This window comes from Poecilia reticulata, chromosome 18 (assembly GCF_904066995.2).
Source record: "Poecilia reticulata chromosome 18, P_reticulata-male-v2, whole genome shotgun sequence".
Lineage (NCBI taxonomy): Eukaryota > Metazoa > Chordata > Actinopteri > Cyprinodontiformes > Poeciliidae > Poecilia > Poecilia reticulata.
In genome coordinates this window covers 28,208,548-28,321,262 of record NC_088847.1, presented here as the reverse complement: position 1 = coordinate 28,321,262, position 112,715 = coordinate 28,208,548, and the positions used below count along the sequence as shown (strand labels likewise).

The following is a 112,715-nucleotide window of genomic DNA, read 5'->3' as shown; positions in this document are numbered from 1 at the left end:
GGGTGGAGCTTGGTAAGGTCCATTGGCCGTGCGTTCATCACTCTGTTGACCGGAGTGTTGAGTGGCCCTGAACGCAGCATCGCATCTGGTGTTTCTAATTACCACCTTCACTCATTCAGTGACGTAAATCCACAGGTTGATCAATAAACTGATTTTGCTGCCAATCAAATCGTCTAGACGTAACACCAACCTACGGCCAACTTGTACCAAAAAATTTAAAAAATGTCTGACTTGATTTTGGGAAAACTGCATATTGTGTTTGGATAAAACTTCATAGTCATACAGTTATTTAAGGAACTGAGAGTTTTACCAACCACCTTGTTGAGTTTATATAAAACCGACTGTTTAAACATCAACAGACTAGTGGTAATAAGTAGCCTAAAGATCAGCTTTGTGGCCAAATATTTCCAACCCCAACATCTGTCCTTGCAGACCAACAGGAAACCTTCACTCTCTCAACAGCCTGCAGAGGGTTTCACTTCTGTTCCTGGAGATTCGGCTGACAGGAACTTTCCTGTCTGACCTCACTGGGTCATCAGATTCAAGATTGACCAACCAAACCAAAAGCTACCATAAATATTAGCTGTTATTTTAAAGAGACAGCTCAGTTTTTGTTTATTTTGTTTGTTTTTAAGTGCGACATTCAATCTCCTATCTGCGGAAGGAAGAACCTAGCATGATTAGCATGATGTTTGAGAACCAGGAGAATCAAGCTAACAGCAAACAGAGTCCAATTAACAGAAAGTCAAGAGATCATCTATTCAAGCTTTCAACTTAGCAAGTCAAGCTAATTAGTCAAGCTAACAGCTAATTAAAGTCAAGCTAACAGATTACATTAACTCATAACAATTGCTAATAAACATCTAAACACAGGCAAGCTAACAGCTATTCAAGCTAACGTATAGCAGATTACTTTAGGAAGGTGATGCATTCAAGCTAACAGATGAGCGAGTGAAGCTAACAGCTAATTTAGTCAAGCTAGCAGCTTTTAGAGTAACGCTAATAGCTAACGGTGTCTAATAAACTGCTACTCTGTGAGAAGCTAAGTGCTAATAGAGTTAGCAACATAGCCTAAAGCTAACAGTCTGACATAAAACAAGCTAACAAAACAGCAAAAGTATAAACTGGTAAAAGTTAAGATGCTAACAGTCAGATACTTTTTTCTAATTTGATTTAGTTCAATCGTTTTGATGAATCCATTCACACTTTAATTTCTGCTCTTGCAGCTTTGATTTGACCAAACAAACGGTCGTGGCGTCGTTTTTTTTCAGGGCTTTGAAGCGGAAAACATTTTTAGAGTCAGTAACGTAAAGTGAAAGAGTCAGACTGAAGCGGCTGACTGTTTTCACAGCCCTTCTTCTTCCTGGATTTATTCTCAGACGGATGCTCTGCGGTTTCGTTCACGTCATTGTTTCACTTCCTCCGCACTGCTCTCTTTGTCTTTCTCATTCTCTATAAACTCTGGCGAACGAAGCACAATTTAAAGGAAACGTTTTACTCTTTCAGCAGCAATCCGAACATCAGCACCAGCAATTAAAAATCCTCTTTCTGAACTTATTGTTGGCTCTTTCTGCTGCTCTTCTTCACCTACCTCACTTCCTCCACCCACCTGCCCCTTTTCTCGCCTCGGCCGCTTCCTACCTGCAGCATCACAGCAGCTGCGTCCGTGCTGAGAAACCGAAGGCGACTTCGATCTCCAGAACCAAAACTGGAGCAAAACCAGGCGGAGGAAGAGGAGGACAGAAGAGAGCGAAGACCAAACACCAACATGATTCACTCGAGTAAGTAGACGCTCCAGAACCTAAACATTTACGCTTTAAACTTAAAGAGAACAAGAAGAGCAAATGAGGGGAGTTAGAAGAAGCAGATGATTGGTGTTGATGTACAGGAGACGCTGCCACGGATTCATAAAACACTCAGATATTTACAGCATTCTGCTTCTAAAACTGCACAATCAGCCAAACCCAAAGTGTGACGGTTAGCCTCCGTTTCTCCGTGACTAATCAAAACAAAGCGCTTCCTTCACTCCACGGCGCGGTGCTTCACCTGTGGAAACGCAGAGAAGCTCCTCAGTTAGCAGCTCTGGCCTGCAGAGGTTTCACTTCTCACTGCTGGCGGCTTTCAGAGAAGCAGTTTCACATCTGGACCGGGATTTAATTAGAAATTAAGAAGAAAACCAAAGTAAACAGCCCACAAACCTCCCAAGGCGACTTCGGTTTATCTAGAAATAAAACCCCAAACAGCTGATTCATCGTCAGGAATTACTCACATTTTTACATTTTATATACAAATGTTTCAAAGCGGAACTTTTCTGTTTGCTTGTTTCTGGTACGCACATAAATCTGATGCGCAAGAAACATCCATAAACAACAAGCAGAGATGGACAGCTAATAGCAGAACGTGTAGATTTTGGTCACAAAGCTCAGTTTTCCTTTTGTTGAGGCTCAAACATGAGCTGCTGCAGCTTTAAATGTCCTGACAACAAGATTTCTTCATCGTTTAAATCCTCGCAGGTTTTTATTAAAATAACTATTAAAAAGTGTCTTAAAGAGCCAAACCACCAGCTGAAACCAGAAAAAGTGAATATTTTCCTCCTTAGCAGCCAAACTTTTGTTCTCCAGACGTTTCAGGGTTTTTCTTTTGGCATTAGCTGCTTTTTCACCCATTTAAAAGAAAAACAAACCTGATAAATTCAGAGTTTTGCAGCGAGCAGGCAGAGGGTCGTGACCTGGAATCAAACCAGTGATAACATCTGTGCTTTGCCATCTCAGCCACTCACTGCCCCAGTTTGTGTCGTTTAAAGACATTCAGCACTAATTTGCTTAAAAGACGAGGAGAAAACGGGTGAAATGGGAGCAAAACTTCAAAGAGAAGCTCAGAAACCCAGAAGAACCAAAATCAGCTCTACTGTCCCAAAACGGGGAAACCCAGCAGCAGAATCAAGACTTTCAGGTTCAGACAAAGAGAAAAGTATAAAAATAAACAAAAAGCAAAATGAACAACAACATGCTGTACAGTAAGTGTAAAATTACAACGTAAATACGGAGCTGTTACCACAAACAGCTGATCCAAGGAACGTACAACGATTAAAGAAAATCCAAAATATTCATGTTTATTTTTACAAGTGAATAAAACAACAGAGACGTGCAAAAACCAGCAGGGATGAAAACGTTTGTTACGTTTGTTTTAAGGCGCGATGGTTGTAGACAGAGATGGGAAGAGCAACCAGGAATTATCCTCAAGAGATTTATTTAAAAATTACAAAATAAAAATAAAAATTTGTTTGATTAAGAATAAACTGAAGTACCGACTAACTGGTCAAATTACCAATCATTTAATGTTTAGAAACTAAATCATCAGACAGATCAAAATATGAAGATAAGTGGAAATGTTGGTATTTTAAATATTAAAATGAATGAAACAAAACTAAATCTTTCCAAATCAGTTTCTTTTAATAACAAAACTTATGAAACTTGAACAAAAACTGCAGGTGTGTCTCTGTGTCTGGTGAATTTCTGGTGAAAACATGTTTGTTTTTCATTCAGTGGGTAGAAAATCCAAAAATTTTACTCAAGTAAGAGCAGAAATACTTCATAATAAAATGACTCAAGTAAACTGAGCAACGACCAGATGGACGATTAGAGAGAGAGGGGGAGGGGGAGAGATAGAGAGAGAGAGAGGCACAGGGGGCGAGGGAGAGAAACAACAGACTAAGAAATAATCCATCCATCCATCCATCCATCCATCCATCCATCCATCCATCCATCCATCCATCCATCCATCCATCCATTTTCTTCCTCTTATCCGGGGTCGGGTCGCGGGGGCAGCAGCTTCAGAATGGAGGCCCAGACTTCCCTCATTCCAGCCACTTCTTCCAGCTCCTCCAGGAACCCCAAGGCGTTCCCAGGCCAGCCGAGAGACATAGTCCCTCCAGCGTGTCCTGGGTCTCCCCCGAGGCCTCCTCCCGGTGGGACATGAACTCCTCACCAGGGAGGCGTCCAGGAGGCATCCTGACCAGATGCCCGAGCCTCAACTGGCTCCTCTCGACGTGGAGGAGCAGCGGCTCTACTCTGAGTCCCTCCTGGATGACCGAGCTTCTCTCTCTAAGGGAGAGCCCAGCCACCCTGCGGAGGAGGAAACCCATTTCAGCCGCTTGTATCCGTGATCTCGTTCTTTCGGTCATGACCCAAAGCTCATGACCATAGATGAGGGTGGGAACGTAGATCGACCGGTAAATCGAGAGCTTCGCTTTTTGGCTCAGCTCTCTCTTCACCACAACAGACCGGTACAGCGCCCGCTTCACAGTAGACGCTGCCCCAATCCGCCTGTCGATCTCCCGCTCATTTCTTCCCTCATTCGTGAACAAGATCCCCAGATACTTAAACTCCTCCACTTGAGGCAGGACGACCCCCCTGACCCGGAGAAGGCACTCTACCCTTTTCCGGCTCAAGACCATGGCCTCGGATTTGGAGGCACTGAGCCTCATCCCGGCCGCTTCACACTCGGTCTCGAACCGCTCGCGTCAAACTCGTCGTACTCGATAGATTCCTCCCTGTGACAGCTGATCCACCTCATATTGTTAAATAACTGATTTTATGTATTGAAGTTTTAAATATTACATTTGAGTTTTCATGGATGTAAAATTAATTTTAATTAATTTTTTTATATATTGTTTCTGAACAAGGGCTGCACAGTGGTGCAGTTGGTAGAGCTGTTGCCTTGCAGCAAGAAGGTTCTGGGTTCGATTCCCGGCCCCGGTCTTTCTGCATGGTGTCTCCATGTTCTCCCTGTGCATGCATGGGTTTTCTCCGGGTACTCCGGTTTCCTCCCACAGTCCAAAAACATGACTGTCAGGTTAATTGGCCTCTCCAAATTGCCCCTAGGTGTGAGTGTGTGTGTGCATGATTGTGTGTCCTGTGTGTCTCTGTGTTGCCCTGCGACAAACTGGCGACCTGTCCAGGGTGACCCCGCCTCTCGCCCGAAACGTTGGCTGGAGAGGCACCAGCAACCCTCCCAACCCCACTGAGGGAAAAAGGGTGCAAGAAAATGGATGGATGGATGGATAGTTTCTGAACATGATACTGATAGCAATCATGCTAAGATTAGCATTTTGGCTAATTTCACCTAATGCATTAATTTTAACAAAAGTACAGCTTCGTCAACATGTTTCTGACTCTCCACAGGTTTTTGACTACAATTTAGCTCAGCTTAGCATTGATGCTAATGTTGAGCATCAGAACTCTTTTCTTACTTCTTACCAATGTTTCATATACTGAATGGAGTAAGTAATGACAGACAACATGCTAGTGATACTTCACATGCTACTGATAGCATTCATGCTATTATTAGCATATTGGCTCATTTTAGCTTATGCGACATGTTAAATGGTACAAGAACAGCTTAGTGAACATGACTACATTGACTACATTGCAGCTTTCTTTAGCATTATTGCTCATTTTTAGCATCAGAACGCTTTATTAAAAATCCGACCGGCACACTTTGGAAAGGGTTCATTTTAATTAATGTTTCATTATTGATTCAGTTTCTTTGACTGGGCCATTCTGACACATTAATAGGCTTTGATTGGAAACCCTGTTGGATAGAGGGACGAGTTATCAACAGAAACTAATTTTAAAAAGTCAATGTCATTAGCATACAGATTTATTTTAGCTCTACGTCCGTCCATCCGTCCGTCCATCCGTCCGTCCATCCGTCCGTCCGTCCGTCCGTCCATCGACTTTTAAGTTTTCCAGGTTATAAAATTATTCCTTTATCAAAAACAAACACTGAGTGATGTCTTGATTCATTCATGCATGTCTGAGAAATCCTTTAATCTCCATGGCAACCATTCAGCTGTGCTAAATGCCTGGGTGGACCTAGCCCCGCCTTCGAGTCACGGCTCCTCCCCCACTCAGCTCCTTCAGACTAGCCAGTAGCAATTAGCAAACATCTGCTGAGCTCATTATAGGAGCTTCTTCTCAGTGAAATGTTGTTAAAGGGTTAATAGAGGAGCCATGTTGTTATGACTTCCTGGAGGTGGAGCTTCAGAAAGAGCAGGAGGTTCTTAAAGAGACAGAGGCCCAATTTCAAGATGTTGAATTATGAAGCCAAGATGTATTTGATATATGCAGCATTTTTATAACAACTGGAGGCAACACAGATACTTGATTATGTCATAAAACACAAAATCTGCCCCTCTGAGGGATTTCTGCAGGCGGTTTGTTGCACACTAAGCTTTCCAGGATCCCAACTTGTTAAATCCTCGTTTCCTTTTCCTACTTTGTCCTGGTCTGTCACACACCGTCCCCATAAAATACACAGAATTCTGTTTCTGTAGTGAGAAAAACTTCACCTGACCCATCTCTCCTGGGTTGCAAATCTTAAATAACGGATTAAGAAATATTTACTTTCGGATAAATAAAGCAAATTTATTTGCAAAAGAAGATGGTTAAAGCATTTAAATCGCTTGTTTTGCAATATATTAGACGAGCCATTCATTGTGTTTTGACAAGTTTGGTAACGCAAATAGCAGATTAGACGTATTACTGAGAAAAAGAGTCCATCGCTCGCTGGCGTGATGTTTATTTCATCACCTTTTTTTCCCCTGAAGCTCTGCTTTCATTTTGTACCTTCAGAATCGCAGGAGACTCGTCGCTCTGCATATGAGTGGGTTTTTTTTAAATTCACACAGGAAGTAATGTAGCCACCTCTCCCTGCAGTCTCAGACAAACAATGACCCGGCCACAAGTGAACCATCTTGTTCACTCGCCCACAGAAACTCGCTCAAAGCAAAGAGAGTGTTAATTCTGCAGAAAAGGAAACTATGCTTCCTGACAACGACCTCCCACTTCAAACCACAGAGACACAAAGACAGAAAAAAATTAGCTAAAACAGCTGGTGGGACAATTTTCAAAGATGCGTTTCCTTGTTAGATTTGATCTTTTTACTGGTTACAATTTCGCTCTTAAAGGGCAAACGTTAACTTTAGTGGCTTAAACTCAACCAACGTCAAACAGAAAATAAATGTAACGTATGTTAACAGCTGCGTCAGCAACAGTTTTCTCTCTAAAATGGCAAAATAGGGATTAATATTATGTAATAATACATTAAATGTGTAAACTTTATGCAACTCACAGAGATATCAACGCTGGAGCTACTCTGGTTTGAACAAAGACACTTTATAAATGTTAGACAGTAATAATTATTTGTTTAGATTTAAGTATGTAGTTAATTAAAGGGGCAGTATTGAGTATTTTACAGGCACATAGTGCTATTTTAAAGCACAATCAATTAACTAAGTTACCTTTAGTTGCTATGAAAATGGTGTTTGTATAAAAAATAAGAGAAATTTGACTGTAATTGAATGCCCTGAAATTGGGTGCCTGTCTCTTTAAGAAGCTCCTGCTCGTTCTGAAGCTCCGCCTCCAGGAAGTCATAACAAGATGGCTTCTCTATTGACCCTTTAACAACATTTTCACAACATTTCACTGAGATGTAGCTCCTATAATGAGATCAGCGGTTCCACCAGGTATTTGCTGATTGCTGCTGCCGCTAGTCTGGAGGAGTTTTGCTGGGAATCTTGGCTGGAGCTTTGGATAAAACAAAACTCCAGCCACCAGTTCACTTCGTATGAACAGGAGTTTAGGCCCTGAATGATGCAGGGAGATTTTAGGATTTCTTAAATATGCAGTCCAATCAAAACTCTGGGTGTGTTTTTGATGAGAGGATCACATATAAAGCTAGAAAAGTTAATTTGGTTTGGTTTAAACTTTAACAAACATAAGTTTCAACTAACTTAGCTTCTCCTTTTGTATCCACAGGTGTTCCTCAGGGATATGTTTAAGTCCCTGTCTTATATATTTTCATAAATGAGTTATAGTGAGGCTTAATGAAGCAGGAAAGTAGCTAATTTCAGCTAAAATACGTCTGTATGTTGATGACATTGTCATTTATGCCACTTTTTAAATCTAGTCATTAAAGGTGTTAAAAGAAGCTTTTAACATTTGCTGCTCTGCCTTTATGTGAATAGAAAAAGTACATTTGTATAAATCAGTCTCTCAAGCATTTTTAGATTGTTTTAGTTCTTTTTTTATTCCGATGATGATCACAAATTTTGTGGTGTTACTTTAGAAATATTTACAAGGAATTTTGTGATATTTTTCCATCATCAAACCAGTTTCAAAATCTTTATAAGAAAAAGATGAGAGAAAAGAAAACATTTCTATTCTTTAACAAACTGAAATAGCTTGATTTTTGTTTCCCGTCACATCAGTCATATTTAAATTGACATAAAATCAGGCTGAGGCTGCAGATGGGAGACAGCATCTTGCTAAAATGCAATGCTTTTCAACATTTGTGAAAAACTTGAGTAAAAATTTAAGTATCTGCTGATTTTGGGTGAATTTCCACGATGGCAGAATTGGAAAAAACTGGAGGAACTTTTTGTTTACATCCATATTTATAGATAAACCATCCAACCATCTAGACTTAACCCAATCTACCATAAAAATGTATAGACTTTAATTTGGAAAAGCTAAAAGATTAGCCATAACTTCTCCTCTTTCTGTCTGTTTCAGATCAATCCACCCACTCTGTATGCTGCTGCTGCTGTTGCTGCTGCTGCTCAAGCAGGTAAAGATAAGAATTGTTGAGGTAGAAAAGCCTCCAGTTACGTTTTCGTGGTGATTTTTAAGGCTTGTTTTAAGTCACTGAGTCAACCCTGCACTCTGTCTCTTAAAATATTACAAATACAGCAGAGGATCCACAGCAACAGGTCTGAAAAAGACCAGAATCAAGGCGTAACTTTGGCCCAGTCAAAGTCCAGCCCTCAACTTGATTGAAATGCTGTGGTTGGACCTAAGAGTTGAGCTGAAACATGTCGTTGTACAACGTTATAAACAATACAGGGGTCAAGTTCCTCAAAAGCAACGTAAAGAGAAAAAAACTGCTGGGAGGAATTGGAGGTATTGAAATGAGGATATTTATATCTTCCCAGTTCGTGTAGTTTTGCATATTTCTAAAGATACAGAGGAAACGTCCATCCTGCAGAAGCTCACAGATCGAGGCCACGTTTTAGAGTTTTTAGCTTGTGGTTAGCCTCGGAGCCATGTGGTGAGCGAACCCTGTCCAACGAATGAACAGCGTGCAAAGATGCATGCACCAAAATAACATTAAAGAAAAGCGGTTGGATCATGAAACTCTGTTTTTGGTCTATAATTTCAACAGGAAAATGTTCTTTCATCGCTTATAACTTTTCAGTTCATCTCATTTGCAAGTTTCCTCTAAAATTAAAAAAATGCAAAAGAAAAGGCTTATAAATCAGCTTATTTCAGGAGTTTGAAAAATTTGTAATAATAAAGCGAATCTTCGGGTTTGTTTTCTTAAAATGTATCTGGGCGAAGTTTAATATTTGATCCCCTCTACTAGCCTTGGTTGTGCTACTTACTTGCAGAAGATGTAAAATATGTGTTAATCTATACATATAATACATAATAACACAATTTCTGTCAGTAAGTGAAAGCTTCAAGGCATCCCCAAAAATGGGCGGAGTCAAATAACTGACTCCGCCCATTTTTGGGGATGCCCCAAATATTCACAAATGTGCTGCTCCAAATATGGGCAGCAGGAAATGTGGTCTGAGTTCACTTTTGGGGCAGCCCCAAATATGGGCGGAGTTCAACAATTGGCTCCGCCCATATTTAGGGCAGCCCCAAAATGTTATAATTAAATTGGTTTTACTTATTTTTACATAACTTTTTAATGTTGTGCTAATTTTACCTTAAAAATAAGTATGTGCACCCAAATAAATCTAATTTGTTGATTTGCCAGTGCCAAAAAAAGTTAAATGCTGATGCCACCAGATCTTAGTGGTGGAAAGATTTTGATACATTTTCAAACTGAATAGAAAAAAACCCCCAAATGTAAAGACGATTTGTCTGATTGCAGGGAGATCAACACACGCATGGAGCTGGAGGGCAGAACGTCTCTCTGTTTCACAACCAGACGATACCCTGGAAACGCCCGGCGGGTAAGAAACGGCACATTTGTCCGTATCCGTGCGTTACTGAGGTCTAGGTTTTGACTTTTGCTACGTTTTGGTCAGGTGGACCGGTCCAGGAAAAAGCTCCCTCTGCCCCCTCCGGAGAACGGAGAAGGTGAAGGTTTGGTGAGCGTCGTTGCCATGTACGACTTCACGGCCAAGGAGGACTCGGACCTCACCATTAAACAGGTACACAGTTTCACACCAGTTCACTGAAACTCTGGTGAATGAAATTATTATCACTGTTGTAAAGTATTTTTTTTATAAATTATGAAGAAAAAATACATTTAACTGTACATTATTATCTAAAAACTTTCTGTTGCACTAAATTCTCATTCATTTTGGTCCTTTGCTCCATTTAAATGAATAAAATTGGACATTATGACCTCTGGTCAAACCAAAATAACAATAATTTTAGTGATTAATTAACGAGGAATAACCAGATATTTACTAGTTGATCAGATTTATTTACTGACAACAAAAAGCAAATAAATAAATGCGTGTAATGCTAATGCTTTGTGTCTCCAGGGAGAGGAATACGTCATCCTCCACAAGCAGGACCAGCTGTGGTGGAGAGCGGAGGACAGACACGGGTACGGCAGACCAAGTCCAGAACCACCACAGAACCATTCACTTAAACTGTGATTTCATCTTACTAATTAATCAATCAGCAGCTTCTCAAAGTTGACAGATTCAGATGAAAAACATGTCTAACACTTAAATTATCGAGGCCGTCGGTTGTAAATCCTCTAACAACTCGGTTCTGACGTCGTTTTGCTCAGGAATAAAGGCTTCATCCCCAGTAACTACGTAACAGAGAAGAACAGAATCGAGGCAAACTCGTAAGTTTTAAACTTCTTATTTCACTCGGCCGGAGAGCGCAGTTAGAAAACATTTAATGTTTATTTAAAATGTCCGTCATGAAGGTGGTACTGCAAGAACATCACCAGGACAGAAGCTGAGCAGCTGCTGAAACAGCAGGTATTATTTATTTATGATTATTTAATTTCACTTTGGGATCAATAAAGTAGTTTTGAACCTGAATTAAATTTTGAATCTTGATTTATTCATCACACTGTCTAAATATAAACATATTTACACTTGAAAGTTGCAAGAGATTAACTCCTGATTTATCTTAAATGTGAATTTTCACTACGGTTCTAATAATTAATTGCTGTTTTCCAGGATAAAGAAGGTGGTTTTGTTGTGCGGGAGTCCAGTAAACAAGGAACTTACACCGTTTCTGTTTATACAAAGACGTTAAGGTGAGTCACAAGTTTTAAATTCCAGAATAAAACTTACATCCACAGAAAATATTTAACCAAATATTTTTACTGCACAGTCCGAATGGAGACATTAGGCATTACCAGATAAAAATAACGAACACTGGACAGTTCTACCTGGCAGAAAAACACGTCTTCAGCTCCATACCAGACGTTATACACTACCATGAACACAATGCAGCAGGTAGGAGACGAGTTGGCGTCTCTGCAGACAAAGTGGGCGTTTCTCAACAGCAACGCCTGATTGGACAAACCAAATGAGCCGCAACACGATTGGACAAACCAAATGAGCCGCAACACGATTGGACAAACCAAATGAGCCGCAACACGATTGGACAAACCAAATGAGCCGCAACACGATTGGACAAACCAAATGAGCCGCAACACGATTGGACAAGCTTTGAGAACTGTAGGGGTTCTCAAAGACTGGACAAAATTAACATCTCAAAATATTGTGTAGATTGTAACATATTATTTTAATATGTTGGAGATATGAGATAGAACAAAGATTAACTAGCTAAAAAGCTAAAACTAGCTAGAAAATGGATAGCATCTACGCTAGCACTAGCATAGCTAGTACCTCAAGCAGAGTGAAAAAAACCCATATAAAAGCTAAAATTAGCTGTAGAGCAACAGTAAAAGCAACTAGGCTACCAAAAGCTAGCCTAGTTGCTAGTATGATGTAACATACTCCATTAATATATCTATATAGCTAAAGTTAGCTAAAATACTAATGATAGTATATTATGTAGGCTATTGTTAATACTTTAGCTAGTTTAGCTTCTTTCATGAGTTTTTTCACTCTGTATGAAGTATGTTAGTATAGATCAACATGTTAGCCTACATGTTACCACTAGTATTTTAGCTAATTTTAACTATTTAGCTAATTTTAGCTTTTACATTGTTTTTTCACTCTGCATGGAGTATGTTCCTGTAGATCAACATGCTAGGAATAAAATACAATCATTTAGAGATTCATTTCTGCTGCTGAACTAGCCAATCAGCGTTTGCGCTTTAGAAACGCCCATTTTGAGTCTGCTCTCATAGTTTAACATCCTGGTCATCTGTCATTTTTCCTGTCATATCTTATGTTCTCATGTTTGGGTTTGTAGGTCTTGTGACTCGGTTACGGTACGCAGTGGGACCGATGGGACGGTGTGTCCCAGCCACAGCAGGATTCAGCTCAGGTAAACACATTCATGTTAAGCCGTTACATGCATCAGTTAAAGCTGCTGAATGTAACTTTTAAAGAATATGATTTTTACATATTTGTTAAAACTGTCACCATGTTGTGACAGTTTGTCATGAGACAGATAATCTGAGAAAAGACCCATTCTCTTAGCTGCAGCTGCTGTCTGATGAAATGCACCAAAATCAACCAATCAGAGCAAAGAAACAGTCTTTAAAGCTGTCAATCAACCACATGTATTCACTGCTAAATGTGCTAGTTGCAGAAAACAACTTAAAGTTACAGAAAAATTGTTTATCCGCAGCCATTGGTGGCAATGCTAACTAGCATTAGCATTCACAACAGGCCTGTGCTAGCTGCAACATGGCAGATTTTCTGATGTTCTAGTATTATCAAGGGATACAACTAATAAGATTCAATCAGTTTAACCTGATATTTTATTTTAATTGCCCCTGATTTTCTCTGTTTCAGAGAAGTGGGAGATCAACCCCAGTGAGCTGACCTTCATGAAGGAACTGGGCAGTGGCCAGTTTGGAGTGGTGAAGCTCGGCAAGTACCGGGACCAGCAGAAAGTGGCCATCAAGTCCATCAGAGAGGGAGCCATGTACGAGGAGGACTTCGCCGAAGAGGCCAAAGTCATGATGTACGGGAGGAGAATCAGGACGAAAACCACCAACGAGATGCAGAGAACGCGTTTCCGTAACGTTTTCTGTGCGTTCTGCTCCAGGAGGCTGTGCCATCCTAAACTGGTTCAGCTGTACGGCGTCTGCCTGAAGCACCGCCCCCTGCTGATCGTGGCTGAGTTCATGGATAACGGCTGCCTGCTGAACTACCTGCGTCAGAGGGGCGGAGCTCTGAAGGAGGCGTGGCTTTTGTCCATGTGTCAGGACGTCTGCGAGGGGATGGAGTACCTGGAATCTCACAGCTTCATCCACAGAGACCTGGTGAGGCTCCAGCAGGCCGACAGGGACTCTAAAGCTAGCCGCTAGCTTTAGCATAGGGAGCCTCAAGCTAGTCGCTAGCTAAAGAACAGGATCGCTCAAGTTAGTTTCTAGCTCTAGCATAAGGACACTTCAGCTAGTCACTACCTGTAGCACAGGGACACTAAAGCTAGTCGCTAGCTTTAGCATAGGGAGCCTCAAGCTAGTCGCTAGCTAAAGAACAGGATCGCTCAAGTTAGTTTCTAGCTCTAGCATAAGGACACTTCAGCTAGTCACTACCTGTAGCACAGGGACACTAAAGCTAGTCGCTAGCTGTAGCACAGGGACCCTCAAGCTAGTTGCCATCTTAAGCACAAGGACGCTAAAGCTAGTCGCTGGCTTCAGCATAGGAGCGTTCAAGCCAATCCCCACCGTAGAATTTATTCTGTTAGGGGGCAGTGTAGAGTCCTCTTGAGCAAATGTAACGTTTTGAAGTAAAAAACACAGAGGGAAATTTGCCGGATGCCGTGTGGACGAGGCAGGTGGCTAGAAAAATCTACTTTGACCTCAGGGATGCTTCCAGCATAACTTAAGCTTTATGTCGTTATCAGTGTTTTCACAGCTACAATGAAAAAGTAGTCAAACCACCGATTACTAATTTAGTTACTTTACTGATCGCTTTATTTCAAAAGTAACTAGGCAAAATTGCATGTTAGATTATTAGTTACGTCCAGCAACATAAACTTGAAAATGTCAATACTCACTTTATTGGAAGCAGATTATGAACAGTAACTTCATAAATATTTCAAAACGTCCTGAATATCAGTTTAAATTCAGTTTAAGTGTTTATTCTGTTTTATTCAGGCAGCCAGAAACTGTCTGATTAACGAGAACAACGTGGTGAAGGTCAGCGACTTTGGCATGACCAGGTACGGCCAACACTTCCACCCTTATAAACAATTAAAAAATCATTAGTAATGATAAAAATGTATGTATTAATTTAAATGAGCAACACGTGATGCCATAACAACATCAACATTTTTTTGTTTTTTCTTAGCATGGCTCTAACACGCTGTCATAGGAACATATAAACGCTTAGATTAGCTCAGTTATTCGTTTCCTCTCTGTTTCTTTTAAACCGACTGCAGGTACGTTCTGGACAACCAGTACACCAGCTCCAGCGGCGCCAAGTTCCCAGTGAAGTGGTCTCCTCCGGAGGTTCTGCACTACAGCAAATACAGCAGCAAGTCGGACGTCTGGTCCTTCGGTAGGAGGCCTTAACCAATCGCCAGCTGATCGCCGTGTTGCTCTGACGCCAGGGGTCAGAGGTCACTGACGTGTTTGTGTGCAGGCGTGGTGATGTGGGAGATCTTCTCCGAGGGTCGAACGCCGTTTGAGAGCCGCTCCAACTTGGAGGTGGTGAACGACATCACCAGAGGGATCCGGCTGTACCGGCCGCACCGCGCTTCCCAGCCGCTGTACGCCATCATGTACCGCTGCTGGCACGAGGTACCGACCCGCTTCGTCCTCACCGAGAAAAATGGCTCAGAAAACAAAAATTGAAGCAAAAATTTACCTCCAGTGGACCAAGAGAAGCAGCTCTGTCATCCATTGTTGTTTTTTTTACTTTTTCTAAGAATATTCAAACAAATGGCACGAACCAGCGCGGGCCCAAAGCGAGTTAAACGACCACCAGGGGACCAAAGAACACCAAGCTAGCATGATTAAAAACAACATATATATTTAATAAACGCTATTACACATTAAAAAACAGTTTCTACATTGTTTTCATAGTTGTTACACAAATAATAATTGATATCTTCCTGTTGATTCCTGCTGCTGTTGTTGGGAAAATACAAGCTAACTTGTCAATTTGTTAACTGTAAATTTAGTATTTATCAGCCGATGTTACTTTCAAACAGTTAAAATAATATCACACACTTAAATTCTACTCTGCATTTAAAAATGCTAATAATTTTTTTGCAGTTAGCTACTCCTGTAGGGTTAAAATTAACAGCCATCACAACACTGGTATGATGAAAACTAATTACAAATTATGCTGATAATAGGCACAAAACGTAGCTTAGAAATGCTAAAGTATCTGGTGTTGACATGTTGGTATGGTGGCCCCCACAAAAAAATCTGCTTTGGGCCCCAGAAAGGTTTGTGCCGGCCCTGTACACAACAACCAAACATCCAGGGTGTTAATTAGACAAATACATGTTAATATTAATATTTGGAAATTGGCCTTTTCGTTGATAAAATCTGTTGCTGATTTAACATATTAGTCCCACATCCTTAACAAATCAATCAGACATTTTTACTAACATCTTTTCTCCTCATTTTTCTTGGTCTTACAGAAACCTTTGGGTCGGCCGGCGTTTTCTGAACTCCTGGAGGAAATCAGAAAACTGGCAGAAAATCCAGACTAACACAAAGATGCTATTCTTTTACCTCTGAATATCAAGCTGTTTTTAAACTCATACGTACAAATAAAACATGTTTTAATGTTGTATGTAGATTGTATAAATTAAACTTACCTATGCCGGTGCTTTAAATCATTTATTTATTTTGAAATATGCAATAAGACCAGCAAGAAATTGTAAATTTTAAGCTGATTCTAATGTGAAGTTGGTTTTATACATATGAAGCTTCTGTTTATATTAATGTACAGACTGTAAAACACAAACTAGCAGCAAAACCGTGTATGACTGTTGATGAAGCATGAATGAGTGAATAAATGTCACTTTAAGTATTTATGCTGTGACTTTCTCCATTTTTTTAGTTGCAGAGCTTTGCAGAGTGAATTGAAGTGTATATTTCAGAGGGTGCAACGATGCCCAGTTGTTGGTGTCTATTTGAATTTTTGAGGATTGTAAACAAATCTTAACACCAAGCTTTGAAGAAGTCGATAAGGAGACAAAATGAAGGTTTCTAGACTAGTTCAGTCTTATTTAACTCTAATCAATCTACTGTTCCATCTAGCAGCAGGGTTGTGTGACAGAACTCAGAAATTGGGATTATTTCTGTCCAGCATTGCCATCTGCTGGATATATAGATTAAAAAAATGTCTAAAATTAGTTTTAGCAGATGAAGAAAGGGGTGGATAGACAGTATTCATTTGACATTTTCGGGACTAAAAAGACCCTCCAAGAGCTATAAAAATGCACTTTTCCAACTTGGAACATTAGTTGAACCTTTTATTAAAATACATTTTTTCTTCACTATGAAAAATGTTATCGCGAAAGGCAAAGGGATTCGCTAAAAGGCTAAATCAAACTGACCGTTACCGTTTCAAAGCCGCAAAATTGGGTCAGAATTTGGTGTTTCTTATGTTTTCATGCTATTACATGTGACGAATAACAAATATAGTTGCTGCAAATGTTAAAATGAAGGTAAAAGTTGTTTAATTAATCAGTTTATTTCACATTTTCACACTTTTAATGGCGGCGGACCGCCACCAGGAGGAACAGCCGTTTTTCTTCTTTCTTTCTTTCTCGAAACTACGTCACCGCCGCGGGGCGGGAGGGGAGTGTTGCCGTGGCAACGCGTCGGTTGAAACACTCGCCGCTGCGTGGCCGTGTACTCAGGTGACTCTGACACGTTCCCACACACACCGAAGACACGGATACTCAGGTGTTTAACGTTGATGGAGCAGATAAAAGCGACAAACTGAGATCAACCGCTGAGGTCGGGGACGTGGTGAGCTTGTTTTTGTTGTTTTTTTTTCCTGTTTTAGTCCATAGAACCTTCATCGTGTGGTTTTAGGACACGTAGTCACTTATTGTGTCTTATTTTGTAGCTCTGTTGTCTAAAAATCAGTTTTCAAATGTTATAAAGAAGAAGAAAAAAGGCATAAAAGAGTTATTGTCCGGGATAATTTTTTGTGATGGTCATTTGATACAAGATATTCAAAAGTAAAGACTTTACTTTGTCTTTTTTTATTGGTGTAATTTCAGTGTAATTTATTTTCCAGAATTAGTTCATAAATCAAATGTAATAATGATGTACATAATAATGAATCTGCATTAATGTTCACCATTATTTCCAATCAAAAGTGTTGTATTTTCTTAATTTCTGATATTTTTATTATTAACCTGGTCCATATTAGTGTCTTAGATTTTATTGAAATGGAAGTTGAAAAACATTGAATATGAATTGGCTGTGACTAAGAAAGGGCTGAAAGATTCAAATTGACATTTGGCTTTTTATTACCAGTCCAGACTAAAGCTCTAGAGTCTTTAGTTTAGAAGACGTTGTGGTTCAATTATTCATAGGTCAGTATTAAGTAGCAAACAAACAAAAACATTCATCGGAATGCAGTTATATTAATAAAGTAATTATATTAATAAGTAAAGATGAGTGAAAAAGCAGAATGATTCTCAAAGTCTTCAGAGTTTGTGATCAAGACTAAATTAAACCATAAAAAGATAAAAGGGGAGCTTTTAAGGAGGATATACTAAAATAAGAGTAAAGCATGGTGCTGACATTCAGTATGTGTAATAAAAGTTTGCTTTTTTTAATTTAATTTGATACAAATAACTTGAAAGCTTTGTCCTGTCCTTTCAGGACAAAACTGATGGAGCGTTACGAGTCTCTGGGTCCGGTCGGGGAGGGCAGTTACGGCACCGTGCTCAAGTGCCGTCATCGACACTCCGGTTGCCTCGTTGCTATCAAGAAATTCATGGACTTGGATGATGATGAGACGGTGAAGAAAATCGCCCTCAGGGAAATCAAGCTGCTCAGGGTACCTGCCAATCATCCCATCAACCGTTCAGCCAATCGGTCAATGAATAACTGAGCCTGAAACCTGAGTGCTGCTGAAACACTGAGATAATCGGCTAACCACAAGACAAACAAGCTCAAATTCTCACAAACTAACCTGTTGCTTTGAGTTGGTCATAATGCTGTGAACGCCTGACCCGTTAAAAACCTTTGACTGGAAACCATGATGGTCAAAGTGTTAATTATAGTAAAAGACAAAAACTACATCCATCTACATTTTCTGCTCTCTTTTGAACCTTACAGCAACTGCGTCACGACAATCTGGTGAACCTCCTGGAGGTGTGGAAGCGCCGTCGTCGCTGGTATCTGGTGTTTGAGTTCGTGGACCGGACGCTTCTGGATGAACTGCAGCAGTGCTCAAGCGGGCTGGACTTTAACACCTGTCGGCAGTACTTATTCCAGATCCTTAGAGCTGTCAACTTTTGTCATCAGCAAGATGTAAGCAATACTTTCAAAGCTTCTTTTTAACATGAGCAAAAATGGCATCGAGGATCATTATAGGTAGTCCACAAGTTCAGAGGTCCAGGCTAGTGTTTCTCATTAAGACTCACAGCTTTATAGTCACAAATTCAATTATTTTTCCAATAAATGTGTCATGGAAATATGTGATCCTGTGTTTGGAATAACTTACCCTCATTAGGTCGTCCATCGTGACATCAAACCCGAGAATATCCTCGTCTCTCAAGAGGGTGTGGTCAAACTGTGTGATTTTGGCTTTGCCCGAACCGTTGCATCGCCCTCTGAAGGTGTTGTGTATACCGACTACGTGGCCACTCGTTGGTACAGAGCTCCCGAACTGCTCGTAGGGGACATCAAGTATGGAAAGTAGGTATTTTTGCACTGCTCTAGTTTCCTGTGGGAAGTTCTGAATACCAAACAATAACTGGTAGGTGTGTTTGTATGTGTAGACCGATAGATGTTTGGGCGCTGGGTTGTGTGTTAATAGAGATGCTGACCGCACATCCTCTGTTTCCCGGAGACTCCGACCTTGACCAGATATACCACATTGTCAGGTGTTTTGGTAAGCTCTTACAGTAGCCTCATCAGGATATTGATTCATATTCTTTGATTAATAAATTCTCCGTGGCTCCAGGTAACTTGACGGCTCATCACCAGGAGTTATTTTACAGAAATCCTGTCTTTTCTGGAGTTAAACTACCTGAATGTTCACAAATTGTCCCACTGCAACAACGCTTCCCCAAAGTTCCACCAACTGCCCTTGATCTGGCACAGGTATTGCACAGTTTGGTTATCAGTTAATGCCAAAGACAATCCAACAGTTCAAATCAATGAAGTATTAAGTAAAAGTTCTGTTCTGGTATTAAGTGACCAAATCATTTACATAATTTGTACTTTCATTTGTTGCTCAGAAATGTCTAGAGAGGGACCCAAAAACACGAGCTCAGTGTTCAGACCTGCTAGAGCATCTTCTCTTTACTCAAGACTCTTTCAACATCAGGTATACTTTACCTTTGCTTTGTGAAATAAGTCTCAAATGCTTGAATTTATCTTCTATATAGTCAAAAACTTCTGCATCTTTCTTTGTGTCTGCACAGATTTTTAGATGAGCTGAACACTAAAATTCAAAAAGACCACAGAGGAAACTCTACACTTCCCAAAATACCCAAAACGACACTACCAGAAAAAGATAAAGGGGATGATAAAAACTGCAAAAACAAAGACAAGAAACAATCAGAAGAAACTGAAGAGAAAGTAAACAAGGATAAGACAGAGAAAACAAAGGGAAAACAACCGTCCAAGCTGTCTAAATCTATTCATACCACAAATGAATCTTTTATGACCAAACAACCGAAAACATTTGGCAACAAGGACATTTATCACACAGAGCAGTTTTCAATTAAACCAGAAAAAACACCTGGTTCAGAGTTAAAGGAGTTTGAGATTTTAAAGTCAACTAAAATCTGTCTCTCTGACTCATCAAATGTCACCAAGAAAGCTGTAAGCTTAAAGAAGAAAAGCTCAGTAGCAACAAAAAATAAAAATGAACCTGAAGTGTCTCTAGACTCAAGCAAAGACTACATTCAGAAGGCCAAAGACATGGACTACAGTGACCCAGACAAAGAGAAAACCATGAAACTCATTGGGGAGTCATCTAAATCTGAGACAAGCGAAGAGTTTGTGAGGAACTCAAGCAGCCTTAGCTTAAAAGTTTGTAAATTATCTAAAATTTCCATCACTGATGGTCGAAGTTTAAATTTATCTCCAAAAACTGTTTTGGAATTGGAGACAAGTGTAACGCCTACATATCCTCTACCGTCCTTCAATGACTTTACTACCCCAACAATGGTTGATGTCACAAAGTCAGGAAAGACAAGTTTGGCATCAAAGTTTCAGATTGAGGTATTGGAAACCAATGCAAAGCACGACTCCCCTGAATGTCCAAAAGCCAAACAAAAAAGCTTCAGGAAATCCCAAACTATCTCAACTAGTGGTCAACACACTCATAACACCTCATTCAGTCCTTCAAGGGGTGTTGCAGATCTTTCCAAACAGTCATTTATGCCTGTTACAGAAACCAGCACTGCCCACAACCTGTCTGCCCTACCTCGAGGAATCTCACTTTCAAAAACAAAGACTTCTTCAAAAGACAAGGAACCCACTGATGACCAGGATGTTAGGAAGTATCACAGATTCTTGAAGCTGAATCCAATGACAGAAACTCAAACTAAACATATTTGGTTGGCCCATGTTTCAGATGAAGAACCTGATTCATCAGAGCATTATTTTTCTAGTTGGCAAAGCAACATGATTGCAGCAGAAGAAAAAGTTACATCAACCCTTGTGCCAAATGAAAACTTACCAGTGGAAAAAGCTCTGGCAGTGTCAGGGCAAGAGAACCAAGAGGATTCAGCCATTTCTGTGTCCATCAGTTCAACAGCTAATGCCTTAATGAATAAAACCTTTATGCTTCCTGAAAGGTCACCTATTGACAAAAGGAACAATAGCAATCAGGAGTTCAAATTTGATGCCAAGTCCTTGAACATTTTCCACCATAATCAGAACCAAACAATGTCTCAAATGTTTGGTGATCACACAAGGTTCTCGGTGAACCCCAAGAATCAAAGAATTGCATTTACTCCAGATGGAAGGAAGAAAAGCAACAAGCTAGAAGGAAACAACACAAATATGTCCTCTGATTTGACTTCAGTCATGTCTGTGGATCACAAAGCTTTGACGAGAAGTCTTATCCTTCATGAAAGGGACTCTGCAGACACTGATGAATTTAATCACAGTGTAGCCCGATCATGTACACCTTCTCCTCCTCCAGCACCTGCTACCAATCTTCTTTATCTCCCTCCATCTTCCAAGACCCTTAACCCTTCCATCTTTGTCTCCGGTGCCAACAGGTCCGCTGCCAGCGATCACCTTCAGGGGGGACGTTTGCATACCGGGACCAACAGTCTTTGGTAGTTCTCAGTGTACTTGCCTTTGAAATTTTGACCCAGCTAAGAATAATTCACAGATATAAGCTTGATTTGTTTCACCATCCAACCCTTCAATGGTCTTAAGAAAAGCCTTTTGTGTTGTCCGAAAAGCTTGTGCGCAGTCTAGTATGGTGTATAGGAGCTTGAGAGGGTTTTTGTGTATAGTTTCGGGAACTGACGGTCTAACGGGACATCCTCCTCCTGCTTCCCCACTGTCTAATCATGACATCTGTCACGCAGAGGCTGGAGGAGCCATTGTCTTAGTGGGAGGGTTGAGTATGCAGTTCCTGTCTCAAGAACTCCTGAAATGTTTGTCCAGTAGTTGAAAACATTAATCTGACTTAGCCGGTTGGACAAAATCAAACTTGGATGTCTTTTTAAATGTCGCCTAACTGGACGGCTAGGTCAGTCCGACTGTTTTTGATATACTGTATTGGTATATTGATTATTTTGTGTTTTTGTAACTTGAATTTTTTGGTTTTATCAATGTAAAGTTAATATTTCTAGCCAAACTTCCCCCAAAGCTAGCATTAGCAAAGTTGAGAGAACGTTTTTTAAGATTCTTAAATCGCGCACAATCCAATGAGAGTCTTGTTGAACAGTTGGATAAGTGTTATACATGACTTGCTGTTCCTTTTGTATGTTGTAGGAATTTAGTTAAACCAATATGTTATGGTCATAGTCGACAGGACCAACAGTTTGGACTGAACCAGGCCACAAGGTCCTTCACCTTGCAGGTTGTAGTTTGAACTGGTGTCTTTCTAGCTTACAGCCAAGTAGGATATTTCTAATAACTTATATCAACTGTTTCTGTCTCTCTAGGCACCAGAAAAGAGTTTTGTAAGTGAAAGGTCTAAAAACATTGTCCATTTCCCAGATGTAAGAACCGCAGTGTTGCCGGAGCTCAGTGGAAAAGAAGGTATGGACACATTTTTGCAAACTCTTTCTGTCTGACACTAAATCTGACAATTTTCCTTTTCTATTTTAGGTTAGTTGTTATTACATATTTTTGAAGTTACTTTCTTTAAGGACATGAGTTTACAAACACCTACATTCAAGCAATTGTAAGCTTCTGATACATTAATACACAAAACACTTGAGTTAAGTGGATGGATTTCCTTGTCCCTGGAGGTGACATGTTCATCTGTTCCATCAATTAAATGGAAGTAGAAACATCATGGGGATGTTCAGCAATCACATTGTTCAGGTAGCTGAAGCTTTGTGAAAACTAAACATAGTGAAACACACAACAAAAACATAAAACTCGAAACACAAAATAATTTAATGAATCGCTCAGTGGAAACAAAGCATTAGAGGAAAACTATTAGAAACCGCATATAATTTCAGTTTAATAAAATAAAACTTTTATTATTGTCTTATAAAGTGATTAATTCACATCTCCAGCTGTACATCAAACCTTGCCAGAAGCGAAATAAAATGTTTCATGTCTTCTCAGCTAAACAGAGCAAAGGTGCTACCAAGGAGCAGAGGACAGAAAAGACTCCAGTCTCACCCAGTCCACCATCGGAAGGACAATATGGACAAAACTTCAGCACAAATACACCAAAACAGATGGAGTAAAAGGAGTTCCCCCTCCCAAACTATACTGATTTTAATTTTTTTATTATTTAATCATGGTGACGTAAACACTGCTGAACTATACTTCCAATACTGACTATAAATTCCTAAAATGTTAAACTTTGAGTATGAGAACACATTTATAGTTATGTCCTCTAACAACCTTTGATTATTGAAAACTGATAATGAGTTATTTATTTTTGGTATTTTCGTGATAAAACACAACACAGGGAACTGTAATACAACTAATGCAACTTTTTCCCCAAACAAATCAGCAATAAATAAGCTGTAAAACCATGTTTGGGTGTGTTTTGTTGGTCACAGGTATAAAGACTGAAACTTGTGTAAACTTTAAGAAATCCAACCCATAAAACAAACTAATTACAACAGGTGGGTCCACTGACAACTTTCCCACTGGTTTCTGTACTTAGCATCAGTCTTAAGTTACTTAAGAAATAAACATACTCCTGGTTTAATCCTACGACTCATCACTTGAATCTTCTGACGTAATGGCCCTCAGCCTCCAGGCTGGCGCTGACTCCTCACTGCTCGACATCACATTCAGGCTCCTCATTGGCTGGGAGCCAGCCGAACGCCCTCTGCCATTGGCCAGCAGCTGGTGGAGGAGTCTGAGGGCTTGGTTGGTGTTGTGGTTTCTGATTGGTCCTCCAGCAGCTGGTTGTTTCCTGATCGGCGCCTTGGTTACCGGCTTCCTTGCCGACGATCGGACCACGGGCTTTTGGGTTGTGATGACCTGCTGTGAAGTTTTACAAATAAAATGTTTACTCCTCTAACAATGATTTAACACAAATACTAGATTATTACATCTGTTTCTGTGTATGTATTTCAGAAGCGATCAGTCTTATGAGGTTTGGGCAGAGTGGTTATAGTTTATCAAACTCGTGATCCAGTTTTGTGGTCATATCTAAGCGAAAAGCAAAATGGTAATTTAAATTGAAACAAACAGCAGTATTGTATAGTTTAATACTTTATTATAAAGTATTAATTGTAGGTAGGATGTTGTAGTAAAAATGGCCGTCTTCCATTCCACAGCAGCCATCTTGAAACCATAGATTACGAACGTCTGATTTTAATTTTGTTGGCATTGAAAATGTGTTCATGGTTAACCTGACTATATATTATTACTATATTACCACATAGTAATCAATGATTATCTATGGGATCCAATATGGCAGCCAAAACAAACACAGATACACTATTCTGTATCTGTCTGTTTGTGCTAACCCTACAACGAATTACACCTCGGAAAATATTTGTTCAGCTTCTAAATCTCAATTTAAATAGTGTGAAACTTTGATATTAGAATACTTTGATACCAAACAAGGCTCAGCAACGTTTGGTTTCCATCGTCCGTCTCCTTACCTTTGCGGTGGCAGGGCTGGTTGTTGCTTTGGTTGTTGTTGGACTGACGTTGGATCCCGTGTCAAAAATCTTGCAGGTCTCATCAACAGGTGAACCGTCAATCTCTGGAATCTCAAATCCCAACAAAGACGGATAAGACTCAACTGTGGAAGAGAAATCAGAGGAATGTTGGTTTCTGCAGCGGACAGCATGGATCAACTGCCTGAAACTTCAGTTTCTTCTTTAGTTTTAAACTCTTCGACTCGTCTGCTGCAGACTATTCAGATCCATTCACACCTTTTATGTTACTGGAAACCATATTCAATCATCTATGAAAGCTACATTTATAAACAATCGCATTATTTAAGTATGTTCTTAATACATAGTTCAGCATATTTAAACATGCTTAGTGGCTATAACAAAAGAATAGGAATGGAATATTCTGATATTGATGTATGATGAGCATATTACAAAGCACACAGCCGTTCAGAATTTATTTAATAAATGATTTAGTAATATCAATACATATTTATATAACTATACAGACACAAATAAATAATGATTAATACTGAATAATATATATTGGATACATTGTATGTATGTATGCGCATGCATACATGCATGCAGGGGTGAAAGTAGTTTTAAATTCGTGGGGGTACTAAGACCTAAAAAAAAAAATATATATATATATATATATATATATAGTTTTAACTCTTCACAACAACTATACACATAATGAACAGAAGAAATAAAAATATTTCATGTTGTTGAGCTAATTGATCAAATTTGAAAGGTTTAGTTTCCATGAGCTGCACAGTGGCGCAGTTGGTAGAGCTGTTGCCTTGCAAGAAGGTTCTGGGTTCGATTCCCGGCCTGGGGTCTTTCTGTATGGAGTTTGCATGTTCTCCCTGTGCGTGCGTGGGTTTTCTCCGGGTACTCTGGTTTCCTCCCACAGTCCAAAAACATGACTGTTAATTGGCCTCACCAAATTGCCCCTAGGTGTGAGTGTGTGTGTTCATGGTTGTGTGTCCTGTGTGTCTCTGTGTTGCCCTGCGACAGACTGGCGACCTGTCCAGGGTGACCCTGCCCATCGCCCGAAACGTTGGCTGGAGATGGGCACCGGCACCCCTCCCGACCCCACTGAGGGAAAAAGGGTGCAAGAAAATGGATGGATGGATGGATAGTTTCCATGATTATAACTTTAATTTTCATCAGAAAGAAGAAACAGCACATATGCCGTCAGCAAGTTACTATGGCAACAGTCGTCCTGTTTGTTTTTTCTATGGGCGGAGCAACGGTTGCTCCGCCGTTGCGTCACATTCGAGACGTTATAACGCCAGACGTTAACGGTTGGAGCAACAGTAAACACAGAGCAGAAGGAGGACATGTCTAGAGTGGGTCTCTTCATATATGTTATTATTTAAAAAAAAAAAAAAACATGAATTCAAGCTAAAAGACAAACTTTCTGGATGTAAAACGCCTTAAAACCTGAGGGCTACATGGTCATACAGCAATCCATCACTACTCTTTCATTCAGCGCAATGCAGTGGATGAGTGTGTGTGTGCGTGTGTGTGTGGCTGGGCGTTGAGCCAGTCAGTTGAGATTCACTGCCAGCGCTCAGCAGCCATACCAATGAGGCTACCTAACGTTAGCGCCACACCACAGCCATACTAATGAAGGGAGCGCTAACTGCAGCTCACCAGCTCCATAAATAAGGCTAATTATTAGCCCTCACCCCGCGCCGCTGGGAACAGTGTTGCTGTTCACAAGAAGCCAGTCAGAATACAGATGCAGCTAGCCTTCATTAGCATCGTTCCATTTACACACTAATGGGACAACTTCTCATGTTGCAGAGCTAGCTAGCTAAACTAAAGCTACAGCAGATGCTGTTTGGGTCAGAGCAGTAAAGACTGTTATGTTAGAAGGACTGGGCCTAAAGGACTGCAAAAGGCTAAACTACACTCCCAACATCAACCGTTAGCAGCTAATGCTAGCTTACCTCTAAATTATTAAAACAAATAGAATAAAACCTACTGTTTTGAAGCATTGAAGTTTTTTCTGTGGTTATTTCGAATTAATTAATTAATCAATATAATAACAAGGGGACATCGCAACTTTTCTCCAGAAGTGGCTGATGGAGGATCTGGGGCGGGATGCATTTCCATCTCCCCCCGTTATCGAACGGGCTCACAGGCTAAAGGGGCAGAGCGCTGAAGGCGCCCCGCCACGAGTGATCATCATAACATCCCTAAACTACCAAGACAAGATGAGAGATGACAGCAGCCCGTCTGAAAGGAAAGGTGATGTTCAATAGCTGCCATGTGACGTTCTTCCCTGATCTGTCCGCGGAGGTGGTAAAGCAACCGAAACAACAGTGAAACCGTTAGCTGAATATAAACTTTGGACTTATATTCCCAGCAAAGATGAGGATCTTCCACCGTGGGAATCGTTTCCTCTTTCACACTCCGATGGAGGAATTTATACGGAAAATAGGACAAACTGGCGGGTAACCACACTAACACGCTAAATGGCGTTAGCAAGGTTTGATAATGATTAACACTAAATTTGATCGGTGTTTCTGGATAATGAACATCTCGACTAAGTTTCCCTATCACAGCGGTGGGGCGTAATTTCTTAATAGCATCATCGGGGTTCATAGTTTAAAATGGTGGTGCGAGTTGACTAAGTGGACGTTTTCTCTGCTCCTGCTGTTTCTCTAGCATCAGTAGCATAACCAAGGCACAGAATAGAGGGGAAGTGGAGTCGGAGATGTCCACTGGTGGGGAATCTCAAGAAAGTTTTTTATGTTTGTAAATGTTTAGTGTTCTCAAGGTGCAAAATGCAAGACAAAAAAACTAAAGATATGGAGCGAATGAGTCCCGAGGCCATCATTGATGAGATCTCCTGGAATGTAAGAGGTCTTAGAAAATGGATCCAACTCAAGAAAGTAATGAATAGACTTAAACAAAACCAGGCAAAAGTGTTTTTTATTCAAGAAACACAAATGAAATTACAAGACTAAGAAAAAGATGGCCAGGTCAAGTATTTTCAGGCTAATTTTCTCCACATGCTAGGGGGGGTGACGATTTTGAATTCATAAATCTTTGCCTATCTGTATAAAAAAAGTTAATACTGATCCTGTTGGGAGATTCATAATAATCCACACCTCACTGATGAAGCAAAACTTTATTTTGGTTAACCTGTACGGTCCCAATATAAACGACCCTGAATTTTACAATAATCTGTTTCTTTCCATGGTGATGTTATCTTTGGTGGAGACTTTAACTGTACACAGTAAAAATGCCAGTGTTGATTTAACACCCAAAAGTGTCTATATGTGTCCAAGTCAGCAGGTGTAGAATTCAACAATACAGAGTCACATTAACATTTACAACGGTGCTGGTGTTAAAATATATTAAAAGTAACACCAGTGAAGTGTTGATCACAAAACATAATATGGTGTTAAAACTAGTAAATAATTGACCCACAAGGTGCCAATATCAATCAAATCCAGTGGAAAATATTCGAAACAATACACAGAAATGGAAAGTTTAACTTTTCTTAAACCCATTTCAGTATTATAGACCAATGTTAATTTAACATAAAAAATGGGTGTCAATCTTTTAACACTTCAAAAGTGTTACTTTAACACCTGCTGACTTGGACACATATAGACACTTTAGGGTGTAAATTCAACACTGGCATTTTTACAGTGTACTTTAGATCCTAATCTTGACCGATCATCAGGATTAGATTCATCCCACTCTAAAAGTAGACGGGTTATACAACATTTTATGTCTGAACTAAATTTAAAAGATATTTGGAGAATTCAGAATCCAACAAAGAAAGCATATTCTTGTCACTCAACTACCTATAATAGCTATAGCCGTATAGATTACTTCCTAATCTCAAATCCTTCGGTTGCCAGAATTAAAGGTTGTACTCATGAAAGCATATTGATCTCCGATCACTCGCTATGCTTGCTTACATTTATGTGGCGATTAAAACCCCATTGGCTGCAAATGCCCAACTTTCTGAAATATATTGAGGAAAATATTGATGATCATTTCAACCTTAATGAATCTGAGGCTACAGCATCTATTAGATGGGAAGCCTTCACGGCTTTTATACGGGGTCAGATGATAAGTTACACCAGAAATAAGACGAATAGAAACTTCATGGAGATGGTAAAACTTGAAGAACAAATTAAAGAGACTGAGCTCGAGATAAATGTAAACTAAAGAAAAGCAACAAAAACTGCTAATATTAAGGGCAAAATATAACAAACTATCTACTACCAAAGCTTCATCAGAGATTCAAGCTGAAACAATCCGACTACGATCAAGGAGAAAAGGCAGGAAAGCTTCTCGCCTGGCGCATTAGAGCTCTGCAGAATGAAAGGGCAATACATGAAATTACAACTGAAAATGAAAATACTTCTGATCCTCTAAAAAGTCTCTTTAAAGATTATTACTCAAAATTATATACATCTAAAGGACACTTATCACAAATACCACTTGATTCATTTTTTAACTCTATAAATATCCCCACACTTAGTGAAACGGTTAAATCAGAGCTGAATATCCCGATATCTATAGATGAACTTTCAAATGCAGTAGATAAATTTAAATCAGGGAAAACACCCGGTCTGGACGGGATCCCTTTGGACCTTTATAAACTATTTAAAAACAGACTACTACAGCCCCTCTATCATATGCTTTCAGAAAGTTAAACCCTTAAAGAATTACCTCCTTCTCTACGAAATGCAATCATAACAGTACTACCTAAACCTGGAAAACCTCCCACCAGATGCCAATCTTTTCGACCAATCTCTCTTATAAATTCTAACATAATATCTAAAGTACCAATCTCTCTTATAAATTCTGACATAATATCTAAAGTACCAATCTCTCTTATAAATTCTAACATAATATCTAAAGTAGTAGCACTTGGGCTTGAGAAATGTTGACCATCTCTTTCTGAACCAGATCAGAACGGATTCATAAAGGGGCGGCCAGCTAAATATGAACATCCCGATACAGCTTTACTTTCACTTGATGCAGAAAAAGCATTCGATAGAGTGGAACATAATTATCTATACAATGTTTTATCTCAATTTGGCTTGGGTAGTTATTTCATAACCTGGATTAAAATAAATTATAATAAACCCAGAGCCTCAATTTTAACGAATAATATTATATCTGATTCATTTAATCTAGCTAGGGGAACACGACAAGCGTGTCCCCTCTCACCCCCCTCTTTATTCTGGCAATTGAACCATTGGCTTTTGCCATAAGGAACAATCAAAACATACAGGGTGTCAGAATAAAAAGTATTGAATCTAAAATTGGACTATTTGCAGATGACAATATTTTAATGTTGTCTAATCTGAAGTCCTCAATCCCTCAACTACTTAAAACCGTCAATGAATTTTGGTTATCCATCCATCCATCTATCCGTCCATCCATCCATTTTCTAACACTCTTCTGCCTTGGTGGGTGTGAGTCAAGAAATGGAGCAGCAATCGTCTCTATCTAAAAGGTGTGGGTTGTACTTAGCTCTGTCCTCACACGTTGGGCATGCAGCGTATTTCGATTTGTTTAGAGTTCGAACGCCGTAAATATCCTCATCCTTCGCCCTTTTTGCCAGCACAGATGTTAACGTCTCGTAGTCCGGTCTCTTTCTAGGGGAAACGTCCTCAGCCGAGGACGTTTCCCCTACGACTGCCCTGTCTTGGGACCGGCCTTCCAACGTTGCTTCTGTCAGAGCAGAGGTTGAGGATTTAGGTCCAACAACCTCTGCTCTGCAAACTTCCCCAGCCGGGGAAGTTTGTTTGGCAGTCGGGGAAGGGTTGAAGAGGTACGCATCGAACTCGTCGTACTCGATGGAATCGTCCCTGTGACTGCTAATATCAAACGTCACGCTAGGAAGAATCTTATTAAAGATCTTCCTAACTCCGGTCGTGATCAAATATCCAGCACCAAAAGTTACTGGGAAAAACACAGTGGCTACAATCTGTGCCATTCCTAAAATCACTAATAAACACAAAGCTGTGGGCCGAAGAGATGCTTGGATATAAGCTCCTGTTTTGAGACCCAAGCATTCATAACCTTAGATGTTCTTTGATCTATGTCATAGATCAAAGATATGCCTGAAAGTTGGTACTTTCAGGCATATCAGATGGGGTGCCGTATCGTCATAGAGAGAGCATTTGCCCCAACGCTTCGTCCAAGAAGTTACTCTAGTAAAAGAAAAAAGTATTTGGTGTAAACTGAGTAACTGATCAAATTATCAATCATTAAATATTTTAAAATTACATCATCAGATGGACCAAAATATAAAATTAAGTGTAAATTTTGGTATTTCATAGACAAAAATGACAATAATTCATATAAGTAACAAAATCAGGCCAAAATAAATTTTTCCAATTCAGTTTCTTTCAATGTAAAACGTATTAAACTGTAACAGAAACTGCAGCCGAGTTTCTGTTTCTGGTGACATTTTGGTTAAAACATGTTTGTTTTTCATTCAGTGGGTAGAAAATACAGAAATGTTACTCAAGTAAGAGTAGAGGTACTTTATAATATAATTACAAAAGTAAAAGTACTCTTAAAAGTACAAATATATATTGTGATATATGATCAATATCAATTGATAATGCGTCCGGTAAAATATTCACTAGCTGTGTCCGAATTCAGGGTCTGCATCCTTCGAAGGACGGATTTGTAGGCCGATTACGTCATAGCGTGGCGACAAGGCCTGTCCGAATTCAAAGACTCCTTCAAATGTGTCCTTCTTTTGCCCAGATTTGAAGGATGGGTCCAGTGTATCCTTCACGGCCCACGATATCCCATAATTCATTGCTGGTTCCAACTGGGCGTTCAGGCAGAGCGTCAATGGCGGTGAATAGCGACAAATCATTTAGCTATGTGTGTATATATATATATAAAAAAAAAAAATTCCCTTCTCACCCTCCGCGGGTGGTCTGTTTCATCCTCTGAGCTCGGGTCCTCTACCAGAGGCCTGGGAGCTTGAGGGTTCTGCGCAGTATCTTGGCTGTGCCTAGAACTGCACATTTCTGGACTGAGATGTCTGATGTTGTTCCTGGGATCTGTTTAAGCCACTGCTCCAGTTTGGGGGTGACTGCCCCGAGGGCCCCGATGACCACAGGCACCACTGTGGTCTTCACCTTCCAGGTCTTTTCCAGTTCCTCCCTGAGGCCCTGGTATTTCTCCAATTTCTCATGTTCCTTTTTCCTGATGTTGTAGTCACTTGGTATTGCTACATCCACCACAACGGCTTTCCTCTGTTCTTTATCCACCACCACAATGTCCGGTTGGTTCGCCATTACCAACCGGACCTGGATCTGTATTACCATTACAGATCCAGACAGACAAGATGGTAATATATATATATATATATATATATATATATATATATATATATATATATATATATATATATATATATATATATAATCTCTAGCTTCAGAGATTCAGCAGCTGAGATCGAGTCCAAAATCCGATGTGAGTTTCATCCGTGCTGCAGTGAATCCGTCTCTCTTTATAGTTATCTCCCTCTTCTTCCTCATATCGTGTCTTTAGAAAACTTTCAAAACAAAAACGAAAGATTTGGGATGTATCTTACTAGTGAAAGAATTACATTTAAATAATAGTCTTTACCACCTGTGTAAACTTTGCTGGTGAATGTTATAACACGTAATATAAGTTTTATAATATGTGTTACAACATTGTTTCATTTCTAATGTAGGCTCTTGTGTCAGATAATCTAAGTCAATGTTAGAGAATAATTAATTTTTTTAGATTTACAGAATCTCAGTTAGCCTTCGTAGTGGGGCTGAACTCGTATTACACCAAGCACTGTAGCTAATATTAGCTGGTATCTCACAGGTGGACATAAATACAGAAAAGTAATATTCCAATCACAATATATACACAATAATATGTCCATCTGACTTGTGAAATGTTGTCTGTGGAGCCCTCACATCAATAATCCATAGATCCGAACAACAATATCCCTCAGTGCTGAGGTATCTTCTGCTGTTTTGATTGAACAAAGTAGGAGGGACGACCGCTCCAAGATGGCTGCCGTATTTTCTGCGCCGGAGCAGCCAATGCGAGGTCTACTCTTATATTATGTCTATGATTATAACCGCTTAAGTCTGATGCCACTCCGTTTTTGTTTACAGTTTGTGAAGAATGAAGTTGCGCTCAGTGTCTTCAGAAGTTTTTGTGTCATTTCCTTGAGTGGTCCTTGGTCCAGCGCCCCCACAGGCGAGGAAGGGAACAAGCTAAGAGTTTGGATAATTTGACAGTGCAGGGTGAAAGAGAACAGTAGCAGCTGAAAATGAAACGAATGTTATTTTGGTTCCAGATTTAACCGAGTCTACCCGGACTAACAGGTGGGAAACACTGAGATTAATCTGTTTTGTTTTTTTACTTGTTTATTGCCAAATATTTGAAGAAAAAAAAGGACTGGATCTATAACTTCTCTGCTCTGTTTGTATGAAGGTGTCTTTGCTGCAATCTGATCTGTCAGTTTGTGCTGCATTATTTATAACAACAGCTCTGAGGTGTTTTTCTTTGGTCTCCATCTTTTGTTGCCACCTGAGCTGCTATAAACACGTCAAAAGATGAAATTACAGCCTGATTCCCAACATGCTGAATCATCCTGTCTGTTTCTTTCAGCTAAAAACAAAAACATTTTCTAAGAGTGGAGTTTTTAAAACAACGATGAGTGAATCTGTGCTCACCTGGGATCCAGTTGTTGCTGTGAACTTTGAGGAAAAGCAGGAGGAAAATGATGGATAAAGCAGAGAAACAGGGAGACATGATGACTGCAGAGGAAGGTGATGAAGAGTGAAGGAGGCAGAGAGGGAGTGGAAGTGAAGAGGTGTCTAGACTTTAAAGGTTACTCAGAGCAAGTTTGTGGCTCGGAGTTACAACAGAATAAAATCCTTCCTGCTTTTCCCTGGGAATCTCTGAGCGACTTAATCCCAGGAATGTTTCACAATCTCTCTCTAGCTTTTACTCGTTTTTATCAGTCGGTGGATTTTTAGTAAAAAAACATAAATTTAAGCATATTTTATCAGACCGATGTTTGTTAAATTAAAACAGGACAAATGTATTAACATTTATTGAGGAAAAATAATGAGTCTTTCCTCCTATTTATTATGATTTGGGATGGAGATGGTTGGAATTCCCCAAACTTCTCCTCCAATAAAGTTTGAACCGTCTTGCCAAACCTCCCAGCAGCAGCAGCAGCGTTGTGTAATTATATTCCAGCCCAGATTAGCCGAGCATTAAGCCCAAAAGCTTTGTTTGATCTCCAGAGACGAGGTTTCCAAAACACCTCACATGTGAAAGCCAGCGAGAGGAATCAGACAACGGCGTGTCAGGGCCACAGAACAAAAAGGAGCAGCAAATTTAATTTAAAAAACTGAAATTTTCAAGGAAAATTTTAGAAATGTCTGAGTTTAGAAAAGTTGAAAGTTTGCTAGAAAAATATCTAAAAGCTGATTTGGAGAAAGGTAGATAGCCCTTTCTGTTCCACGTTGTTTACATGTTCTTTCTCTAAATCTCCCTTATAAATGTGATCGTCTGATTTTCTGTTTTGAATCTGAAATAAAAATCTTACAGTGGATGAACATGAGTCCTGATGCTGTTGAACGTGGGGGAAGCCGGAGCACCTGGAGAGAACCCACACCTACACAGGGAGACATTTCCCACCATGCAGTCCTGCCTTTTTAATATTGAAATATCCAATTAACAACAACAGCAGCTCTTTTTCCAATTCCCGCCTATCAGCGTAGAATCGCTGATTGGACTTCACATCTGTCCTTGAACTGGCGCCAATGTTTTGGAGTTAAAACCTTGATTTGCCTCCACAGTGAGATCTTTTTCTCTTCTTGTTCGCAGACATTGTTCTCCTCAGCGACTCTTCAGCTGCTAGAGTTTCAGATTCCTGAGATGTTTGGATGACATCTTCCTTTAATGTAATCTCTATCTGTGGAGGGGATGTTCTCTGTTCTTCCTTTAGGCCACTCTCCCCTTCTGTGGAAACTTCATGAACCGCACCTGTTAAGTTTTCTGAAACTGCCAGGTTTTGTCTCCATTTGTTCAGAAACTGTCTGAGGGATCTCTGGTGTTATTTCTGAGTCAGGTTTTGTGTTTGGGACCAAGTTCTGATCCGTCTCTATTGGTCTTACAACGGTTTTCAGTTCAGCTTCCACTGCCATCTTTCTCTGTTCAGATTCAGATTTAGTCAATGGCCTTTTCTCATCTTGCTGGTCCCCATCTTGCTGTATTTCAGGGACCATTTCGAATCAGTCGCCTGCTCTAGGTTACCAATCACTAGTTCATTTGTATGGATGTCAGTTTCGATACCGGCCGTCTGATCCCCAACTGTTTCTGCTATAGAAACTTCTTGTTCTTCATCATTTGCTCCAGAAATGTTTCCATTGTTGAAGGTTTCCAATAGCTTGGTCTGCCGATCCTGATGTCCATTCAGTTGTGCTTCAGAGGGCTGGATTTTTAGCAATAAACAGAGCTCAGTTTGTGTTGACATCGTCTGATAAACTGGTTTGAATTGACATCTGGTTTCCAGTTCATCCATCTGTTTGGGTTGAAATGGATCGATGGACTGGTTTTAATTGTGAGCCGGTTCCCTGTAGATCCGTCTCCGTTTGTACTGACGCAGACTGGTAGACTGGTTTCTGCTTTGAGTCGTCTTGTGAATCGGTCTGAACCTGAACAGAAACCATTGACTTCTTGCACTGTCTTCTCTCTGTAAGAACTTTCCTTATCTGCTGTTTAACTTTATCAAATAATTCATGATTCAGCTTGACCGTCTCATGAAGCCGTTTCATTAAATATTTCTGTTCTCTGATATATTCCAATTTACGCTCCTTAATTTTGGTTTCACACAAACATTTTGCTTGACTTGTGTTTTCAGAAGAGTGGGGCTGTTTTTTTCCTGCTGCATCAATTGTCTCCTGCTCTCCAGCGATGGACTCTTTTCACTGACCAATGAATCGTTCTGCTTTTCAATATTTCCTGCAGAAATCTCTTGGTCAACGTGGATGTGTTCCCCCGACCAGGTTTTAAATGGTACCTGGTTTTTCTTAGTGGACTCACTCTCAGGTGGCTGTCTGTCCACTTTTTGATTCACCGTCTCCTGTGCTTTGGTGATCAATTCATTTTCAATCACCAGTGAAGCGTCCTGCTGTTCGATATTTTCAGCAGACATCTTTAGCTCCTCAGGTGCGTGCAGCTCCGACCAGACTGCAAATAACACCTTCTTCTTCTTATGCGCTTGGGGGGCAGTAATTCCCTTTTAACAATCTTGTCAAATGCAACTTCTTCGACTCTAGGCTGGTTGGACTTCATTGTCACCTTTACTTGTTTCAGCTTCTACGATAAATCACTTCTCTATGTAACATAGTTAAAATAGTTCAGGTTAAATCCTGCTAAAATGCACCATCTGCTGGTAAAAAGTTGGGATGAATCAGCTTCGGCTTTTGATTTAACAACACATTTAGGAAACAGTGACTCATTCAGATTACACGTGAGGATTTCCGTCCCACACATTTACAGAAGCAGCTCTCCCATTATTAAAGTGGATTTCCCCACAGCACAGCAGGAAAATGTCTGTTTACATCAAGCTTTATCTTCATCATGATCCCCTTCTATTTTCTTCTTTTACCAAAATAAAAGGCACTTTAAAGCTGACACTTTAAACCAGCGAATGTTTAAATATAGTAAACTTGGTAAAGGTGTTCAAAATAAACACCTGGGCTTCTTATTGAACATTGATATTATTGAACAGGCTCTGATAAATTAACATTTTCCTAGTGTCCAAATAAAGATAACTCAGTGTTTTGTGTTACTCCGTCAGCAGCAGTAAAATACAAGCTTAGAAAAAAATGTCCTGCTGTGATTAGGACACTATCAGTAAAAAAATATTTGAATTACTATTTTCTGTCTTCATATTTCTTTAGTAAATTTTTCTGAGAAATCTGTTTAGGTAGCACGTTTAAACAATTCAGTTAACAGTTTAAATTAACTTAGGAATTTCCTGTTTAGCGTGTAATTTATGACGAATTGATTTGCTGTTTGGCTAAATGTTAAGGGGCCTTGAGACGTGTTAGGTTTTTTTGTGACGTATTTCCAAATAAAATAACTGATTAGCTTCGGACGTGTTAGCATGCTACATCTGTTTGGGCTTCTCAACTCTACGGTCGGTCGTGTGTGACGGATTTTTAGTTCAATACAGACAACAAATATTTATATAGTTCGGATTTTAAGTATCAGCACACAAGCGTTTACTTATAACAGATTATTTGGTTAACAAAAGCCCGATTAAAACACAGTGAGCTAACCGTTAGCTTTATTAGCAGACGTTGCTAACAGGGCTAACGGTTGCAACTTTACACAAATCGACGCGATAGAGTCATACCTCCTCTTTTGGCTTCTTTTAAACCAAAATATAAAGTAAATAATAAAGTAAAATGTATTTTTTTGCCATTTAGTAAAGCTTGAATTTATTTTTGTTTAAATAAAATCTTAAAAAGGTCAAAGAAAAAACAAAATGATATAGGAATTTATTTTTAGCGTCAAATGTTACCTTGTTCACTGGGATGACATGGAACAAGCTTGATATGAGTTGGCCTTTTATGGGGGAAAAATAATATTAAGAGTTATTTAAAGAATAAACTTGGAATATAATCATTTATTTTTAAACAAGCTGTTTCCATATTTGTTTGCTTTAAAGGAACTTATTTCTGTAGAAAAAAAATTACAAATATAAAGATAAATTTACATGACTTCCAGCATTAAAGTGCAAAAATCTAAATAAAGCTACACTAATACAGCACGATGCAGTGATAACACGGAGTGAGAACCAAACATTTCACAAGTTATCTGGGAGGGATATATCTGGTTTCAACAGAATAAACAACTGTAAATACAACAATGAACCAAATGGATGGAAAATAACAAATTGTGTCTAAATTTTGGTTGCAGTGTTTCCATAAGGCTTTATGTGAACTTCTTGATGAAGCGCAGTTTGAGGTATGCGATGGCGAGGAAGCAGATGATCATGATGCTCAGAGCCAGGTGGTTCTGCCAGAGACCCCAGGTGGAGTGATCAACTCCCTGCTCCTTCAGGTAATCCTCACCTGACCTGCTCAACACACATTACAATCAGTAACACTGAGCTTTTAGGCATTCAACATTCCAGGTTGGTTCGGCGTTAAAAGGTAATTAATTGATTATATAAAAAATAAAAACATGTCAGAAGTATGTTTTTTAGCTGCAGATGCATCGTTTGCTACAAATGATAAAGTGATCGATGTCATCGCATTTTAGGTAATAAAAAGTTACTTATTATTTGTTTATTTTTAAATATAATAAATATTTCTTTAACACAATATAAAAAGGCGTACATGAAAAATATGCAGACTGTACCAATTTTTTATCTGATTAATAAATGTTCAGAATAATCAATAGAATAAAGCAATAACTAAGATAATTGTTAGTCGCAGCCCTAGAACAAAGTAAACATATGGCTGCGGAGATGTTAATGTCGCTCCTAAGTTTGTTTTTGTGTTTTTCTCGGCGTCTTACAAGGAAATGTTTCCTTTCCAGGCGAACTCCAGACCGGGGAACTCGTTTGCTTGCAGAGCCTAAAAACCAAAAATGAAGAACAATAATCAATTTAAAAAAAATGCTGCATACACGTTAAAAATGTTCAATTCACAATTTTAATTTGAGCTAATATGGATAATTTCTGGTTTGTGTACATACACTCAGTCCATATCTGGGTATACTGAGGTACTTCAACCAGGCGAGCCAGTTGACGATGGAGTTTACGTTCACCAACAGCCCTGCAAAGATCTGCACAAATAATTAGATTTTAAGTGTTTTTCACCTGTATTATTGATGATACTTTAAAAATATTACAATACAAATAAAATGCCGAGGTTCTAGTAAATGTTAAGTAATATGAAACTTCAAAAACTCTGTCTGTAAACAAAAGCATGTTGACTAAAACTAATGGAAAGTAGAAAAATAAAGAAATATTAGTGGATATAGAGAAAATGATACATCAGGCCTTTAAAATACAAGAAGAAAAGATGTCTATTAGCAGATGACATGGTGAATTACAGACTGAAACGACCAAACTAATATTAAACCGCGTTAACTGACGGTTTTACGCTTATATTTTTATAATTTATAAGTGGATTCTTGGACTGATGCTGTATAATTAAAATACAGATGAACCTTCTCTTTATTTGTATCTTTTGTTCAATAATAAATGAGAAGAGTTGAGTTTCCTTCAAACATTTTAATACGTTATTAGTGACGTAATTGAGCAACCGTTTTAAATCTTTCCTCTGCAAAAATATGTTGTGTATTTTGATCGTTGTTGAGTGTTTATTTACCATCATGAAGACGCAGGTGATGGTCATGTAGATGTTGGCGATGGCCACCACCGTCTGGTCGGCCGAGATGGCCATGGCCATGGAGGTGGCGGTGTACGACACCAGAGCCACGCTGAACATGAAGGTGAAGAAAGCCCCCGCTGTCGACTTCAGGCCTGAAACACACCGACCAGAGCAGAACCTGAATCAGCACAAAATGATCAGCTACAGTGACGAACATCTGCAAATATATCTGACAAAATTGATAAATATTTAACATGAGAACTAAATATATAAAATTGGTATAACTACGTATTTAGATATAGTTAAACATAGTTAAGTACATTTAGTTAGCAGGCTAAATATCTAGCTAGCAAGTTAGACTTGGCTAAAATTACCTAAATTGACGAAATATTAAAATGGAAAATATTTGCCCTGTTAACAAAATATTTAAAGTTAAATATAGTTAGCTATATTTAGTTACCAAGCTTGCTAACACATTTAGCAAGCTTGCTGAATGAGTTAGCAAGCTTGCTAGCTGCTAACTAAATTAAGTTAGCAAGTTTGGATTTGCTAAATTAGTTTGCTAATTTTGTTAACAAGCTAAGTTAGCAAGATAAACTTAGCTTGTTAACAAAATATTTAGTTAACAAGCTAAATAGTTTGCTAACTAAATCAGAAAGCTGAATATTAGCTACGATGCAAAACAGTTGCTAAAATATTTTTAGCATGCAAACTAAATATTTACCAAGCTAAATTCTCTTTGCTAATTAATATTTAGTGGGAAAGCTAAATATAGTTACAAGCAAAGTATTTAGCTTACAAACTCAATATTCAGTTAGCAATTTAAATAGCAAACTAAGTATAAGATTCACTAATCAAACTGTAAAATTCATAAATGAATTCATAACATGGTGAAATATGCCATTAACTCCCTTTTCTCTCTGCCATTCAGAGATACGCGAATGTTCAAAGCAGCAGCAGATGCAGTCATTCGTCCTTTTAACATTTTAAATGTTAAATGTTATCAGTTCCAGTTTTTCATTTCTCATGAAGATTCCACACCGTTTAGTCTGAACGTAATCCTTTATTCTTTAAATTTTGCATCCTACGACTTCATGATTACAATAAAAAAACAATAACACCTCTCACAATCACAGTATGTTACCTACCAATCATGAAGTAGGCGACGCAGGTGAAGACCATGGCGGGGATGGTCCTCAGAGTGATGATGTCAGACAGGATCTTACACAGGAAGTAGACAGAGAGTCTGTAGTAACCGCTGATGTATTCATGGCTGCAGAGAGAAATATGAAAGCAGTAAACCTCCACCATAAAGATAAATTATTATTTTTGCTACTCAGTTCTCAATCTAAATGCCCTCTAGGATATAAATATGTGATTTTGTGAGTCAGACCCACATGAAGAGTTTCCTCTCTGTGATGAAGAGTTCAGCGGCCGACAGCGAGCTGAAACACTGATTCACCACGACGAAGAAGAGAGCGCCGGTCCTGAAAACACACAGAGACGAGACCAAATCAGAAAACAGAATAAAATCAAACCACAAACCCGGTTCTGGATTATAAAAGAGTAACATACCTGTTCTGGATCCCACTGTCATTCAGCTGGACATCAAAGAAAAGCGCTCCGACAACCAGAGCGAGGAAGAGCGTCACCGCTACCTGAAACACACAATACAAACTCTAAATGTTTCAAATTCAGAAGAACTTTGTGACTCAGAGATGAGTTAAGGTGTAAAACTGGCTTCTGAAATACAGAAACGTCATGTGTTTGAACGTGCAGTACCCTTTTTGTCCAGCAGAGGCTGCTACAGACTTTTACAGAGGTAACTCTACCCACCAGAACCTTGTTTAGTTTAAAGGAAACAGATACAGAGAAGAGTTTGATCTGTGGTTTATTACCTGGGCGATGGAGGTTTGCGGGTTCAGCGCCAGGTTGCGGAAGGTTCTCTTGAGAACCCATCTGAACTGGGTCAGGAAGCTGGTGTTGTAGGTGATGGTCCTGAGCCGAGAACTCTTGGTTGTTGGCTTTCCCTGAGAAATCCTTTCTAGAAGATACAAGGCAAGAAAATGACGTGAAAACTAACATTTCTCAAGACAAAGCGGCCTCTGTCAATGTTTCTACTAATCAACACCATCTGGAAAATTGTTAGTAATGATGTCAGTTAATCAATGCTCTGTCTTTGTCTCTCCAAAGGGTTTTTGGGGTAAACCTACTTGAACCTACCCAGCTCGTCTTTTGTCTGTTTGTAGTATTGGCAGTTTCTGTACTCCTCCACCAGTTTGTCCTCGATTCCTTTTCTGGACTTAGACATTGATTCTGCATCGTGTTGAGAGTCTGCAACAAGAAAAACAACATTTATTCACGTTAACTCAGACTGAGATCAATGACTAGCCACCATTTTTCCCTTATAATTGGGGTTTTTCTTGTACTGAGAAGCAAGTTCTTGGGATAAGATGCTCTGTTTACACCAACCCTGTTCACTTTTACTTGACAAAGACCAAAGCACTCCAGATCTATTGTCTTGTTTCCACTGAGTGGTAAGACACGGGTCGGTGTGGTTTAGCATGCTGTTTTATGGTCCTTGTTTTATGGTCCTCTGTCTCCAGAGAAGTGCTTCAACCACCAGTTGGGCAGATTAAACCCAAACGTCTAACATGGCATCATATTAGTGCAACGACAGACGTGACGACTACTATTGTTTTTGTCTCAAGCAGCAACATTTTTCTGTCCCCTTGTACCAGCAGCTCCACCCTAACCATACCGAACCGAATCATTGTCCTATGAACCTACAACTGCAGGGGGCCCAGGAATGGTCCGGTACAGGTCGGTTGTACGGCCCATTGTTAATGGAGACAGACCAACTAGTATACCAAACACTACTAACCTGTGCCTTACCACTCAGTGGAAACAGGCCTTTAGATTAATGAGTATTCATCAAGTCCTTAATCTCTGTTGAGGACTCACCCCATGTGGTACATGTCCATCTTTGGGGACGTACCAGAGAGGGATTCTGATATCCCAATCACACACCACTGTTTGTTTAGATGACCAATCATCCCTCATTAATATACACTAACTATATTTGACACCCTAAATTAGTGGGTTAACCATAATAATTGTGACTTTTTTTCAATAAAAGTAGAGAACAATCAAGGTCGTTTACTGGATTAAAGTCAAACTTACCGTCTTCTTCCAGGCTGCTGAGGGTGACTGCGGTCGAGTCTCCGTTGATGACGTCCAGGAAGAAGTCGGCAGGGTTGTTATGAGCCTCACAGTGATATCCTGGAAGAAAAAACCCAAACTGAGCTAAAAAAACATCCCTGCTGAATCAAAACAAGTTGAATGTTTGATCCACTTCTTACCAATTTCAGAGAAATACTCCAGCGCTCTCTGTGCCGGGCCGTGGTAAACCTGGATGTTTCAATTTCACCATAAAACAAAGTTACTTGGTTGTTTTTTTCACATTTAGGGTCAGTAGATGTTGATTATGAGATATTTTGGTTGTGTTGACCTGTTTTCCATTGACGAGCAGCGTGAGGCTGTCGAACAGACGGTAGATGCTGTACCGCGGTTGATGGATGGACAGGATGATGGTGCGACCGTGGTTTGCCATCCTGCAAAAACAACATTTTGGAAATAAGTTTAAGGATCAGATATAAAACCTTTAAGGTTTTTCCTTTGGATGTCTCTTCTGGTTAAGAAACTCCTCCAAGTCCTCTAGAAAGTGATTTATTGTTGGGTATCTCTGCTACCTAAGACTGAAAAACAAATCCTGATATAACGATTTCATATCCATCAATACTTATAAATGTTGATGAGATTTTTGTTTTAAATATCTGAAACAAACTGGTGACGTGACCTTTGCCATTTCATCCAGTTTTCACTTCACGCCGTTGTTTTTTGTTTTTAAATGAGGCACAGTGGGGAAACTTGAAACCGCTACTCAACAGGCTGTTGCTAGGTAACCGAATGGAGGGGTGACTTGAAACTGCTACTTAGCCAGCAGGTTGTTGCTAGGCAACCAAAGAGTGAGAGAGTGAGAGTGAGTTGATTCCACCTACTTTAAGATCAAACTTCAGTTAAATATTTAATATGACACCAGATGTATTATCTATTAATACTGATTGTGTCCATCACAATATATATCATAAGTGGAAGAAGATAGATAGTTGGATAGATTATAAATAAATGCGTAACCAGACATGGTATTTATAAAAGTTCATAATGTCAAAGAGACGTGGAAGTTGGACTTCACTACTGCCTGACGTAAATAATAACCACTGATTTTAAAGTTTACAATAATTACACAAAATTACAAAACAAACCACTCTATATGTTAATAATGTAACTCACAAGAAAATACTAATAATATAATGAACAAGGCTACTGGATAACAAAGCAAAGCTGTGTGTATAATATTCAAGTGTGATATAATAAGCTGGTTAAAGACAGACTCGCTGATTTTAGTTATTAGAAACATATTAGTCTTAAAATTAACTTGTATTTTATTTAAAAACCCTCTCATTTAGTGAAGAATTATAAATACATGACAGGGCAGGATTTGTAGGAAACTTTACCGTACTTAAACGAGGTAAATGTATAGATTTTAATCTTTTATGTAAATATAATTCTGTTGGATCCCAGTAAGAAGAGATGTAGTTCTACTGCAGCTGAACGGGATCATAATACGTAAATAAATCAATCAGCAATGAAGCCCAGTGTGGTCTACCTGGGAGAAAACCAGCTAACTGAATGTGTTGTTCACCTCTTCAGCAGCAGCAGCACAGAGTTGGCGGTGCTGGCGTCCAGCCCCGTGGTGGGCTCATCCAGGAAGAGGACGGGCGGGTCGATGATCAGCTCCATGCCGATGTTCGTCCTCTTCCTCTCCCCGCCGGAGATCCCACGAATCAGCTGCGTTCCCACCTGAAACGCAGCAGCGAAGTTTCCTGGGTGGTATTTACCACAATCAACGTCAGATTTCCGTATCATTTATGTTACTTTTGTTTTTTCTCATCATGAATACTTTAACTTTTATATCCGATCCAATCCAACTTTATTTATAAAGCACTTTAAAACAACCACAGCTGATACAAAGTGCTGTATATTAAAACACAACATAATAATAAAAAAATAAAAACTTACAGTTTAAAAACAAACAAACATACAATTTAAAACTAAATCCTGCTGGAGTTAAAAGCCAAGTAAAATAGATGGGTTTTAAGACGAGCTTTAAAAATGGACACATTGAAACGTGAGATCGCACGCACAACATGCGCAAAAAGCTGCTCGCCAATGACGACCAACGTGGTTTTACCTGTAAAGTTGTCAACATACTAAATCCTAAATGTACGTATGATATATGAAAGAAAAAGGGACACAGTGCTTTGCTGCCAATTGTCAACAGTACGACAACTAGATAGCAAGGTCAGGAAACGAGTTAAAAAATAGTGAGGGAGACAGAAGTCAGCTATGCTAGCTTGACTTTGACAACTTAACATGTAGATGTGCTGTGGAAAAATTTTTTAACAGTTCATTTAAAAAAAATAAATAAAAAAAGGTGATCTAAACACCAACAACTCTGACAGATCATCAGTAGACCAGGTGTTCAAATAAGCTAATGAACCACAGCTGTGTTAGATTAGCTAACAGCAGCCAATGGTAGCTAATCTACCAGAGCGATCGCTTATTAATAGCAAAATAAAACTCAAGCCTGAAAGCATAAAACTGTAACGGACTGAATGTTCTGTTCTTTGGGTGGGAAATATTTGCATGTTTTTTGGCGAACTAGATGTTTTTCTGCGTCTTTTCCTCTTTGCTACTGAATTAATATGGATATCATGTGAAAGAATCGTATTTCTGCCCTCCAGCATTTCCACATGTAAACTATAATGTGCATCGTATCCATATTTTTATAAATTTTCCAGGTTCTAACTTCCTGGTTGGAGTTGCTCTCCGTCGTCCTCACCTTGGAGTTAGCCACTCGTCCCAGTCCCAGCTCCTGGATCAGTTTCTCCAGCTTCTGCTCCTTCTCCTTCTGGCTGATGGAGGACGGCAGACGCAGCGCCGCAGAGAAGGCGAAGTTCTGTCTGACCGTCAGGGTTCCCATCACTACGTCGTCCTGCAGACAGGAAGCCACTGCTTAAAAAAAACTCAAACTTCAGCTGCAGCTGGATGCACCTTTATTTCTATCCTTGAATCAAACTTCCTCTTCTGCGACTTTGAGTTTCAAAACAGTTTATTTAATGAGATTTGGCGGAAGAAGCCGGTCGTATTGTTGCAGGCGGTCTCTTCCTTCCCTTCCAGGGAACATTCCTGAATGGAAAAACATTTCAAGCTGGCTTCTGTGGGTCTGGCTTCCTTACTGCTTTCGCCTACCTGCACCACATATCCAGACAGGCATTTGAAGTTGGGAGGCTGCGGAGCGCCGTCGATCAGGACTTCTCCTGACAGACCTGAAGGGTCTTTTCTGGCTGCCAAAACATCCAGGAACCTGAAGAAAAACCGGCAGCAGTAAATTAGGCTGGGTTTGACTCTAAAGGTACATTCACACCAGCGCTGTTTAGTCCACTTTAATCAAACTCCAGTTCATTTGGGGAGGTGTGAATGTTCAGTCGAACTCTGACCAAACCTCGGTCTGTGTTCGGCTGAAGTGAACTCTGGTGCAGATCGAATGCATATGTGAACACCAAGCAAATCACAGACCACTCCACAAGCAGGAAGCGGACTACAGCGCAGGGCATTCTGGGTAAATACAATCAAAAACAAACACTTTAGCCTAGCTAGCCTAGGTTTTTGTGTTTTTTTCCTTCAGTGGTTCTTGATGCAGCGCCCCCACAGGCAAGAAGGAGAACAGGTTTTTAAAGGTTTGCTTAGTTTGACAATGTAGTTTGAAAGCGAACGACTGCTGCTAAAAGTGTAACAAATGTTGCAGTTTTGGTCCTTAATCAAACCAATTTACCACAAGATTTGTTTCATTTCCAGCTGCTGTGGTTTTCTTTCACACTGCATTGTGTCAAACCAACCAAACCCTTTGGAAAACCTGTTCCCCTCCTCGCCTGTGGTGGCGCTGCACCAAGAACCACTGAAGGAAATGACACAAAAAAACCTCTGAAGAAGGACCTGAACTCAACTTCCTTCTTAACAAAATGTAAACAAAAATCATGTAGCGTTAGATTTCTCTTTGGTAAAAGACCATGAGCCATTTCTCCCTCTGGCACTAGACTCTCTCATTTGTTTTGGTTGTATTTACCCAGAATGCCCTGCGCTGTAGTCCACTTTCTGCTTCCCGGCACGTTTGCCGGGTTCGATTACGCACTCAGACCTCCCCAAACAAACTGGACTTTTTAGTCAAACGGACTGGAGTTGGATTAAAGCACATTAAACAGGGCTGGTGTGAATGCAGCCTAAGAATGTGCAAGAACACAAAACGTGTGAACCAGTTTATGGATGAGATGTTTTTATTCCCATCTGGTGTTCAGGAAACAGGAAGGAACATGTGGGAAATTTGGGAGCCATTTTCTTTCTCATGTAGTTAATGAGCACTAAGATTAAAAATGGGTCCAGAAAGTGGTTTCGTTTTCATTAACATGACATTATTCCCAACAATAAACACAATAAATTTGATTACTTCTATAAATAATTCTGGATTTGACCTCATCCTTATTCTCGTCTTTGTTAGTAAGTTAGAAAGACGACTCAGGGAAAAACGTTTGAGCTAATTTTTGTCTTAGTTTAAGTGAAAAACATGCAGGAAAGGTAAAAGTTTTATAACAAACAGATGCAGAAGACTTACGATGACTTCCCGCTTCCTGTTGCTCCCATGATGGCGTTCAGGCCCGGCTTCATGAGCCCGCTGAGGAGGACCAAACATGAAAGGAACCGGTCATAAAACAGAACCCAGCTGCTGATTACAGAGTCGCTTTAATTAGACCACGATTCAAACAATTAAAATGGTTTACAGTGTTAAAAAGAGGAGGATCAAAAACCTGTAAAAATGGAGCCTTGAGAGACTTCACAGCCACACCAGAACTAAAATCTCCTTCAGGCCCAAAACAACAACGTTACGGATAAAATAATAGCAAAACCTGGATGTTTTTCCTTAAACAGAACAGAAATGTTTCCATACAACGTTCATCTGTTTCCACCGTCACCACATACATGCTGCAAGCAGATACTTTCAGCCTACAACAATGTTTCCATCAACTCTTTTAGGTGCCATCCATCCATCCATCCATCCATCCATCCATTTTCTTGCACCCTTGTCCCTCAGTGGGGTCGGGAGGGTTGCTGGTGCCCATCTCCAGCCAACGTTTCGGGCGAGAGGTGGGGTCACCCTGGACAGGTCGCCAGTCTGTCACAGGGCAACACAGAGACACACAACCATGCACACACACACTCACACCTAGGGGCAATTTGGAGAGGCCAATTAACCTGACAGTCATGTTTTTGGACTGTGGGAGGAAACCAGAGTACCTGGAGAAAACCCACCATGCACAGGGAGAACATTCAAACTCCATGCAGAAAGACCCCAGGCCGGGAATCGAACACAGAACCTTCTTGCTGCAAGGCAACAGCTCTACCAACTGCGCCACTGTGCAGCCCCTCTTTTAGGTGCATTTTGAAGTACTGCATTAAAAATGTCTAAATACCTTCTTCAATTTTGCAAAAATAAAATCGCTATAGATGGTTTTTGGATTTTCTGAGGTGAATGAAAACACAGAATAAGTTCTTTACAGAATAAGTTCTGATGTCCACTGATGGGTCTGTGCCTTACCAGAGGCATGAAACTGAAATATTTCAGCGGTTTGTGGTCCATGCAGCTTTTCAACCTCTACTTTCTGTTTCTTACAGTCATTTGTGATGTGAACATCTGACAAAAGAACAAATTTATTTGCTCCCGATTAAAACTTTTTCCCATTTTGACAATATTTTAAAAAGTTGTTCAAACTTTACAAGAAAACTGGAAGAAAATGTAGCCAATTTGTTGATTTTTTTTCAGGTTTTCTCAATTCAACACACCATTTATTGCAACTAAAAGCAATTTAATGATTTTTTTAAATGGTGAAATTATGTAAAAATACAAATAAATGCTCCTCTGAGTTTTAGAGTTACCTAACTTTGCATATCTGAGCAACATGCTAAAACTAGCATCATGGAAGTTAAATACATAAAGATCAAGGTTTTATTGTTGCTTCAGAGAAACGCAGCAGAAAAGTTACATTCCCTCATAATCCTATAAAAACTCTCTGCCCTTTGACCACAGAAAATGTTTTATAACATACATACACAGCTGAGATTAAACATAAAATGATCTTACAGTATTTAAAATAAGAAAAATGAGGACAATTAAATCATAAAACCAAGAACCTCAACGTGGAAAATCTGCCTCAATCAGTAATGATTAATTTAGAAAATGTGTTCCACCAGACAGCAGTAAACTGATAAAAACACGGGTTTGCATGAGAGCCAAGCTTCACGTGAAACACAGAGTGAAACAGCCTTTAAGTCTGTCAATGATTAGACGAACTGAACAATGAAACACAGCAGCTGAGCGACCCAGACCATTACATGACAACAAGACGCTCTTTGACCGAAGTTTTCACGACATTAAAGTCATAACAACAGGCCTGGGAGGTTTTCATAACCGGAGCGTTATCAAACAGAAAAATCTTTAACCTTTTGGAGAATTGGTCTGATCTCAATAAAGATAAGAGCTTAATCCTGGGAGATTATCAGATTATCCATCATACTGCAGGTGAGAGGTGAACTGTCAGGTGTATTCAAGGTACCTGGAGGCGACTTACTTTAATGAATTAAGTTTAAAAAAGGAGGATTTTCTGTAGGATTGCAGCAAAAAAAGAAATGAGATCAGTGGTTCTAAAGCTTTTTTGAGGTACCGAAACCCCAGTTTCATATGCGCATTCACCGAACCCTTCTTATCCCCACCCCCCTCGCCGACACACAAAATACTTTGTGGTATTCTGATTTAGTAATGTAATTATATTAGCTGTGTTACCACCCCCACACCATTAGAGGCAGTACCAACCCCGAAAAGATGCGACTAAGGAGCAGATTTAGAAGAACACTGAAAGCTACAGAATGTGGTAAAAACTGTGAGTTTTGCTGAAGTAAATAAAGACACAAGTTCAAATCCCTGCTGAGAGGAGCTCCTTCAATCAGGGCTCCTCCGCAGCTCTGATTGGCTCAGCAATGTAACGTGATCCTCTGATTGGCTAAGCAATGTAACGTGATCCTCTGATTGGCTAAGCAATGTAACGTGATCCTCTGCAGCAAGTGATGGCAAAGCGGGGCGTCATCATGACTTTACACAAGTGAGTCTTTACCTCCGCGGCAGACGCTCCGCCGAACCCCTGAGGTTCAATCGAACCCAAGGTTAAGAACCAGTGAACTAGATGTAAAACTGCTGCAGGGCCGGCCCAAAGAGTTATAGGGCCTTAAGGGGGATGTAATTTAGGGGCCCCCCCTTCCAGTTAAAATCACCAGATTATCACTGATAATTAATTAATATTTGCTGAGATGTATTTGTGAACAAACTAAGCTCAAATACAAAGATTAAACACATGGCATCAGATTGTTGCTATGGTAACGCAACAATATAAAGATTATAATTCGCAGTTTTACAAAGTAAACTTACAAGCTCCTTCAAATCTTACATTTGAAATAATTTTACATATTTTAATTTATCTACGCTGAAACTGCTGGATTCAAATTAAATAGGATTCTCATTGTTAATCAATAAAATGTTAAAATTCTAGATTAATCTGTGTTAAAATATGAACATTTATGTTGGCCCTATGAAGCTGCTTTCTCAGATTAATAAAACAAGAAATTGACTTGAGTTGGAAAAAAAACTTCTTTGATGCTGACTGTATATCTAAGATGCTTAAAATATCTAAGATAATACACAGTGGAAGAAATAATTTAAATAAATCTGATTTGGATAAAATTTGCTGAAAAATGAGTAAGCAAAAAAAAAAAAAAGAAGACAGATGAATGATTCAGATTTTTTCTTCTAAATTTGCCTACAACATGTTTTTTTCAGGACATTTTCCAACGTTTTGACATCAGTGAAGCTCCGGTTTCAGTTCTGCATCCCGCGGGGTGGAACCTGTGTGACTGAATGCAACAAGGAACTAAAACTGCTTCAGGTTTTCTATCAGCAAAACTAAGGAATGCCATGTCAGTAAAGATGACTATGCATTTTATGTCAACATGAAAAACGCCAAGTCATTCATTCAGAGACTTTCTCATCGATACCATGATGCTGCAAGTTGTCCTGCTGGTTTGGATACCAGTTAAAACAATAGTCATTTTAGCCTATGGTTATAGCAAAAATGTGGGATTTTGCTGCTGATTCAATAGATCTTAATGTCCATTTGGTAGAAAAAAAACATAATTATCTAGAAAAATCCATCACTTGTCTTTCTTTTCTGGGAGATTTTAGCCCCATGGAGCCGCTGTTGCGAATTTGAGAATAAAGGCGCCGGTAAACTCTTCACATGAACAGCAGAGGGGTGAAAGTTAGGGGAGTAAAATCTGCTGGGACAGGATGTCGGCTTCAAACTCGCATGAGTTTAAACAAAGTTTTGACCCTCCTTCAACTCTGTCAATGATTACACCAACAGCAATATAATGAAGATACCAGTCATTGTATACAGTATCCTGCATGCATAGAAACACACACCCAGACCTTTGACCAAATGCAGTTTCCATAACAGCCACACAATGAAGGATTGTTTCCAATAACGGCATCAAGAAAAAGTATTCAGATGCTCCAGAGACCAAAAAACTCAGGATCCATCCCTCTACTTCAACCTCCTGTTTGGGGTTTATTGTGGAAGAGCAGTGATTGGTTAACCATGACATCTGTAGTCATCAATTATATGATATTAATGATGCCTCAGGATGCCTTGGTACGTCTTCAAATTATATTAAAAAAACTAAACTTTTGTGTCTGTTGGGCTAAATTTACAGTCAGAAAAGCTGAAGCTGAAGGAAACTTAATTAAATATACCCATGTTTTGTGCCAAACTATAACATTTGTGGGAATCAATTATATGATATTAATGATGCCAGGAAGATCCACAGCTTGGTAGAACCTTAAAACTGATTAAAAACCAAACTTAGATTGCATTGTTGATCTAAATTTACAGTCAGACTACCGTATTTTCTGCACTATAAGGCGCACCTAAAAACCTTCAATTTCCTCAAAAGCCGACAGTGCGCCTTATAATCCGGTGCGCCTTTTATATGGACCAATATTGAGCCACAACAGATCTAGAGGCAAGGTAAGCAGCCGCCGACTTCATTTTCCCCATAGAAGAAGAAGTGCGCGGTGCATGCTGGGATAGTTGTCAAAAAACTGGTTTGTTAATAAAGTTTGACCTATCTACCTACCGACCGTCTAGAATCAGGTCGTCTGCAGCTCATTTAGCACCACGTTCTCCACGAACATGCTGTGCGCCAATGGAGAAGGGTGACCATCGTCCGGCCACGCCCCGGCCCAGTCGCGGAAGGTTCTCCTCGCCGACCCGAGTCGGACTATTTTGTTGACATTCTTTATGTCAACAAAGACATTCATCCGGGGTGCTTCGACTAGGGTTACCAAGGGACCAGCCCCTATACATTTAAAGTCAAGGGGCGGGGGAAGAGAGACAGAGACTGCGGCGGCAGCATTGGTTGGTCTGTTACCCAGAAAGCAGTTGGGCACAATATCACAACACCGTGAGTGAAACATCGACTGGTGCAGCCTACTAGATAAAGTACTCGGGGACCACTTCTTTGTTATTATACATCCACATTTGTAGAGAACGGAACAAATCATGGCAACCATAACTGTAGCGTCTATTCCATGCGCCTTAAATATGAAAAAAGTTTTGAAATAGGCCATTCATTGAAGGTGCGCCTTATAGTGCGGAAAATACGGTAACTAAAGCAGCAGGAATCTTTATTAAAGATCAATAACTGATAGTTGAAGTATTTATTAATAAATTCTTAGTGTCTGGAGAGAAGTTATCTGTGTTTATTATGTATATATGCACATGAATTTGTATCTTATGCCAAATCTCATCAGGTATGTAAACAATAACTAAGAGTTCAACCTCTTAGATAATTATTTTCCTGACTATCATGTGGTGACCTGATTTGGTCATTTTGATCCATTAATGCTAATTTTCTTGATAATTGCCTTTGTTACACAACAGTGAAATCCCTAAAGCCAACTTGATTCTGTGACTTTAACACCCTGAACTTTCTCATTGTGTCAGGCTATTTAAATAGATCAGCATCCTGCTACTATGTCTGTTTGTTGGTTTAAGCTCGAAGGTATTGTGCCATAACAGGCTTCTGAACGGACGATGTGTGTGCTGCAGAGGCGAAGCTGAAACCGGAGTCCCTCCACAAAGCAAAGCTTCCTTCCTTTGCCTCCCAACATGTGGTATTTGATCTGGAACCAAAGAACAGGTCTGATCACGTCACGTTTGCCTCCCAGTCGGGCTCCTGATGGCACGTAGACCAACAAGCTCAGGGTGTTTTGTTTTCTCAGACGGTTTGCATACTTCACACCTGGTGGCTGTAATGTTGTTGTGTTCAGGATTTTGCATAGTGAGTGTAGATAGAGCTCAGATCTCTTAAATCAACTTGAAATTAGAAAACCTCAAACATAACCTCTTATTTCAGCTTTTCCTACCTTTAAATCTAAGGATACGTTTCTATTTCAGACAAAATGGCAGTCGTTTGGACATATGCGTGTACTCACTTCAAGTCGATGAGGATGTCTTTGGTTGTGGCCTTCTTCAGGCAGAAACAGCCTCCTCCCTGCTTCACTTTATAGTGAATATCGTGGAAACTAACGGTAGCACCTTGTTTGTTTGCACCTGCAGACTGAAAAAACATTACTTAACCAAAAACCAGTCTCTTCTAAGTTAAGAGGAACATTGCTAGCATGAATATCAGCGGTTACCTGGTGCTTGGAGGCTCCGTTTCGCCCAAACTCCATGGCGTCACAGTCATTAGATATGCTACACCTCCTGTATTCAGAATCCTGAAAAATATATTTGGAATAACAAGTTAATATTTTTCATCCATGTGAATCAACGAATCAAGAATAAAACTCTACAAAACCCATAAACTCCGTAGAATCACTGTGAGTACAATGAATTTCAGAAACCAATTACAAATTCAAAATTTGGAGAAACATTAACTTAAAACATGTAATATTGGTGAAAACATCAGTTGGAAAACTTTAGGATTTAAAATGTTGGAAATCATCTCACTTGCTAACTGCTGTTAGCCACAGCTTCACTAGCTAACAGCAACTTTACTTTATGAGATGCATCAGCCAGAACTGTACAAAGTAAAAGTAACATCATATTCTTCGTGACATGCAATGTTATCCAAAACTTAGTAAAATAACTTAAAAATTCAGAAACAGTGTCAGCCCAAACTTTCCAAACTAAACAGCCAAGTCAATATGTTAGCCGGAGTAAGCTAATAGAAACTGCAGCGTTAGCCAGAACTTTATAAGCTAACAGAAAGCTAGAGATTAAAACTCAGAACTTTGTTTTTTATTATTATGTTAACTATGAAAGCGAATGCTAACAGTTTGATTCAATCACGTGCCATGATGCTAGAACTTTACAAACTAACAGTGTCATTACTTTATCACATTGCTATCTTATCTGTTAGCCATAAATATCAACACTTACAGCTTTGTTGTGTGAGATATGCTACATAACAGTTATTTACAAGCTAACCATAATAGATTAGATACAATGTCAGAACTTTACAATCTTTGTTCTGATTTACACACTGTACTTTTCCAAAATGTTCATTTGAATACAGCTTTGCTCTAGTACAGTGGTGTCAAACTAATTTTCATTTTGTGCCGAATGAAAAATCTGAATATTCTTAAAGGGCCGGTTGCACCAGAATCTATTGATAAAACCAATAAAACTGTTAAAATATCAATAAATAGCTGTTCCTCCAGGATTTGTGATTATTTTAGTGTTTATTTTTGCAATCAAAATGACAGATTTTGTGGTGAAAATTAAGAAATATTTATAATTGTTTTTTTTACAGTATTTACGCTAATGTATGATAAATGTGACTCTTTATCACTCGCTGCATCAGTTACGGATTCAATGTTTTTGACCAATTTTGAGAAAATTAGCAGTAAAATCAGGACAAAAATGTGGAAATTTGTTGACTTTGTGTGATTTTTGCAGATTTGTGAAAAACTGGAAGGACTCATTGATGTAATTTGGAGTCCAGAGGGCCACATAAAAAGCTACGGCGGGCCAAATTTGGCCCCGGGCCTTGAGTTTGACACGTGTGCTCTAGTAGATATGTTAGCTATAACTTTACAAGGTAAAACTAACAGCTTTGTTTTGCCACATACCATGTTATTTAAATCTTATCTGATTGTAAAAGTTTTGTTCTGTCAGAAATAATGTTAGCCAAAACTTTAACGGATTTAATAAAGTCTCAGTGGTTTACCATGTTTATTTTCACCTCCAAAAACACTTTGTTAATGCACCCAGATTCATATTCTGATACATTTACCAATATTATAATAATGTTGCATTTTACAGAAGCACAAGATAAAACAAATAACAGATGTTTGCATTTATCTATCAACATATCTTAATTATTAACTACAGTGGCGTATTTTCAGCAGGATCCTGCTGGTATGAAAATAGTCTTGAAATTATATTTCTTTGATGTTTTTGGTAATTATTTTAGGTTCAAACACCAAACCGACTTATTCTCAACAATTGTAGAAGAATGGAAACAAAAAACAATTTGCTGATCCAACATAACCTCATAAGAAATTAAACATTTATGCAAAGACAACAACGCCGTCCCATCAAAACGTGAAACTCATCTTAACATTTACAACAGATATTTAGTGAAAAAATAAACTGTAGGGAGGTTTAATTGATCAAAGAATATAGTTAAAATGTGGACATCAGTTAATCATTTTAGTATATTATACGGCAGAGGTGAACAAAGTACAACTGATTTTTACTGAAGTAAAAGTAAAAAAATTACTCAAGTAAGAATAAAAAAGTATTTGGTAAACAATTTACCAAGGTACTGAAAATTATCAATCATTTAATATTTAAAAGTCAACAGATGGACCAAAATCTAAAGTTAAATGGAAATATTAGTATTTTAAGGACCAAAACAAAAAACTAATTGTATAAATAACATAGTTAAATCAGGCAAAAGAAAACAAATTTCCAAATCAATATAAAACTTAAGAAACTTTAACAAAAACTGCTAATGAATTATGGTTAAAATGTGTTTGTTCTTCATTCAGAGGGAAGAAAATCCAGAAATTTTACTCAAGAGCAGAAATACTTTATATTTCCACAAAGTTACTCAAGTAAATGTAACTAGTTTTTACCAAGTCTGTCGTAATGACAGGTCAGTATTTCTACCTTTGCCAGTTTTTTAAAATTCTGTTTATATTTATAAATTTGCATAAAAACTATTTTCCAGAAACTCAGTTATGTAACTTTAAGCATTGGCACACAAACGTAGCTTAACTTTAGTGAAAATACCATCAAAATCTCTTATTATCATGAGAAAACATCGTCTTATTTGCATCACCAGAACCCAGTTTGCAGATTTCTCTGACAAATTTCCTGAAATTCTGCTGATTTGGTCTAAAAAAAAAACAAATCAGTCAAACTCAGAAGCAGCTAATTTTGTTCATTCCTCTTTCCAGCAGCACAAACTTTACTTTTTAACTCAACAAATGAGCTAAACTGAATTAAACATGACGCCGATTTGTATAAAAATGATCAGTATTTAGTGGTTAGAGAGCACAGATAGTTTTACCTGCTGAAATGAGAAAGTCCCAGAGCAAACAGAGAGCGGAGGACGCTGACCGGCAGAGAGCGGACTGATCGATGTGTGTTTGACACGAAGAGGCGGCTTGTTTAAGGTTCAGGCTGCGAGGAAGTTTGGTAAGTCCGTTTTATGACTGAGGCGTGATAAGTAGGCAGCTGCCTCTGACCTACAGTTATAAAATACTGAGAGGAGGTTCAAGTTCATACCTTTATGTCAGAGTTTAGTTTTCAATTTTACCTTTTAGGGTTTACATCAGGAACATTTTTAAAGAAATAAACCAAATAAACCACCATTTTGTTTGCTTTTATAGATTTAAACAGACAAATTAATGTTTTTTTTCTCCCCTTTTTGCATAATGTGAAACACATGATCCTAAAGTACATTTTACCATCATTCAGCGCAATAACATTTACTTGAGTAACTTTATTATGACGAGTCGCTGCTCTTTACTTGAGTAAAATGGATTCCTGGAGCTTTAGAAATTACTTTATAACATTTCCAGACGAATAAACTTTAATTCTCCTTTTTTTATTTATTTAGATTGGGGCTTTTTTTAAATAAAATTGGTTGAGATCTCTAAAGAACAGGGATTTATTTGTGTCAGTAGGTAACTTTTCATTGGAAAGAGCAGAAGTTACATGTGGAGAACCACAAGGCTCAATCCTGGTATCCCTCCTATTTAATATCTACATAACGTCTCCCAGATTAGCTACCATAACAAGATTAGCTAACACAGCTATGCAGACGATACATAGCTCTACATTGCATGTCACCAGGTGACCTTTGAACCCACCCAAGCTCTGAGTTGAGGTTCAGGACAGATAAATGTGTGGATAGAAACTAAATTTAAGTTGTTGACTTTGGACCTAAAGAGGAACGATCGAGAGTCGAATCTCAGCTTCGGGTATTAGGAACCAGAGATCAGGCCCAAAATCTGGTCTGAACTTTCCGAGCCACATAAAGACGGTTACAAATTCAGCCTTCTGTCGCCTCAAGAATGTCAGTTTATAAACTACTGAATGGCTTAAAGATCTGCTGCTGTCATAGCAGAAGGCCTCTCAGGTTCTGGTTCTGGTTCTGCTCTGCATCCCCAGAACCAGAACCAAACATGGACAAGCAGCATTATTCAGCTTCTATGCACCACAGATCTGGAATAAACTTCCAGAAACCTGCCAAAGCACTTAGCTCCTTTAAATCTATTATGACCGTCACAGTTACAAATCTGCTGGATGATCAGTGGTCCCAGAAATTAACGTGATAAATTAAAACATTGTTGTTTTGAGACCATTTTTAAATTATATAATGCTAAAGACACATTCTCAAAAATCAATAAACTTTAAATCCTAATAAATACTTATATGGAAGTAAAATGTGAATTTTTTTAACAAATGAAAATTGCAAACGTGTACAAATAATGACACTGAAATTTTTTTTAGGTCAAAATTGTATTCAGAATTAATTTTCAAATTGAAAAAGTAAGCGCAAATATACAACATTCAAGTTTCAGATGCATTTTTTATTCAAGTTCTGATGGCACATATTTACTTCCATATACTTAACACTGGAACTGGAAGATATTTCAAATATCAAAAATAAATAAACAAAACAACAAATAAAATAAGTTATAAATTATCTGTAAACAAAACTGTCCTTCAAACACAGAACTAGTTGAGACCAAAACACCAAACTGAAAACATTTATCATCCAGTTTTTAGTAGAAAACTGGATGCGATTAATTTATTTGCTGCGGCAGACTTAAAGATATTTAATGTATATTTACTCGATGATCTCTTTTGACTAAATGTAACGTTTGTTACACTCTATTGTGTTTTTAAACTCTCTGAACTGCCTTGTTGCTGAACATTTTTATCCTACTTCATGTTGTCAAGCAGGTTCAAATTAAGCAATTAAAGTGCTAAAATTCCCCAAAATAGCATTGAACAGTTAATCCATGATTTAGCTTTGTTTTATTTTAAAAGTTTATCTAAACTGTAAAAGTTTCTGAGGGGTAGAAAGTCACTCTGGTGACAGTAAACTGAGCATCTCAGTGGGATCCTCACCATGTTGTCTGCGCTGAAGCCCCGCCCTCTGCGCGCCGTCCTCCCTGCTGCTCCTTCCTCTGGGTAATTAGATAATTTCCAGAGAACATCACCTTCCCTGCAGTCTGGCGCACATCCCGGCGGTGTCACAAAATGAAAATAACACGCAAAAAAATAAAAATAAAAATCTAAATCACGCTCAAGCTAACTGTTTTCCAAGCCCGTGTTGATATTTGAATGAAAATGAAGCGTAAATGCAGCTTTGGACAGACGGAGCAACGCGCCAGGACGCCGGTGTTGATCTGCTTTAACCCGGAAAGCAGCGGAGGAGGCGGGACTGCAGCAGCCCGCAGCTGCCGGTGTCTCCAGGAAGTCAGAGAAACACACACATCCTGTTACATCAACCATATATTACCAACACACACATGCACATGTTTGACATGTGGAGAGGATCCGTCACTGATCTGTTCATGATTTTTTTTCTCTGTAACTCCGCATCCGGATGCAGCTGAATAAAAATGTAAGTCTAAAAAAAAAAAGAAAAAACCAGCTGATTTTGCAGAGACGAAATCTTATGTTTTAAACGATGTTAATATTAATAATAAGAGTTTAAATTGTTGTGATGTAACTGTGGTCAGGCGCTGCTTTGGCTCCCCCCGCTGGTTCAAATGTGGAATTACAGTCCGGTGTTACATCATGCTGTGTTTCCACCGTGTGACCGCAGGAGGCGCTGTTGCATTTTAACACTAAAATTACAGTTGAACACTAATAATATGAATACTGCGGTCACAGAATATGGTAGCTTTTATCGGATATTGCGACCAAACTGTAACTTATAGAAAAACATTAAATACTTGAGCATTTGAAGTTACCACTTTACTTAGTATTTTACTAAGTTACTCTGTGTTTATAATATCTGAGGTATCATATTCTGTGGCTGTCAGTAACTAGTTACATTTGCTGTACTTTTTTTACTTTTACTTCAGTAATTTTATTATGAAGTGTCTCTTTTCTTACTTGTGTGAAATTTCTGGATTTTCTACCCTCTGAATAAAAAACAAACATATTTTAACCAAACATTCACCAGACACAGACACACACCTGCAGTTTATGTTCAAGTTTCATAAGTTTTTTAATGAAAGAAACTGAACTGGAAACATTTAGTTTTTTCCTGATTTTGTCATTTTTTATTACTATATAAATTATTGTCACTTTTGTCATTAAAATACAAAAATGTCCACTTAACTTTGTATTTTGGTCCATCTGATGATGTAATTTTCAAATATTAAATGGTTGATAATTTGATCAGTTACTCAGTACTTAAATAAACTTTTTACCAAATACTTTTTTACTCTTACTAGAGTAATTTCTTGGACGGCTACTTTTTACTTTTACTTCAGTAAAAACCAGTTGAAGTAGTGATACTCTTGATGTTAATTTTTGGATACGCTGCTCTCCTCTTGTGATCGTCTATATTTCCATAAGTTGTAACAATAATAGTCAAATGTTAGTTTTTATTCTTTGTTCGGATTTTTCTTTAATTTTCCTTTTGCGTTTGTTTCCTCCCTGAAAAGCTTAATGCTAAAATCACGGTCACAGCATCACAGAATATTAACACCAGAAAAGGACTAAAACCAAAAACTGGAGTTATGTTAATGAATTTAGCTCATTAAAGCTTATTAATTAAACGCATTGCCTGTCCCCTACACCGAATGTTGCAAGTATTTTTTAGTTTTATGTTATGATATAAACCAATTAACAGCACATATCTTCTCAATGCCCTTTAAAAAAAACTATAACATCCAGTTTATACACACATTTATAGTAAATTCAATGACATTCATTCCAGTTTGATCCTAGTTATAAAACTGGTAAAGTCAGTTCATTATTCAAACTGGTCAAAAAGTTTCCATCTAAACTATCTTTCTATCTCCTGGAAAAAAACATTTAGCGACAGTAAACAATCACTAAAGACCCAGTATATATGGAGCAACAATGGAGACAAAAAATCCCTCAAAACAAAAGAAACTGAAGAATTTCTAACTAAAGAAAAACAGTTAGCAGGAGAGAAACTCTGGAAGACAGTCTTTTCTGGTAATATTTATTCTGGTAATTAAAAAAAACTTTGTTCTGTTCCTAATACTCCACTGTGCTAATCTACAGGTAAGATGTCTCCCCCTTTAAAGCCCTGAAACGTAACCTGGTCTTCACCAGAATAACCACATGACCAGCAGCAGACTCTGACTTACAGGGCAGCAGTTCGTGAAGGTCAGCAGACGCAGGCAGAGGCGGTGATGGTGAGGAGGGCGTGTGTTGTCGCTCCGGCCAGCCTCGCCTCCTGCTCATGTGAATCCAGTTCAGCTGGATGGTTTCTAAATTTACCAACATCCAAACCCCTCGCTGGGCAGAGAATCCTGCAAAGTGATTGGACGTCTGAGGAGGAGGGTCAGCGGTTAGTCAACCAGGAAAAGCTTCATGACAACGATTAAATCTGAGCCAACATCTACAGCCAACCCCACCTTCATGTCTGAGAGGAAGGATTGAATCTCACCCAGATTCAACCTGTTTTAGGTTGGGCAGAACAAATACAAGCATTTCTGTTTGGTAAATGCCTAAAAGTTTCTTTTAGCTAGAAGTTTGCTGAAACCAATCTGTTGAGGCCTTTAAACACTTTGAAAACACAGATGATGATGTCATCACTTTGTAAGCTCCACTCTTGATTGGTTTATCCATTTAGAGATAAATGGATTAACATCTGTGGATGTATTTTATGGCTCAAACAGACAGTTTCCTTCTGTGGCAGCATTGAAAACTTAAAGCAAATTGTCTAAAGGTACGCTCATACGGCAGGTGAACACGATCTTTTCAACCCCCAAAAATCTGATTTCTGCCACTTTCATACATGGTATAAAATTGGATACATTTCCAATAGTTTTCAAAGTATCTGCTGTCAGAGCGGCCATATTGGATTTTACTTTTACATCATTGACGTGAGACATAAGTCATAATTCTGCGCCAGAAGAAGCCAGACGTAGTAAACAATGACTGAAAGACCAAAAAAAGATTTATTTCATTAGCTTCTTTCGTCTCGTTATGGACTTGTGACAAGAAGTCTGATTCCAGTCACAAAAAATAACAAAAACAAAGTTGAGCATAAAATCTGAATTGACCTTCAAGACTTGTGGTGTCAGGAAGAGAACCGGGAACCTCCAGAAGACTGGTTCCTGCTCTGGTACCACTTCCAGAGGACTGGTTCCTGCTCTGGTACCACTTCCAGAGGACTGGTTCCTGCTCTGGTACCACTTCCAGAGGTCTGGTTCCTGCTCCGGTACCACTTCCAGAGGACTGGTTCCTGCTCTGGTACCACTTCCAGAGGTCTGGTTCCTGCTCTGGTACCACTTCCAGAGGTCTGGTTCCTGCTCTGGTACCACTTCCAGAGGTCTGGTTCCTGCTCTGGTACCACTTCCAGAGGTCTGGTTCCTGCTCTGGTACCACTTCTAGAGGTCTGGTCCCTGGACTATGGACTAAAAGGCCACTCAACCAAAAACCAGCCATGACTCCAAAACAGCAGGTTACAGTTTGTGAAAGCAGTCAGGGGCCAAATGTTTAACTGTTAGACTATGATTTATGTTTGGCCCTAAAGGCAGCAGTTTGAACGCAGTTCCCCACAAATAGATCATAAGAAAAGAGAACTATTTGGAAGAAGAAGTCCCAAAGCGCGATGCGACGCTCAGAGGATGCTGATGAGTGGCCTCCAGATATCCTGTGATATCTCGTTCGTTTCAAGTGTAGCCCAGTCTCCTCTAACCCCCTTCGCCAGCTGTCCCTGTGGTATTCCAGGCCAGAGCTTGATGTTAGTAGGCGGCTTATGCAGTTCATTGTCAACATCTTCTGAAGGAATCTGTTGACGAAGGTTCGCAGTGTCAGTGACTTGATGAACGTGACTGCTGTCCTTCAAATCTTGGCTTCAAAAGGGAATACCAAAAGGACAGTATAACAATAGTGACATCTGAGGCAGTGCATGATTTAGTGGCAGAAGATCCTCCACAGATATGGAGGCACTAATCCTTGACACAGCCGCCAGGAGTTACTTACAAACTTTCCCTCTCTGCCAGATAACTGTCAATAAAGGCCACTAAGCAGAATATAAACCAATAAAAACAAACCTTTGCCTGTAGTGATGGGTTCTACATTTACCTTAACTCTTTCTGATGCTTTGTCTCCCATCTGGATGATCCTGTTTGTCTACAACCCTAACCAGGCAATGAAAGCCTCGTCACACTTTAATGTTTGTACTTCCAGTTTGCTTTTTGAGTGACTTATGGGGTTTAAAAGCTCATTTCCACTTTATGTTGGGACCATTAGTGCAGAAAAGTTCACCAGAGTCATTAGAAAACACACAATGCCTTTAAGATCCCATCTTTTCTAGGAATGTCGATGCATTTTCACGAAGTTCCAAAGACATTGTGAAGGAGGAAGAAACTAAAGTTACTCAGTTTTTCGTGACACGTTTCCAACAGAGAATATTAGAGAATTGAGTCTTTGGCTCCTTCAGACATAAGAAAGACAGGGAATTTCACAAAATACCAACTAAAACTCTTTGGTACTTTAATCTCTGACTGTAAACCTCAAATAAAAAAACCAGAGTCTGACTGTTTACACACAAACTTGGTTTAATGCAACTGAAGAAAACAAACAGTAACATTTATGTTTGACTGGTTGAACTTTATTACTCTAAAGGACCAATGGAGACAAGATGAGCATCGATAATATCGAGTCAAACTTCTAACGTTGGTAAATATTTCAGAATTTAAAAGGTTTGTTGGTAACAAAGATTGCTTTCTCGAATGGTTTTTCCTGGAGTTCAAACGTTTTCCCTCTTTTTGATCAATTTAAAACAAAACTGAGCTTCTTATTTGATAAACGCTGATATTTTGGAGTTTCATTAAACATTTACAGAATGACAGCCAATGACTGAGAGAGGAAATACACTGAAATGTTTTCTCTAAATGCAAAACACTGATACAAAGTTGACAAAGACAACAAACACTGCAGTGAGTCTCTTTATATGTACAACCTTCATAATTTTACACTATTTACAGAGTCGACTGCTCAGCTGGGAACAAGCATGACGATGTTTGTTTGGATGCGTTCTGATGCTGTTATAAATAACTTAAGGACCTCTGGGTTACTTAAAGTCAAATTAAGATAATCGGCTGAGTTCTGTCGTCTTCATGCACGTTTTCGTCTACGCCCATCGGCCGCTCGAAGCAAAGTTCCTGCTCATGCTGTAGATTTTGGTGGAGCTTTTATGTTTCCCCCAGGCGCCAAACGGGATGATGACGATGGTGGCGTTGTCCTCTGAGCCGTACTGCAGCGCCTGAAATACATTTTATCCACTTATTTAGGCAGTATTCACATCTATGAGTCACTGAAATGCCTTTAATATGATCATATATATGACATTTATGAATTTTGACCAGAGCATTTATTGTTTAATTTAATCATCTTAATATCAGATGTCAGTCTCTCTATCTCAGAAATGATCCTGTTTTCTCTACAGTTCATTGAGTTTGCCCGGTATACCTTCAGCGAGTCACAACTTTTCAGCTGTTTACCTGCTGAGAGATGATCTCTGCTGCTTCAGTCGGGTCTTGGCACTGGTTGATGACATCACAGATCTCCTGGTCACTCAACAGGAAGTTAATGCCGTCTGTGGTCAAAGCCAGGAAGGAGTCATTGGCATGTTGGACCTGCAGAAACAGATCATGAACAAATAAGATGATTGTCCAGTGGAATAATGGACATAACAACAACAAAGCCAGGTAAAAAACTCCACAGATCCAAACTGATCTGAAACTAAGACATCAGACGAAGCCGGACCGGGACTCACAGAGAGACGACGTGTTTCCGGCTCTGCGATGACGCCACTGGATTTCAGGTGGAAGTCTCCGATGCTGCGCGTCATGGCGAGCCGCCCGTTAACGTTTGCCTGACCGACGCTGTTCCACGACAGGAAACCACCAAACTTCTGGATCCTGAACACAAAAACCAAACAGGATCAGTTAATTTCTCTGTAGAACCAGATGAGGCTGGACCAGGAGCTTGAATATTTAAGTCTCTGGCTCTGTGTTACTTTGGTTCTGTTTGTGTGAAGTCCCTCCATTCATCAACAATTCATTGCCTTATCTGAGGTTGGGGTCCAATAGAGAAACCAAGACACCCCTCTCTACAGGGACTTTAATAAACTGGGTCAAGAACGTTCAGGGTTTGTTCTTGGGTCTTCAACCAGTAAGACATCAATCAAGTTCAATCAATCAACTTTATGTGTATAGCACATTTAAGCAACAAGGCAGTTCAAACTGCTTTTCATGCTAGAAAAGAAGCAGGTCTAAGATGGATCCTGATCAGGTGCTTGAAATATCTAATGTGACTAATCTTACATCGAAACACCAAATATACCTGAACATGCATTGATACGCAGAGTGGAAACCGTCTTAGAACTACAGCTGAAGCTAACATCCACAGTCTCCCTGATCTCTGTTCTTCAGGGTATCATCTAGGTAATTACCATCCAGGAAAATGAACAGAACTCCAGGATTTGCTGCTTTTCCAAGTACCGTTGATTCTAGGTTTTTCAACTTCCAGAGCTGCATTTTACATTATATAAGTGAATTTTCATCAAACAATTTGGAGTTATATTCCACCAAGATATCCGAGAATCAGTAAATCTTTAAATAGTGAACCATGAATAGATGGGAGTTCACTGTACCCACCCTTAAAAAATAAAACCCCACTTGAAGCTGACCAGCTGGTGTCGTGTTACGGATACTGTAGGAGTTGGACCAGGTCAAAGACGGCGGCACTGGAAATTTTACACACATGATTTCCATCAACTCATCAAATGTTACATAATCCTGCAGAAGGCAAGTTCCTCAGCAAGTCAGATGCTCTGCAGCTTTTACTTCCCACAGTTATAGAAGCAAATGTAATTTATATAATTTGAAGTTGGATCTAATGAATTAATTAAAAATAAAGTTTTATTTAGTGTCTCTGACAGTACTTGAGTTTTAACCTGCACTAAACGGTAACCCACTGATTGATGTCCACAGCCAGATGAAGCTCTGCTGTTAGATAACACCGGCTGCTTTTAGCTGAAGGGAATCCCAAACCTGTCGACCTGCAGCTCTGCTCCAGTTTCAGTTCCTGGATGAGCTTCATGAATGTCGACTTCCACACTATTTATACCAAACGAGCTGTTTGGGAACCTGAACCGTCCTGCTGCTGTTTTACAACAAACCCTGGAAACTAGTGAAAAATTAAAAGTGAATCAAGATGCAGGGGAATTTAATTAAATTAAATAAAACCACAAAGGATTAGCTGGAACCTGTGCTTTAAACAAGGGGTTGAAACCTCCATGACTCTTGGATATGGGAGAGAGGATCAGTTATCTGTGTGCAGTATATAGAGAACGCCGCTGCTTGTTTCTTAACCTCAACATTAAAACATCTTTAATTAACTTCAGAGTTGGTCTCATTCCACTGGTCTTTCTTGTTAGACTGACTTTAAGTTTTTATTTCTAGATTTAAGGCATCAATACTATTTGCCAACTACCAACCACCTAGAATCCTGCAGATGGTAAGAGGTAACTGTGGAGGATTAGGAATGTTCTGGTTCGTAATTACCCCATGGGTTCGGTATTTTGTTTCCAGTGTAAAGTGCGCCATACACCCCACCTGTACCACATCAATGCTGGGCCCTGTTCAGTTGCAGGTCCACAGGGCAATGTTAGAGTGGAGCTGCTGGCATCACACAACACAGTCCATTGATTGGAAGACAGAGAAACGTCACTTCTCTGTCCAAACACGAAACATACTAGTCCATCACACTTGTTCTTGCACTAGACAAACAAGGCTATAAGTGCCTCGTTAAATTCCGCCTTATTAGTGATATGCCACAAAATGGCACACTAAACCACACCAATCTTTGCCAAACCACTCAGTGGAAACGAGTCAGTTAGTACCCAGTACATTTTCTACTATTGATGAAAATATTACTGTTAAATATTCTGAAGATGTCAGTGACCATCAATCATTTTCCCCAGTCCTATGTTTCTCTTCTCTCATTGCAAAGCTCGCAACTCTCTTTGAAACCTTTAGCATCATGTGTGTCAGGTGTGAGCATCTAGAAAGGGTCTGATACTTGGAATAAACCGTAATATGCAGGCACCCCATGAATACCCCATTGGTACTTCATTAATGCCCTGTTGGTATCCTATCAAGCACCCCACTCCTTTGATAACTTATAAGAGTCCTGGAAGTACCCCATTGATATCCAATAAGTAGCAACTAATACCAACTGTATTGGTGCTTTTTAAGTACCCTGTAGGTATTTCAAAGGAACTCAGTAAAAATGATGTAGAGCCCATTGATACTTCATACGTGGCCTGGAGTTTATGCCAGTAATACCTCGTGAGTACTTTATAAGTACCTTGTTGATATGATGTAAGTACCCCACAGGCACAGAGTAAGTCCTCAAATAAGTACTAAAAAGACTGCATAGAACGTTCTTGAAGCTAGGTACCACAGTAGTACTAAAAGGACTCCAGTACCGTTTTCTCTCGTCTTTGCGGTCTGGTGTATGGTCTTTGGTGAGCTTGATGGCATGTCCCTTCCTGGACAGCATCGCCCGACTGTCACCAGTGCTGGCAACCACCAGCTCAATGCCGTCATGTAGCAGAGCAACTGTTGCTGTTGTACCTGACCTCAGAACCGAGTCTGGGATGGAAGAGAGGCAAAGATTGAAGCATTACTGCCTAGCAATTCAAAGTTCAGTGCAAAATTAGATTAGAATGCCTAAAATAAAGGTTCATTTAAAAAAATATGACTCGTTTTGTAAGTAATTTAGCACAGAGCTTTACCGTTGTTGAAGTAGCTCAGGTGTGTGTGTAAAGCATTATCGGCTTCTAAGAAAGCTTTCTTTAAAACTTTCTCAAGATCATCTTCCTCTTCCAGAGCGTCTCTAAAACAAGAAACCCGAGAGTTTATGATACTTGTTGGTTAAGACGTCTGCCTTTAAAGTGTACTGAAGAAAATTCATTCAACCTGATGAATTTCTCCATGAAGCTGCAGCAGTAGTCGGCAGCATGCGGGCCGCCATGACCGTCAAACACGGCGAAGTACAGGAGGTTGTCATGGACACGGGCAAATCGGAGTCGGTCCTCATTCTGCTTCCGGAGACCCAAAACAGACGCACTGCCGACCCGAGACAGGCTGATCTGAGAGGAATACACCAACAAAGCTATCCTCACTTTCACTTTGTTTGTACATCCATCCTTTAAAATGTTGTTTTATCAACTCTAATTAGAAATTACTTCAACCATTTCTCATTAATCCAATGTCCTGCTTACCTGTGGAATGGGTTTTCCATAGCGGATACTGGAAGGCAGTAATATCGGTTCTTCTATCCGGTTATCCCAAATACCAAACGAGTCCCAGGTCACTGGCTGGCCACTGCTATCACTGTCGAACCTGATCGACCCGCTGGCCCGCCGCACACCCACCAGCCCCAACAACGGTCCACCAACCTGGTCCAAAAGTAATCAGTACGAACATCTTAAGCATTCAGCAAATATTTAGAAAATAGACTTTAAATACCGTACAGTAAGTTTGAATTTATAGTAGCAACATGTAAGTACTGGCATTAGGAGGATAAGATGTCAAATCTGATAGTACCATGCAGGTACCCTATGGTCTCCCAAAAGGACCTTTAGGTTTTCGTCTTTTTATTCCACAGATACCTCAGATGTACCCCAGATACCCCTAAAGTTACTCTGCAGCGGTGTATTCAGCAGGTGCTCTAATAGTAGCATGTAAGAACTGGGCAACAAGCAAGGGAATCTATCCCTGTAGTGACCCAGAAGGCTTCATGTATCCTGTCGATGCCCAATAAATCATCAAGAATCCTTAAGTACCTCTTATGAAGCCATCCAAGTGCACACCCTGTAAATGTCACATATAGGTGCTACACAAGTACCATGTAGGTAACCAGAAGGTACTCAGTAGTACCTGTATGTACCATGTAAGTACCCTATGAATACCAACCACTAGCTAGCCATTCAGTATATTTATGTATACTGAAGGTACCTTTACTCTTCAAGGATCAAATGCAGTACTTTCTGACATGTAGTGATGAAGTTAGAGTCTGCATCCTTGGCATCACATCCTATCTTCTTGCTCTCTATTACAACTGCAAAAGGCTAGAAAGTTTCCTCTAAAGTGAGTGTTCACATTGTCCTTTTTGGGCTACAGTAGAAGCAAAGAAGAATAAGATCCACATTGTTTGTTGAAATAAGTCAATGTTTACAGTCATGCCATTTTAGTAACGTTAATTGCTCCCCAATAGACCTGTGTAGACGGATTCACCTGCCCAGACTGTGTGGAGGCTTCCAGACCGAAGAGGGTTTGTCTGCACAAGGAGAAGCGGCCGCAGCGCAGCAGGTTAAGCAGCACAGGAGACGACATGACTGACTGTCCTTCACAGCTGCAGAGATTTTAGATGTAGAAATTAAACCTGGGCAACATGCAGAGTTCTGAAATACATATACACTATGTCACTGTCATCACTGTAACCGTCTATTAGTCTCCAACCTTTGCATATTTAGGGAAAGATGAAAGAGGGCTTAAGCTGTTGGCCTCAGGTTGGTAATATAAATCTTCCAAATTATTGACATTAACATGGATTACATTCCTGTTACTCAGTGACCATTAATCCTACTGTGTATGTGTGTGGTCCACAAATAGCTGTGAGGCTCCTTCCTTTCTCTATCCGTCACCCACAACAGGCTCGGTTCTATAAATACTCAGCTTGACCTGTAATTCCCCCAAGGAAAGATTTAAAATATCCAAATTAAACACTTTCAATTGACTTTAGAGTTTAAAATCTGTATATGAAACTAATTTCATGTATGAAAATGTCAAATTTCTCCCATTTTCTGGTGATGTGATCTATATTTTACCTGGCCAGGTCAAAACTCTGATGGTAATTAATACAGATCAGCTGCTGCTGATATATTTAGACTAAAACTCTCTGCAACAAACACCAGTGAAGTCTGTTCTTAGCGAGTATGACCTTCAGAACAGCGTTCACAACAAAAACACGTGTGACCTGCTGATGACAAGATCTCACACAGTGCATACATGTTTGAAGCTGCATAGTCAGAGTTAAGAGTTCATGGACGCAAAAATACAAATTTAAGCATGTTCCGAAAATAGCGTAGGATGAGAAATTAAATGTTTTCAAGACTATAATTCCATATATTTCTTCTAAAACCGTTTTTCTTTTTAAAATGTACACTTAATTTTTGTAATTGATATAAGATTGTTATATTTACAGTAAAAAAAAACCTCAAGAAACTAAAAATATTTTTAAAAAGTAAAATGTAGGATACAAATTCCAAACTTTTTGAAAACATAAAAATCAAAATGGCGGGAAACGAAGCAAAACAAAAAGTAATTTACCTTTTTCACGTCATTAACTGGTAATTTCCCCGCCCGTTTCAGTTTCCTTGGCAACAGGTGTCCAGCAGCAGCCCAGAGTGGCGCTCGCGCTGCGACTCTTCAGCTCGCGCTCAGCTTGACGGGGGAGTGTTTTAAACTGATACACAGGCGTCCAATCAGAGCACAGCATGTTCTGACGTCAGCACCAAAAAAAGACGTGAAGCTGTTTTGGTTTCTTGAACTTAATCAGGTCCAAGTTTCAGCTCTGGCCAAGAAAATAAAGACTATGTGTGCAAAACTTTCAATAAAGATTAAGGTAATTACGTTTTTTTTGGAGAAAAATATAATTTTGTGAACTATAAAATTATAAATATATAATTTTTTCTCAAAAAGTACAATAAAAATTTAAATTTTTAACTCTAGCAGTCAGTTTATTTCTCAATATTCACACGTATTTTATATTAATTTTGGTCTTTTGTTGATGTAACTTAACCCTTTTCTCCTTAAATAAATGATTAATGAATCAATTTTAAGAGCAAGTTTTGGGTGTAGCAAGAAAATACAAGACTCAAGTCCCACATTGGGGTCTTTCTGCATGGAGTTCGTAAGTTTTTCTTGTACATCTGTGGATTCAACTTCCTTCCAAAGTAAAATTTGGTGTTATGTTGACTTTTCCTTCTAAAATACCATTAGTAGTGAGTCAATAGGTGGAAGAGTTTCCTGTGACTGACTTCTGTAAAGTAACATGTTTTCACCCAATGGCTGCTGGAGGCAGGCAACGCCACAATAATAAGAGGTTATAACCAACAGATGCATGGTTTAAACATCACACATAAAGGCTCAAAAATTACAAACATTGTACACAAGACAGGAAAGACAAAATACAAAACCATGAGCGAGTTTGTAAAGAAGCTTTAATTAAACATTAGGGTCCTTACAGTCGCTGTGTTCTTATGTACATATGAATAAAATATGGTGGAGTTTCTGTTGTTAACACGAGCGTGGGTTTAATGTTTCTGAATAATTCAGATAAATGATGCAACTCCATCAGCGGTGGAGAGGTTCAGGAGGAAGAGAAGAAAGAGAGAAGGAGGGAAGAACGACAAGTTCATCACTCAGGTCTAAAATATGAGCGAATAAAACAATAAAAGGAACAAAAAGAAACTGAAAATTAACAGGAAAAAGTAAAAATGGAAGAAGAGGAGGAAAGAAAATAAACAAGAAGTAAATGAAAAGATTTGGACAAGAAAGAGATTGAAAGAAAAACTGAAGGAGAAAATAGAAACAAGCAAATAAGGAAAAAGAAAAACTTAAAGAAAACAAAAAATAATAGGAGACAAAGAGAAAGACGAGAGGAAAGGAGAAGAAAACAGAAGTGGAAGGAGAAATTAATGAGGAAACTAAAGGAAAAGAAGTGACTTTATAACTCCTGCTGCAGCTGGGAGCTCTGAGTGCTTTGTGCCGAGTTTCGTAAAAAAGAAACCGGATAAAATATTTACCAGGAATGGAGCTGCTGTCCTCTCAGCTCCACGTCAACAACCACTGCAGCTGCCACCGGAAAACCGAGGTACCGACCCAACACGGCTAAACACGGCTAAACACGGCTAAACACCGGCCTAACTAAAACCTACAAACACCAGACAGCAGGATAGCAGCAGGGATTTCAGTTTTATATGTGACATTTAACTCTCCAGACGTTCTTCTATCAGGGCTTTTTCTGCACATTTTGAATTGTATCATTTGAAATGAAATTAAAAATAAATTTGAAGTGTTTTTGATTTGACTTCTCCAGAAAATAGTTGGTGCAATAAAAGGAGAAATGGAAAGACATTTCTTGAATAAGTTCTGACAAACTTTCACAGTCATTTTTGCTAAATCAGTTTCACCAATTCAAATTTAAGACTTTTTAAGACCGTTCTAAGATCATTATGAATGAAATTTAAGACCTGTTTCTCCACACAAATGTACCAATTTCGTCGCAATAAATTTGCATTTACACGTTAGAAGCAAAAAAAGCTAACAAGGGTGGATTAGCAGCTAGTTAGCGGTAGCTTAACCATCTCGACTTGAGTCAAAAAGTATTTGAGTCAAACTGTTGCCTGAGAGAAAAATCCTGTCATAAAAAATACATAGAATATATGGGATTAACTAGTCCTGCCAAAACAAATTTAATACATGGGAAATAACATATTGAAGGGTAACTTACTTTTTAAGTTAATTTAAGACCTTTTAAGGCCTTAATTTTAGATATATGAATTTATCACTTTCTAAGGATGCATGTACAAGCTATAAATAAAATCCTTTCTTAAATAACTTTATCTTTAAAGTCACGAGGAAAAACATTTGTCTTCAATCAATCAAATTTCCCAGAAAAGTAATATTTTGTAATATTAAGCTAAAGGTTCTGACCCGACCGCCTCATTGATGCCCAGATTGTGGAAGGTCATTTTTCCTCTCAGTTACTATTTTCCCCAATTACTTTACAAACATTTTAAATATGAGGATGTTTTACAGTTTACTGGATCTCAATCCAGCTTGGATTAGTGAAAGTCAGATGTCTGACGTCTCTGAGTGTCCTGAACGTCCTAAAAGTCCTGAATGTCCTGGACGTCTCAGAACATCCTGAAAGTCCTGAATGTTCTGAACGTCTCTGAACGTCTCTGAACGTCCTGAACGTCTCTGAATGTCCTGAACGTCTCTGAATGTCCTGAACGTCTCTGAACGTCCTGAATGTCCTGAACGTCCTGAACGTCTCTGAATGTCCTGAACGTCTCTGAACGTCCTGAACGTCTCTGAATGTCCTGAACGTCTCTGAACGTCCTGAATGTCCTGAACGTCCTGAACGTCTCTGAATGTCCTGAACGTCTCTGAACGTCCTGAACGTCTCTGAATGTCCTGAACGTCTCTGAACGTCCTGAACGTCTCTGAACGTCCTGAACGTCTCTGAACGTCTCTGAACGTCCTGAACGTCTCTGAACGTCTCAGAACATTCTGAAAATCCTGAATGTTCTGAACGTCTTGAATGTCCTGAACGTCTCTGGATGTCCTGAACGTCTCTGAACGTCCCTGGATGTCCTGAACGTCTCTGAACGTCCTGTGCTCATCTCAGTCAGCCACGGCGGACGCCTTGACGCAGCAACCCAGAAACCTTCTCCGTCTCTTCTTCCTCTTGTACCGTGCAAAGCTGCTGTTGGAGCAGATGGACTGCCGAAGTATCCGGATGTGCCTCTCCTGCTCTCGAATCTTCATCTCCAGGTGGGACTGGATGGCCGTGCCCAGAGACTCCAGGTCTATAGAGGCGCCGTGAACCTCCCACGTCATCCCTTGTTTGTCCCACAACACCTCCGGGGGTTTTTCCATCTGCCCTTTAAACCCATCCTCCTGTTTTTTGTTGGGCTGCCATTGTTCCTCATCTCTAGCGTCACCTTCCCAGATGCTCTCAGCGCTAACATCTGGGTTGTGGTGTGGTCCAAACTCTGACATAAGAGCAGCGTTCTGCTGGAAGCGTAAACATGCAGGGAGGGAACTGGCCTTGTCAGGAACAACGTATGGAAGCAGCGTTTGGCTGCACAGCTCAATATCGATCTGGCAGACATGTTTGAGAGGTGGCATTCCGCTCAGCGATGACTGGCAGCTGGAGGAATCAGTCATGGAGGAGGCGGGAGGTCCGTGGTGGAGGCTGGGGCTTGTAGAAGCAGAACGCTCGACCACTTCCACCTCCACCTGAATGCCCACCTCTTTCTGCACCCCTGCACCTTTATGGAGTCTTTGAGAAAGCTCAGGTTTAGGTGCGGTCTCTTTGACTTTCTTCTTGGTTGGTGTAGGAGTGGAAGAAGAAGAGACAGGACGAAGGGGAGATGAAGGATTCCCTTCCTTCTTTTTTCCATGAACTTGTATTTTCTGCTTTGGTTCTCTTGCTCTGGTTGCCCGAGGTGATGAGATGATATTTGTGTCTCCTGGGTGACCAGCTTTACTCAGTGGGAAAACCGGATGCTTTACTCCGAATTTCCCCTCCAGATCTCCTGATGGACGTGCATCCCTGTCATTCTTGGCCTCTTGGGAAACCTCCACCCTTCCTTGAGTATTAACCTCACTCTCAGCGACTTTTAAATTCTTATTGCCAGTATTATTACCAGTTTTTGTGATTGAGTCAAAGGTAAGACCTCGAGTCAGACTAGTATTTCGGGATGAACTGTTAGGATCTCTTTTCATAACTGCAGGATCTTCTGATGCATCTGTGGATCCTTCCAGGATTTTGGAGGTCACCACAGGCCTGGTTTTAGGACTGGAAGATGCCAAAGGGGCCAAGATACCTGAAATAACAAAACAAGAACAAAGAGGTGCATCATCTGTTGACAGCTTCATCCTTGTCAAGGAAACAGTAACTCATGTTTGATAAAGTTGCAAAGGCTTTTCTAAAATGGTGTAAATTTATGGCTCGCAGTAGATGAGGTGCTTTCTTTGCTTTGCCACATCGTGGCTTTGCAACATGGCTGCCAAGCTAATGTTCTTCAGCTAAATTGAGGGTAAAACTTAGAGACATTTACTACCAAACTTTAAAAACAGCAGTTATCAAACTACTGGACATATTCAATACACAGCCTCAGTTATTACAGCTGGAAACTAGAGATCAGGCTGAAAGCAGGGAGTAACTCTGACCTGAACCTTCAGAGCCACATAAAGACGGTCGCAAAGTCGGCCTTCTGTCATCTAAAGAACATCTCCAGGATCAGAGGACTAATGTCTCAGCACCATCTAGAGAAACTCATCCATGCATTTATCTTTAGTCACATTTATCTTTAGCCGCATTGATTATTGTGGTTTCTAAGGTTTGCCCCTGAAATTTAATGTTTTTTCCGCATTGAATTGCTCCTTTGCTAAATATTTGGGTCCTGAGTGTCTCTGAACCATTGTCTGCCCCGCTGTGGTATTCTGATACTTGTTATTACCTGGAGTGGAACTGGGACTCTTCTGGTTCTCCTTGTTTGATCCAGTTACAGGAGAAGCAACATTTTTTCCAGTACTGGATCCTGGACTCCAAGTCGTTGATATCGGAGTGGACAAATCAGTGAGCGTCGACTTAGAACCGGACCGAACTTGTCCAGATCTCGATGAATCTGATTGACTCTTATGATTTAAACTGAGCTCAACAGCAGAACCTGACGTCTTGATGGTTCCGCTAGAGATGGGAGAAAGAGAACCACATCCAAGAAGATCCATACTGAAAGCAGAGGCCTGCAGGGTAGCTGGAGAACCAGACTGGGTAGAGCCTGGCTTAGAATCAGAACCGGAGTTGGGTTTTATTTTGGGATCAAAACCTGCTTTTGAGATTTGAAGAAGTTTAGAATCGTGATTGTTCTTTGGGACGGTTTTGGAATCAATAACTTTCTCCGAACCTTGGTGGCTTTTCTTCATCCTGGTTTCTGCTGAGGTTTTTGGGTCATGTGGGTTTCGGATAACCTTTGAACTCTGGAGCTTCTTGGAATTCAAACTGTCCCGAGAGTCCAAACTGCTTTTCGAGGCGCTGCTGCTTCTGGAATCCAGTGCGTCTCTGGAGTTGGAGCCGAGTTTTGAATCCAGATAGTCTTTGGATCGTTTTGTAGATCTGGGGGTTGAACTGGTTTTGACACTGGCTTTGGGTCCAGAAGCAGCCTTTAAGTCTTTACTGTGAAGATTCCCCTCAGACTTTGACACGTTAATGGTTCTGGTTCCGGTGGTTTTTCGTTGAGTGGATGGGTTCGGACTGAGAGAGGTTACTCGGGAGGGTTTGGTCCTGAGAAGTGGTGACCTTGTTTTCTCTTTCTGAGAGGCTCCTGGGGTTGTGAAAACACCTTGAGGTTTTTGGTCAGCAGTCGAGTTTCCTGGATCTGGTTTTTTTATTTTGGCCGTCATTGTTGGGGTTCGAGTCGTTAGCTTTGGGCTTATGCTGCTTTTATCTCCCTTTTGATTATGGACCTTTGGGCTTTTAGGCAGCTGCAGGGTTTTTGGTGGCGTCTCAAGGTGAATCTCTCTTCCACCTTCATTGGTCCTGTTTGATTGCGTCTTTCGGCTTGGTGTTACGCTGTTTGTAGAGTTAGTTGTCGGCTCAGGCGTCCACACAGTCACTGGCTTTACGGATTCTGCTTTAGGTGTTTCAGTTCTGACCTTTTCTGTAGATCTCTGGCTGCTCCTCAGCTCCACACCGGTTGGTTTGGGACTTTGTACCTCGGGTGAAGGGGAATGCTTAATGTTTGGAGATTTCGGCTGTTGGCTGACTTTGTCTTTCACAGTCATCTGAGCTGTTGGGATTTTGCTCTTAGGTTTTTCACTTGGTCCTGAAATGGTGTTAAAATCTGCAGCTGCTGCTCCTCCTTTACTTTTATCTTCCTTTTTACTCCCAGAATGCATCTTTGAGGGTTCTTTGGTGGGACGAGGGTTACTCGGAGAGCTCAGATTGAAGTTGAGGTTGAAGTTTGGCTCCGTACCCCAGTTGTCGTTGGGATTCGTGCTTGAAGGCTCCACATCTTCTGGAACATCACGTTCCAGCTGGAGAATATCGGTTCTTTGTTTAGTGGCATTCAGAGGGGTTGACATTGTTATTATTCCTGCTTGTTCAGCTGAAAATCAGGCAGAATCCCAACGAGGATCTACACCAGATGGAGAAAGTGAAAAATCAAACTTCAAATAGATAACCTTCAACTAATGATGATTCAATTTAATAATATTTTAGTAGGTGGGAAATTATACCATTGTAGAACTTGTTTTAGGGTTCATTCACACCAGATCCATCTAATCCACTTTAAACTTTAGTTTGTCTAAATCCAGTTCTATTGCGGAGGTGTGAATGTGGAACTGAACTCTGGTCCGTATACAACCCTCGGTCTCGGTTCGGTTGAAGTGAACGGCTCATAAAAACAGCAAAGTTTTAAGCAATTTTTCCAATTTTGCAAGTAAGTTTTCACTTCAGGTGTTTTTTGACTCATCTGAATTAAATGGGAGATGGAAACATATTTAACAAATATCTTGTAAGAAATGTGACTCCATGAAGGTCCCTCAACAATCAAAACTACAAGTCTAGAAACAAAATGTCTGTTCAGAAGCATGTTGGTAAATTCGTACCTGTTCAGGCTCCGTAGGCATCAGCAGAGGTTGATGGTGGGAATCCCGGCCGGCCGGCAGAAACCCAACGCTCAGCTGCTCCTGCTCGTTCCTCCTCTCTGCTCCAGAGGAAGCAGCGCTGAATAAATTAATACCAGGGAAGGAGCAGAAAGCCGCCTTCGCTCCTCCTCCTCTTCTGCCTTTCTTTTCTCCATTATTCATCTTCCTAAACCTCTTAATATTAAGCTTTTTAATGCTGCTGCGATGATTCCTGACCTCTCAAGCGTCTTTTCTCCTTAAAACTGGTTATAAATGATGTGAAACCTTTAACATCCAGTTGATGGAGTTCAGCTCTAAACGTGTCACACTTGGATGTCAGCAGGGGTCTGTTTCTGTGACATTTTACTGGTGAAGCTCATGGGGCCCCGTGACCCTTTGGGCCCCTGGCGTTGGGCCCCAACAGGCCAAGCAGTCCAGATAAGGGAGAAAACGAGATGCTACGCGTTTCCAGAGTGAAGATGCGACTTTTCTCTGCACCACTTAAACAGGAATCAATTAAATTCAGTTTATTTATGTAGCAGAAATTCAAAATAAATGTCTTGAAGCACTTAAAAAAAATTTAAAAAACACCCAAAGAACAATTTTAACTCTTGGTTCACTTTAAAGGAATATTTTTCTTTAAAGGCATTTTCAAAGAGAAAACATTTTATTTCTATTTTGAGATTTTAAAGTGAAAGTGGATACTTTTTCTTCAACAAAATGTTGAAATTTGTGGAAACTTGTTTTTTTAACCGTTTCCAACCTGATGGCAAAAAGTATCTGAAAAAAATTTAATTGGACGTTTCATGAAACACAGAAAAATAACTTAAAATAGTTTTTGTCGTTTCTATTAAGAGTCAGAAATTTATTGCGTCATTACTGTGAAAAAGGAGATATTTGTTAATTTATTTGAATAAAGTAGAAAAATAAACATTTCCTGATTTAACTTCTAATCACAAAATGACCCATTATACTGAAATTAACTGTATCTGCCGCCCCCACGTGGACAGACTGAGCAGTACAACATCAGAGCTTCAATAACACAAATGCTTAGAAGTCTGGGCTGCACAGTGGCGCAGTTGGTAGAGCTGTTGCCTTGCAGCAAGAAGGTTCTGGGTTCGATTCCCAGCCCCGGTCATTCTGCATGGAGTTTGCATGTTCTCCCTGTGCATGGTGGGCTTTCTCCAGGTACTCCGGTTTCCTCCCACAGTCCAAAAACATGACTGTCAGGTTAAATGGCCTCTCTAAATTGCCCCTAGGTGTGAGTGTGTGTGTGCATGGTTGTGTGTCTCTGTGTTGCCCTGCCACAGACTGGCGACCTGTCCAGGGTGTACCCCGCCTCTCGCCCGGCACGCTAGCTGGAGAGGCACCAGCAACCCTCCCGACCCCACTGAGGGACAAGGGTGCAGGAAAATGGATGGATGGCTTAGAAGTCTTTGGTCTCAGACACAAATATAAGATAAATCCAAGGTTTGTAGTGGAAAAATAAATCAGAACCTTGTTGGTACATAACATGTAAAGCAGCTCAGGTTGGTTTGAGATCTTTATGTTTTACAAATTAAGCTTGGAGAAAAGTTACACTCACTGCATTTTCTGCTAAATTCCTCCAGGCTAAAAAACAAAAATACTAAAAGTCATTTCAGATCTTTCAGGAAAACTGAAATAGTTAACAAATCTCTTATATTTTCAAAATGCAACATTTCCTGAGATTCGCTTCTATTGTAAATCTAAAATAATTAATTGTGCAGCTAGTGGAGATAAGTTGATCTGTATTTACAAGAAAAAACTAAAACTCGTACCACGTAGTTGTGTGTGGTAGTTTAATCTGTCAGCTGCCTGGATGGATGAAGCTACATCTTCACTTTCACACCAAGATACGAAGAAATTACTGTATTTTATTCATCCTTTGCAAATTTGTGGGGGTTTTTTTAAAATGAAAACTTAAATTTTCAGGTTAATCTAAAAAATCTGACTTTTGTTCTAGCAAATTTTCAACTTTGGATTCAGGTATTTTTGATGGCTGCACAGAATTATTTTCATGTCATAATGTAAAGAATATTATCATTAATCCTGGTTTTATATATTTTAAGGCTTTTCAATCTTTTGTGTGAACCTACATAACTCGATTTCCCCGCTGTGGGACAATACATGTCATTTCTATTCTAGTTTTAAAACCATTTGTTTAATTTTCCCTTGCATACAAAATAAGAATAATAAGACGAGGAAACGGAATAAAAACTCTGTACAGGAGGAAACTCACAACACAAAGCAGGTGACTTTAATTAAAACATTTCTCACTGAAAATTGTCCAAGACAATCCGTACAAATTCGTCATTTCTTACGAGCTCTCCGATTTTACAGAGTATAAATTACTTAGTGTTTACAACGGGAACCTGCTGAAGCAAAGAAAGAAGTCCAGAAAGAGTGTGAGGGGAAACTGGACCCACCGGAAACAGAAGAGCAACACCAGAGGAAACTGTTCATTTCCGCTTCTTCGTTTCCATCCAGCTCAGTCCTCCCAGGTTTCAACCAAACAAGCTCTGGAAATAAAAACAGCAACAAGCTTTTATGTACAATTACACAAATACTGAACATCTAAACCAGCCCGATCAGAACCATCCGGGCTGCCGGCGGGTCGGACGGCGCCGATAAATCAGTCTCTGCTGCTTCGTTACAAAAATAAACGTCTCCTCTGGTATCAAAATAGACGACAATCTTTTTCTTCCTCGTCGAAAACGTCCGGAGCGAGCAAACAGCGAAGTGGACCCGTTTCATATTTACAGGACGAGGAACGGGGTCCAGGCAGAACCGGGAACCTTTCACTCGCAGTCCGTGTTTCTGGGGGGATTAACGCGGTGGCGGTGCAGACCGGCGGATTGTCAGGAGTGAAAGGTAGAAAAAGGCAGCAGGATGACGGCGCAGGCGCGTTGAGGAGGAGGAGCAAGGCAACGCTGAAGGTGCTTTCGGACCACACGGTTCTGGAGAGGTACCGTCAGAGCGACGTTAGCATTAAGCTAAAAACAAACCCGAGACGGGATTAAAGAGGCCGTTGAGAGCAATCTATTAAAAGTTCTCACCGCTGTTTTAATCCTCCAAGCTGCAGCCGGTTTGAACCATCGAAGATAAAAACATGAAAAGATTCACAAGAAAATCTCAAAAACTTTCATTTATCGCGAAACTGATTTAATTTATCGGAACTGGAACCTTTAAATCAACGAACTACATTTAACCAGTTCATATCGGGTTCCTTTGTGCTAAAACCCAACAGATTATAGATTATTCTCAATGTGAATTTGATGAATTTTGACATTTTGCCAACAATCTGAGCGTCTTTTACGTTTTACAAATTAATTTCTGATCAGATATAGTTATATTTTAGACCGACTTCATCAACGAGAGGGCTGCATGACATCAGAAACGCATCATAAATATCAGGTAATTTATCAGCTTTAGCCTCCAAGTTATCGGTTTGATGCAGATTTAATGTTTTTATGTTTAATTAACGTAAATGAAGCTTCAGAGGAGCCGATGGGGATGATCAGAAACGGCTCAGATCAATCAGAGTTCTGAACAAATGTTTGATTAATTATTTGAATATCCAAATAGTAAAGAACTAGTTTGAACAAAACGAGGTGTAATTTCCTCCAGAAACTACAGGAAGTGCTCTGTGGTCCAACAGGACGTCAAACGGGTTCTACGAGGAATTTCCAATTAATTTATTGATCAATAAAAACTCTGCAGCCTGAGAAGAAACCTAAACCCGACAGGAAACCCGCTGTGGTCCAAAAGCACAGAGAGTTCCTGTGACGGAAACCGAAGCTTAAAGGAGATGAAGAGTTGATTTCGCTCTCGCGTGGTTTAGAAACTCAACGTTTGGCTCCAGGTTCGGTTCTGGTACCGATTCAGAGATCCAGGCAGCATCTTCATCATCTTCCTCCTCTCATCTGTGCTTCACGGTTTAAATAAACTTTGTTGATTCCTGCTTCGCTCCAGAAACGACAGAGGAAGAACTGAAACCGAAACTCGGGAAAGTTCAGAGGTCAAGGAGCCAACCGACCCGAACGGGGGAGGCGGGTCTTCAATACTGCAGGAGTAATACTGCCGGGTCGATCAGAGTCCGGTTCAGATCAAAGTCTTTCAGTCAGACGATACAAAACGTCAGAGAGAGGAGGTCCGAATCTGGAGAACCAGAACCAGAGCAAGGAGAGACTCGTTGTGAAAGAGAACTCTGGAGAAACCAGACGGATGAGTTCTGTCAGGAATAATTTGGTTCTGCTGACAGAACCAACTGGATCATCTGGGGACGGAACCAGGCGGAGTCGGGATGAAGAGAACCAAGAACGATCGAAGGTGAAATCTGAAACACGTCCGCTTCCTTTGAGCTCCAAGAATCCAAACCCAGTCGAGTCTCGTGGTTCTGGACCAGACGGACCCGATCCAGAACCAGGCTGTTAGCACGTTTACGTCAGATGGTTCTAGTCTCTCTGGACCTTCTGGCTCAATGAGGTCTTGTTTATTTTGGCCTGGTTCTGGCTCTGTTCTGCTGGGCTGTTCTCAGGACTTGGCACCCAGATGAGGTCGATCCATGGACCCCTCCTCGTCCGACAGGCCGGTTTCCACGGCGATGACCAGCGACGCCACAGAGGCGCTGCTCGCCATTGGCTGCAGCTCACCTGGAAGACGAAGAAGATAAAGATGAAGTCAGAACCAGAACCAGCCAAACAACCGTTAGCTCCACTCACCACAAACATCAGTCCTGCTGACGCTAAACCAACACGGTGTTTAGCAGAAGCTAATGCTAAGGCGCTACAACACAGCATTTAATGCTGGAGCTAAAGCTAAAGAGCTACAACATTAGCTTTTCAATGGAAGCTAATGCTAAGGCGCTACAACAGCACAGCATTTAGCAAAAACTGGAGCTAAAGCTGAAGAGCTCCAACAACATTAGCTAGAAGCTAATGCTAAAGCGCTACAACACAGCATTTAATGCTGGAGCTAAAGCTAAAGAGCTATAACATTAGCTTTTCAATGGAAGCTAAAACTAAAGCGCTACAACAGCACAGCATTTAGCAAAAACTGGAGCTAAAGCTGAAGAGCTCCAACAACATTAGCTGGAAGCTAATGCTAAAGCGCTACAACACAGCATTTAATGCTGTAGCTAAAGCTAAAGAGCTCCAACAACATTAGCTGGAAGCTAATGCTAAAGCGCTACATTAATAAGGTGTTTAACAGAAGTATGTAGCTTCTGTTACTACCTGGAGTAACTCGAGTAAAAAACTGTTTCTAACAGCTTCTGTTGCCCTGAACACAGATAATTCATCTGATCAACATTTATTTTTTCTTAACATCCCAGCTGTTTGTGTGTTTCTATTTATTTATATTTACTGAGATATGCTATTTTTTTATTTATTTGACTTGCCTTTCAGAGTTGCTACATTTTAAATTTCTCTCTTGCACAATGACAATAAAATGTGTTCTGATCCTGTAATGCCCCAGAACCGCCACCGGGTGTCAGTGTAACTCTGACTGACGCCCAGCAGAGTCTCAGTCCAACCTGTGTGTGTGTCGGTGGTGGCCGTCACGGGGCTGTCTCTGAGCAGGTCGGGGTCCTGGTAGTCCTGCGGGAGCCCGACCCGCCTGACGCCGGGGTCCAGAACCACCGAGGACCCGCCCTCGCTCAGCGTCCCGTCGCTGGACGCCCCGGCCTCCAGCGCCAGGGCGCCGACTCCCCCAATCCCCACGCCGCCGCCCAGCGCCAGGTCGTAGTCCAGCGGGAGGTCGTCCAGGCAGTCGGCGTTCAGCTGGGAGGAAAACGGAAACGGTTAAACGTTGAAATGAGACGGAACCGGAGCGGAGAGGAGCCGGACTCACAGCGATGCCCAGGGCCTTCAGGATGTTCATCTTACACATCGGACACGTACGATGGTCCAGCAGCCACGGATCCACGCAGCTCTTATGGAACAGATGCCTGAAAATACAGGACAATTCAAGAACTTTCAAGGTACGGGTTCAAACATTTCCAGCACTTTGGGGGGGAAAAAACACCAACACACAAATTAACTACACACATATTATATATATATATATATACACATACATACATACATACATACATACATACATACATATATATATATATATATATATATATATATATATATATATTAGCATTAGCACCAGACTGTGCTAATGTCTGGTGATAAAATTCTATATTTTAAAGCAGGACAAGATGAAACTAAATTTGTTTTGAAAAATTTCTCTCACTTCTATATAATCTGACTAAGACGATGATCAAAGATTTCCTGGAAAAATAATATTTCTGAGATTGAAAAATGGGAAATAAGCCAGAAAAAACCCCTGAACCTTTGAGAATCTCTCAGAAAACACTTTTCATAAACAATTTCCAAATGTCTGAAATTTTCTGCTTTTGAGTGTTGGGAATTTTTTTTATTCTAATAAATTTTTTACTTTTCAAACTAAAACAATTCCTTGTTTTTTTTTTTCAAAATAATTTACCAATTCCTGTCAAAATTGTAGCTTTTTGGATCAAAAATGACCCGTTACTGGTCTGACAACAAAATAATAACTGAACAAAAAATGTAAACAATCCGAACAAATTGTCTCAAAGTGAATGAATGAATTTCCAAATTTAATCATATTTAAAGCACCCATACGAACCCTGGCAGCTCCACTGCTGACCTGTGACCTTTGACCCTACCCCAACCACATGAGAAGCTTCTTTCCTGGCTTCTCTGTGACCAAAGCGATTTTATTTAGAGCTTTAAAGAAAGTTTTCTGTTGGTGGGATCGTCTGAGCAGATGGGAGAGAAATGTTTCTGGGACGTCCCGTTTGCTCTGGGTGGAGACGGACTAAAGATCACATCTGGACTGGGAACGCCTCGGGATTCCCACATCGGAGCTGGTTGCTTTGAGCCCAACAGAACCAGAACCGACACCAGATAACAAATATAGAGGAAGAGAACATCAGCGGTTCTTCCATCGTTCTTCAAACTATTTACATTTCTTTGTGACAGTTTCTCTCCCCCAACTCAGCTTTTATACTCACATTTCAAAATGGCTGCAAACAAATGCAGCCATTTGTTATACAACCATATATATTTGAAAAGCATTAGTAGAGCCTTCTGCACAACCAACAAGAATGCAGCATGTGGCTTCCGGATGGTACGTCAACATCAAACTTCTTGTTTTACCGGTTTTTGTTAGTTTTTTCTTTTTGTCAGCACTGTGTGTTTTTTATTTTTAACTTGTATTGAAACTCTAAAGATGGCCGAAATAAATAAATAAATAAATAAATAAATAAATAAATAAATAAATAAATAAATGCTAGGTAACGGTGCACTACCTGCTGATTTGTGACATTACGTTCTGGAAATTTTGAAACAGCAAAAACATGAACTTATACCAAAACCCAGCTGGGTGTTTTTTTTAAGCTCTTTATCTGTTTTTAAAGGCAGTTCAGACCCAAATGGAAGTATAAAAACGTACATTTTGCTTAATACGTTGCCTTTAAGTAGGTTTCTGTCACATATGAGGTTTTAAAAGCATCCTCTGGGTCGAAAACATCTTCACTTCTGACCAACTCGACCCATCCCGAAGCTTCAAACAGCCAACGCAGATCCCTGTAGAGCAGTGGTGTCAAACTCATTTTTATTTCGGGCCGAATCAAAAATCTGAATGTTCTTAAAGGGCCGGTTGCACCAGAATCTATTGATAAAACCAATAAAACTGTTAAAATATCAATAAATAGCTGTTCCTCTGGGATTTGTGATTATTTTAGTGTTTATTTTTGCAATCAAAATGACAGATTTTGTGGTGAATATTAAGAAATATTTGTAATCATTATTTTTTTACAATATTTACGCTAATGTATGATGTCAAATGTGACTCTATCACTCGTTGTATCAGTTACGGATTCAACGTTTTTGACCAATTCTGAGAAAATTAGCAGTAAAATCAGGAAAAAATGTGGAAATTTGTTGATTTTGTGTGATTTTTGCAGATTTGTGAAAAACTGGAAGGACTTATTGATGTAATTTGGAGTCCAGAGGGCCACATAAAAAGCTGCGGAGGGCCAGATTTGGCCCCCGGGCCTTGAGTTTGACACCTGTGCTGTAGAGGATCTTCCTACTTCATCCAGTTAAAATTCGACCGTCTTTCCTTATTTGATGAAGGGAGTTTGAGCTTCTACCTGCAGGGCAGGATGCGGACCACGTCGTTGGGCCTGTAGCCTTCGATGCAGACGGCGCAGTTGTCGAAGTCGGCCTCCGTCTCCTGGTCGCCCTTCCTGATGGTGCGGACCTGAAGTTTGCTGATGGCCTTCTTCGCCGCGTCGCCAAGACGACGCTGCAGACGGGGAGAGAGAGAACGACGTCAGGATTAAATGTTTTCCCATCGTCAGAGGATAAAACAGTTTATTTAACACTTCGTTGGCCGTGTTGTGGGAACTCTGAGGTTCTGTTGACCCGTTTTCTGGTTCTGTGTGAAGCAGGGTAAAGTAGCTCTGGGTTTTTCATTACAGTTTAGTTTTATTGTTACTTTTTGTTCGTCTCATTCAGTTTTAATTAGTTCTTGAAGCGAGTTTGATAGTTTTAATCAGTTGCAGTTTTAGTTTTCTGACTCTTTTTGAAGTTTGGGTCTAAAAGTTAACCCTGGTATCGCACAGCGATCATGTTTACACCGATTGGGTAAAGAATAACGAAATATCTGGAGCTTTATCTCAACGTTTGCTGCCACCATTTTGAGAGGAAGAGCATTGAGCGCCGTAATTTACCGATAGTTTGAAAAGGCGATAGATTCATAAACACTAATTTTCAGCTTTTGAGTGTTGAGAATTTTTTTTATTCTAACAAATTTTTTACTTTTCAAATATTTTTTTCAAAAATATTCCTGTCAAAATTTTAGCTTTTTGGATCAAAAATGACCCGTTACTGGTCTGACAACAAAATAATAACTGAACAAAAAACTGAAACAATCCAAACAAATTGTCTCAAACTGAATGAATGAATTTCCAAATTTAATCAAACGTTAAACTGAACTTTGTTAAAAACTGAACAGTTTGCATGTCGAGCATTAGATTCCTAAGATTTAAAGCACCCATACGAACCCTGGCAGCTCCACTGCTGACCTGTGACCTTTGACCCTAACCCAACTACATGAGAAGCTTCTTTCCTGGCTTCTCTGTGACCAAAGCGATTTTATTCAGAGCTTTGGTCACAAACATCTGGTGCGTTTAGTTTCATAAACGCACCAGATGGTTCCAGTTTGTATGTGTTTGAGTTAAAGACATTTTCTGAAGTTGGGTTTTGGCTGTTTTGTGGGTTGTAGCCGAGCTGAAACCCGTCACCTGGTTCCTGTCGCGCGCGTTGGCGTATCTGAACCTCTGGATGTAGTAGAAGACGAGCCAGGCCAGGGAGATGATCATCAGCACGATGAAGGAGATGGAGACGAACACCACCGACGTCCTGCTCACGTACTTCTGCAGGTTCCTGGTGCCGATGGTGATCGTCATGGTAACCGTGACGTTGCGCTCCAGCAGCGACACGACCTCCCGACCCTTCGGCTCCGGGATCATGATGACGACCACCTCGCCTGTACCTGAGAGAAGGAGACGCTCGGTCACTTCCTGTTGGTTTTATTCTGAAAGGTCGTGGAAGGTCAGAAATGTCCATTTAAAAAGTTGGTCAAACTTCAACCTGAGGCTAAAAGTGAAGTATAAAATAGGTTTTTATTTTTAAAACTTGATCTGGAACGCTTCATTTCTCATCTACTTTTGCACTTTAAAAAAACTTTTTTCTAAACTTGTGACTAGTGATTATTTTTATTGCATTTTAAGCAATGAAATGTTTTCTTGCTTAAAAAAGGAACTAAATTCTTCTTTCCTTGCATTTTCTCTTTCACATATTTCCCTTATTAGCTTGAATATAAATGGTAAAGTTTTCATGTTCCTGTTTTATTAAGTTTTCCAGTTTGTACCTTTAACACTTCATGTCTAGTTTCATAAAAATAAAGGAAAATCCACACAAGACTAAAAGAAAAACATACATTTCTCGTGATACAAACATAATAACTACATATTAATTACAGATGAAACGTGTTTGACTGCAAATATAAAAAATAAAAATATCTTTTAAAGAGACCAGGCTTTTCTTTCTAATCCAAAAAGTTCAAGGTTTTATTTTTAGGTGCTTTTTTTTGTTGCTGCCAGTTAACAGATTAAACTCAAAACAAGTTTATTCAGATTCTGAAGGAGAAAATGAGGGCAGAATATTTTAAGTTAGTTTTTTTTAAACTTAACTCGGGTTGAACTTCTGAGAAATGACTTCCAGTTCTTTGTTGGAGGATAAAATGATTGATTATGAAAGCAGAACAGAGTTCAATAAAGGCGAACTCCAAACCGAATGGAGGAATCAGACTTTTTGAGCCTTTAATCTATATTTATCTATATTGATCCCCAAACTTTTTCCTGTGAGGGCCACATAACTTTTCCCCTCTCTGGTGGGGGCCGGAGTCAGTTTGTAACAGAAAAAGTGTTTCACGTTTATCACCTGCGCTGCTGGAAATTGTTGACCGGGTGGAGGGGGGGGTAAAAACATGGGCAAAAACCGTTAGTGAAACGGTCACTGGGACTGACTAGTATATATTCCATTGAGGGAAACCTGGAATGCGGCGTTCATAACAAACACGTGTTCATCTGCTCTACCGCTAGAAAACAACCGTACTGATTAAATAACATAAAAGTCAAGCAGTTCCCTAAAAGTCCAACAGATGGCAGCAATGCGCCATGCAAAACAAAACACCCACCGTTTACAGGACACACTTCCTGCTACAGAGCCCCCTGGTGGTTGAAGAAAAATCCACATATAAACCAGAAAATATATGAAAAAAAATCTGAATGCTCTCTGGTATTGTTCAGGGGGCCGGACCAAATGTGGCGGCGGGCCGCATCCGGCCCGCGGGCCGTAGCTTGGGGACCACTGCCTTAATGCAACTTGAAGCTCCACAGTGAACTGAATCCAGAGCCTTTAAGCTCAGAGACGAGCAGCTCGTATAAACCATCAAACTACAAGAGAGGCTTCAGTTACTAATAAACTAAACAACTGATCCTGAAGAGCAAACTGAGTTTAGCTTCATTTCGTCTCTGCAGCTCTAATCTCACTCGCATGTTTGTGAACATAAACTAATCTGATCGTTTCAAAGCTACACATAAATGTTTTTACATCATCAGCTTGTGATTGTTAAAGTTTACTAGCCGAGACCCAGCGACACCAGTCCGGCCATATTTGGACGTCAGGCTGCAGGAACCAATCAGAAAAGACGTTTCTTCAGTCGCTGCAGTGAAACTTCAAGATATTCACATTTTCAAGTGGAAATATTACTAATAAATAAGTAAAATCAACAACAAAAGTCTAAACTTTAATATGTATTTAAGAACAGCGGCTGTTTTTAATTTAATTTTAAAATCTTAACCCAATTTCTGTTAGATTTGAAAAACATTCATGCCGAGTTGTTTATCTTGCTGATGTTATAAACTGATTTCGATGAACTTTCGGTGTGTTTTACAGTGTAAATGTCGTTTGTAGCATCTTTACTGGGATATTTTTATGAGCACGTTAAGCTCTGCGAGACGTTTCCACCGTTTCTCCTCTTCACCTCTGAAACAATCTGACAGATTACATTCATCACCTCGCTTATTGATCATATAGCAGCTTGAGCCTGACACGTCCCCACGTCGCCATGGCGACCACCGCTCTAAAAATACACTTTATGAGCCAACATGGTGGGCGACGCGCAGAGTGGCCTGGTTTCACTCCAGCGGACCGATCGGCTTCAGGATTCAGCCTCAACATGAGATTATGTAAGCCTCTCTGAGGACGATTCACAGGATTTCTGTAATCCTGCAGCAGGTATTACAGCGCGTCCTCTCAGACTGCCGCAACGCTGCTCCACATACGGAAAACCAGCTTAACAAGGAAATATAGGTACGGAACACCATTTAAAACAAAAATTTAGGTACAGAAAACCAGCTTAACATAGAAATATAGATACAGAACACCCTTTAACACAAAAATATAGATAAGGAAAACCAGTTTAACATAAAAATATAGGTATGGAAAACCATTTAACACAAAAATATAGGTACAGAAAACCAGTTTAACACAGAAATATAGGTACAGAAAACCAGCTTAACATAGAAATATAGATACAGAACACCATTTAACACAAAAATATAGATAAGGAAAACCAGTTTAACATAGAAATATAGGTATGGAAAACCATTTAACACAAAAATATAGGTACAGAAAACCAGTTTAACAGAAATATATATACAGAACCCCATTTAACACAAAAATATAGATAAGAAAAACTATCTTAACAGACATATAGATAAGGAACACCATTTAACACAAAAATATAAAGAAAACCAGTTTAACACAAGAATGCAGGTACAGAACACCATTTAACACAAAAATAGAGATAAGAAAAACCAGCTTAACATAGAAATATAGGTATGGAACGCCAGTTTAACATAGAAATACAGGTACGGAAAACTAGTTTAACACAAAAATATATATACGGAAAACCATTTAACACAACAATACATGTACCGAAAACTGTTTTTTATAAAAATACAGGTACAGAAAACTAGTTTAACATAAAAATATAGGTACGGAACATCATTTAACACATAAATATAGATAAGAAAAACTAGCTTAACATACAAATATATGTATGGAACAGCAATTTAACATAAAATTTAAACTAGGTATGGTGGGAAAATAATATCCGCTAAACATGTGTAAACATTACACAGTTGTTGTTTTTTTGAGAGAGGCAGGGGACTTCCTAGCTGAATTACTTCTCATTATGTCTCCTGTTGTTCCAGTTTTAATTTAGAAACATCCAGGCTTGCAGAAAGAGGCAACAATGGGCTGAACTCTGACCTGATCTCCAAAGCAGCAATGATGTGTGCAGACCAAAGTCTGTAAATGACCAGGAGCAACAGGCTTGAATGGATCCAACATTTTCCACAGGAATAAACTGATTTATCAAGAAACTGAGTGAATAATTAAGACGAACCAGAGCTGATTAAACCATTTTAGATGCTGTAATTACAGCCAAACTCCTTTCATTTTAGAGCAAATCACTGAAGTCAGCGTTGAAAGTCTTCATGCATTCCTGGAACATTTTCACGTCTGTTTAATTCATTTTACAAGCCGTCATTTTACGATGTGACCCTCAAGGAGTTGAACTCTACAAAGTGATACTTTAATAAAGAAGATGATAAATAGCAAGACAGGAAGTTAAACTAAAAGAGGAAGTTTTTAAATACAATTGCAGACAAATCATTTGGCACAAAGGTCAGGGTGGCGATGATTCCGAGTTTAAACATAAGCTCAACCTACTGCAGCTCTTCGCTCTAAATCAGACTTTAAAACTCTGCAGCCGTTCAGTCCCAAACATCTGAGATGTTCAATCAGTCGACCACATCTCGCCCGTTTCTGATCTAATCTGAGGTTTACCTTGTGACTGAGGCCTGACTCCGTACATCCTGACGCAACACCAAAGAGAGGCGGAAAATATCCCAGAGGGACGCCAGCTTCTGCAGACAAACAGAGTCTGCAGCTGCTGCAGCAGAAGTTTAGCATTAGACACGTAAGAACAGGTCTAAGTGAGCTGGACCAGAAAAACGCACAACGTGCCACCAAGTCCTAACAAGTGTGAAGCGCACAGGCAACACGAGGACGGAGAGGGAAAACTTTAATTGGAAACAGGCGAACTGAAGGAATGCGCCTGCTGGGGTTTCGACATTTTCAGGAATAATTTAAGCCAAATGAGATGGAGGACGTTTTAAAAACTAGGCAGACTCAGGAAAGTTAAAGGTGGACGGATACTTTTTACTTTTACTCCAATAAATATGCGTTGAAGTGGCGCTACTCTTACTTGAATACAATCTTCTGGTACTCTGCACAAGTCTGATTGTTATGAGTTGACACTTTATTACAATATTTAACTGAACATTTAAAGTATACATCGTTCCTCCAAGTCTGAACCAGAAGTGATCCACGCCGCTGAACGGCCATCTTGGTAGGCAAACGCAGCACAAAGCATAGATGAGCCATGGCTTCCAGACCAACAAAGAGGAACCATAAGGACCCATCTTGATGAATGTGCAATAAAAATAACAAAATCACTGCAGGCAGGATCGATCCATACGAGACAGAGAATGTGGCCAGTTAATTGTTGTCATAGCAACTGTGATGACAGGTAGCTGTGGATACCTACCAAAATGGCTGTCAGCTACAAAGTTCCCGGATGCGTCATGTCTCATGAAACTTAACTTTATTTGTATTACAGTAAATTGTGTGAGAACAATTTCAGATTCGGAGCACCTCAGGGCTGACTGTCCGGGCTATTTTTCTTTTTATCGACTTCTCTACATGCCTACGACAAACCTTTTAAGATCATACATTACTACATATTTCATGAGGATTTTGTAACAAGTCCGACTACTAAAGACCTCTTGACACTTTTTTCTAGCAGCCATTTCTATGGCTGTATTTTAGGAAGGTGAGAACAAAACTTGCATTATTAAAGTCACACAGTCTGCCACTTTGTTGCTTTAAACGGACCTAAGTTTGGAAAAGGGTACCAAAGAACAACCAGTTCAGCTTTTTATTGTTCCACATGAGGAAAGTAGGTTCACAGAAAGTCAACATAGATACTGCGCTCAATGACGAGGAATGAAACCACTAGACTTTCTGAAATGTTTGGCCAAATTCAATCAAGAGCTGACAAATGCCATGAATATCCTATAAAAAAATGACAGAAAAAACAAAATGGCTGCAATTTAAAACCCAAAGACTAGACAACAAACTGTGCAGAGAGACCACACACAACAATTTTGATTGGTTGATTTGTTCTCTTAGCCAAATGAGTCTTTAACCAAGCAGCGTCATGTCATTGTTTAAAGTTATTTTCCATTTAATTTGACTTCAAACTGACTAAACATCGAACAGAGTCAGTATTTCTGCCGCATCCTGTTCGATGCGACAGTTTGGTGGTTTTTATGAGGTTTATGTTACCGTCTCTGATTCTCACCTATGCAGGGAAAGTAAATAGTGAGAAAGCAGAGATGCATCTCCTGACTGTTTGCTCAGCAGAGACGGCATTTGCTCTCAGTGGGGACTGGAAGAGCACAAGTTGGATCAAATCCCTGGAGGCCATCGCTGAACTCGTATCGACTGAGCAAAATAACAAAAACATTGATCGGTGCTGACCTAAAAATATTCCCCTGGGATCAATATCGCTCCTGTGTAACCGTGAGGTCCTTCACAGAAGTTACATAATCCCAAACCAATTTAAACCCGACGGATGATGTCGCCACAAAATCCAATCACAAGTTTTTCAGCTGAGTTTTTACTCAACATTTCCTCATAAAAACAACTTTAAATATGTCTCTATTTTAAAAGGGCTGATTTGCATTAAATCCAAGTTTTTTTAATGTGTTTTTCAAAAGTATATTTAAAGAAAAGTTTTAATTCAGTAACAGAAGTCTCAGAAGGTTTCATAATTATTCAAATAAGTTCTGCATTTTTATTTTTCATCTTCTCTATTCTAAAGTAATAAAACTAGAAAAAAAGATGCAGTTAACGTCAGAAGCTAACTTTTTATTTTTTTAAAAATAGAAATTAGTTGAAGTATTTGAAAGGAGGGGAAAAGTCCAAGTCGCTAATTCACATTTTGGACAGTTAAAGTGCAACAAACTGCTGCCGCGTTCCTAAACTGAGCCTCTGACGTTTATCTGATTTCTGCTAATCTCAAAGTGCCGCCTGGAGCGCAGGGGTCGTCTTTACTGACCGGTTTTACTTGGGTTTCTGCAGATCAAGGGAACATTAATCAAATTTTAAGTCTGTTTGACTGACTGGGCTGGTGATAATTTACCAGGCTTCTTTTTATCTAGTGATTTCGGCTGATAAAATAAGATTTTTTAAATTCTTTCCAACAAACTAATGAGGCTTGGGACTCTTGGATGGTCTGAAAATTGATTCATGAAGCATTTGCAGCCTCAGTGGTTTGGTTTTAAACAGACAGCGTGATGCTGAGCAGGAAGTGTGGCCTCCTTTGCTGAAGTCAGATAAAATCTCTTGGCGGTAAACATCACAGATTAAAACATGACCGCGCTGCATTCATGAAGATGATCTAAAGCCGACATTTTCAGGCTTCCTGCAGGTTTCAGCTCAAATTTAAGACTTTTTACGACCATTATGAATAAAATTTTAAGTGATCTATGTTCCTTGTTTTCATTCATACGTGTGAGTGACTGTAGGGGGAGGAAACTAATGGGGAGACGCAGGCTGATGTGACATCTGTTACTCTGAGCACTTCGCTGCAGACGGGTTTCAAACATGGCGGCAAACTGGGCCACTTCTTGCCTGCAGTTATCGTGGGATTTGTACCACCACATATCACCAGTAGCAAACTAAACCCCTAAAGAAGACAGATAGACTCAGTAGCTGCATTTTCATTGATCGTGTAACTGGACAATTTTAAATACTGATAATAAATCTGCTTAATGGAAACACCAGTTTAATAAAAACTCATGTTTTTGTCCTAAATGTTTTGGTGCTAGGGTGACATGTTTTTGTTTTTTTTGGTTATTCGCAAAACTGCAGTAGAAAAACATTTTTCACATCACATGATCAACAACCGGATGTTGCTACTGGCAAAAACCACAAAGAAGACAACAGGAAGTAGTCAGAGGATCATGGTGTGGAATGTTTTCTATAACTTATTGCCTGAACAAATGTATTTACGTGTGATTTTAATTGTTTCTGACTTTAATGAAAACACCGCAGTTGTGAAATTCTGGGGTTTTTTTCCAACACAATTTCGCTTTTCTCTCTTTTTTTCCAAATACTCCCAACAAATTTCTGTAAAAAATAGTTCTTTTAAACTTTCACACTGCATTTTTACAGAAAATGCATTTTTACAATTTAATTTTTTCAGGCTTTTAAATTTTTTATTCAAATTTTAGACTTTCTAAGCATTTTTTATTTTATTTTTTCTAAACAGAGTCAAGCGGTCCAGAAAAAAACCAAACAGAAATCAAACCTGAACTAATTTATCACAGACGTTTCTGGATCTGATGTCCCAGTTTGAGCTTCAGGTGAAGCGAAGAGCAGCTCTGATCTGAGGGATAAAGTGTTGAAGCAGCCGATTCCACACTGTCTGCTTTCAGGTGGATTAACAGCCAACAGCCTGACCAGATGGGGAATCCACCCACCCACCCACCCACTCCCACTCTGACCTGGAGGTCAAAGATTCACCGCTAAACAGAATCACGTTCGTCGAGATTTAAATCCAGAAGCCAGGAAATACCCGAATTAAACAGCATTTTTGTGCTTTCGGGAAACTGAAAACAAAGATCTACTCAAAATAAAAATAAGTGTATTTATGCCACTGAGTGGGAGGCAGAGCAATAAATAAAACCACATTATGCAACAGGCAGCAGTTTGGTGCTGTAAATGTAATCACTGGCTTTCACTCAAAGAAACACATGCCTCAATTTAATTAGCTTTCCCAACTCCGAGGGGAAAATTACTGATTTTATCTAACAAAACAAATAAAAAGGGGGCAAACAATGATTTATTATTTTTCATTGTTGTCAAGTTTGAGTTAGTTGTGAATTTTCTCTTCAAATCTAAACATATGTTGGCATAATAATGCAAGAAGAGATTCTCAAAGACCCATAAACTTTAAATTATAATGAACATTTAACACTGGAACTGGAAGCTATTTTAAATATCCAAAATAAATAAACAGCAGAAACAGCAAATAAAATGCATGATGAAGTTTCTGTAAACATAATTATCCTTCAAAATAAGGGCTAGTTGAGACCAAAACACCAGACTGACGACTTTTATCATCCAGTTTTTATTGGAACGAGAAGGAAAAAAAAACAATAAATCAAGCAAATGGAAATGACTGAGTTTTTCTTTATGTCATCATGCTAAAACTACATCTCGCTATAAAAACACCAAACTATAAACACAGCAGTGGAAACCAATGAATCTGCTTATGGTGCAGAATATTAACACGTCTAGTAAAGTAAAACTGTAATTCTAACTGTCTATTGATTTCTACAGCTGTCATTAATTAGCTAGCCTGCAGTCTGCTGCTTTACACAGATCCTCGTTTAGCCTCTAATCCTACACACTTAAAATGAAACCGCATTAATTGGTGCCTCTATTTTACTCTCTGTGCTAAACATCAATTCATCTCTTATTTTTAACTCTGGCATGCGAGACTTTTCCACTTGTTGCCTAGCAACCCACCCGAACACCTTACAGCTGGTATTGACAACCGATTTTAGCCAACTATTGAAATCCATGTTTCCCAATAACTAAACATATTCTGGTAAAGGAGCTGGTAGTGAGCAATGAATCAGGAATGCTGACCAGTTTCACAACATTTTTCTTTGCTGGGTTTAAGGGAACGCTCTGCTACAAAACAAAATAAATGAATACCTCAGCTGAAATTACACAGCAATGACCAAATGATAACAAAAAGCAGATAGTGAGAGACAGTGTAGAAAACAACAGATGGACAAATTTAAACAGATTTTTAGAGTTAATGAAAGAATGATTTTAAGACTTTAAAATCTAAAACTGATCAAATGCAAGACTTTTTCTGATCTTAAAACACAAATATTTTATATTTAACCTTTCTCGCATGTCGGTTAAATAAAATCCAAATGAATCAGTCCTGTCTGCAAACTTAGACACTTCATCCTAACTTAACAAAAACAGAGCATCTCTTAATTAAAATATTCAAAATATTCCTGAGTCAGATTCCAGGGCTGAAGTAACTTTAATTATTAGACATATACTTCAAGGTTATCCTCTACATTTACAGTTTTTAGTCTTTTAATTAAACCAAAACTCTAATAAATCTATCTAAAATCATCAGGAGCAGGTTAATCACTAATGTGATTTGACAGCGTAGTCAAACATTTTGAACAAATACCAGAAAAATGCATCTAAAAAAAACCAGCCAGAAGAAGCCGTGTAACGAAGATTTTAATGAAAACCAGACCAAACGACTGGCGGATAAACACGGCAACCTGAAGACTCAACAGCATCTAAACGACCTGCAGATGTTTCTACTGGAACATTCACCGAGTTTCCAAACGCGGATTCCAAGAAGCTAAAAACGTCATGAGAAACTAGATTTAAAGTCAACAAATGGAGAGTATTTTTCCATTTACTTCCTGGACTCAGCAGTCAGAGTGGGAGGCCTGAGGAGGAGCTGGAGGAGATCCCAGCTGTCGGACGGACAGACAGACAGCTGTTGGTTCGCTGCTGCCGTTACGCAACGCGGCGCCACATCGTGACTGACGACGACACGTCAACATGTCATCTAATCAGAAGAGGCCAAAACATCGGAGGAGACTCTGCTGCTGCTCCACAGGCTCCGTTCAAATCTGTCTGAAGTTTGTTACAATAAATCAATTCATCAAATGATGAATTCAAATCAGCCCAATTTCCACTTGCATGATTTATTCTACCAAAAACTGGAGGATAAAAGTCTCCAGTCTGGTGCTTTGGCGATGTAATAATTCACATTATTTGTCGTTTATGTTCAAAATAACATTTATTGATACAAGACACATCAGCACCAACACCAGAATCGGCTGATATTCGTAATTTTTTTAACATATCGGCATCTGTTCGATTGATAAAACCAGGAACCAATATTTGTTTTCATTTTGCTGCCATTTGTTTCTGGTCATCAAAACAATTGAGAAATATACACAGTATTGGTAAATATCAGTTATCGGCAATAGCACCAGTATGAAAATCAGATATCGATATTTGTCCACATTTTTTTTAATCTAACAATATTACCATTTATTGCAATGACTTCTGGGACAGTTTATAATCCATTAAAATCTGTTATAGTTTTCAGGCCTCGCCGCTGTTTAAAAAGCTCAGATCAAACTGAATCTGCAGGCAAACAAACTTGAATTTATGTTCCTCTAAAGTCCAAAGAGAAACTTTTTAATCTGCAGAACAGCAGAAAATATTTCCTCTTGCTCAAAAAGTTTCATTTTTATCTTCCTGCTTCCAAAGCTTTAAAACTGTTGCCTTCTGTTTTCTGATTCTAATTTTAACATTTGAGTTTTCTCTAGCAAACGTTTGACTTTTAAAAAAAATTTCCTTGTTTTTATTTTTTATTTTCTCTAGTAAAATACCCTCGTTTCCCCCCCAAAGTTTGAGGTTAATGTGAACATTTGGTTTTTTCTTTACTAGCATTTCTTTCGTATTTTTTCAGAAAAAAATTGATGTTTTTAATAGCAAATTTTTCGACTTTTCAGACTCATGAATTTCTTTGTTTTTCCTAGAATATTTCTAAGATTACAATCCAAATATCTTGAGTTTTTGGCGTAAAGTTACTCCAACTTTTCACCTACAATTGCCGTCGCAGAACCCCTGTCCGTTTGAGTTGGAAGGAGAGAAATGAAGTGGATTCCCACTGAACCCAGCTTCTGTTTCGTACCTTGATGGCGCATGGTGATGGTGTCGTTGGGGTTGGTGGAGCCCACGTTGAAGATGACCACCGCCGAGGCGTTGTGGGCGGCAGCATGGCGGATTTTGTCCTTGGTTGTGCAGTTCCCATGGGCTATCAGCGCTATCCAGCCGGCCGCGGCCTGCGAGGGCACCACGAACCGGGTGTGGGGGTCACAGGCCTGCCGGTCGAGAGGGGAGGCGGGCAGCACCACCACCCCCTTGGCGTCCCGCTTCGGGGAGTGCTCCCCGTAGCGGCCGCATTCGGTCTTCTCGGTGCGCACCTCGGAGGTGGCCGGGTCCATGTAGGTGATGTTGACGAAGGCGGTGTACCACTCCTCCCGCTCGGCCACGGTGAAGTCCAGACACAGCAGGTGGACGAAGCAGAAAGAGAGCAGCCACGTAGAGAGGGCCAGACTGCGGCAGGCCGCCACCAGAGAGCCCGGCGCCATGGCGGTCCTCCCCGGGGAGAGAGGTCGGAGGACACCGAGAGCTTCAGCGCCGAGGACCACCACTACTCCACCATGTCACCCACCGGCCTGCCGAGAGTTTATTTCACCGAGTTTATCGACGCAAACTCCGGGTTTGCTTCGCCGTTCAGCCGCTCCCCTCTGCTGCTGTCAGCCAGCCGTTAGCGGGCTCCATTTCCAGCCAAACAAAAACGGTTAAATCCCGAACAATGGCGGCTCGGAGTGAAATAAACCCCGGGCACGACCCGACCGCCGCCCGCCGCGGTGATACAGCAAGCGGGCGGATACTGAGCTCCGTGACCGTGGAGAAATTAGATTTTTGCTCTTTAGAGCTGACGCTACTGGCAGCTGCTTCACTGCATTGTTTTGACTGGGCCACTGTGAAGCTACAGGAAGCGAGGCGATGAACTTCCGGAAGTTACATTTAAAAACAAAAGTCTCTTTGTGTCACGACCAGAATCTCAAATTTGACGATTAAGACTTGAACATCTATGCTGAAATAGTGATGTCTTTCTATAAATATATTTACAATATTTTTTTAAATCAACGTGTTCATGTGTTTTTAAGATAAAACACGGAGTTTTATATTTTACTTTGGTGGCGTATAAACCCTCTCCATGTATGTAGCTTAAATTAAGATAATGTTGCCACCTAACGGCGAGAAGAAAAATTACAAATGGTTTAAAAATCGAAATTAATTTAAATCGTTGCGCGCGACTTTTAAGTGAATTTTATGACTAACATGATCAATAAATAATAAAATGTTATGTTTTTTTAACTGACAATAATATTAACTAATTCTTTTAATTTCTTGTAAAGGATATGTCTTCACTTTTTTTTAAATATCTGGCATATCTAAATGACTGTTTGATGTATTCATGCTGATTAATAATGATTTCTATCAGTTCCTACATTCATGAGTATATGTTACACATTAACAACAGCAGCAACAACAATAAAAACAACAACAATGATATTATTTTTGTTAAAACGTCTAAAGAATCAAAAACAGTAGCATTATTATTGGGAATTAAATGATAAAAGCAGACATTTGTAAGAGACAATTAAAAATGTGTTTAATAGGTTTAATAGGATTAAAAAAAACATCTTAATTATGTGATCAGTACAACTGAATACAGTTGTTATTATGGAGTGCAATGCAACTGAGCCAGAAGGAAAAACATAAAAAACATTGAATAAATTAAATATTAATTACACAATTAAAAATATGTTTAGAGTAAATGCAATTTAAATGTTCAATAAAATGTGTGCGATTGAAAAACACAAATCTAGACACAATCTAGTTTTTCTGTTTATTTCCTGTTTCCGAACCAATCCAGAAGGTGGCGGTAATGCTCCTTTAAGTTGTTTGCAAACTGACCAAAAAAGGAAGAAGACGAAGAAGACGCAGAAGAAAATTTAAAGACCGCGAGATGTGCGATTCACTGAGGGTAAGTGAAGTTTTATTTTAATTTAAACTGTTTAAAACAGGGAAATACGATACTGTGGTAACACTTAGAAGCTAAAGTTAAAAAATGTTGCTCGTCATAGCACAGAGAGCTGAGAACAGCTAACCACCCTGGCTACATTTTAGCTCCGCCATGTTGGCCCAGTTTTAACGCGGTAGTTTTAACCGATATTAACGCGGTTTTATAATTGCGCTCCACTTACATAGAGGATAATTTATATATATGTAAATCGCTTAGATTAATTATTTTCAAATAAAGGCGTTCAAAATAGTTTTCACATCACAAAACATTTTATTGATATGCTGGACGGTTTTTCCTGCGATATTCTCGAGGTGTTCGATTTCTTTTCTCTATAACGACTATATTAGCAATGTGGGGCGCTGGACATCGAGAACAAATAACCACTATAGTCATAAACCCTATTTACCAGGGATTCATTTTACCTACGGATCACATGTTATTTTTAATAATAGCAAAGATGGTCTGTGTTTTTAATCCCGTGTGAATTGGCCATGTCAGTAATTTGTAAACAATGTGATTAGGCATGCCTGTAATTTGAACAGAAATGAACTGGATCTGAAACATAATTGCGCAGATTTTGTTTTCTTGGGTGCATTTTTATTTGCTTTTGGCGAAGAATGGAGGCTGCATTGAAAACTTTCTCGATCCTGGACCATCAAAACCTTGTCGACCCGTAACGTACAACGTGCAAGCAGTGGCCCACATCATGCATTTCACTGTGAGGTAAGAATAATTTTCTTCTGTTTGTAGCCTTCGGTTATAAAGCTAGTGTTAAGGAAGAATTTTTATATCACTGGTAAATTTAGCAAAACTCTGGCTCTGATACTTCCTTTTGATCCCGGGTTTTCTCGCGTGGCCACGTGCGGGGACAAAAACACAACAATGCGTGTTGACGTCACAGAATTACAGGATTTAATCCAATCAGAAGAAAATATAAGATAGTACAGGAAACTAAAGAAAGACAGATACAAACATTGTTACCTGAGACAAGAAGACAAAGAAATATCAAGGACGTCCTTGGAGAAAGAGCTGGTGCAGAAGTAAAATAAATCAGCTTTTTTCTGAATTGTTTCCCTTGTGCACAAACTTTTATACCTGTAGGTGTGTTTACCTCTTTAATGTATTCAAATAAGGCGTATCTCTACTTGACCAATTGGAAGGCATCTCTGGCCCTGTTAAATTTTAGAAAAAGTCCCGCAGTTTGGTCGCAAGATCAAACACCTTTTGTTAAATAAGGTAGAAGCAGACTCTCCGAATTCATGGTGGTTTATGGCTTTCACAGATCAGTGTGAAAAGCTAGAACTTCCTACTGATTGTTTCCCAACAGACAAAGAGCAGATCAGAAGATCTTGGCAAACAATCTGCTTTATATTTTACTGTTTTAACTACAGTAAAATATATCAATAGGTCAGAATATGTTATAATTTTAAACTATAATTATGGTATTTCAATCAAGTCATGATAAATTCTAAAACTAACTTATTTTAAATTTATTTTCTTAACACTATCCGGCCTCCTGCGGCTCTACAGCCATCTGGGCCAAGAGAAACAAATGCAGAAACCTCACAGGTAGCTGTGAAATTCTGGTTTCTCTTCTGCTCTGCCAGGAACAAACCTTTAATACTGTATTTTAATTCAATGAAAAGTTCTCCAAAAACCCAATTTATTCTTCTGCACTCAGCATCTCCAAAGTTTAGTCCTGATATCAAACCAAAAGCAATAGATAATAAACAGAAAATAATGAAGTACAATTCCTGTTTCTAATTAGGAATTAGAAACAAATAAGAATTGAGACTTTCATTCACCATAAACCTAAGTATTTTCTAATACTAAACAAAACATTTTCATGTGATTCTAATATAGTCAGAAATAATACAATTTCAAATACATTCATCATTAACTAAATTAATTCTAAAACAAGATAATAGAATTTTCAGTCAAAACATGTTATTAATACTAAGAAAAATGTCTTACAAATTAAATGTTAGTGATTTAAAACATTTTATGTTATATTCAGTTTTTGCACCATGTCAGATGTTAGTTCTGGAAGATTTCTCATCCTGGTTACGTGAACCGACCAAAGTTCCCTCTCTCAGAGTAATTCAAGTGATACCGTCCTCCACCTTCCTGCATATGTTAATTTATGACCTCCTGTCTTTAATGATAAGACCCCAGGGGTCTGAGCCGAAATTCTCTTGCAGAATCCTCTATTCTCCTTTGTATTTTAAATACTTAACCGAGCAATAGTTCTTTGGGTTTTAAATCACTAACACAAACCTGTTCAAACCTAAGAAATTCGTTCTAAAAGGTTTAAACTGTGTTAAACACTCAAAATAATAATTTTTCTCAACACTAGCTAGTGCTTGGTTATCCTGTGTGAATGCGAAATATAAAAAGTAAACGTTGGGAAGTAATTTATGTACTACATTGGGTCCCCATATAATGCTTATCCGGTGCGAATAGGGCTTTTGTCAGCTTTAATTTTCTTTGGAAGGTGTTTTTAGATCACAGGTGTGATGCTGAAATTTAATTTCCCTGTTGTTTGCACGTTAACACATAATACAATTAAGCTATACTGATAAAGCTTACATCTGAAATGATAATGTTTCCACTGTTTCAATAGCTAACAGGCGGGTAATGAGGGGTGGAAAGGTTTCCTCTTTGAGAGAGGAATAAAACTCAACCAGTGACAGACTGTATGTAAGCTTTGATATATAAATGAGCTTGAAAATTTGTAGTTTAGATTAAGATTTAATACCAAGGTAAGTCTTTATCTTTCATCAAATAGCATTATGTGGATGTGCACAGCCTAGAAAGAACCCAACAGCTTTTTCTTTAACTAATTATTTCAATTTTGTCAATGTTTTTACTTCCATTACAAAACAGAATTTTGACTTTATTCTCAGTATTTTAATGTTATTCATGAAAAACAAACTAAAAACCATCAAACACATCCACCATCTTTTCTCCTTCATAAAAACTTTAATTGTACATACATTTAAAAATTTTTTTAACATTAGCTGACATATTCAATGGCTGAAAGACAATTTCTTGGAAGCAGACATGCATAAGCTCACTGATGACCTTATAGAAGAATAACAATAGTTGCTTTTAAAAAAAGCGCCACATAACTGCATTTTATGCATAATTTAAACTAAGGCTGGATGTGGCCCCCGGGTCGTAACATGCTCAGCTTTTATTTTAGACCTTCCCCTTTAAGAAAACTCAGTACCACTTTCATCCTCTGCAGATGTTGCTCGAACGTGGAAGAAAACACAACAACATCCAATTCCAACAGAATACATATGTACTGCTGATCACCAAACGGTTGCTGCATCAACCTTTGGAAGGTGCTGGGTCTATTACAAAACCCAAAGGGGATTTGTAACTGGCATCTGGTTATACCCACTCTGTAAACTATGAAAGATTTCTTTCATAGTTTTACAAATAATCCATACACATGTAAAGTCCCATCCTTCTTAGCTGTGGCAACGGGACGAGTGTAAGGGATGCTGCTTTCTGTAATGACTTGTTGTTGCACACATGGATACTGTAGCTCTGTAAACAGGATATTTTACTTATAAATGAAAGATAATGGGTGCTTGAGTTTAGTCAGAAGAGGTGCTGCAGTTTCAAAGGTCGCTTTGATTTACGTTAAGTGTTTAGTTGCAGGGATGGCTTTACAAGCTGCTATTTGCTTAGTTTAAATAGTTCCTATGTGCAGTTGTTGATGGAACTGTGCAGTTTGCTGCTTTTTCAAGAATGACCTATTGCATGTGTTCTAGTTTGAGAAACAGATGATTAAATCTGGATGTAGATTTTAAACGCCAACCTTTGGATGGAAGTTGCTGCTGTCAAAACAGTTAAACCTTAAATCTTTATTTCAAACTGTTCTTATTACTGCAATTAAAGTCATATGAGTCGCCCCTTAACGTCCCTTACTCTGAAAACATTGATTTTTTTTTCAATGTTAACTTTATTATTGACATCCACCATTTTTTTCCTGCAACCTGTTCATTTGAAGATATTAATGAAAGGGCAAAAGGTCAACCAGCCCCTCAACTTTTATGAAATCCAAGTTTCTTTATATCTTTAAAATGATAGCGGCACAAACGAAAATTTTTGCGGCACAAACCAGCACTTACGTTTGACACTAATTTTGTTTGATTTCATAAAAGTGGGGGGGCTGGTTGACCTTTTGACCTTTACACTTTTATTAATATCTTCAAAGCCAAAGCAGCACAAACGAAACTTTTTGCTGCACAAACCAGCACATACGTAGCTGAGTTGATCGACACCCATTTTGTCTGATTTGAAGAAGGTGGGGGCTGGTTGACCTTGGATGACCTCTAGAAACATTTCTTTATATCTTTAAAATGATAGCGGCACAAACGAACATTTTTGGTGCACAAACGTAGCACAAACATTTGACACCAATTTTGTCTGTTTTGAAGAAGGTGGGGGGCCAACTTCCCTCAGGTTGTACAGGGATCAGCTTTCTTAACGTCTTTATGGAGCTACTTTATCGTCTTGTTTGTTGTTGATTATGGTGGAGTTTGTTTGGGTGCTGCCCCTTCTTGTTTCTGTTCAGCCATGGAGAGCTCAGATTAATCTTTATTCACCTAACTAATGATTAGTTTTTTGTGTTAAAAGTGTCAGGAACGTATGTTGAAATTACAGAATTCTATATCAAATGTTGATTTTATAATGTTTCAATATGTTTTATATCTTTAATTAATGTATATCACAGCTCAGAGATGCAGATCAAGACGGGTTTAAACTAAATCACATGGTATTCCCCAGACTTTGCAAAGCATTATTGTCTTGATAAAACAAAGTGAAAACGTTTTCTTCAACTCAAACTGTACATAATTGACTGGAAAGCAAAATCTAAAAGAAATCAACAACAAGAAAGAAACTTCCTGCGTCCACTGTAGAAAACTATCTTCCTTCTACATACAGACCAGGTTTCTGGATTCAGTTTTCTTCTGGGGTTTGTTGAAGTTGCATTGTTAAAATCAGGAAAGTGATCCATTTCATGACAAAATTCATTATTATCCTTTTTCTACTTCAGTGATTGAATCTGCTTCATGATACTTTGTTATAAAAATCTGAAGAAACTGATTTTGTGACATTTAGCAGAATTTAATTATTTAATCTTTCATCCTGAAACAAAAGTATAAGAACAATAAAGATGACCAAAGAAAACATTTTTATCAATTGTGCTTTATTTTATAATTTACTATTGTTTCTCATTTTCCTTGTCATTATTATTTTATGTTATTTGTGGGGAAAGATCACTTTTTGTAATGTGTTAACTGAGGCAACCTTTCCTACACAGTTTACAACATTTCCTGTCAGAAGAACTGATTGGTGTCAGAGGCTCAAGAGTTCAGTCACTTATTGCAAAAACATGTTTGTAATTCAAACACCTGTAAACGCAGTCAACAGCCCACATGGCCCTCATTCACAGAGAAATACAATCAGCAACATTAACCTGTGAAAACACACACTTTACATGGGAAAATAAGCTTTCTTTGAGTGTAGAAACAGGAGAGGCGACTTCCTGTATCAAAATACATCATCCTCTGGTGTAGATAAGATTTTACTTTGACTAGATATATGACCCTGTAAGGACACTAGAGTCTTCACGGCCTGAAGGTTACAGCTTGTAGCTGATGTGCACATTTGTTTCAGTCTTATCAATTTAGTTCAGCAACAACACAGAAGAAGAAATGACTTTTTTTTGCCGGAATGAGTGTGTTGGGATTATTTTGGGACTCCAGTTGAAAAGAGGGAAGTCTGGGCATCTCTGCATCTACAAACCGATCAAGGATAAGAGGAAGATTATGGATGAATTGGCACTCAGGAATATGAAACATCTGAACACCAGAAAAATGAAATTAATTAAATTATACTACAATCATCCTACACTGACTGGACATCTTAGTAAGGGAGACCGTTGAACTGATTTTCAGATGCCCTGGCAACTAACACTTTTACTATATTAACTATACTATTGATTGATTTGTGATGCCACTGCGTTTGCCTTCTGGTGGCTGGTCTGGCAGTATCAGGTCCTTACAAATCAAATATTTTTGATTTCCTGAAATACTGCAAACTTTGATTCAACCAATATTTCTATTGTGATGAGATCTGCTCTGCAAGGCTGTCTGCATTTGGATCATAGGGACAAATTCATGTTTCCAAATCACTGCACTGATCCTGCAGGAGGAGGAAGATCAGAAGATATAATTTACATCTGTGGTTTTCAGAACTGGTCCTTAGGAGCCACTGTCCAGGAGGTTTTGGGCATTTTCCTGCACCCACAAACCTGTTGGAAGTAAATGGATAACTGCTAGACTTCTGTAGCACTTAATTGCGTGTTTAGTGGTTAATACATTCATTCAATTCAGGTGTGATGGTGCAGAGAAATATCTAAAACATGAAAGACAGTGGATCCTGAAGATTAGGATTGAAAACCAATGATCTACATAAACCCTTTGTTAGAAACAGACTGTCTAAGGAATGCACTGTTTAAACAATGGAAGTGTGCTTGGTTTTTGTTTCTGCTGAACCTGCTTATTTGGAAAACTTCCTTATGCTGGAATACATAAGGAAGTTTTCCTTAACCATTTCAGCAGGGATGATGGTGTGTTGAACTATGCGAAGTGAGTTATCAACGTAACCACACATACAAAAAGAAACTCACAGTAAATTTGTCTGCTTATAATAGGTCCGGTGCTTTGGTGCTATGGCAGACATTCATCCAGCGGCCCGTCATGTTTTTCAGTTAAAAAATGTTTTAAGTTGACAGGAAATTTGAAAATATCACTTGATAATTATGTGTTATTGAAAGATTGGAAGATTAATATCTGAAGACCAACAATAAAGTCTTAAATGCAAACATTTTGTAAAGACATAAATAAATAAGCAATGCTTAGCCTGGTGGGACACAAGTAAAGCCTGGTGGACCTGCCAGGCTTATAATACACTAGGGGAAACCCTGCTTGATTCAACCAATGTGGTGATATGTGCTCTGTAAGTACTAGGATGTCTGTCTCTGGATCATGGGGACAAATTTATATTTCCAAATCACTGCGATGGAGGAGAAACATCAGGAGATATAATTTACGTCTGTAGATTTAAAACTGGTCCTCAGGAGCCACTGTCTAGCAGGTTTTGGGCATTTTCCTGGCCCCACAAACCTGCTGTAAGTAAATGGATAACTGCTAGACTTCTGTAGCACTTAATTGCATGTTTAGTGGTTAATGCATCCATTCGATTCAGGTGTGTTGGTGCAGAGAAATATCAAAAACATGAAAGACAGTGGATCCTGAAGCTTAGGATTAAAAACCAATGATCCACATACATTTTCTGATTTTAGACCCAGTGTTGGAAATGCTGAGAAATAACAAGTTTGTTAGAAGCAAAGATCAGCAGGAATGCACTGTTCAAACACTGGAAGTGTGCTTGGGTGTTGTTTCTGCTGAACCTGTTTAATTGGAAAACTTCCTTATTTTGGAATAGACAAGGAAGTTTTCCTCATGCATTCAGCATAACGCAACCAGGATTGCATAGGGAAGTTTTCCTCATGCATTCCAGCAGGTATGATGGTATGTTGAACTATGTGAAGTGAGTAATCAAGGAAACCACACATACACAAAGAAACTCACAGTATCTTTTAAATTTGTCCGCTTCAACCTCAGTGCAGCCACCATGTTTTGTTCGCCTGTATTGAAGGAGATGGTCTAAAAAAGCAGACTTTGATGCTGACATGTGCAGAGAAGTGTGGCGGCAGCTGGAATGTAGCCATGCTGTGAAAGGTAGACATGGAGATCAGGGAAAGGAGATCAGCAAAGAACCAGGTAACTAAGAGCGGTTCATGAGTTGGACATCTGAGTAGAAAATTTTTACAAACTCAATAGAAAGTGGGGAATACATGAAAATGTTCAAAAATTAAAATATAATAGTTTATCTGTGCTGCCCTTGTTGAATTACAACAAATTCTCTAAGTCCAGCCCAGAGTACAGGGTGTCATACTTAGAGGGTCTACTTGTTGCTGCTAAAGACTTAGCAGAGGAAACAGGGAGGTCCAGTGCTGACCGGTCCAATAACACCTTTTAACAGGATGAAGAAACTCTGTAGAAGATGAATAATTTCAGATGTGGTTTGAGTTTACAGTAGAAGATGACTGAGTTTTTGGAGGTTCAGGATGGTCATATCAAAAAAAGCTGTGAAGCATGATATCAGTTACATGATAACTATTGAAGTTTAGTGTAAATGAAATCAATTGTATGAACCCTATTCTGGTGGCCAACACTTGATGAAGACATGAAAAGTTAGGCTACATGACAGCATTAATTTTTCTCACATCATTGTCTGAGTTTGGAAACGTAGCTAAATGATGGGTAGCTAATCCATAGTAATAATATATCATGTTAAGCTTCTTAACAATATGTTGTTGTTACCTCTGTAACAAATATTAACTTGTGCAACATTTTTTGGGGGGGGAAGAGGGAAACTCACATGATTGTCTGAGTTTGGAGACATTAGCTTCAGCAATGTGTTTTATAAAGCTTATGCAAATTATTCATTACTTTCTGTTGATTCATTCACTCTTACATGTCACTGTGTCATTTTTGATTATTTTGTAATAAGTAGAATTGTTATTTTATTTCACAAACATTTATTTATGTATTTATATTAATTCTCCACCCAAAAATATGCCATATTCACCCACCCCATAAATATCAGAACATATAATTATTCATCTTTACCAAATATGGAGAAACAGAGAACAGAAAGAGTTAAACATCTTCTGGAAATCAGTCAGCCTGAAATTATGACTTCTTCCTGCTTTGAAAGAAAGGCATACCAGTTTATCCACATATTTTTAAGGTGGGTGTAACTTACATATACATATAGTCAGAGATGTCCGACTCAAACTGTCATTACTGAGAGATAAAATGGCTCAGAGAGGAGTTCAGCTGGAGAAAATCTCCTGTTCCATCTGCTTGGATTTACTGAAGGATCCGGTGACGATTCCCTGTGGACACAGCTACTGCATGAACTGCATTAAAGGCCACTGGGATGGAGAAGATCGGATGGAAGTCCACAGCTGCCCTCAGTGCAGGAAAGAGTTCATACCAAGGCCTGGACTGGAGAAAAGCATCATGTTAGCAGAGTTGGTGGAAGATCTGAAAGAGATTGGACTCCAAGCTGCTCCAGCTGATCACTGCTATGCTGGACCTGAAGATGTGGCCTGTGATGTCTGCACTGGGAGGAAGATGAAAGCTGTCAAGACATGTCTTGTCTGTATGGCCTCTTATTGTGAGAATCACCTTCAACCTCACTATGAATCTTCTACTTTTAAAAAACACAAAATTGTTGACGTGTCTGCTAAACTTAAGCAGAGCATCTGCTCTCGTCATGGTGAGGTGATGAAGATCTTCTGTCGTACTGATCAGCAGTGTATCTGTTATTGCTGCACTATGGATGAACATAAATACCATGCAACAGTCCCAGCTGAAGCAGGAAGAGCTGAGAAGCAGAGGAAGCTCCAGGTGAGTCGACAACAAATCTACCAGAGAATCCAGGACCGAGAAAATGATGTGGAACTGCTTCAACAGGAGGTGGAGGCCATCAATGTCTCTGCTGATAAAGCAGTGGAGGACAGTGAGGAGATCTTCATTGAGTTGATCCGTCTCCTCCAGGAAAGAAGCTCTGATGTGAAGCAGGAGATCAGATACCAGCAGGAAACTGAAGTGAGTCGAGTCAAAGATGTTCAGGAGAAGCTGGAGCAGGAGATCAGTGATCTGAAGAGGAAAGACGCTGAGCTGGAGCAGCTCTCACACACAGAGGATCACACCCAGTTTCTCCTCAACTACCCCTCACTGCCAGCACTCAGGGAGTCGACACACTCATCCAGCGTCAAGATCCGTCCTCTGAGATACTTTGAGGACGTGACAGCAGCTGTGTTAGAGCTTAGAGATATAATAGACGATGTCCTGAGAGACACGTGGACAAACATCTCACTGGCAATCACTGAAGTAGATACTTTTCTCTCAGTAGGTACCGGCAGTCAATTTTGTAATTATTATTTTTAGTACTCTAAATGCATTTTCTATTAAATGTATTACCAGAAAAGAGCAGAGAAAATTTTAGTCCATCATGTCTAATGGTTTTTGAGATTTTTGGGGTTAGGTGTACCTTGCCACAAACCCACCTTTGAATAGAAAAAGATGGGGTTATTTAAAGCCAATTACTCAAAAATTAAATCAATTTGACACTTAATTGTAATGACATTCTTAAATTATATATCTATAACCATGTTACAAAACAATAAAATGCACTCTATAGCTTTCTTTTAAATTAAAGGTTCAATATTGACCCTAACAGCAAACATGGCATTTTTGGGATACCATATAAAAAATATATGTGTTGAAACTGAACCCCAAAGTGTTTTATTTGCTTCAACATACATAAAATTGGTATTATTCAAAATAAAAATGAATAAAATTTAACACAGTAGTGTTGCTTTTGGAATATAAATATTCTGAAAAGGACTTTTGATGAGGGAAAGTTAGGATATTTTGCATGATGAGCATGTGTTCTTTCCTGTCCCTGAGTGGAAAGAGCGTCACTGCCGGTACCTACTCTCAGGGCAATACTCAATGACGACGATACTCCTTTACCGTACCCCCGATCACTTAAGTTGGACACGCTGGTGTCTTACTGTTACAAGCACGCCCTCCATTCACTCCACAGCCGACTGCCTACTCTCATCCACCTTCAGCTCCACAAAAGATCCCATCCTCCCACCTCGACTATTCTCCACAATTGATATAAGGAAATTCATGGGGAGATGGCCATGAAAACAAGCCAGCCTCTAAATCTTGGTTCTGGTACTGTCTGGTATTGGCACCAGACCAAAACCGAACAGAAAGTTCCTCTGTGTGAAAAGTATTGTCTTGTATTGCTTTAAAAAATTTTCCTCTCTTTTGTAAATATTAACTTAATTTTTATTAATAGTAACGATCATAATAATAATTATAACATCCATATCCAATTTATTCAGATAGCCCTTTTAAAAACAAAGTAGAGAAAATAGATAAAATTCATGACATAAAACAAGTATTGAAACATTAATAAAATGGAAAAAGAAAATAAAAAGATATACTCACACTGGATTAAATGCTTTTGAAAAAAATATGTTTTTAAAGGAGACTTAAAAGCATGAAATGAAGATACTTGTCTACAGGGGCAAAATATTCAAACGTTTGTGGGCCACTACAGAAAAAGTTTTACATTTAGTTTTTGGGAAACTAAAAGCAGCTTTCCTGGCTGACCTTACAACCTGAAAAAGGATGCTGGACTAAATCAGAGCGGCATAGAGGAGCAAGATCATTCAGAAAAACTGATGTTCAGGGATCTTTAGTTCTCTGGAGCCACCTACTGGTAGTTTGGTGCGGCTGCATGCAAGAAATTCTTCAGCCACATGTTCAGAAAAAATGGAAGCTGCTGGAGACTTCTGCATGCAGATGTCAGGAAATGATTAACAAGACGTCACTGAGCTAATGAACCCTTAAACCGATGATGGGGACCCAGCATCTCCAAGAGACTGTGGTCACTTGGACCAAAGAAACATGATGTGCAGGAATTTTATAATGCTTTAAGAGTGAATACCTCCATAGTTATATTTAATGGTTTTTGGTTTAAATTGTGATTTTCTATACATGATAAAATCATTTGATGTCATTTTAGTTTTAATCATGTGAATGTTAAGCAAGTATTTCTGTTAAGGAGGCTTTTTGTATTACAGAAACAAACAAAAAGGATACATGAGGAGAATAACTGTTCCAGTAATCTCAAAAGTAACTGATAATGACTTAATTCTTCTTGCTTAGGAGTCCGAGACAAAATTAAATCTGGAGATTGATTTAAAAATATATTTTAACAATGTCTCAGTTATGTTCAGTTATTTTTTAAAGAAATTAGATGTTTGGCTTGATACAGCTATTGTGATGTTTGCTTAATGAGCTTTAATGTGCATGTGGAAAAGGAAGGGAGCTGGGAAAATTGTTCAGTTGTTTTAATTAAATCTAAAAGTCAATATTAATGAGAGACAATGATAGAGAGATATTTCAGTATGCATAGATCAGGCCTTTTTCATTGGCTCAAAGAAGAAGGGAATACGTTTGTACCTTTAGGAGGTATTCCCCAGGGGTGTTGATGTTCTGCTAAAACTGGGAGTTTTATTTTATTCTTGGCTAGACACTTTTCAAAAACACCTGCTAGATTAATTCTTAAGAGTATCTTAAGAGACTTTAGTCAATTGCTTTTTCTCTTACTTTGCACAAAACTTTACCAGCCTTCTGTAAATCCTCTCTCTTTTGGTTTAGCCTCCTTCAAAGTCAGCATGGGAATCTGCAGCTGAGCGAGACGGCCACTTGCCAGCTGTGGATAAATCAGCCATCAAGGGTTTATGTCCAACTGGTTGATCCATTTTGGATCAACCAAAATGGTTGATCCATTTGGTTGATCCAAATGGATCAACCAAATTGATCCATTTACACATAAATTAGACCGTAGGGTCTAATTTATGTGTAAATAAATTAGGAATGCATACTATACATTAATAATTGGTTTATTACTATACATTAATAATTGGTTTTGTTTTATTGAGAAAATCCCATTACATGTAAGATGTATGATGCTGTCCTAATTAGTTTTTAATTTACACCACAATTTACAATGGTGGTTATTTTTACATTGTTTAGGCTGGAATATTTCTTCTGGGTGTAGTTAAATGTAGGTATTTTTGTAATAATTTACGTGTTTACGCAAAGTTTCTATGGAGGGTCAAATTTTTTATTCTGTAAATTTGCTGCAACCAGTCTTAATTATTCACCTATTTTTGCTGTACCATAATTTTCTTTTTCATATCAAACAACAATAAACATTTAGTCATAAAATTAAACAATATGATGGGTAGTTTTTGATGTGAAATTTCATGAACCGACTCAAAAACTCACTTCTTCAGATTTAAGATAACCTCTGATCCAAAAGTTTAACTTCGAATAAAGTTTTGATGATTTAAAGTATTAAAGTTTTTTGTGATCATAGGAAAGTGGCTAGCTGCCACTTCTGTGGATAAGACATTGTCACTGGATAAGATATTGTCCATACGGGACATATTTAAAAAACAAAAAAAACACACAAAAAACGGGGAGAGTTAGCCCACTTCTTTATCCACAAAAAATACAACTGTTAAAGAGCCTACTCCGATTATAGTTTCTTACAATAAGGAGGCCTGGCATCCACACCAGGTCAGATGTTTTCTACCATTAACCAAGCCAACGGTGATCTGCATTATTAACGATGCTGACAACCATAACAAGGGTCTTCACCATGGATGTAAAGTTGGATGTCCAACCATACGTCCAGCAATTCATCTGACCAACCATCCAACCACTCATCCAAACGTACATCCAATCAATCAGGAAGGCGAATGCCTCTCTACAAAATAACGAGGCAATTTTTGTCACACGTCACATGAAGTAT

At 39.3% G+C, this 112,715-nt stretch overlaps 8 protein-coding genes and 1 long non-coding RNA gene across 16 annotated transcripts; 4 read left to right on the top strand and 5 right to left on the bottom strand.

The window, feature by feature from the left end:
• Positions 1 to 1,195: 1,195 nt before the first annotated feature.
• Positions 1,196 to 16,186, top strand: txk (TXK tyrosine kinase). Of its 2 annotated transcripts, none has more exons than XM_081599780.1 (16): positions 1,196 to 1,781; positions 8,577 to 8,631; positions 9,946 to 10,027; positions 10,103 to 10,228; positions 10,568 to 10,632; positions 10,822 to 10,881; positions 10,966 to 11,020; positions 11,225 to 11,304; positions 11,382 to 11,506; positions 12,435 to 12,509; positions 12,983 to 13,154; positions 13,239 to 13,455; positions 14,296 to 14,360; positions 14,580 to 14,698; positions 14,783 to 14,940; positions 15,069 to 15,785. In XM_081599780.1, exons 1-16 carry the CDS (start codon positions 1,769 to 1,771, stop codon positions 15,114 to 15,116), a joined length of 1,515 nt encoding a protein of 504 aa, XP_081455906.1. In that variant the 5' UTR covers positions 1,196 to 1,768; the 3' UTR covers positions 15,117 to 15,785. The 2 variants fall into 2 exon arrangements, with proteins under 2 accessions (XP_081455906.1, XP_008434257.1); XM_008436035.3 differs by lacking the exon at positions 15,069 to 15,785 and adding an exon at positions 15,792 to 16,186 and having other exon boundaries at positions 1,199 to 1,781.
• A 1,802-nt stretch (positions 16,187 to 17,988) lies between these two features.
• On the top strand, positions 17,989 to 23,268 carry LOC103480845 (uncharacterized). Of its 3 annotated transcripts, none has more exons than XM_017310587.2 (10): positions 17,989 to 18,178; positions 18,460 to 18,654; positions 18,857 to 19,041; positions 19,107 to 19,237; positions 19,310 to 19,449; positions 19,587 to 19,675; positions 19,773 to 21,644; positions 22,312 to 22,399; positions 22,485 to 22,581; positions 23,119 to 23,268. In XM_017310587.2, the coding sequence occupies exons 1-10, from the start codon at positions 18,011 to 18,013 to the stop codon at positions 23,241 to 23,243; spliced, it is 3,090 nt and encodes a 1,029-aa protein (XP_017166076.2). In that variant the 5' UTR covers positions 17,989 to 18,010; the 3' UTR covers positions 23,244 to 23,268. The 3 variants fall into 3 exon arrangements, 2 of the variants coding, with proteins under 2 accessions (XP_017166076.2, XP_008434260.2); XM_008436038.3 differs by having other exon boundaries at positions 17,990 to 18,178; positions 19,125 to 19,237; XR_014084598.1 differs by lacking the exons at positions 22,312 to 22,399; positions 22,485 to 22,581; positions 23,119 to 23,268 and having other exon boundaries at positions 19,347 to 19,449; positions 19,773 to 19,892.
• LOC103480847 (uncharacterized) lies at positions 23,004 to 34,414 on the bottom strand. 3 transcript variants are annotated; one of them, XM_008436041.3, is made up of 3 exons: positions 33,377 to 34,414; positions 24,624 to 24,766; positions 23,004 to 23,997 (listed from the first exon to the last, which is right to left on the bottom strand). In XM_008436041.3, exons 1-3 carry the CDS (start codon positions 33,453 to 33,455, stop codon positions 23,719 to 23,721), a joined length of 501 nt encoding a protein of 166 aa, XP_008434263.1. In that variant the 5' UTR covers positions 33,456 to 34,414; the 3' UTR covers positions 23,004 to 23,718. The 3 variants fall into 3 exon arrangements, with proteins under 3 accessions (XP_008434263.1, XP_008434261.2, XP_008434264.1); XM_008436039.3 differs by lacking the exon at positions 33,377 to 34,414 and adding an exon at positions 26,861 to 26,982; XM_008436042.3 differs by lacking the exon at positions 33,377 to 34,414 and adding an exon at positions 26,638 to 26,767.
• Positions 26,813 to 33,592, top strand: LOC103480846 (uncharacterized). The gene is made up of 3 exons (XR_536188.3): positions 26,813 to 26,903; positions 32,813 to 33,025; positions 33,312 to 33,592. It is a non-coding gene; the product is annotated as an uncharacterized LOC103480846 (long non-coding RNA).
• Positions 34,415 to 37,333: 2,919 nt separating the features above from the next.
• abcg2a (ATP-binding cassette, sub-family G (WHITE), member 2a) lies at positions 37,334 to 60,317 on the bottom strand. Of its 3 annotated transcripts, none has more exons than XM_081599223.1 (19): positions 60,237 to 60,317; positions 53,052 to 53,132; positions 52,848 to 52,972; positions 46,863 to 46,922; positions 45,446 to 45,560; positions 45,036 to 45,188; positions 43,836 to 43,993; positions 42,582 to 42,684; positions 42,433 to 42,481; positions 42,254 to 42,352; positions 41,294 to 41,404; positions 40,969 to 41,114; positions 40,646 to 40,728; positions 40,468 to 40,557; positions 40,219 to 40,343; positions 39,068 to 39,222; positions 38,430 to 38,519; positions 38,250 to 38,308; positions 37,334 to 37,806 (listed from the first exon to the last, which is right to left on the bottom strand). In XM_081599223.1, exons 2-19 carry the CDS (start codon positions 53,085 to 53,087, stop codon positions 37,662 to 37,664), a joined length of 1,902 nt encoding a protein of 633 aa, XP_081455349.1. In that variant the 5' UTR covers positions 53,088 to 53,132; positions 60,237 to 60,317; the 3' UTR covers positions 37,334 to 37,661. The 3 variants fall into 3 exon arrangements, with proteins under 3 accessions (XP_081455349.1, XP_081455347.1, XP_081455348.1); XM_081599221.1 differs by lacking the exon at positions 60,237 to 60,317 and adding an exon at positions 58,009 to 58,355; XM_081599222.1 differs by lacking the exon at positions 60,237 to 60,317 and adding an exon at positions 55,937 to 56,090.
• Positions 60,318 to 62,642: 2,325 nt separating this feature from the next.
• Positions 62,643 to 69,641, bottom strand: ppm1ka (protein phosphatase, Mg2+/Mn2+ dependent 1Ka). Its single transcript, XM_081599099.1, has 9 exons — positions 69,507 to 69,641; positions 68,412 to 68,529; positions 67,397 to 67,573; positions 67,092 to 67,264; positions 66,908 to 67,008; positions 66,599 to 66,764; positions 63,881 to 64,025; positions 63,606 to 63,740; positions 62,643 to 63,367 (listed from the first exon to the last, which is right to left on the bottom strand). Exons 2-9 carry the CDS (start codon positions 68,508 to 68,510, stop codon positions 63,236 to 63,238), a joined length of 1,128 nt encoding a protein of 375 aa, XP_081455225.1. The 5' UTR covers positions 68,511 to 68,529; positions 69,507 to 69,641; the 3' UTR covers positions 62,643 to 63,235.
• Positions 69,642 to 70,382: 741 nt separating this feature from the next.
• On the bottom strand, positions 70,383 to 78,754 carry LOC145548546 (uncharacterized). Its single transcript, XM_081599098.1, has 3 exons — positions 76,584 to 78,754; positions 74,435 to 76,111; positions 70,383 to 73,798 (listed from the first exon to the last, which is right to left on the bottom strand). Exons 2-3 carry the CDS (start codon positions 76,056 to 76,058, stop codon positions 72,591 to 72,593), a joined length of 2,832 nt encoding a protein of 943 aa, XP_081455224.1. The 5' UTR covers positions 76,059 to 76,111; positions 76,584 to 78,754; the 3' UTR covers positions 70,383 to 72,590.
• A 103-nt stretch (positions 78,755 to 78,857) lies between these two features.
• On the bottom strand, positions 78,858 to 98,043 carry rnf150b (ring finger protein 150b). The gene is made up of 6 exons (XM_008436045.3): positions 97,182 to 98,043; positions 85,966 to 86,216; positions 84,811 to 84,965; positions 82,473 to 82,569; positions 82,156 to 82,402; positions 78,858 to 81,274 (listed from the first exon to the last, which is right to left on the bottom strand). Exons 1-6 carry the CDS (start codon positions 97,639 to 97,641, stop codon positions 81,156 to 81,158), a joined length of 1,329 nt encoding a protein of 442 aa, XP_008434267.1. The 5' UTR covers positions 97,642 to 98,043; the 3' UTR covers positions 78,858 to 81,155.
• Positions 98,044 to 108,097: 10,054 nt separating this feature from the next.
• Positions 108,098 to 109,450, top strand: LOC145548924 (E3 ubiquitin/ISG15 ligase TRIM25-like). Its single transcript, XM_081600036.1, has one exon. It carries the CDS (start codon positions 108,119 to 108,121, stop codon positions 109,256 to 109,258), a length of 1,140 nt encoding a protein of 379 aa, XP_081456162.1. The 5' UTR covers positions 108,098 to 108,118; the 3' UTR covers positions 109,259 to 109,450.
• Positions 109,451 to 112,715: the final 3,265 nt, after the last annotated feature.

Coding starts and splice junctions, on each gene's coding strand:
- txk (XM_008436035.3), top strand. Junction 10,633..10,821: donor AGAGCGGAGGACAGACACGG/GTACGGCAGACC, acceptor CGTTTTGCTCAG/GAATAAAGGCTTCATCCCCA. Junction 11,305..11,381: donor GTTTATACAAAGACGTTAAG/GTGAGTCACAAG, acceptor TTTACTGCACAG/TCCGAATGGAGACATTAGGC.
- LOC103480845 (XM_017310587.2), top strand. CDS start 18,011: ATGGAGCGTTACGAGTCTCTGGGTCCGGTCGGGGAGGGCAGTTACGGC. Junction 22,400..22,484: donor CAAGGTCCTTCACCTTGCAG/GTTGTAGTTTGA, acceptor CTGTCTCTCTAG/GCACCAGAAAAGAGTTTTGT. Junction 22,582..23,118: donor GGAGCTCAGTGGAAAAGAAG/GTATGGACACAT, acceptor ATGTCTTCTCAG/CTAAACAGAGCAAAGGTGCT.
- LOC103480847 (XM_008436041.3), bottom strand. CDS start 33,455: ATGTCTCCCTGTTTCTCTGCTTTATCCATCATTTTCCTCCTGCTTTTC. Junction 24,767..33,376: donor CAGCAACAACTGGATCCCAG/GTGAGCACAGAT, acceptor TCTCTTCCACAG/TTGAGTCTTATCCGTCTTTG. Junction 23,998..24,623: donor CCAGCCCTGCCACCGCAAAG/GTAAGGAGACGG, acceptor AAAACTTCACAG/CAGGTCATCACAACCCAAAA.
- abcg2a (XM_081599221.1), bottom strand. Junction 42,353..42,432: donor GGAGTATTTCTCTGAAATTG/GTAAGAAGTGGA, acceptor TTTTTCTTCCAG/GATATCACTGTGAGGCTCAT. Junction 37,807..38,249: donor TGGAAAGGAAACATTTCCTT/GTAAGACGCCGA, acceptor TGTGTTGAGCAG/GTCAGGTGAGGATTACCTGA.
- ppm1ka (XM_081599099.1), bottom strand. CDS start 68,510: ATGTCGTCTCCTGTGCTGCTTAACCTGCTGCGCTGCGGCCGCTTCTCC. Junction 63,741..63,880: donor CGGAAACACGTCGTCTCTCT/GTGAGTCCCGGT, acceptor CTGTTTCTGCAG/GTCCAACATGCCAATGACTC. Junction 63,368..63,605: donor CAGAGATCATCTCTCAGCAG/GTAAACAGCTGA, acceptor AATGTATTTCAG/GCGCTGCAGTACGGCTCAGA.
- LOC145548546 (XM_081599098.1), bottom strand. CDS start 76,058: ATGTCAACCCCTCTGAATGCCACTAAACAAAGAACCGATATTCTCCAG. Junction 73,799..74,434: donor GAGTCCCAGTTCCACTCCAG/GTAATAACAAGT, acceptor TTGTTATTTCAG/GTATCTTGGCCCCTTTGGCA.
- rnf150b (XM_008436045.3), bottom strand. CDS start 97,641: ATGGCGCCGGGCTCTCTGGTGGCGGCCTGCCGCAGTCTGGCCCTCTCT. Junction 86,217..97,181: donor CATCACCATGCGCCATCAAG/GTACGAAACAGA, acceptor TCCTTCTCTCAG/GTACAGGCGAGGTGGTCGTC. Junction 84,966..85,965: donor ACGCGCGCGACAGGAACCAG/GTGACGGGTTTC, acceptor CCCCGTCTGCAG/CGTCGTCTTGGCGACGCGGC.
- LOC145548924 (XM_081600036.1), top strand. CDS start 108,119: ATGGCTCAGAGAGGAGTTCAGCTGGAGAAAATCTCCTGTTCCATCTGC.